Consider the following 144,179-nt stretch of genomic DNA (forward strand, 5'->3'; position numbering starts at 1 on the left):
AGTAGGACTTTTTTTTTTCAAGGTTGGCAAAACCCATTTAAAAACCTTGTAAGGAGCTATGTAAAAGGTCGCACAGAACCCTAACACACAAACCAAACTGATTCATTGCCTGCTGAAACAGAGGGCAGCGTAGATGGTAATACGGTTGCTGCTCTCATATTTTGATACAATTTACATTCTTCTAAAACGTCAAGTGGGTAACGTCTTTGATTGCTAATGAAAACATCTTCGGTTCGGTTTTGAACCCAGATAACGCTTAAATTTTGAATAAAAATCGTCGGCATTGGTGACCGATGACTACCTGCATAAGAAGTCACACTCATTTAGCCAACGGCCTGGTCAAAGAGGGCGGAAAAGTTGAAGATGCCCAGGGCACTCTTGCCAATGGGGTGGGAACTGCCCCTGCAGGCGGAAGAATCAGCAATGACCAATGGCGTGATGATGCAGAATGAAAGGGAAACCACTGCATTAAAGACACAAATGGGTATCCACCGGACATGTAACATGTAATAATGATCTTTCCATTGGTAAAAGATCCAGGTCTAGTCCCCCATTTATATCTTTGGTTGCGGACTGTCTAGAGCGAGGTGAACATGAGAAACAGACCGAATAACCTACGAAAAGATAAAGTTTTACGAGACGGGGCCATGGAATGTCAGAAGTTTTCAGTATGGTAATCAAGTTAGAAATTCTGAATGGGGAAATGCTAAGATTGAGTCTAGATGTACAGGGTGCCAATGAAGTAAACTGGAAAGACGACAAAAATTTTTGGTCAGATGAGTACGGGGTAAAATCAGCAGCAGGAGAAAATGGTATAATGGGAGTAGGATTCGTTACGAGTAGGAAGGCAGAGGAGAGAGTAAGTTAATGTGAACCGTTAAGTGATAGCGTTGTTCCCATCAGAGTCCACAGCAAACCAACACCGACAACGGTTGATCAGCTATACATGCCGACGTCGCAAGCCGAAGATGAAGAGGCAGAGACAGTATATGAGGATACTGAACGGGTGATTCATTAAGGAAGATGAAAATCTAATAATTATGGGCGACTGAAATGTGGTTTTGGGGGAAGGAGTAGAAGAAAGAGTTACAGGACAATATGGCCTTAATACTAGGAGTGACAGACGAGACAGATTAATTGCGTTCTGCAATTAATTCCAGCTAGTAATAGCGAATTCTCTGTTTAAGAATAAGAGTTATACTAGGAAATAAGAGTTATACTTGGAAAAGAGTTATACATGGAAAAGGTAGGGAGAAATGGGAAGATTTCAATTAGCTTACATCATAGTCAGGCAGAGATTCAGAAATCAGATACTGGATTGTAAGACGTAGCCAGGAGCAGATATAGACTCACATTACAATTTACTTGTGCTGAAGAGCAAGCTGAAATTTACGTGACTAGTCAGGAAGAATCAATGCGAAAAGAAATGGGATACAGAATTACTCTTCAACTGAACTGACACTGAGCTATTTCTTATCGTAGTATCTATAGAACGTCAAACGGGCAATCAAAGAAGTTGGAAAGAAAACCGTCGCTACAAAGAAGGTAACCATTGGTAACGGAAGAAATACTTCTGCTGATCGATCAAAGGAGAAATTAGAAAATGTTTAATTACATTCAGTAATAGACAAGTAAAAGTCACTCAGGAGTGAAACAAATAGGAAGTGCAGGAAGCTAAGGCAAAATAGCTGTATGAAAAATGTGAAGAAATCGAAAACGAAATGATAGTCGGAAGGATTGTCTCAGAGTATGAGAAAGTGATAACAACCTTCGCCGAAACTGAAAGCAATTGAGATAACATCAATAGTGCAATGGAAATTCCACTATTAAATCCACAGGAAAAAGCAAACAGGTGGAAAGAATACTCTGAAGGCCTCTATGACGGGGAAGATTTTGCTAATAACGCGATAGAAGAAGAAACGGGAGCCGATATAGAAGAGATCGGGGACCCAGTATTACAATCAGAATTTGGAAGACTTACAATCAAATAAGGCTGATAAGATTCCATCATTATTTCTAAACCCATCGAGGGAAGTGTCAGCAAAACGACTACTCACTATCCTACGTAGATTGTATAAGCCTGACTTTCGGAAGAACATCATCCACACAGTTCCGAAGATTTAAAGAGCCGACAAGTGCGAGAATCATAGCACAATCAGCTTAAGAGCTCATGCATCTAAGTTGATGATAAGAATAATATACAGAAGAATGGAAAAGAGAACAGAAGTCGTATTAGATGACGACCAGTTTGAATTTTGGAAAGGTAAAGGCAACAGAGAGGTAATTCTCATATTGCAGTCGATAATGGAAGCAAGTCTGAAGAAAATTCAGTACACTTTCATAGGATTTGTCGACCTGGACAGTGAGTTCGACAATGTCAAATGGTGCAAGCTGTTCGAAATTTTGAGAAAAAATAGTTATAAGCTATAGGGAAAGACGGGTAATATGCCATATGTGCAGGAACCAAGGAGGGATAATAATAAGTACGAGTGCGAGTCCATCGCCCTTACTGTTCAATCTATACATCGAAGCAGCAATGACAGAAATAAAAGAATGGTTCAAGGGAGGAATTAAAATTCTAGGTGAAAGGATATCAATGATAAGATTCGCTGATGCCATTGCTATCCCTCACCAAAGGAGACTAAGTAAATATTCCGGAATTCGAATCAAGAACAGCTGCCAACGTGAGTAACTTCGAAGTTTATATATTCGGTGTAGTGTAGCAACTTAAATCACTTAACAGAAGCACGTCTTCCGGTCCAGACTGTTCACCAAGTAGGTTCCTTTCACAATATGCTGATGCAACAGCTATAAACTTATCTGTCAGACAGAACCGCTCATTCGACAAGAGATTCGTATCTAAGGGCTGGATAGTTCCACAGGTCACACCAATGTTCAAGAAAGGCAGTAGGAGTAATCCACTAAATTACAAGCCCGTATGATTAACGTCGCTATGCAGCAGGATTCTGCAACATACATTGTGTTCCAACATTATGATTACCTCGAAGAGAAGGGTCTATTGACACATAGCCAACCTTGATTTCAAAAGTATCGTTCTTGTGAAACACAACTAGCTCTTTACACACACGAAGTGTTGAGTGCCATTAACAGGTGATTTCTACATTTTCAGAAACTTCTGCCACTATACCCCACAAAAGGCTTCTAGTTATATTGCGTGCTTATGGAATATCGTCTCAGTTATGAGATTGGATTTGTGATTTCCTCTCACAATGGCCACAGTTCGTAGTAACTGACGGAAAGTGACAGAGTAAACAGAAGTAATTGCTGGGGTTCCAGACAATTTGAGAAGCCGTCTTAGGTTGTTTCCAGATAATGCTGTTGTTTATTATCTAGTGAAGTCATCAGAAGATCAAAGTATATTGCAAAACTATTTAGAAAAGATTTCTAAATGGTGCAAAAATTGGCAATCGACCATAGAGTGAAAAGTGTGAGGTCATCCACATTAGTGCTGAAAGGAGTCCGTTAATCTTTGGTTACACGTTAAACCGGTCAAATCTAAAGTCCGTAAGTTGCAGTAATTACGAACAATTTAAATTACAAAGAACACATGGAAAATGTTGTGTGGAAGGCAAACCGAACACTGTGTTTTATTGGCAGAACACGTAGACTATGTAACGGATTTTAACTAAAGAGACTGCCGACACTACGTTTGTCCGTTCTCTTTTGGAGTAGTGCTGCGCGGTACGGGGTCCTTCACAGATAAGATTAACGGAGTAGATCGAAAAAGTTGAAAGAAAAATATGACGTTTCGTATTACCGCGAAATAGGGGAGAGAGTATCACTGACATGATGCAGGATCTGAGATGGATATCATTGAAACAAAGGCTTTTTGGTTGCGGCGGAATCTTCACACGAAATTTAAATCACCAATTTTCTCCTCCGAATGCGAAATATTTTGTTTACGCCGACTTACATAGGGAGAAACGATCATCATAATAAAATAAGGGTAATCTGAGATACCACCGACAGATATAGGTGTTTGTTTGTTTCCGTGCTCTGTTCGAGATTGGAATAATAGAGAACTATTGTGAAGACGGTTCAATGAACACTCTGGCAGGCACTGAAGCGTGATTTGGAGAGCATCCATGTACATGTAGACATAGATCCTCAGTGGAAGTGAAGAAGAATTATAGGGTCTGCTGAATTGAAAGAACAGTCAAATGAGGGCAGATGTGGACAGAAAACCGAAGAATGACGAAAGCAGTAAGTAGTAGCAGAAATGAGAACAGTGAGAATCTAAGCATCAGGATTGATGTTCAAGAAGTAGTGGAAGGTATGGAAATCTGATACTTGTGTAGCAAATTAACCCATGATGGTCAGAGCAAGAAGGCCGTAAAAAGCAGGCTACCAATGGGAAAAAAGACGTTCCTGGTCAAGAGAAGTCACTAGTATCAAACACAAGACTTAATTTGAGGAAGAAATTGATGAGAATGCCTGTTTGGAGCGCAGCATTGTATGATAGTGAAACATGGACTGTGGGAAAACAGGAAAAGAAGGCACTAGAAGAATTTAAGTTGTCTCGGTACAAAAGAATGTGGAAAATTAGCTGGACTGATAAGTTAAGGAATGAGGAGCTACTCCGCAGAATGGGAGAGGAAAGGAGTATATGGAAAACACTGTCAAGAAGATGGGGCTAGATTGCAGGTCATCAGTTAAGACATCAGAGAATAACTTCCATGTAATTGAGAGAGCTGTACACGATAAAAATTTTAGAGGAAGACAGATATTGGAATACATCCAGAAAATAACTTAGGATGTAGGTTTCAAGCGCTACTCTGAGATGGAGAGGTTGGTACAGGAGAGTAATTCGTGGCGGGTCGCATCAAACCAGTCAGAAAACTGATTAACTCGTTGACCTAGGATCACGAAGTTTAAGAGGCAAGGTTTAACAGTACATGTGCAGGAAAAACTCCGAAATGTGTTTATTGGTAGCTAAACAATACGAAAAGTCATTTTTGTCTTCATTTTATTCGCCACTCTATCGGCCTATTTTTTTCTCGGGAACATGCTGGATTATGAAATTGTAATTTTCTGCCACATGCTAGGGTCGATGGTCCCTCGGCGCAATAAATTTTTAAGCTTCAGAATCGATTCATCCAGAAGACACGGTCATTTGACTCACATACTTTTTTTTGTCTCTTGGTGTTTCCCTGGAACAATTTGGAGTATCAACTTCAAATTTATGGCACCACTGAGGTCTATGCTAAGGTGTACGATCCCTTGGTGGTGTCAAGTTTTAAGCTTCCAAGACAATTCAGTCAAAACATACGGCCATTTATGTCACATAACTCGATACTCGAAAACTCCATCATCAAAAAGTGTAGGGTGGTTCCCGTTGACTAAGAATCATTAAATTTGGCCATAAGCAAGGCTCCACAGTACACAAGTAAAGGGAAAAATCCGCAACTGTTAGTTAATTTTTAATCATATCACACAAAAAATATTTCTTTTTCAGTTGTTATTCGAAGTCAACGGCCTTTCCGCAGTGGTAACACTGGTTTCCATCAGATCACTGAAGTAAAGCGCTGACGGGCTGTTGGCCATCGGGATGAACTCAGCCCTTGTGAGGCAAATTGAGGAACTACTTCATTGAGAAGGAGCGGCTCCGTTCTCGTAAGTTGACATACGGCCGGGAGAGCGGTGTGCTGACCATATGCAGCTCAATAACCTCATCCGATGAAGCCTGTGTTCTGAGGATGACACGGCGGCCGGTCGGTGCCGCTGGGCCTGATGGCCTGTTCGGATGGAGTTTAGTTTACTTGTTATTCAATTTAAAACTTCAAATTAGAACATCCTCGAAAGTCTTGTAATAGCATGGACAGATATCTTGCCAGATAAATGACGATAACAGGCAAGTATTGTCAATATCATCGATTCCCAGAATGGATGAACTGTCTGTATACATAATTAAGTTGGTACGAAACCCTCAGTGTGCGTGACATACTCATACATGGCCAGTTTTTTAATTTTTAAATCTATGGACGTCTGTCAGTAAGAAACCCTTCCACGGAACAGAAGGACCTGTCAACGAGAAAGTGTTCCAGTTTGTTTTCATATTTTACTTCGCTGACTGTCACACATTTTATATCACTAGGAAAGTGATGAAAAATATTTGTTGCATAATTGTGCAACCCTTTTTGTGCTAAGACAACCTTGACGCAGGGTAATGGATTTTAATTTTCCGTCTGGTGCTGTAATTATGTGCATCATTGTTCCTTTTGAACTGCAGTGGATTATTTTCAAAGAATTTTGTGAGGGCATAAATATATGAAATGAATCAGTAGTCAGGACGCCCAAATTCTTAAACAGTTGTAGCAAGACGATCGTGGGTGAGCGCCTCATATTGTTCTTACGGCACGTTTTAGAGGAGTGAAAACTTTCTTTCTTGAAGATGAATTAGCCCAGGACATTAATCCGTATTGCATTATTGAATGAAAATATACAAAATTTGTCAACTTACTGATTTCTCTCTCAGCAAGATTTACAATGATTCTAAGCGCAAATGTGGCTGACCTAAGTTGCTTTTGGAGTTCCAAAATGTGCTTTCTACAGTTTAAATTCTCATCGATTTTGACATCTAAGAATTTTAAATTTTTCGCCACATTTTTTATTTCCTAGCCGTGATGCGTTACTGGTCCCCAATCGGGCGCCTCCCAACGTGGCGGATAGTGGAATGCTCACTAGATATGGTGGGTACCGGGGAAATAAAATACTGGGGGCGGGCGGACCGAAACCTGTAACTTGTGCCTTGCAGAGAGAGAGAGAGAGAGAGAGAGAGAGAGAGAGAGAGAGAGAGAGAGAGATAGATAGAGGCCCCTCAGAGGCTAAGGGAGAGAACCCCAACGGAAAACTAATGTGAGCTCGATTGTAGTCTCAAGGGAGCGGCCCTCCCTTCTAGGTAGGCCGTGTGAGCCGATAACCTGTGAACCTGAAACAAGCGTATCACAGAAATTGCAACAGAGAAAATCAACAATCGGGTTGATTTAAAGATAACAACCTAGGCAACGAAAAAGGTGACACGAATAGGGTTTTGGAACGTGAGGACAATGTGGCAAACGGGTAAACAAACGGAAGTGGTACAATAAATCTACATCTACATCTATATGGTTGCTCTGCAATTCACACTTAGGGTTAATCTATCCATTTTCATACTACTTCTCTACCATTCCACTCACGAACTGCGCGTGGAGCACTTAAATCTTTCCGTTCGAGTTCTGATTTCTCTTATTTTATTATGATGATCATGTCTCCCTACGCGGGTGGGTGTCAACAAAATATTTACGCATTCGGAAGAGAAAGTTCGTGATTGAAATTTCGTAAATAGATCTCGCCTCAAAGAAAACCGCCTTTGATTCAGTGACTGCCACCCCATCTCGCGTATCATATCAGTGACACTCTCACCCCTATTGCGCAATAACACGAAACGAGCAGCCCTTTATTTTCACTTTTTCGATATCCCCTGTCAATCCTACTGGTAAGGATCCCGAACCGCGCAGCAGTATTCCAGCAGAGGCCGGACAAGCGTAATGTAGGCTGTCTCTTTGGTCGATTTGTCGCATCTTCTAAGTGTTCTGCCAACAAAGCGAAGTCTTTGTTTCGCCTTCCCCACTATATTATCAACGTGGCCTTTCCAATTTAAGTTGCCCGTGATTGTAATTCCTAGGTATTTAATCGAATTGATAGCCGTTAGATTTGTGCGATTTATCGTATACCCAAAATTTATCGGATTTCTTTTAGTACCCATGTGGATGACCTCGCAGTTCACTTTGTTTAGTGCTAATTGCCACTTTTCGCACCATACAAAAATGTAGATCATTTTATAATTGGATTTGATCGTCTGATGATTTTACTAGACGATAAATTACAGCGTCATCTGCTAACAATCAAAGAGGGCTGCTCATATTATCACCTAGATCATTTATATAAATCAGGAACAGCAGAGCTTTCGTGAAACTTAGCTAGTCTTGGGGATTTTGCATTCTTCTAAATTTGGCATGCTTTGTCGTTGCTTCTGCAACAGTGTTCTGACGTGTTTTTTGTACCATAGTGGGTCAGTCCCGTCTCTTATTAACTTACGAAGTATGAATCTACCTATTGTGGTCGATATTGTATCTTTGAATTTCAGCAATATATGGCCTATACTTACCTAACTAGCTTGTAAGGAATGCAGACTCTCCCTTTAGGAAGGCATCAAGCGAATTTTTATCTGCTGTTTTAAATAGATATGTTTTTCGTTTTGGTTGATATGGTTTTGAGCCTCGCTAAAATGACCTTATGTTCACTAATCCCTGTGTCCATCATGACGTTCTCTATTAGATCAGGATTATTTGTGGCTGAGAGGTCAAGTGTGTTTTCGCAAACATTTACAATTCGTGTGAGCTCATGAACTAGTTGTTCAAAGTAATTCTCAGAGAAAGCATTTAGTACAATTTTGTAAGATGTTTTCTGTCTACCACCGTTTTTGAACATGTATTTTCGTCAACAAATCGAGAGTAGATTGAAGTCTAGACCAATTACAAATATATGAGTGGAGCACTTATTTGTAATGAAATTCAAATTTTCTCTGAAGCGTTCAGCTATTGTATCATCTGAGTCGGGGGGTCGGTAGAAGGAGCCAATTATTATTTTGGTATGGCTGTTGAGTAAAACCTCTACCCTTTAGTAATTCGCAGGAACTATAGATTTCAACTTTACTACAAGATAAACTACTACCAACAGACACAAACACACCACCAACTACTTTATTTAATCTATCCTTTCTGAACACGGTTTTCACCTCCCTAAAAAATTAGGCTGAGTTTATCTCTGGCTTTAGCCTCCTTTCTGTTCCTATAATGATTTCAGCTTCAGTGCTTTCTATCAGCGCTTGAAGCTCTGGTACTTTTCCAACACAGCGCTTAGAAATTTTTGGATTAAGTGAAACAAGAATAACTTGTTTTGGATTCAAATTTTTCAAATGTCTCTGAGCACTATGGGGCTTAACTGCCGTGGTCATCAGTCCCCTAGAACTTAGAACTACTTAAACCTAACTAACCTAAGGACATCACACACATCCATGCCCGAGGCAGGATTCGAACCTGCGACCGTAGTGATCGCGCTGTTCCAGACTGTAGCGCCTAGAACCGCTGGGCCACTTCGGCTGGCACCGGCTTTGGAGAAAGAAGAATGAAGGAAGAACATATCCTCCTCTATTCTGGAAGAATGGATGAAACCCGTAGTGAAGGAGTGGCATTAGTATTAGAACGGAGAGCAAAGCAGTCTTTGATAGACTGGCACCCAACTACAGAGAGAATCACAGTCGTTCGCTTACATCGAGGGTAAGGCCAGTGTCCACTATACAATGTTACGCACCAAGAGAAGAGTCTGAAGATGAGGAGAAAGAAAAGTTTTATAGCAAATTCCAAGAAACACTGCAAAAATGTCGAAAAAGATATATCCTCCTGCTGATGTGTGACTTTAATGCAAAAATTGGGGATGACAACGATGGGATAGAGCTGATTATCGGACAACGTGGATTGGGCACCCGAAATGACAATGGAGAACGTCTCACAGACTTGTGCGGCATATTTATCGTGATCATTGGAGGTTCCATTTACCCCCATAAACGTTGTGACAAAGCGTCCCGAGTTTCAACAGACTGCAGAACAGAGAGCCGGATACAACATCTTGAATTAGCAGGAGATGGCGAAAATCACTCCTAGATTTGAGCAATAAAAGAGGCACATATGTCGGCAGCGACCACCACCTTATTCTAGCAACAGTCTGTCTAAATATAGCTGCACACAAGAGACATTGCGGGCAGAAGAGGATTAAGCGTAATTTTTGAAAGATGGGCAATACAAAAGACCGAGAGGAGTTCTCGATCCAACTGAGAAATCGTTTCGAGGTGCTTAGGAGAGTAAAGGAAGAGAATGACATTGAGAGTGAATGAGATGCAGTGAAAACGACCTACGAACAGGCTGGTCAAGAAATTCTTGGAACAAAGCACTGCATCAGACAAGACTTGATCTCTGACCATACTTTGGATACAATACAGCAGGGGACGATGGTAAAACTTTGGCTAAATTGCGCACAGACAGGGGAAGTAAATGAAGAAATCCTACAGGTACTCTGCATATTAAGTCGAATGGTGAAGAGGAGTTTCTGAACAGACAAGGGAACGTTCATAAATAATCTCGCAAATAAGGCGGAGGCAGCAATCGGCAGAGCCGATATCAGGACACTATGAATCATCACAAGGAAAATGTCAAATAAGAAATTTTGGTGGTAATACGCCAAATCACGGACAAGCAAGGAAAACTACTCACAAATTGAGAAGACCAACTACAACCTTTTGAGAACGTTCTGAACCGTAAAACTACAAATGACAGTGTAAATCAACTGGATGTGGTTGGGGAAGGACTTCCGCAAGGTATGCCAATTAATTTAGAACCACAATCCAAAGAAGAAATCGCTGAAGCGGACCAACAAACAAAGAATGGGAAAGCTCCGAGCCTGGACAACATCAGTCCAGAGTTACTTAACGTAGATCCCTCTATAACAGCAGAAATTTTACATAGCACTGAGTATTGTAATGGTACAAGCAATGGATAAAGACAAAGGAATAAAATGGAACAATGGAGCACATCTAGATTTTGCAGATGGCATTTGACTTCTGTCCCACAGCCTCAACGACATGAAACAGAAACTAGAAGATCTGATATCTGCGGCGAAGAAAGTCGTTTTGAAAATTATTGCCCAAAAGACAAAATACATGAGGGAAAATGATAACAACACCGCATAACTTAAGCTTGCGGAAGAGTGGATAAGTTTTGCTGCTTTGAAAGCATGATTACACCATATGGTGGTGCAATAGAGGACATTAACAGCCGCATCAACAAAACCAACGGCGCTTTTTCAACTCTCCGTTCTCCCTGGAGATCTAAGGAATTAACATTGAGGACCAAATTGCGGATATTAGGATGTAATGTGAAATCTGTGCTTCTATATGGATGTGAAACACTGAAAGTGACAAAGAAGCTAATCCGTAAGCTGCAGACAATTAGCCGGCCACTGTGGCCGAGCGGTTCTAGGCGCTACAGTCTGGAACCGCGAGACCGCTACGGTCGCAGGTTAGAATCCTGCCTCGGGCATGGATGTGTGTGACGTCCTTAGGTTAGTTAGGTTTAAGTAGTTCTACGTTCTTGGGGACTAATGATCTCAGATGTTAAGTCCCATAGTGCTCAGAGCCATTTGAACCATCTTAACTTTCCAGGAAGCCGATCAAAAGGTCTCTCCGCTTCACCTTACGAACAGGTTTCAGGCGCTGTCAGTGTGTGACAATTTCCCTGATCCACATGACCCAGATGCAGTCACTTGCACGCTTCAGGATACGTCTCTCGGCCTGCAAGATCTGGGCAGTCACAGAAGGCGGGATCCAATATTAGCCACATTATGGGTCTCCTTAGGCATATGGATACCAAGGAGGGTGAGGAATCCAGTGTGCAGTCCCTCGATATACCGGTAGGAGTCATTCCAGACGCGGAAGCGGCGCTTCCAGATGCCATGAAGAGGACAGGGTGCAGCTACCTACAGGTAGTGTGACTCATGTTGGTACTAACGATGTGTGTCGTTTCGGATCAGGAGAGGTTGTCTCTGATTTCGGGCGACTAGACGTTGTAAACGCTGGAGGTCTTGCTTGAAAAATGAAAACGGAGCTCAGTATCTGAAGCATCGTCAACAGGAGCTACCGCGGAGTTCCGGTACAAAGCGAAGTGAGGGTCTGAATCAGGGTTTGATACATGTTGGCGACAATTTTGGCTGCAGGTTCCTCGACTTACTCCGTAAGGTGGTGGATTTTCAGATTCCAATTAGTAGGTCAATGGTCCACTACACAGAGGAGGCGCCTATACAAGTAGTGGGGATGTGTTTGGTTTTGATTTTGTTGGGGGCAATATACTGGGGCCCTACGCACCAAGTCCATCCTTAGAACACGAAGACAGCGAGGAGTTAAATGACTATACGTCAGTCCCAATTGACATAATAGAAGACAGGTAAAAACCGGCACGGGGAAAATAGGGCTAAAAAAGTCGCCATACAGAAACGGAGGTTCAAAAACTAAAAGTTTAATGGCCTTTGCCATATCGCTTTGGCGGATAAAAAGTAAAATGCGGCCGACAGCCCGCGCGTCATTTGCTAAAACGACCGATAACTCAGACGGCAAACCCAAGCTGGAACGTAAACGGTTAAAAGCGGGGCTGTGTAGAGGGGACTGGGGGTTTTTTGAGGCTAGGTAATCTCGGGAACCTACATAAACGGCGTTGTCTAAAAGAATGCAGGTCAAACACGGGACGGGGGTACATCAAGAAACAATCGGCGTTTTAGTTGTAAATTGTCAAAGCTATGCTGGAAAAGATCCAGAGCTCCAAGTGCTAGTGGAAAGCAATGAAGGTCAAATTCTTATAGGTACTGAAGGTTGGCTAAAGACGGTGATAAGCTCAGCAGTAATTTTTACAAGGAAACTAACCGTGTTCAGAAAGGATAGATTAAACACAATTGGTGGTGGAGTGTTTATTGCTGACAGAAGTGATTTACTGAGTTGTGAAATTGAAGTACATAGTTCCTGTGAGTTAATGTGGATAGTGGTAACACTTGACTACCAGAGTAAATTAATAATTAATTGGTTCCCCTTAACAACCAATATCCCCCCCTCCCGATGTTATATTTGCTGAAAAATTTTCAAAAAAGAAAAAAAAAGTGGGTGACAGGCTTAAAATTTCATCCGAAATCTTTCTCCGAAAGTTATTTTGAACAATCATTCCAGGGTCCCACACGAAGTGTAAATGTTTGCGAAAACACACTTGACCACTTCTTAGGAGCAAGCAATCCTAAGCAAGTAGGTAGCATCATGACAGATACAAGGATTAGTGATCACGAAGTCATTCTAGCAGTAGTGAATTCCGTCAAGTCCAAATGCACCAAAAATAAATGCAAAATATATCCATTTAAAAAAAAAAGCAGACACTCCCTGAGAGACACTGCTCCCAAACTGCCTGTATAGGCGAAGATCAGGTGTGGATTAGATTCAGAGAACTATTATCGACGGCACTTGAGAGATATACACGAAACACACTAAAAAGACATGGTGCTGATCCCTCATGGTGCACAAAACTGTTCATAACTCTGTTGTTGCAGAAATGAAGGAAGCATGCCAAATTTAAAAGAACGCAAAAACCCCAAGATTGACGAAGTTTCCAAAGCTCGAAATCTAGTACGAACGTCATTGCGAGATGCTTTTAATGGTTTCCGCAAAGAAACTCTGCGTCAACATCTGGTAGAAAGTAGAAAGAGATTCTGCTTGTATGTTCAAATGTGTGTGAATTCCTAGGGGACCTAACTGCTAAGGTCATCGGCCCCTAGACTGACACAATATTTAGACTACCTTATGCTAAAAACAACACACGCACCCATGCCCGAGAGAGCACTGGAACCTCCGGCGGGAGGGGCAGCGCAGTCCGTGACAGGACGCCTCAAACCACGCGGCCACTCCGCCGCGGCTGGTTGTATGGAAAGTACACCAATGGGAAGTCGCTGTCAGGATCTTCACTGCACCGCAGCAATGGTAATGTTACTGATGACAGTATCACTAAAGCAGAGTTACTAAACACGGTTTTCCGATACACCTTCACTAAAGAAGACGAAGTAAATATTCCAGAATTCGAATAAATAACAACTGAGTACGTGGTAAGTTAGACATGGATAGCTTCGGTGTAGCGAAGCGGCTTAAACCTCCGTTATTCGCGCAGTAATCAGTTACACGGTACCTCTCGCAGATAACAGGCGTCATTCACAACATAAACTGTGTATGTGAGCTCTTTAAACGGAGCCTATAAATGAAACACAAACACGAGTACATTAAGGTATACACTTAGTGATAAAAATTTTTGACAATTGTTAGTAAACAGCTCCAGTACCTCCCTGATAGCACCAAACGTGCCATTCTCTCTGCGAACACCTCTGTCACGGATGGTGTGGAACATCAAACATCACAAGTGCAACATGAATTGGTTTCTACTCACACGTAAGTGCCATGAATTATGGCTGTTGCTTTCTGATTTATCCCACTGCTTCGATAAACTCTGTCTGAACATCTCATAGATCCACACAGATATTGCAAACCAAAGAAAGCTCTGCTCTTTGTAAAATCTGTTTCTTTGGCATACCTTTCGTTAGAAAAGTTACCGCTATCTTCATTGATATAATGTGATGTATAATGGGTATTATACTTTCATCCCTAAATAACTTGACAGTATCTACTTTCGTCTTTGTTATACGAGTTTTAATTTTGGGTCCAGGTAATGACGTAATAATATTATAAGATTTTTGTGTAAGATTGGTAGGATTTTTTTCCCTCTGTTTAGCTATTCCACCTTTTCCTTAAAGAAATACATCCTCTTTCCTTACTTCTTGTTTAAGTCATATTCATTATTTTTAACAAGTCACGTTCTGTTCCTGAATCATGACCAATTTCAAGTATACAATCCTCGTTATCTGAGCCAGAAATATCGGTGTCATGATCCTAGAATACTTCTCAAGTGTTTGTGACCCGTACCAGACAGAACTAACAGGGGGTGTTGAACGTATACAGGGAGGAGCAGCACGAATAGTTAAGGGTCTGTTTAATCCGTGGGGTATGTCACACAGATACTGAAAGAATCGAAATGACAGACTATTGAAGACAGACGTAAACAGTCCCGAGGAAGTTCAACCCCCTAGGTAACGCTCACACATGGACCGTGAGGCTCAGACTAGAATAATTGCTGCACGCAGAGAGGCATTGAAACAATCATTTCTCCCGCACTCCACACGTGAATGGGTCTTAGTAACTGGTACAATGGGACGTATCATCTGTCATATACTTCACCGCGGTTTGCAGTGTATGGATGTAGATGTAGATGAAGGCCTTCATCGCTCAGGTCAAGGAGCAATTCCAGCTACACATCAGTATCTCTGCTAAACTCTGTTCTAGGTTATTTTATCTTTGACATTTATTCCACAAACTGAAACCATAGATAATATTTACTTTTTGTAGGTATGTGTTCTAGATAAAAAGCTAATTAAATGTAATTAGTTTCGATATGGATAAAATTACGCACATTAAAGTTGAGTTGAGTCTAGGAGAGCAGTTAAGTAATACACTCTTAATTCGTTTTACGCTATAGCAATAGCGCTCTTGCGGATGAGCAGTGTCCGCCAAGACATAGCAACGTGTTTTAAAACCAGTGATGGCTGAAGCTAATGGATGGAGAGTTAACGGAAAGGTTCTGAAAATAACGCAAACTCTGTCCAGCCCAACCAGACAAAGCAGAGCGGGAAAATGAATTGCATGACGTGTGTCATCCACGCAGGTACCGGAGGGTTGATCACTTAATAAAGGCAAGGCCTTGGGTCCAGATTGGATACCAGTTAAGGTCTTTTCACAGTATAACTGATACAATAGCTCCATACTTAACAATCACATACAACCGCTCGCTCGTCGAAATAAAAGTACCTAAAGGCTGGAAAGTTGCGCAGGTAACACAAATACTCAAGAAAGGAAAAAGGAATTATCCGGTGACTGACAGATCCATAAAACTAACGCTTACTTACAATAGGCTTTTGGAACTAACGCTGTGTTCTAACATTTTGAATTACCCAGAGGAAAAGATTTATTGACAAACAGCCAACATAGGTTCGTAAAATATCGTTTTTATGAAACACAACTAGTTTGGTTGGTTTGTTTAAAAGAGAGGGCAAGGGACCAAATAGCTACGTCATCGGTCCCTTGTACCGAATAAAACAATGCCACAAGGGGTGAGAAGAAAATAACCAAGACTGACAACGCAAAATGGAGAGAAAGAAATAATCACAAAAACGACGGAAGGGCAACAAACACTTAAATGGAAAAAAGGGGAGAAGGAAATGACATGAACGCAAGGAACAGGTAGAAGAGATTGAAACGACAATACAAATTACCATGGCTGGCTGATCATGAGAATAAAAGGGAGAAGCCAGACACTCGGCAACACATTAAAACCTCCACCCTCAAAGCACGAGGGTGGAGGACATAGAGACACAAAGGACAGGGCTAAAATTTAGATCAAATGATAAAACCCACCCTCACGAATAAAACGTAAATCTAAATCAGCCGATAAGGCGTGGTCAGATAAAATTAGCGGCAACAAGTTCGGTACCCGAACATTCCGTCGCAGGGCAGTGAACGTGGGACAGTGCGTCAGAATATTTGGGCCAATGTCAGCCGGGCACCGCATCGACACTGAGGCGGGTCTTCACGGCGCAGGAGGCAGCCGTGGGTCGCCCAAGCGTGGCCAATTCGCAGTGGGCGGAGAACCACAGAGTCCCTGGGAGAGGCCCACATGGAGGACTGCCACACATTCGCAGTGTTCTTCGTTGCACGCAGTTTGTTGCGCGTACTGAGTCTATGCCATTCCGTCTTCCAAGCCGATAAACCTGGCGACGTAGAAACGAACGCAGGTCAGTTATTGGAATGCCAAGATCGATAAGCGGTTTCCGCGTACCCTGTTTGGCCAGCCTGTAAGCAAGTACGTTGCCTGTGTATTCCGCCGTGTCCTGGGGTCCACACAAACACCACTGAACGTCCGGACTGTTCCAGGGCATACACAGTTTCCTGGATGGTCTCTACCAAAGGATGACGAGGGTAGGACAGGTCGATAGCTTGTAGGCTGCTCAAGGAGTCAGTACACAGAAGAAACGGCTCCCCAGGGCATGAACGGATGTGCTCAAGAGCACGAGATATAACCACCAGCTCTGCAGTGAACACAATGCAACCATCGGGCAAGGAATGCTATTCAATAAGTCCTCCATGGACATACGCGAAGCCGACGTGACCGTCAGCCACCGAGCCGTCAGTGTAAATCACTTCACGGCCTCGATACATGTCAAGTGTCGAGATGAAGTGGCAGCGGAGAGCCGGGGGTGAACTGAGTCGTATGGGCCATGTGAAAGGTCCAGGCGAAGCTGCGGCCTAGGTGTACACCATGGAGGTGTACGCGATTGGACATCGAGTATAGGTGGTAAAGGCAAGGACTCCAGTTCAGGTAAAAGGGATCGGACGCAAACTGCAATTGTAAGCCCAGACCTGGGCCACCGTTGTGGGAGATGAGCCGCCGTGTGTGGGGAAAAAGAGACGGTGATTCGGATGCGGAGGAGAACTACGAACGTGTGCAACGTAAATGGCGATCAGTTGTGTATGCCTGACCTGGAATGGAGGAACTTCAGCCTCCGTAAGGACACTGGTCACCAAACTCGTGCTGAAAGGTCCCGTCGCTAGTCGATCGCTACAGTGGTGCACTGGGTCGAGTAAACACAACGCTGAGGGTGCCGCCGAACCATAAACCAGACTACCATGGTCAGGGTTCGATTGAACAAGGTCTCTGTATAGCGGCAGCAGCGTAGAGCGATCAGCACCACAGTTCGTGTCGCTCAGGCAGCGGAGGGCACTGAGATGCTGCCAGCACTTCCACTTAAGCTGACGAAGTTAAGGTAGCCAAGTCAATAGGGCGTCAAAATCCATTCCTAAACATCGATACGTCTCCACTGTAATTAGGGGATCGTCATTAAGGTAAAGTTCTGGTTCCGGATTAACGATACAATGCAGACAGAAGTGCATAACACACGACTATGCGACCGAAAACAGAAAGCCGTGGTCTACAGCCCATGACTGCGCCTTGTGGATGGTTCCCTGTAGGCTCCGCTCAGTAACAGCAGTACTGGTGGAGCAGTACGAAATGCAGAAGTCGTCTGCATACAAAGAGGGTGAGCGGACGGTCCTACAGCTAGATCGTGAATGGCCGCTAAAAATAGAGATACACTCAATATAGAACCCTGCGGGACCCCATCCTTCTGGATATGGGGGGAACTATGGTAGGCACCAACTTGGGCACGGAAAGTATGAAGCGACATGAAATTCTGTGTAAAATACCCCACTCGTATAATGTGCCAAGGATATGATACGCTTTTCGTAAATCAAAATAGACAGCGACCAGGTGTTGGCGTCTGGAAAAATCAGACTTGAGGGACACAAGATTGTCAGTGGTAGAGCGGTCAACGTGGAAGCCGCCCTAGCACGGAGCCAGTAGGCCACGTGACTCCAGGACCCAACCGAACCGCCGACATACCATACGTTCGAGCAGCTTACAAAGAACGTTGGTGAGGCTGACGGGCCGATAGCTATCCACATCAAACGAGTTTTTGCCGCGTGCTCTCCAACCAGTGCGATGGAAAGAAGCCATAGCACCAGATCCGGTTGTAGATCACGAGGAGATGTCTCTTGTAGTCAGACGAGAGATTTTTAATCTTCTGACTGTGGATCCGATCGGGCCCAGGACCTGGGTCGGGGAAATGTGCAAGGGCACTGAGGAGCTACCACTCTGTAAATGGGGCGTTATAGGGTTCATTGTGGCGTGTAGTGAACGAGAGGACTTACTCTTCCATCCGCTGTTTGAGAGTGCGAAAGGCTGGGGGATAACTCTCCGGCGCAGAGGCGCGAGCGTAGCGTTCAGCCAAGTGCTCAGCAATCACGTTTGCGTCGGTAGATAACAAGCCATTTATATTAAAACCAGGAACATCTGTTCGGGTTTGGTACCCACAAACTCTTTTGATCTTTGTCTAGACCCAGAAAGGTGACGTATGGCACCCAATTGTCGACGCATACCACTCCCAACACTCCTGTTTCCGCCTTTCAATAAAATGGCGAACGCGGGCACGGAGCCGTTTAAAGGCTATGAGGTGCTCCAGGGAAGGGTGCTGCTTATGCCGCTGTACAGCCCACCAACGCTCCTTAATTGCCGCAGCGACTTCCGGCGACCGACAAGGGACTGTCATTCGCCGGGGTCACCCTAAAAAAACGTGGGATCGCGTTTTCCGCCGCAGAAACGATCGTTGGGGTTTTTGTGGTTGGCAGGGGAGCCAACACCGTGTTACTAGAGGAGGCCGAAAGGCACGCGATATAGCTCACGCAGGCTGGCGTGAGGTCTGGAACAGGACAAGGAAAACAGAATTTAGAAACAACGGACGTAGCTGGTGGAATACTTAACTTTAATCCATTAATGATGAACGTCGCTCTCGACGGTACATGGTTCATAATATCAATAGTAACTGATAATGGCGCCTTGCTAGGTCGCAGCAAATGACTCAGCTGAAGGCTATGCTAAACTATCGCCTCGGCAAATGAGAACGTATGTAGGCAGTGAACCATCGCTAGCAAAGTCGGCTGTACAATTGGAGCGAGTGCTAGGAAGTCTCTCTAGACCTGCCGTGTGGCGGCGCTTGGTCTGCAATCACTGATAGTGGCGACACGTTGGTCCGACGTATACTACCGGACCGCGGCCGATTTAAAGGCTACCACCTAGCAAGTGTGGTGTCTGGCGGTGACACCACAGGGGTTACCTGCTCAACCACCACATCGATGTTACCGTGTTGGGGAGATTCAACGTTGTCTGAAGATGTGAAAGTTTCTCAGTCCGCCTTGTTTAAAGTCCATCTGGGCAGGTGTCCATAGGCCTGACGCCTGGGAAGTGACAGGACGATGGGGAAGTGGTCACTACCACACAGGTCGTTATGTGCTCTCCAGAGCATAGATAGAAGAGAGGCATGACTGCAGAAAGAGAGTAATAGTCTAAAATATATGTTCCATGTGCTGCACAGAAATGCGTGGTGGCCCCAGTATTTAAGAGGCAGAGGTCGAGTTGTGACAATGAATTTTCAACATCTCTGCCTCTGCCAGTAGGAAGTGTGCACCTCAAAAGGGATTATGAGCGCTAAAATCTGCAAAAAGTAGGAAAGGTTTAGAGAGTTGATCAATCAGTGCAGCCAACGCATTTAGGGGTACTGCACCATCTGGTAAAAGATATACGTTGCAGACAGTGATTTCCTGCGTCGTCCATATCCTGACACCTACAGCTTCTAGAGGGGTTTGAAGTGTCACAGGTTCACTGCATACTGAGTTCAGGACATAGACGCAAACTCCAACTGACACTCTATTACATTTTCTACTGTTCCTGTACTATCCCTTACAGCCACGAAGGGCAGGGTTAGGCAGTGCCAGGAACCAGGGTTCCTGGAGGACAATACAGAAAGCAGGTTTGAAGCTTAAAAGTTGCCATAGCTCAGGCAGGTGGTGGAAAAAACCGCCGCAATTCCACTGGAGGATGACGTTAACGTGAGGCTGCGAAGGCATGAAGCATGCAAGGATGCAGGTTATGCCTCAGGGTCACCTTCTGCCACCGATTAAGTATTTTTAGCCATTTCTATGGTGGATAAGGCATTAGTAAGATCCACGTCTGCAGGGGATCTCCACTGCATCCTCAGGTGCAGAACTGATAGGTAGTGATAGTGTTGGAGACACCAGGTGGTCCTGCTTTTTACCATACTTCGTCTTACTTTGCTTACTATCTCGCTTCTCTTTAGGGGATTGCTGGGAGGATTTCTCTGAAGCAGCTTCAGGCATGGAGGACGACCATGAAGCTCTTTCTCCACCAGGTTTTGGCTCCTTGAGCCACTGGCGAGTGTCTGCATGGCATTAGTGGAGACCTTGCAAGCGAGGCCCACGAGGAACTCCTTCTGCACGAGAGGAGCCAGAGAAGCCTGTTGCTACTACGGCAGGGGGGAGGGGACCGATGTCCCCTGCGTTTGGACGGGCCTTGCTCCCAAAGTAGGTGCTTTGGGAGCAACAGAGGAAGATTTGCTGGATGTATTCTGGCGGCCCGCAGGGCCCACTGTTCCTGGTAAAGAGTGAGGAGCCACAGGCACTTGGAACGGTGATGGTGATGTTGCTGCAGTGTATGTGTAAGTCAACCGAATGGGGTGGAATCTTCCGAATTTACGTTTAGCCTCTGTGTAAGTCAACTGGTGCAGGGTCTTGTACTCCGTAATTTTCCGCTCCTTTTGGAGTACTGGTCGGTCTGGTGAGCAGGGGGAGTGGTTCTCTCCACAATTTATTCAAGTGGGAGGTGGCGCATGTGGAGTATCTGGGTGCAGTGAACGTCCGCAGTCTCGATGTGTGGTGCTGTAATTGCAGTGGGAAGACATGCGCCCAAACTTCCAGCACTTAAAGCACCGCATAGAGGGAGAGACGTATGATTTAACGTCAGAGCAGTAAACCATCACCTTGAGCTTTTCCGGCAATGAATCACCCTCAAAGGCCAAGATGAAGGCACCGGTAGCAACCCTGTGGTCTTTGGTTCAAATGGTTCCGAGCACTATGGGACTTAACATCTTAGGTCATCAGTCCCCTAGAACTTAGAACTACCTAAACCTAACTAATCTAAGGACATCACACGCATCCATGCCCGACGCAGGATTCGAACCTGCGACCGTAACAGTCGCGCGGCTCCGGACTGCAGTGCCTAGAACCGCATGACCACCGCGGCCGGCTATGGTCTTTGGGTCCCCTGTAAATGCACCAGATGAAATGAACATTCTGCCGTTCTAAATCGGCACAGAGTTCGTCGTCAGACAGCAAGAGGTGGTCATGATGGAAAATTATCCCCTGGACCATGTTGAGGATTTTACAGGGAGTGACAGACACAGGGAAGCCTGGACATGCCCGAAAGAACAAATACCATCTTCATATATTTAGTTAAGGCTCACTGGCCATTTGACGATCTTCTTCTGTGCGAATGCACAAATAATACCCGGACTGTTACGGGAATCGGCGGTAAAGCTGCGAGTAATTAGTACAATGGGCAGGGACACTATGAATATAGTGCGGGACAATAAGTTGCGAATGTGGGTCGCACGGGAGGCGTGCCAGAGATACGTCCCTGCAGTCGCACTATCCTCTGTGTCCTCGGTGGCTCAGATGGATAGAAAGTCTGCGGTGTAAGCAGGAGATCCCGGTTTAGAGTCCCGGTCGGGGCACCCGTTTTCAACTGTCCCTGTTGACTTACATCAACGCCTGTATGCAGCTAGGAGTATTCATTTCATTGTAATTTCATGTCCGAAAGAACAGATACCATCTTCATATATATACTTCATATAAATCCAATATTGTCACGGGGGCGAAAGATTACAGGAGGCAACGGAAGAAGACGACATAGCCTAGAAAGTGTCCTCGCCCAAATAGTTGAAACGCAGGTGAAGATGCAAAGCCATAGCAAGAGATTCAGTAGATCAAATCTAAGGGCACTCGTGCACCACGTAAGGTGTCCTTCCCCATATGGCCCGCACTTCTGTAGAATTTTGAAAGTGGCAGGTCAAACCATAGAATAGGATGTGAACTCTTAGGGCCGAAACGTATGAGACTCCTTTTAGTCACCTCTTACGACAGGCAGGAATACGACGGGCCTATTCTAACCCCCGGACCCGCAGGAGGAGAAACACAACTGGTTCTTTATTCTCACGAAGTAATGAGTGCTATGCACTGGGGATTTAACGCTGATTCCGAATTTTTGATTTCCAGAGGGCTTTTGACACCGTTTCACACAAAAAGTTCTGCCAAATTACGTACCTATGGAGTATCGCCCAAGTTATGTGACTGAATTTTTGATTTCCTGTCAGAAAGATCACAGTTCGTGTTAACAGACAGTAAGTCATCGTTAAAAAGAAAAGAAATATCTGACTGTCCCTAAGGAAGTGTTATAGGCGCTCTACTGTTTTTTATCTACGAGGGTCACTGCAAAAGAAATGCACATTCAGGATTGATCTCGCAGCAGCAGGCCTCGTATTACACACACTCGAGACAATTTGCAACGAGTTAACGAATTGGTGACTGCTGACAGACGAATCTCAGTGAAGGAATTGTCACGCTACTTTGGGATAGGGGAAGGAAGTCTTTGCAGAATACTGAAAGTGTTGGCGTTATAAAGGTGTGTGTCAGGTGGGTTCCCAGGATGTTGACAGTGGCTCACAAAGAAACAAGAAAAGCGGTATACAGCGAACTTTTGGAACAGTACGAGAATGATGGAGATGAATTTCTTGAAAGAATTGTGACAGGTGATGAAACATGGCTCCATCATTTTACACCAGAGACGAAGAGGCAATCAATAGAGTGGCATCATGCAAATTCACCCAAGAAAAAGAAAATTCATAACCACACTTTCTGATGGAAAAGTTATGGTTCAAATGGCTCTGAGCACTATGCTACTTAACCTCTGAGGTCATCAGTGCCTTAGAACTTACTACTTCTTAAACCTAACTAACATAAGGACATCACACACATCCATGCCCGAGGCAGGATTCGAACCTGCGACAGTAGCGATCGCGCGGTTCCAGACTGTAGCGCCTAGAACCGCTCGGTCACGCCGGCCGGCGAAAAGTTATGGCTACGGTGTTTTTCGATTAAGAAGTACTCTTGTTTGTGGAGTTTATGCCAAGTGGAGCCACCATAAATTCTGATGCATATGTGACGCCACTGAAGAAACTTCAAGCTCGACTGAGTCGTGTTCGACCACATCGGAAAAAGCAGGATGTTTTTCTGTTGCACGACAATGCACGGCCACATGTCAGTCAAAAAACCATGGAAGCGATCACATAACTCGGATGGACAACACTGAAACACCCGCCTTAACAGTCCTGACCTGGCACCATGTGACTATCATCTCTTTGGGAAACTGAAAGACTCTCTTCGTGGAACAAGGTTTGAAGATGATAACTCCCTGCCAAACGGTGGCTCCAACAGGTTGGTCCAGAATTTTACCGTGCCGTGCGGGTATACATCTATACACTGTAAAACTTTCAAACATGTGGAATAAAAGATGGATTTAAAAAAAATAGTGTGCATTTCATTTGGAGTTGCCCTCGTATATAGACGATATAGGAGAAATCTGAGCAGGTTTCACACTGTTTCCAGAGGGGACAGTTATTTACCATCTAGAAAATTCATCATAAATACGAATCCAACTGCAAAATGATGTAGACAAGATATGCGCAGGATGGGAAAAGTGCCAACTGTCTCTGAATAAGAAAAATGTGAGGTCTTTCACAAGAAGACAAAAAGAATTCTGTGAAATTTTGGTTGCATGATAAATCACACAAATCTAAAGCCAGTTGTGTCGCTTTTTGCATCACTTCTGATTTGCTGTTGATAATGCAACATTAAATCGATTCTTTACATTCCATTTTGTATTACCATTTATCATTGCTGCTATAGCAGCAATTCATTTATTTTTTTCTTCCCCTCATGCAAACAAGCTCCGGGGAATGAAAGCTCTCTCAGTGTCATGGCCGACCTCTTCTCGGCCCTCTCGGTGCGAGGTTGCGCACTGGGCACTGTCTTTTCAGCCATCACCACTGGTGGTTCGCAATTTCCTGACGGAATCTTTTTTCTTTAACCATTTACGCTCTCATTTATGTTTGCCGTCCGAGTTATTGGCCGCTTTGCGAATGACCCGCTGGCTATCGACCGCGTTTTACTCTTTATCCGCCGTAGCAATGTGGTGAAGGGCGTTTAGTCTTTAGTTCAAGACCTCCTTTGTCACTATGGCGTATTTTATGGACGTTTCTCGAAGTCCCTGTTTTTAGCTGTCTTTCCCTCCGCCGATTGGGCTTAACGTGTAGTAGCTTTTAACTCCTTCTTCGTCTTCGTGTTCTACGGTTCTGACATGGCCGCGTATGACTTTTGCGCCATAAAACAAAACGAAACAAACTACCAATAATCACACTTGGCACAACGATATAGATAATGTTGTGGGGTGGTGAAGCAAAGACTTCGATTTATTGGCAGGACTCTTAGAAAATGCAACTGGTCTACTACGCTTGTCCTTCCTCTTCTGCAGTATTCCTACGTAGTGTGTGGTATCTGCATCGGGTAGGACGGACGCGGAGGACATCGAAAAAGTTTAAACAAGGGAGATCGTTTTCTACTATCGATAAATATGGGGGAGAGTGCCACGAATATGATACACGAAGTAGGATGGCAATAATTAAATCAAAGGCGTTCTTCGTCCGGGTATAATCTTCTCATGAAATCTGAAACAAAAACTTTGTCCTTCGAATGCGAATTTATTTTGTTGGTGCCCTTCTACATAGGGAGAAATTAACATCATAATGAAATAAAAGAAGTCAGAAATAGCACGGAGAGATTTAAGTGTTCTGTTTCCCGGCGCGCTGTTGGGGAGTGGAACGGTAGAGTAGTAACGGAAAGTGTTTCGATGAAACATCTGCGAGGTAATTGTGGTAATGTAGATGTAGTTTCGTGTTCAATAAGAATCCAACGTTCGCAAAATGAATGAAACGCCTGATTTCAAGTGTCTGTTTGCTAAGATTCGGTTCTGTGTGCATGAACTCGTGAATTTTTACTCCGTTTCCATAAAAAAAGAAGAACACACTGTTTGGTTACAATGATGTCCCCATTGAAAAGAGATTTTGTAGTGAATTTCACCATAGTTTACTTTGTCGCAAGAGGATTTGAACTATCCGCCATTACAGACAGGTGTGCAAAAGAACATCTGTGACATAATTACAACATTTCATAGGTTTTTATAGCTATGATGAATTATAAGCACGATGGCGCATGTTTAAATGTTATGTGATATCCCAGTTACAGCCATCTTTGTTCTATGTCAACCCTGTAGCAAAATCATTTTTTGAACCGAAGCGCCTTCTTCTTTGTCATATTTATCGTGTGATGGCGGTGAAAAAAAAACATGAAAGCAGCCAGGAAAGATGATAACATTTCGTAATGAACACGTCTGGTGGTTAACAGTAGAACCTCACTAAATGTATGTGCCGAGTGAGAAATATTCTGTGATAATATTCGGTGATCATATAATATTGTCACTGAAAGTTTCCATACTAGTTTCTTCTACATAAAATTTATGTATATTGATTGATAAGTAATAATAATTGGAGGGCGACAGTTCTCACAGTTGGTAAATAAACCTGACATTTGTATGTCATGTTGTAACAACCAATATTATAAAACTAAATGTCAGAAGTTGCAGAGCTACAAATGATCCATCTTTTGAGCAAGAGAAAGTCTCTCACACCGCATATATCCGGTGACTGCCCCACTGCATTTCCTTTCTTACATTCCATTTGTACTGTAGTTACATGCTGAAAAGAAACATTATTCAGATTCTTGTATATTTATAGATATACACTTACATTATTTACATATGGCAATGTCATATAGTTTGTAGGTGCTATACAGCCTGCACCCAATAGTGTTCATTAAACACTAAAGGTTAACACCAAATTTGCCATACACATGAGGTGAAAGTCAAGTTTCACTAGTAAACCACTCAATTTGAAAGTACTGCACGGCTTATGGTCTTGGTGATACACAGTGAGTAAAAGTCTCTGTGGTACACTTCATCGCCAGCACAGGGACAGTCATAAATTTACACCCAGTGAAATAAAGGTAAAAGTACGAAAAGTTGCAGCTAAGATTAATCTCAATATATTAAAATGTTCCGATGATTCATAAGGTACCAACATCAGAGACACAGATATCGGAGAGTGAGCAATACTGGCAGCAATAGTTTCGAGTAATGGTCCTTGCATACGCGGAGACGATGAGGGCAAAACCGCTAGCGTCCAGGTCCGCACCGAGCGAGGTGGCGCAGTGGTTAGCACACTGGACTCGCATTCGGGAGGACGACGGTTCAATCCCGCGTCTGGCCATCCTGATTAAGGTTTTCCGTGATTTCCCTCAATCGCTCGAGGCAAATTCCGGGATGGTTACTTTGAAAGGGCACGGCCAACTTCCTTCCCCATCCTTCCCAAACAACCCAACAACCCACGTCCGCACAGCATGGATAAACAAAGCCCACCCTGCTAGCCGCGCTGTCTAACGCGCCGCTTCCCGAGCGGGAAGGCTTACCGGTCCCCGGCATTAATCCGCCCGGCAGATCCGTGTCGAGGTCCGGTGTGCCGGCCACCCTGTGGATGATATGCAGGCCGGTTTTCCATCTACCTCAAGCGAATACGGGCTCGTTCCCCTTATTCCGCCTCAGTTACACAGTGTCGGCGATTGCTGCGCAAACACAGTTTCCACATACGCATACACGATAATTATTCTACCACGCAAACATTTGAGGTTACACTCGTATGGTGTGAAACGTCCCCGGGGAGTTCCACTAGGGGGGTCGAACCGCACAATAAACTGGGTTCGGTGTGGAGCGGCGGTGAGGTGGGTGCCCGCTGTGGCCTGTTTTGGGGTTGTGAACTACTGAAGGCTATGGCGGGACGAATCCTCTCCGTCGTTTCTAGGTCCCGGTTCCATACACAATACTTGCCTTACCTACTTCTTCGCGTAGAACATGAATACCCAGCATGTTGATATTATCTCTTAAATAAATCATAAAATTTCTTTATGCATAGTCGGCCCTTCTTCGAGTCGCATTAAAAAATAGCACATGCAGGAGGATGATTTTGCCTTTCCTTTTAATGACTTTCTAGCAGCAGTGATGCAGAATGGGAGACTAATAACGTAGCGATTATATCTCCGCATTTGCGCCCTGAGTTTTTTAAGAGCTGCAGGTACTGCAGCCACTTCCGTTTCCATTGTTCCGTTGTTCTCTACTCCTAAAGCAGTTCACATGGCCCAAGCATCAATGTTTAGTATTTTCAGCAGTTCTTGCAGACCTATTTAATTTATTTCCGGTTTCGTTTTCGTATAGGATGTTATCTCAGCAGAACTGTGTCGTATTGCAGTAGTCGAATGTCAAAGAAACTGTTGACAAATTCAGGCTGTTAGCAATCCAGCAGCTATAAGGACCCATCAACATAGCGCTTCGTTTCTGCGTATTATCGAACTAGTGCCGATAGGCTCTGACTGACAACTTCGCAGTGAGACTCACCAGTTGCGAGTAGAATGGAAATTCCAGTTATTTTACAAGAAACGGAGTCTCTGGAGTCAGTTTAGTGCTCCCATACGAATGTGTCCGTATTTGCACTACACTTTGTCGTTTTCCGAGAATACTTCAGACATGGGTGACCTGTAACAAACTCAGCCTCAGTCTAAATAACGCATCATTGGTATTCGGTAAAGTATCACTGTTGCTCTACTTTTGGCTCCGAGTAATTGAATGTCCTTGCATTGAATACGTTAGTAGTAGCCACACATTAATCGGATGTTGCACTGAGTCGACAAAAGTCATGGGATAGCCGTAGGCATATTAACAGATAATGGTAGCATGGCGTACACAAGGTACAAAAGGGCAGTTCCTTGGCGAAGCTGTCATCCGCACTTAGGCGAAGAAGTTTCCGAGGTCTTTTTCGCCGCAGGGCGGGAATTAACACGCTTTGAACGCGGAATGGTAGCTAGAGCTAGCCGTATGGAACATTACATTCCGGAAATCGACCGGGAATTGAATATTCCGAGATCTGCAGTCTTGTGAGTGGTCAGAGAAGACACTACTGGCCATTAAAATTGCTACACCAAGAAGAAATCCAGATGATAAGCGGTTATCCATTGGACAAATATATTATACTAGAACTGACATGTCATTACATTTGCACGCAAATGGGGTGCATAGATCCTGAGAAATCAGTACCCAGAATAACCACCTCTGGCCGTAATAACGGCCTTGATACGCCTGGGCATTGACACAATCAGAGCTTGGATGACGTGTACAGGTACAGCTGCCCATGCAGCTTCAACACGATGCCACAGTTCATCAAGAGTAGTGACTGGCGTATTGTGACGAGCTAGTTGCTCGGCCACCATTGACCAGACGTTTTCAGTTGGTGAGAGATCTGGAGAATGGGCTTGACAGGGCAAATGCACGCTTCCAATGTGCGTTCACCGCCATGTCGCTAAATACGGATGCGAGCATCATGATGCTGTAAACGGAACCTGGGTTCATCCGAAAAAATGACGTTTTGCCATTCCGGCACCCGGATTCGTCGTTGAGTACACCATCGCTGGCGCTCCTCTCTGTGATGCAGCGACAAGGATAACCGCAGCCATGGTAACAGAGCTGATAGTCCATGTTACTGCAAACGTCGTCAAACTGTTCGTGCAGATGGTTGTTGTCTTGCAAACGTCCGCATCTGTTGACTGAGGGATCGAGACGTGGCTGCACGGTCCGTTACAGCCATGCGGATAAGATGCTTGTCATCTCGATTGCTAGTGATACGAGGCCGTTGGGATCCAGCACGGCGTTCCGCATTACCTCCTGAACCCACCGATTCCATATTCTGCTAACAGTCATTGGATCTTGACCAAAGCGAGAAGCAATGTAGCGATACGATAAACCTCAATCCCGATATATTAGAATTCGACCTTTATCAAAGTCGGAAACGTGATGGTATGCATTTTTCCTTCTTACACGAGGCATCACAAGAATGTTTCACCAGGCAACGCCGGTCAACTTCTGTTTGTCTATGAGAAATCGGTTGGAAACTTTCCTCATGTCAGCACGTCGTAGGTGTCGCCTCCGGCGCCAACCTTGTGTGAATGCTCTGTAAAACTAATCATTTGCATCTCACGCCATCTTCTTCCTGTCGGTTAAATTTCCCGCCTGTAGCACGTCATCTTCGTGGTGCTGCATTTTCAATGGCCAGTAGTGTAAACTCACAGGCTGCATAGGAGCGATTAGGTCCACGTCAAGCAAATAGTTACATAAACTGAGGAGGCAAAAGTCATATTATACCCCCTGATATGTGTCCGACCTCCTTTTTCCTGGCTAAGTGCAGGCGTCGCCTCGACAAGTCATCGTAATTCCTCTGCAGAAATACTGCGCCGTGCTGCCTCCACAGCGCCGGCCGTGGTGGTCTCGCGGTTCTAGGCGCGCAGTCCTGAAGCGTGCGACTGCTACGGTCGCAGGTTGGAATCCTGCCTCGGGCATGGATGTGTGTGATGTCCTTAGGTAAGTTAGGTTTAAATAGTTCTAAGTTCTAGGGGACTGATGACCACAACAGTTGAGTCCCATAGTGCTCAGAGCCATTTGAACAAATTTTTTGCCTCCATAGCCGCCCATAGTTGCGATACTGTTGCCGGTGTAGTCTGTCGTGCATGAACTGACCTCTTTGTTATGTCACTTCGATGTTCCATGTCACCCAAGTCGGTCAATATGGATGGCTAAATCAATCGCATGAACTGTCCTGAATATTCTTCAAACCAACAGCGACAATTGTACTCCGATGACATGGCGCACTGTCACCCATAAATATTCCATCGTCTTTTGGGAATATAAAGTCCATGAATGGTGACAAATGCTCTCCAAGTAGCCAATCATAACAATTTCCAGTTAATGATCCCTTCAGTTGCACCAGAGGACGCAGTCCATTTTACGTAGCCGCGCGGTATTAGCCGAGCGGTCTGCGGAGCTGCAGTCATGGACTGTGCAGCTGGTCCCGGCGCAGGTTCGAGTCCTCCCTCGGGCATCGGTGTGACCTAGACGTGTAACCAATGGCAGCCTATTCCAAACTTGTGTGAACGCTGTGAAGAGCTGATCATTTGCATATCAGAGCATCTGTTTCCTGTCGGTTAAGTCTGTAGCACGTCATCTTCGTGGTGTAGCAGTTTTAATGGCCAGTAGTGTAAGTTACCAAATTTCAGGCATAACTGTCACCATGGACAAGACAGTGCCCGACGGACTTCACGTTCGATGCTTAAAACTGAGGGTGTCACTGCCTGAAATAACAGCAGAAATCGGTGTGGGACGTATGATGAACGTATCTGTTCGGACAGTGCACCAATATCTGGCGTGTATGGGCTACGGCAGGAGAGCACCAACGCACCGACGTGGATTCCTTTGCTGACAGCACGACATCGCCTGCAGCGCTTCCCCTCGGCTGGTGGCCATTTCAGTTGTACCCTAGAAGACTAGAAAACCGTGGTCTGATCAAATGAGTTTGTATTTCAGTTTGTAACATCTGATGATAGGATTCGAGGCGCAGATCCCACGAAGACATAGACTATTGTTGTCAGCTACCAGGTGTGCAAACTGGTGTTGGCGCCATAATACTGTGCGCTGTGTATAGGTGGAATGGACTGTGTCCTATGGTGCAAGTGAACGCACCATTAACTGGAAATGGTTATGATCAGCTACTTGGAGAGCATTTGTCGCGGATCATGGACTTTATGTTCGCAAACGAAAATGGAATATTTATGAGTGACAGTGCGCCATGTCACCTGAGCACAATTGTTGCTCTTGGTATGAAGAATATTCTGGACAGTTCATGCGTATGATTTGGCCATCCAGGTCGACCGACATGGGCGGCATGGGACATTGAGGTGACATAACAGGGGTAAGATAGATACTGCGTACAGGAAAATTAAAGAGATCTTTGGAGAAAAGCGAACCGCTTGCATGAATATCAAGAGCTCAGATGCAAACCCAGTTCTAAGCAAAGAAGGGAAAGCAAAAAGGTGGAAGGAGTATATAGAGGGTCTATACAAGGGCGATGTACTTGACGACAATATTATGGAAATGGAAGAGGATGTAGATGAAGGTGAAATGCGAGATACGGTACTGCGTGAAGAGTTTGACAGAGCACTGAAAGACTTAATTCGAAACAAGGCCCCGGGAGTAGACAGCATTCCATTACAGCCTTGGGAGAGCCAGCCCTCACAAAACTCCACCATCTGGTAGGCAAGATGTATGAGACGGGCGAAATGTCCTCAGACTTCAAGAAGAATATAATAATTCCAATCCCAAAGAAAGCAGGTGTTGACAGATGTGAAAATTACAGAATTATCAGTTTAATCAGTCCCGGCTACAAAATACTAAAACGAATTCTTTACAGACGAATGGAAAATCTGCTAGAAGCCGACCCTGAGGAAGATCAGTTTGGATTCCGTAGAAATGTTGAAACACGTGAGGCAATACTGACTCTAAGACTTATCTTAGAAAATAGTTTAAGGAAAGGCAAACCTACATTTCTAGCATTTGTAGACTTAGAGAAAGCTTTCGATAATGTTGCTGGAATACTCTCTTTCAAATTCTGAAGGTGGCAGGGGTAAAATACAGGTAGCGAAAGGCTATTTACAATATGTACAGAAACCAGATCACAGTTATAAGAGTCGAGGAGGATGAAAGGGAAGCAGTGGTTGGGAAGGGAGTGAGACACGGTTGTATCCTATCCCCGATGTTATTCAATCTGTATATTGAGCAAGCAGTAAAGGAAACAAAAGAAAAATTTGGAGTAGGAATTAAAATACATGGGGAGAAATTGAAACTTTGAGGTTCGCCGATGACATTGTAATTGTGTCAGAGACAGGAAAGGTCCTGAAAGAACAGCTGAGCGGAATGGAGAGTGTCTTGAAAGGAGGACGTAAGATGAACATCAACGAAAGCAAAACGAGGATAATGGAATGTAGTCGAATTAACTCTGGTGATGCTGAGGGAATTAGATTAGGAAATGACACACTTAAAACAGTAAAGGAGTTTTGCTATTTGGGGAGCAAAATAACTGATGATGGTCGAAGTAGAGAGGATATAAGATGTAGACTGGCAGTGACAAAGAAAGAGTTTCCGAAGAAGAGAATGTTGTTGACATGGAGTATTGCTATTTGGGGAGCAAAATAACTGATGATGGTCGAAGTAGAGAGGATATAAGATGTAGACTGGCAGTGACAAAGAAAGAGTTTCCGAAGAAGAGAATGTTGTTGACATGGAGTACAGATTTAAGTGTCAGGAAGTCGTTTCTGAAAGTATTTGTATAGAGTGTAGCCACGTATGGAAGTGAAACGTGGACGATAAATAGTTTATACAAAAAGAGATTAGAAGCTCACGAAACGTAGTGCTACAGAAAAATGCTGAAGGTTGGATGGGTAGATCACACAACTAATGAGGAGGTATTGAATAGAATTGAGGAGAAGAGAAAGTTGTGGCACAACTTGACTAGAAGAAGGGATCGCTTGGTAGGACATATTCTGAGGCATCAAGGTATCACGAATTTAGTATTGGACGGCAGCGCGGAGGGTAAAAATCGTAGAGGGAGGCTAAGAGATGAATACACTAAACAGATTCAGAAGGATGTAGGTTGCAGTAGGTACTGGGAGATGAAGAACCTTGCACAGGATAGAGTAGCATGGAAAGCTGCATCAAACCAGTCTCTGGACTGAAGACCACAACAATAGAGATTTCAGTTCGTGCACAACAGACTACATCAGCAACAGTTTCGCAACTGTGGGCGGCTGTGGAGGCAGCATGGTTCAGTATTTCTGCAGAGGAATTACGATGACTGGTTGAGGCGACGCCTGCACTTTTCCAGGCAAAAGGATGTCCGACACATATTCGTGGGTATCCCATGACTTTTGTCACATCAGTTTATATAACAGTTTGCTTGACGTGATCCTAATCGCGCCTATGTAGCCTGTGCGTTTATTTGATGCTGTGTACCGTTTTCTGCAACAAGTTGAAATCGAGAAGCAGCATGTTCCACAACTGATGCAGTTGTTTCCGGCGTCACGTTCAAAATGTGTTGCGCAATGCGTACCTGAAATGCAGCTTAGTTTCTAATCGGAACACTGAACACATCTTTCCGAAAGCCCTGCAGCCAGAAGTCACGCGGTTAAGATCAGGTGATCGGGACGGCCATGCTGTGGAATAATGGCGGCTGATAATTCTAGCCTTTCAAAAATGGCGTTTGAGCAGCTGGATTTGCAATTTCCGGAGGTGCGCAATCTTGTATAAAAATGATGTCATGCACACATTCACGCTGGATTGACGTGTTTGTGTAAAAGAAACTCAAGGCGCTTACCAGTGACGGTACAGGTAACAGGAACGCAAGCACCTGGCTCTTTTAAAAATATACCCGATTAATAAACGATGACGTAAGCCCGCACAACACACTGACCTTTTCAGTATGAAGTGGTACTTGTTGATTTGCGAGTGGGTTTTCCGTTGCCCGTATCCGATAAATCTGTGTACTGACATACCCTGTCAGATGGAAGTGGGCTTTGTCTCTCCACAAAATATTCCACGTCCAATCATTGTCCACCGCCATGAGAGCAAGAGATTCTAAAGCAAAGGTATCTCTTGCTGGCCGGTTAACAGAAAGCGACTCATGGACATGTGTAATTTTGAATGGCTAGGAAAGTAGGATGTTTTGTAGGATTTTACTCACGGTTCTCACGGGTACGTCCAATGTTCGGGCAATTCTCTGTGACTACACGTTCGCACCCCACCACTCGTCTCGTCCTGCATTGCTGTGGCCACTGCTTCCACTGATGTCGAATAAATTCGTTTCCTCCCTCTACCAGTTTGCACAGAAAGAAAACCGTCTTTTCGAATTTCCGAATCATTTTCTTCAGACCCCCGGCTGTCATCGGACCAACGCCTTTTTTTTAGAACCCTTCAGTGTCCAAAACATCTGCAGAGCGAAGTGTGCACAATCATCATTCTTATAATACAGCTTCACAAGAAGAGCGCGATCATGTTTTGAGACAGTCATGGCGAACGTCGCAGAGGCGAAAGGAGGAAAATCCGTGTACCAGGCGTGTTTACACCAACATCAGTGGGTCGGGCGGATGACTCACGTTTTCATTTACGTATTCACACTCATACAGCACCATCTATTGATCAATTTCCACACTATTTTTTTCTTCTACCATACACATTCCCCCTTTTCCGATAATATTCCGTTGCCACTTGACGTCATTCTGACCAGTGGTGTTATTTCTACAGAGTTTTGAAACTTTACCTTTAATTATAATCACCATGTACTTCAGTGATTTATTTGATGAAAATGAGATTCCATTTTGTATTACCAACTGCTGTATCTAAATTCATTACATAGTTCATCACTGAGTTGCAGTACTTCAAACGATGCGTTTACACCTGTACGCCTTGCGGCTGGTCACCGTTTGGCTGTTGCTTGTCGCACAGGAATGTAGAGGCGCCCACTGTTGACACGGGTGTAAATGGAATCACGTTAAGGGAGAGGCACGCACCTACTCGCATACCTCTGTCTGCGTGTGCGGCAAGCTACAGCCGTACGGCAACTACCTGCAAGACGCACACGTGTAAACGCACGTTGTGACAATCTGCAGTCATACATTACGCGTCGAGATACTGCAACAGATGATTGTTCTCTGAGATCTCAGAGTAACAGCTACGGAATATACATCTCAGAGGGCCACTTTTGCCGATAATTTTCCGTCCAAAGGCTTTTCAGTGTCCCCTCAACGGACGTCGCGATGAAAGCAGATGGCGTGGCATGGGTAGAACGGCGGTGCTGCTCAGAAAGCTGCCATGAAGGGCGAAGCCATCGCCCCATAAGGGCAGACCCGCTGAAGCGACTGATTTATTCTGAGCAGCAGTAAGCAGAGCGGGCCAGTACTGCTGCGGAGTTGGGCAGCCGCTTCGTGCCGAGAGCTGCCGTGTGCTCCTGGTTAGCTCACCCGCACAAGCCGCGTGCTTGGTACAGTGTCGAGCCCATATACAGGGTGGTCCTTTGATCGTGACCCAGCCAAATATCTGACGAAATAAGCGTCAAACGAAAATACTACAAAGAACGAAACTTGTATACCTTGAAGGGGAAAACCAAATGGCGCTATGGTTCGCCCGCTACATGGGGCTGCCACAGGTCAAAAGGATAACAAGTGCGTTTTACAAATAGGAACCAGCATTTTTATTACATATTCGTGCAACACTTAAAGAAACATTAATGTTTTAGTTGGACCACTTTTTTCGCTTTGTGAGAGATGGCGCTGCAATAGCCACAAACATATGGCTCACAATTTTAGAAGAACAGTTGATAACAGGTAGGTTTTTTATGTTACAATACAGAACGTAGGTACATTTTATTTCGGTTGTTCCAATGTTATACATGTACCTTTGTGGACTTATCATTTCTGAGAACTGTGATATACCTTTTGCATTTCTTACTTTTATGTTTTCATCCTCTTTAAAAGCAAAGAGAAAAGATGAGGTGGTAGTAGCCCAGCGTAGAGCCTGTGCCTACCGTCAGGTATTTTTGACTTTCAGATGTTAAAAGACAGAGCAGTTTTTGTTCTTGTACGAGTTGTTGGAATGAAGGTTTCGTTCAGTGAGTGAACGAGTGAGAACCGCCATTTTTTAGCTAGTAATTGCAGACCGCCATTGTGTGTATTTTCTATGTGCATCGAACAGAAATATAGTAGTGTTTTATTAACAGAATATTTGTGAGAGTTATTATTATTTCTTGTAGTAATGCAATAAGAAGAACGGAAGCCCACCTGTGTACTTCGGAAAATTTACGAAGATCCGAATATAACAACACGGCCACAGTCAAGGAGACGGCGATCGGACATAATATTAATTATTGGTACGCATAAAATACTATGAACACGATTTATTTATATAAATATAAACTAAAATGATTCCTTTCCCGTTACAGGCAATGCCTAGCTTATTGTGCTTGTCCTTCATGCCAAAGAATTAATCTCTTTAATTCATCCATTTTAAAAAAGCCACACATTCCAACATTTTATCATCATTCATTCCCTATCCTATTATATTATCATTTTATTATATTATAGAACGCAAGCTGTTACAGCGTGATTGCCTGCAAATACCACATTAATGCAATAAATGCTCAAATTGATATCCGTCAACCTCAATGCATTTGTCAATGCGTGTAACGACATTCCTCTCAACAGCGAGTAGTTCGCCTTCCTTAATGTTCGCACAAGCACTGACAATGCGCTGACGCATGTTGTCAGGCGTTGTCGGTGGATCACGATAGGAACTATCCTTCAAGTTTCCCCACTGAAAGAAATCCGGGGACGGCAGATCTGGTGAACGTGCGGTCCATGGGATGGTGATTCGACGACCAAACCACCTGTCATGAAATATGCTGTTCAATACCGCTTCAACCGCAAGCGAGCCATGTGCCGGACATCCATCATGTTGGAAGTACATCTCCATTCTGTCATGCAGTGAAACACCTTGTAGTAACATCGGTAGAAAATTACGTTGGAAATCAGCATACATTGCACCATTTAGATTGCCATGTATAAAATGGGGGCCAATTATCCTTCCTCCCATAATGCCGCACCATACATTAACCCGCCAAGGTCACTGATGCTCCACTTTTCGCAGCAATCGTGGACTTTCCGTTGCCCAGTAGTGCATATTATGCCGGTTTACGTTACCACTGTTGGTGATGACGCTTCGTCGCTAAATAGAACGCGTGCAAATAATCTGTCATCGTCCCGTAATTTCTCTTGGGCCCAGTGGCAGAACTGTACACAACGTTAAAAGTCGTGGCCTTGCAATTCCTGGTGCATAGAAATATAGTACGGATGCAATCGATGTTGATGTAGCATTCTCAACTCCGTCGTTTTTGAGGTTCCCGATTCTCGAGCAATTTGTCTGCTACTGATGTGCGGATTATCCGCGACAGCAGCTAAAACACCTACTTCGGCATCTTCACTTGTTGCATGTCGTGATTGACGTTCCACATGTCGCTGAACACTTCCTGTTTCCTTAAGTAAAGTAACTATACCGCGAACGGTCCGGACACTTGGATGTCGTCGTCCAGGATACCGAGTAGCATACATAGCACGCTCCCGTTGAGCTATTTGATTACAATAACACGAACATGAACACGATATCGACCTTTTCCGCAATTGGTAAATGTCCCATTTGAACACGAAGCAAATACCGTCCGCACTGGCGGAATGTTACGTGATACCACGTACTTATGCGTTTGTGACTATTACAGCGCCATCTATTACAAAGCGAAAAAAGTGGTCCAACTAAAACATTCATATTTCTTTACGTACTGAACGAATGTGTAATAAAAATGTGGGTTCCTATTTTCAAAAACGCTGTTGATATCTGTTTGACCCATGTGCAGCGCCCTCTAGCGGGCTAACCATAGCGCCATCGTGTTTTCCCCCTTCAAGCTAGGCGAGTTTCGTTGTTTGTAGTTCTTTTTCGTTTGACGCTTATTTCGTGAGATACTTGACCCCGTCACTATCAATGGACCACCCTGTATACGTGGGTTCGGACTCTCCGCTTCCCATAGTTCAGTTCACACGCCGAGTTCCTTACACTCATGGGGTTATTTTCCCCGCTCGTTACTGACAAGGGAAACTGCCTATCGCATCCCCTTCAGATTTAGTGCTAAAATGGTCCAATGTGTATCCCGTCAAACACAGATCAAACATGAAAACGTGAAGACGGCGTACTGAACGATGAAAGAAAAGCAAAATAGGAAGTATGAACGGACCGAGTTCAACAAGTGTAATATCGAACTGAGTTCAACAGCCGCGGCATCGTGATTAAATGGTCATGATGTTACACTGCAAACCGAAAGGCCAATTTTTTTTCACGACGCTACGAACTGTCCGTCTGATCATTTAAACAAACGTTCTCTTTCTGTAGTCTTGGCAGTTGTTGGTTGGTTTAAAAGGGGGGGGGGGTCAACCAAGTACTTGGTCACGCGTCTCTTGTTCCTATTAAGGAGGTAGGACGCCAAACGGACCCACTTGCAGCAGGAGAGGCACCAAAGGACATATTAATTTCCACTGTCTATACTTTTACAAATAAATTCATAAATATTTGTCAGAATGGCCAGAAAGGATTCACGGTTCACAATCATAACAGTGGAAGTTCAAAAACATAACAAAGTAATTTTTTTCTTACATGTGAAATTACATCATTTTTCCACTTGGTATTGGCTACATTTGTTGCTATAGGTACACTTTTCTTCATAAGCAAGAGAGATTCTTCGATGAATTTTGCACAACATACAAACTGAACGTACAGGTGTATGAAACTCTATAATGCTCCAAATCTATCAAAATTATGTCACAAATTTAGGTAATTAACTATGAAAAATGAGTTTCTTCTCAACATGAAGTTTAAAATGTAACAACTGGTTCATTTTTTCATAAATTAAATAAATTCTCGAGCGTCGTATACCTGTATGTTTGCTTTATACGCTAAGCAAAATTCATCGAAGAATTTGCCTTACTTATGAAGAAAAGTGTACCTATAGTGACAAATCTAGCCAACAGCAAGTGAAAAAAAAGATTAAATTTCACATGTAAAAAAAATTATTTTACGATATTTTTGAACTTGCACTGCTATGAGTGTGAATCTCGAATCCTTCCTGGTCATGCTGACAAAGTTTTATGAATTTCAAGTTTGTTTGTGTGGCCATCCTCCGCAGTAAGCATATAAATACTTGTTTTGTAAATGAAAGTGCCTTTTCCTGCTGCTAGTTACTTTATTTATCCATACGCGTTTCGTCTTCTCCTGTTCTGAGACATCCCGCTAATGATACCTTAGAACAGGAGAAGGCGAAACACGTATGGATAAATAATGTAACTAGCAGCAGGTAAAGGCAGTTTTATTTACAAAACAACTATTTTATGAATTTATTTGTAAAAGTGAAAATTAAAACGTTCAGTGGAGCCTCTCCCGCACCAATTCGTCCCGTTGGACGTCCTGCAACACTTAAAATAATTCCACAAGAGAAAGAATATAACAAACGAGACTTACAACACAAAACCGGAAGAAAGGAAAAGCCACAGCAACAACAAAAGGGCAACAAACACTACAACGGAAAAAAATGACAAGATAACCATAGAGAGACTCAAGAAACAGGTGGAAGGGATTAAAGCGAGATAGCAGATGACCGTGACTGGCTGGTCACGAGGATAAACGCACATTAAAACCTGGAGCCTAAAAAGCGCTTGGGGAGAAAACACAGAGGGACCAAGTACGTGCATTAAAACTTACATAGAATGATGAAATGAACCCTCCTCACGTATAAAACGAAAAACTAAATCAGCTGACGAGGCGTTGTCAGCTAAAAGTAACGGTAACGAGTCCGGCAACCGAAGATTATGTCGCAGGGCAGACAAAGTAGGACAGCGCAACGGAATGTGGGCCACTGTCAACCAGGCGCCTCACCGACACTGAGGTGGGTCTTTGCGGAGCAGAAGATGGCCGGGGTAACCCAAGCGTGCCCACTGCGGAGCCGGCAAAGTACTATGGTACCAAAAAGAAACTGAAGAGTAAAAACCTTGAAAGAGGAGCGCAACCACAGAGAAACTGTATGATTGTGAAACTGTTCCGTTCATTTGCTGGAGCTTATGTGACAAACGTTATGTTTTCATCATTTCCTTCGGAGTCATCAGAAACACATTCATACGAACACCTGAATCTGGTAACGTGGCATATCTGACTCACTTTACCAGGCGTACAAATTAGGTGCGTCGATACGAGATTCCTATTATATGACACACGTAGTGTCACAACTGCTGTGTAGGACACACCAGACGCGTTTTCCGGTGGAGGATTCGGGTGAGTTGTCGCCTCGTCGTCAAACGTTTGCAGTTCCCATTCAAAAGCCTCTTCCTTTAGGCTGCTAACAGAATAGTTAAATAGCCCACCTCAAGATAGAGGTCACCAACGTGTTTTAACTTGTAATTTATGCAACCAACATCAACTGGGTGTTCACGACCAGCAGGACGGACACAGATATATATACGAGAAGTGAATATGTAAGTTTCTTGTGTTATCATCAAAAACAGCACGCCGCACATATAACATCTCTGTCTTCCTTCGTCTGTCAGCCAAGCCCAACCCCCCAAAGGAACGAGGCTTCGTGACCACCTCATACCGCAGGCGAAAGATATGTCTATTCCATAAGAAACGACCCGACAGTTGCTGCTGTTTCTTTGCCATAATCGACGGTAGCGGATAAACTTGAGCCACGTAATAAGGTTTGCATAAAACATAAATATCCACTATTCGAAGCAGAGTAAGAGAAAGCCTTACATATTCTATTCTAGTATCGCTCCAAGATTATTTTTTTAGTTTTTTTTCTTTTTTTGTAACAGACTTCCAGTTGAGCGTCGCCATTTTGAGTGGACAACGATCAATGATGATACTGAGAGACGTATGCCGATCCACCACAGTATCCCATGGAACAACGGCGTCATCAAAGCCTCGCAAAGTAAGAAGCCTGCATTTACCTTCATTAAGTAGTGCACCTGAAATATGACAATAATTATCGATTGCAGCCTTCAGTCGACGTATATCCGAAGAATTGCGGAGTAGTACCATCACGTCATCCGCGAATGCACGAAAAGCTACAGTCCCGCCGGAGAGCTTCCAACCTTTCTATCTACATCCATACTCCGCAAGCCACCTGACGGTGTGCGGCGCAGGGTACTTTGAGTACCTCTATCGGTTCTCCCTTCTATTCCAGTCTCGTATTTTTCGCGGACTCATCTGGGATTCTAGCATCCGAATGAGGGGCTCCAGAGACAACAAAAACAAAGTCATTGACAGCGGGCTTCCTTCAGGCATTCCCCAAAGGGTACTTACCTGAACCGTCAGTTGGTCATTAACAACCACTGAAGCTGTAATACCCGTAAACAGATTTGGGATCATTCGCCGTGAGTCAACATTGATCCAACTGCCTGCAGAATCCGATGCAGAAAGTCGTGATTAACACGATCAAGAGCCTTATCAAAGCCTAGGAAAGCAAGAGGACAAGGGATGGACGTTACAGCAGCAACCAAAACCACGTCATGACACTCGACTATAGGAGTAAGAATGGTACGACCAGGCACCTAGCTTTGATGTTTGGCATCTCCATCAGAGCCGACATCCTACTGTTAAATACCCTCGCCACAGTCTTATAATTAAAGTTCAACCAAGTAATTGGGCGAAACCTATAAGGGGAAGCCAGTTCAAGGCGTTTTGGAATTAAAACAATTTTTCTCACTTTGAACGAGGTCTACCTTTAACACTTCATTCAAAAGAGACGTATAGGTAGCACGCAACAAATGGTTCAAATTGCTCTGAGGACAATGGGACTTAACTTCTGAGGTCATCAGCCCCCTAGAACTTAGAATCATTGAAACCTAACTAACCTAAGAACATCACACACATCCATGTCCTAGGCAGGATTCGAATCTGCGACCGTAGCGGTCGCGCGGCTCCAGACTGTAGCGCCTAGAACCGCTCGGCCACTCCGGCCAGCGGTAGCACGCAACACCGGCAAAAAACGCATATAAAATTCCTTGCGAAGTCCATCCAGACACGGAGACTTTTGAGAAGCCGATCCCACAGTAAGTTTGTTAACTTCCCCAGGATGAAATGCAACTAAGAGCGATTCGTTATGAGGTGTAATTGTCGTATCCATGATGCTGAGTAGAGGTCGTAGGATTTTCACTAGATTCATCGATATCAAATATGCCTACTTAGTATTGGTGTAAGACTTGCACTATATCAGCTTGCTCCAATACGATATGTCCATTATTTATCGTGAGAGAATGAATACAAGCCCGTCGGCGAAGGGTCTTGTGCCGAAGCAAATGATATAAGGAAGTCAGTTGTTCCGTCACCAATCATCGTGGCTTGGATCGCAATTTCAGCCCTTCCATTTGTATTCTTTTCAAGGTCAACAATTTCGCCTTTACACGCTTAACATGTGGAGCGTGATCCGCAACATCATAAAGTTCACGCAGGATGGAATAGTAATATTCGTAAGTTTTCCGAAAGTCTCGCGCTCTGGCAGCACAGAAAAGTATTAAAGTATGCCTGAGCTTCGGGTCTGCCATCTGTCTCCGCCAGTCAATATTGGAAGACTACTTTCTAGTAGACCGTAGAGCACGCTCCCACACGACTCGCATCACGTCATCGACAGAGGTCAGCAAGGTGAGCAATGTTTAACATCCATAAAGTGCGAAACAATTTGACTAGTTGCCGTTCTAGATGGAGGGTTGTAGTCACAGCACAGTGATCCGCAAAGGAATCTGGGATGATTTTAACATTGATAATGCAATCGCGCAGGCAGTCTGGTAAGTAAAACCTATCTAACCGGCTTCTAGAAGTTGCAGTACAGTGAGTAAATTTAACTAACACAGGATCTTTACATACGCAGAAGTCATGCAGAATCATGCGGACCAGTTCTTGTAATTCGCAGACAGAAATTAAAATTTGTAAATTGATCAGCAGGACGCAACAGACAGCTAAAATCACCACCGAACAGAATACCCAGAGGACTCTTAAGCAACAGATAAACAATGCCCTCTTTATAAAAACCCGATCGATCCACTGCGTTACCAGTGCCAGAAGGAGCATATATAAGACCACATGTAAGATTAAAAAGTTGGCAACCTATGCCCCTGCCAGAAACCAACATTTCCACCTCAGCCATAGGAATGCCTTCGCTACATTAAGATTACACAAAAACCAAGTAAAGAGAAACAACTCCTAAATAACACCTATGCCCTCACATGAGTCATAAATGAACTGACGCAGCGAAGCCAATCGCAATTCTGCTTCTACACGATTAACGTTTAAGGAAAGGAACGTGTAAACTTGGGTCATTGATCACAGCTATCCAAGGATGTACTGGACGTCCGAACAGAATTAGGCAGAGGTGACAGTCAAGGTCCGTTGCGGAATACCTTTTTCCTTAGGTTTCTTACGCATCACTGCACGGTCAGGTTGTATACGCTGTTTCTGTCGGCTACGTGGAAAGGCGGCCTCTCCACACGGAAGTGTGGGAGGCGTCATAGGCACAGCTTCCTGCCCCTCAGAACAATGGCCGTGTAATACAGTTCCAGTCACTAAGGCGGAAGCATTCTGTGGAACTGCCAAAGCAATAGGTGATACTTTGTCCTAATTTTATTCTCCTCGGGAGGTGCTGTAGTCGGCAAATTCAGGAAACCGTCGGTGGCTGAAGACGAAGGTGCCTGAGGACATTGCATCGTCTCAGATTGTAACAGCGGACACAAAGGCGAAGGAGGTGAGGGACACTCCGCTCTCTCTCCACTAACACAAGCAGCTCAGAAGGAACCACTTCGCGAGGAGAAGGGATACTGGATGTAACTTCTTCGCCACTCACCGTACCACGGACGGGAAGTATCGTAGCATCGAGAGAAGAGGTTTCGTAGCATCGAGAGAAGTAGAAGACACAACTGAGGCGGAGGAGATTGGCGCAGAAGGTACAGCGAAGTCCTCGTTATGACCATCCAGAGTACGACGTCGCTTGTTTGCCACCTCTACAGGTTTTGTCATGCAGCCAGTAGGATTCGGAACCTGTCGTGGAGGTATAAGCAGAAATTCATTGACACGATTATCAGGACTGACAGTTTGTTCACTATGATCCTAAGCAGAACTAGGCCCGACGGCGGGAGTGGAAGGAGCAAGATCAGCAACCGTCATTTAGCGACGCTGCATTAATGACGGCTTTAATATAAAAAAACCGCGGGGAATTGCACTGAACGAGTCCACTTTCATTACATAGGAAGCAGGTTTCCACTTGACGTGTATACATGACATGGACACGGTAACTACACACTCGTAGATGTGACGGAGTATTGCGTTTGAGGTGCATTTCCACAGAACTAATTCCACTATAGCACTGTGATTTGTGTTAAGTAGACCAGCGTTCTAGACGGACTTTTTTCACATTACGATAAGGAGTCAATATGTCCTTTAGAAAGTTGTCATCAGGTTTTGGTGGGAAACTGAACACTCGAACATTGGTGTGGTGTCACCGCCAGACACCACACTTGCTAGGTGGTAGCCTTTAAATCGGCACCACACTTGCTAGGTGGTAGCCTTTAAATCGGCCGCGGTCCGTTAGTATACGTCGGACACGCGTGTCGCCAGTATCGGTGATTGCTGACCGAGCGCCGCCACTCAGCAGGTCTGGAGAAAATCCCTAGCACTCGCCCCAGTTGTAAAGCCAACTTTGCTAGCGATGGTTCACTGACTACGTACGCTCTCATTTGCAGAGACGACAGTTTAGCATAGCCTTCAGCTACGTCATTTGCTACGACCTAGCGATGCGCCACATTCAGTGACTAAGAATGTATTCTGAACAGATAATATTGTGACTCATGAATCATCAAGAGCGACGTTCATCATTAATGAATTAAAGTTAAGTATCAAACTAATTACGTCCGCTTTCTGAATTCTCATTCCTTGTCATGTTCAAGACCTCACGTCAGTATAGTTCTTCCCTCCTAACGTCAGCCTGCGTGAGCTAAGACGTGTGCAATTCGGCATCAATGCTCAACACGGTGTTGGCTCTTCTGCCAACACAACAATTGGTATATTCGATTTCAGCATCTGCGAGTGACACCATACTAACAGAATTATTGCGATGCTTGAACGGGACTTGAGAACCATGTCGTAACAGTAATCTTTCAACGTGAAGGGTATCCATAAATTTCACGTGAAACGCAAACTCGCCTGATTTATTGAGGCCCAGGCTGCACGTGTCGCGTTGTTTTATCGAAAGCAAGGTTCACAGTACCTTTTCGTGGAATACACGTGGAAACCATGGTAGGCATAGCGGAGCGGCCGACGCCGCCACAAGCAGACGAACACAAACAGAGAGTAAGGTGTAGCGGAGGCGCTGCTACTCACTCGTTAGACAGAACAACACTAACGAGGAAATCTTCACACAAGCGACGTTGCGGCAAGTGAAATAAAAAAGAACATTCCCGCTCAGCGCTCGAATCGAAACTGAACCACGCCACTGCTCCCCGAAGTTCGTGTGTATTGAATTTCATGCCGTAGGACCGTTCAATGCTTATAATATGCTTCTTTTCGCAGTCCAGTTGACCTTCTTGCTGTTTTCATGCTTGATCCCTGTTCAGTTTTTGATGAGGTCTACACTGGGTCATCTTACCACTCAATCAGAGGGGCATGCGATGGAAAGTTTCCCTTGTGAGTCACCGTCTACTTTATTGCACCGACCGTATGAGTAGCGACGTTGCTACGCCTTCTGAAGATACTAAAAACTTTATCATTGTATTTGAGAGGCTATGTTCTCCACTGACGTCTGGGCTAAACTGCTGCGGAATACCAGAGCAATAGAGTAAACAGCAGTTCGAAATGAGTATACAGGGTGTATCATAATTAATGGCGTAAACGCATACAGTGGAAGGTAGGCGATAATAGAAGCAAAAAAGTCTGAGTAAACATAGGGTCGAAAGTGCATACCTTTGGAGCTATTAGCAATTTTTTATCTTCAATACTGTGAAGCAAATCTCTGCTACTGCAAGCTCTTTGCTTTCCATATTTTGGGAAGTGATAATATAGGCCAAAACAAGAAAAAAAGTCCAGTAAACATGTGCTCTAAAATGCATACCATGAACTTGTGCACACTTGTTCATTAGAAGAGTGGTGTTTCAAAGTACCGAAGATAAACAGGTGCTCGTAGCTCATAAGGTATGCATTCTAGAGCATATGTTCACTGGAAATTTTTTTCTTGTTTTGGTCCGTATTATCACTTCGCAAAATATGGAAAGCAAAGAGCGTGCAGTAGAAGAGATTTGCTTCACAGCATCAAAGATGAAAAATTGCTCTCAGCACTTAAGGTAAGCATTTTCGACCCTATCTTTACTGAGACCTTTTTGCTTCTAGTATCGTTACTTTCAACTGCATGTGCTTACGCCATTAATTATGATGCACCCCCTACACATCCAATCACAACAGATGGGCTCAATAAATCCAATCAGTACGGATAAGGAACACTTTCGACCTGGAATACTCGGAACCGCACGTAACCATGCTCAGAATAACACTAAAAGAAGTGACATATTTGTAGGGGTAATCAAAGTAACAAGGTATCAACATCACAGGAGGAAAATTACATGTAGTTCAATGACGTTAGAGAACCTTAGCATTTTCAATCAACAGTACCAAAGCCCCTGATAAAAGTTATTATAATAGCGCAAACCAAACCTGTCGAAACGTAACTAGTGTGACATTTTAAATTGGACTGGTTGAATCAGAAAATTATATTATATTGAATGTAAAAAAAAAAAAAAAAAAAAAATGGGCCTGCTGGCATGGCGCAGCGGTTCTAGGCGCTACAGTCTGGAACGGCACATCTACGGTCGCAGGTTCGAATCCTGCCTCGGGCATTGATGTATGTGATGTCCTTAGGTTAGTTAAGTTTAAGTAGTTCTAAGTTCTAGGGGACTGATGACCTCAGCAGTTAAGTCCCATAGTGCTCAGAGCAGTTTGAACCATTTGAACCATAAAAAGATGGCTTTTGAGGTCTTTACGCAGTTCGTGCTTGTATTAGTCCTCACAGAGCAGCTGTGTGATTTGGATTAACTGGTTAAAAAACACTGAAGTACACACAGTGCACACTTCTCACTTTAGGTGTGCTTGTTCATGCTTGTATTAGTCTTCAGAGTACGGATGTGGGATTTGCATGAAGTGTTCTTACATTCAAAATCACTTTCACATTCAACTAGTCTAATTCCAAAAACCACACTAATTACATCTGCGTATGATGATATGAGATTGACAGTGTCATAACATGCCTCTCACCAAGCGTATTCCAACATACGCGCACACTTTGGTGCAGAAAATTGACCGTAAATCACAGAATGAAGTTTGATGATGACATAACGATCATGTATCTTCACTTTGGGTTTGACATGTTGTAGTCTTAAAAGTACCAGCAGTTCTACTGATAGAGAGTTTATGTTGCCAAAAGAAGTAAACATCATTTGCTTGGAAAACATGCATCTAGAAGGCGACGATCTATATGACCTGACCAGGAATCACACAGCAACAGACTCTTTTTTACTTCTCACATATTCGCCGAGTACTAAAGCTGGAAAACATTTCATGTGTTCTTTAGTCTTTCATCCACTTTTGCTTCCCTCAACTTGAATGAGGAACTGATGAATCCTGTCACAACTCTGGTCCGATACTCAGTAAGCTCCTGTTTTCTTCACTAAATGGCGGTGCGGTACAGTGTCAAGTGCCTTCCTGAAGTCAAGGAACACGACACCAACCTGAGCGCCCCAGTCTACAGCCCTATGGATTTCATGGACAAAAAGAGCGCGCTGAATTTCGCATCATAAATTCGATCCTAAGTCCATATTAAATGCTCACCACCTTATGGACAAAACACCCATGCGACATAATAATTTTACCGGAGGTAATGTTGAACAGCCGAAGGATTGACCGGGTAACCTTGCTCAGCATGGCTCAACGCACCTGGCGTCATTGTTTAACTCGACTACCACTTCACAGATGGCAGAAAATGAAAATACGCGATGAAAGAGTAATATCGCGTCGTATCCATATATCACTGACAAGGAAAAAAGTTTGGTGCTAATCTGGCAACATGAAACGGACAGAGAAGAATTTCCGATGCTACTAAATAGGCAGCATTAACCAGTGACATAATGGTAATTACTTGCTGTGACAGCAGCTCAAAAAATGGTACAAATGCCTCTGAGCACTATGGGACTTAACATCTGAGGTAATCAGTCCCCTAGAACGTAGAACTACTTAAACCTGACTAACCTAAGGACATCACACACATCCATTCCCGAGGCAGGAATAGAACCTGTGACTGCAGCAGTCGCGCGTTCTGGACTGAAGCACCTAGAACCGCTCTGCCACTGCGGCCGGTTGACAGTAGCTCTTGTAATACATTTCGAATTTAATTGTCCTCCCGGGTTCCCGGGTTCGATTCCCGGCGGGGTCAGGGATTTTCTCTGCCTCGTGATGACTGGGTCTTGTGTGACGTCCTTAGGTTAGTTAGGTTTAAGTAGTTCTAAGTTCTAGGGGACTGATGACATAGAAGTTAAGTTCCATAGTGCTCAGAGCCATTTGAACCATTTAATTGTCCTATACCTTTGTTCGATTTCATATTTTCGCAGGGTTCACCTTTCAGTCCATGTATCGAATCACAGAAACTACTACTATGCACTAGAAGTAATAATATTTACTGCTGTACAAATTACTCTGTGATACGTTTCGGTTCAAAGTGGCTCTGAGCACTACGGGAGTTAACGTCTGGGGTCATCAGTCTCCAGGAACCTAACTAACTTAAGGACATCACACACATCCATGCCGGAGACAGGATTCGAACTTGCGACCGTAGCGGTTGCGCGGATCCAGACTGTAGCGCCTAGAACCACTCCGCCACTCCGTTCGGCGATATGTTTCGGGCTATCTCTGTTAATTGTACTGTATTGTCAATCTATGACTGAATACCGTATTTGAAACTGGTGCTGCTTTTTAGCCTCATACACAGTTTACATGATGATAATTTTCTCTTCCATCAACAGTAAAATAATTCCAAGGATGTGACGTCATGTTCATTACGCATCCTGACGCACATGCGCTTTGATTACTACATCGTTGATAAAACAGACATCGGAATACCTACTTCACCGCATAAAACTTCCGACACTCTCCAAGAATACGCGAATCCACTACATATACACAGTCACATTGTGCAATAAGCAGATTACACAAATACATTCAACAAAATTTTTGAACTACGTGGCAAGATCACAGTAATTGCTGCTATATAAAATTGTCACCGAGAGATTTACCTCCGACAGGGTGATCAGTCAGCAATGAGGTGTCGGAAACTCGGATCAGCAATTGGATATAAATCTTCAGTGTGCCACACTATTTCTCTACTTACATGCTCAAACAGAAGGTCTACGTTATGGTGACTGTAATTACATTACATTACGTGCTGCAAGGCGAATACTGAGTGACAGCAAGACTGTGGGTCACATACCTGTTAGCACTTGTGTCTTCTCTTGCCCTCAAAACTGGAGCGAAGACTTCTTGCGAAGCTCACAAGCTCACAATGAGGTTCTGACAGCTGCTCTTGTGCTGTAAAAAAAGATCTATCACTTCACAAAAGAATATCGATAGTTTCTCCTCGGTTTAAGTAAGCGCACGATTTCGTGACGACACTGTTATAGCCTCGGCAGAAATCGCAGTATTGCTAGGCAACGACACAGGTCGCTTCCACCGACTGTGCATTGTTGAGAACGTGCCCAAGGACCGTCACTAGACAACATCGCTGTGAATTACAGACCGCGAAACAATTGTTTACAGGTAGTGTTATGCAGACATTTTGGAATGGCGGCTATTTGGAACTGTAAAACCATGCAGAACCCAAACATCTCCATACAGGTGATTCTGAAGATGGTTGCCCTTAAATTAAGTACTATTCACCGACAAGTCATCATGTCTTACGTCTTGTGTTTGGAGTCTTGCCAAATTTCATGATTCGAGTCAACGGGAAGTAGGGCCTGCTGTATAGGTTTTGATGAGTGTTTGCGAGGGTCGAAATATGTGATATAAGTGGCGGAATCGTTTGATTACATTGACTTAAAATCTTAAAATTTTTACGCCACCAAGAACCTGTTGATCTTGTATGCGACATAAGTTTCAACTTGATAGTCTACCCCTCCTGATAAAATGGAGTTTTCATAGACAGAATACAGACGGATAACGAATACCATTTTGTGTGATACAATTACAAATTAACTACTTTTGAACTTTTACTTTATGCTTTCTGTTAAATTTTGCTGTCTGCCAAATTTCATGGTTCTGATGAGTCAGTTTGCAAAAATCAAAATATGTGACATAAAAGACGATATATTTTGATTGCATTTACTTAGAAACTCAAAGTTCTTACTTTGTCAAGGGACTGTAGACTTTAGTTTTTGATAAACGTCCAGCCGTTACAGAGAAAAAGGTTTCTTACCACTTTGTCAGAAAGACGGACGGACGGACGGACAACGAAGTGATCTTATTAGCGTTCCTTTTTTGTCCACTGAGATACAGAACCCTAACAACGTACAAATATTTAGAAACATGAGTTCAAAGAAGAAGTAACCAATAGTTGGCCTAACCTTGCTCAAGGAATGAGTCTGCATTTTCCAAAAGTGAAAAACATAAAGCACTGTTACCTTCCAACATCCCGAATCCGACACCAGTTTCTTGACAAAAAGTTCACTACCTCAGTCGCTCACATCTAACGTGCAGTGCCCTTGCGTTTGTAAACACTTGAAACAACTTAATTAATAACATAAAAAAGAATCACACACCGTTCCGTTTTGTCTTTCCGTACTTCACGCTGCCTACAACCACACACACACACACACACACACACAGACACACACACACACACACACACACACACACACACACACACACTTGGCAGAGGACATCAGGACCGCGATCACAGTGATGTACCAGTGTTACATCTTCAAGTCTTCGCTTCTGCCTCTCTGACGCCTGAATGAGCATTCCGCCAGCATCAGTGACACGTTCAACTGAGGAAGATGGTGGTAAATTAGGAACATAACACCTTTGGACTTGGGTATAAGATGTAGACAAAAACTAAATTACGCAGGAGTGTGATGAGGAAGGTTTGGTGTGTTTTTCATTTCGTAACAGTCAGGCTCTCTCAAACTTTTTCTGTTTCACACCTAATCATTTCAGTGCTTTACCTCATTCTTTATTGAGATGTGTGGTAACCCAGTTATATCAGGACAAATTGTAAGAGAACAGAGTTGAATTTCATAAAATGACTTATTGATGACCATGTATCTGAAGGTTCAATCATTTGTAATAAATTTATGTTCGCAGGTGAATTCTTCTATTAATGATAGTACGCCACTCCAGTAATAATGAAACTTACATTCTGTCTTCGTATGGTCGGTCGGATCTTGTGTTTCCATTGCCTTGTTGCTTTCCTGGATCACATTCAGATGCTGGGGTTTCATTTTTCTCTCAATCTTCACCATCCTTCGATGTATGATAGAAACACAGAGATTAATTATGTATCATTCCTTCATTTGAAGAAAATGACGTGTTTCATTACTTGACACTAAACGGAAATCTGCCTGATATGGTTCAAATGGCTCTGAGCACTATGGGACTCAACATCTGAGGTCAGCAGTCCCCTAGAAGTTAGAACTACTTAAACCTGACTAACCTAAGGACATCACACACATCCATGCACGAGGCAGGATTCAAACCTGCGACCGTAGCGGTCGCACGGTTCGAGACTGAAGCGCCTAAAACCGCTCGGCCACTTCGGCCGGCCATGCCTGATATGGTGAAAGAGGCATATTTGTTAGGAAGTTTATAGTGAAGTATATATTACCTAAGATATTTTACGCATTTTCCATGTTTTCATGTAAACAGCATTTCTTTTGATCGAACTACACTACCAAGTAAACGCAGCCTCTCCTCCACGTCTTATAATCCTACTTCTCACAACTACGCTCCACTTTAACATCTTCTTTTGGGTAGTTAACACTATTTTCGTTCTCCCGACATGTTACTGCAGTTGTATAGATTTTGAATGTGTTTGTCTACCAGGTTATGGATTATACTTTGAGGTGTCTGTGTGCCCGTGCATGCTTGAGACCGCGAGCGCGCACGTTGTGTGTGTGTGTGTGTGTGTGTGTGTGTGTGTGTGTGTGTGTGTGTGTGTGTGTGTGTGTATTGTTATGTAATTTTAATTGAAGCAATCTAACACCGTTAAATTATTGTGTGGCGAATGCATTTGTTGCTGTGCTGTTACCTGGCAATTTGTAAGCATCCGGTAATCGAGGAGCCATCGGCAGTGGGAGAGTGTGAATATTCATAGAACCAGGTAGGTCGAACTTTATAAACCATATGACTTGTGAATGTGTGTTCAGTAAGCGAACTGCTGTATGATTTATCTAGTATGAAAGAAGTAAGGCACCCTGCCCTCATTTTTAACTTTGTAATAAAGTAATAAAATTACTGAAAAGACTGTCCTCTGTTGTAGATGAACTAACCAAAGGGTCAGGTGGTATAATAGTGGAATGAGTGACTCGTTAAAAACTTTAGAAGACCATTTACAGTATCTTTTCCTTGGTCATTTATTTCAGTGGGTTAATGGCTAAATGAAAAATCGATTAAGTGATGCTACACTCTGCCTTTTGGGTACGGTATTTCTTGCATACACTGTTGTACAGTCTGTGGTCAAAGGCAAAAGCCTTTAGGCTGGGATGCCTCCTCTCATATTAATTCATCTCTTAACTTGCAATGTTAATTTGGAAACTTTTTAAACTCATGCTATGTTTCATAGATTTACGGTGACTGTCGAGTGCTTTCGTGATCCACCCATCAATTCGCTTGATCGTTTCATTATGATTAATTTAGGTGAAGCGTGTATAGAACACATTTCCAGAAACGTCACCTGCATGCTAGGTTTGCGGTCTGCCTGCTAGCTGTGGGAAAGAGTGCAAGGAGTGAAGGCGGCCTCTGTTTACCTGGAAGCTTCACTGGAGACCAGAGGGCAGTCACTGTAAGGGTCGGCGGCTCCAGGATGACAAATACCTGCAGGCCAGCACGCTATCTGGCACGAGAGGGATGTCACATTCCAGCCGTACACACGCGAAGGCAGTTATTTACTAATAGGGCGCATTCTTGAAGGACCTGCTGAGAAACGATTTATTGGGACTATATCTTTCAGCGTTAGGTGAGAAACCGCTTTGACAGATGTCTCGGTATCTGCACCTCGTTGTATGGGAAACTGCTCCTAAAAGGAGGGAGACTCAGCACTGATCAACAACATAAGGAAGCATAAGGCAACGAAAACCACTGCACTAAAGACACATAATGTGTTTCCATACGATATGAGGCTTGTAATTGAAAAAGAGTCATGATGATCTCTCCATTGCCAAAATATTTCGTTTTAATACCTCATTCAGATTTCCAGGAGGGTACTGACAATGGCCAGGTGACAGTGAGGTAAAGATGGAGTAACCAACAATGAGATAACATTCTATGAGTCGGAGAACGGAATGTCAAAAGTCTGAACGTAGTAGGAAAGTTATAAAGTCTAAAAAGGGAAATGCAAAGGGTCAGTTTGGATTTAGTGGGGGGGGGGGGGTTACATGTAATGGAAAGAAGACAAGGTTTTCTGACAATGCGAATGTAGGAGCAGAAGACGGTGCAAGGGGAGTGGGATTCGTTATGAGTAGGAAATTAGGGAAGAGAGTGTGTTACTGTGAATGATTCAGTGACAGGATTGTCTTCATCAAATTCAGCAGAAAAATAACACAGACAACGATGGTTCAGGTATACATGCTGACGTCGCAAGCTGAAGATGAAGAGAAAGAAAAATTGTATGAGGATACTGAAAGCATAACACAGTATGTAAAGGAGGAAGAAAGTCTAATAATGGTGGGAGATGGAACGCAGTTGCATGAGAAGGAATAGAAGGAAGGATTCGGGAAAACATGGGCTTGACAAAAGGTACGGGAGAGGAGAAAGACTAATTGAGTTCCATAATAAATTTCAGATGGTAATAGCGAATGCCCTGTTCAGTAATCACTAGAGGGGAAGAAGGAATACTTGGAAAAACCTGAAACACGACAAGGTTCCAGCTGGATTACATCACAATCAGATAAAGATGCTAAAATGAGATACTGATTGTAAGCTGTACACAAGTGCAAATATTGACTCATCTCTCAATTTTGTAATGCAAAGAGTAGACTGAAGGTGAAGAGAATCAACCGGAAGTACCAGATCTGGTAGTTTCACACAAGGCGGGCCTCATGAAAGTGGCCCACTGGGGAGAGCCTGCGCCAGCAAGATTAGGTGACCGCTGCTACATGATGAGGGGATTGGAAGGGGGAAGGCAGCTGCTGGGAGCTCGCCCCACCAGTATTTGCACTTGAGCCTGGCAGCGCACTGTGAAGCGTCTTAACGACTTTGCGATCCCTCTATAAGAAGCGATCAGTTATTGGAAGCTTAACAATAGTATCATTGTCCTACGAAATGCAAATTATGTCCTTCTCAGAACACAATTCCCGTCCTCTGAATTGTTTTCTTGCGATTTCTACCATCCATTCCTGTTTTATAACCACTTTCCATCAAACTGTTACCGTTAGCATTATTTCCTCAGAATTAACAATTGAATTGTACAGGGAAAATTCGGAATTGCAGCCAAAATTCGAAATTAATGCCATAATTGGAAATTCCCCCAAGCAGGGAGGGGGGGGGGGGTAGAGAAGGGAGGAAAGGGGGGCCGGAGACCCATGTGCGGGCTGAGGAAAACACATGATGTCATCTGGGGTGGGGCTGGGAGTGGTCAGATTTGGGGTTGGGAGTGGTTGGGGTGGGGGGAATTAATTGATCAATTTAATTAATTTGCATATCAATTTGATATCAAACTTGGGTGGTTCCACCACTACCCTACTACTGATGGCATTTTAGAAACTCCGAAGAAATGTTACCTATTCTTTCTGCCTTATTTGCTCCTAAGCTCTCCAGACCTCTTTTAAATTCTGACTCAAATACTGGGTCGTCTAAGTCTTTCATATTGGCTCCAATTCCTTCTTCTATCACATCATCACACAGGTCTCCTCCTTATAGAGGCTTTCGATGTACACTGCCCACCTATCTGCCCTCACATCTGCGTTTAACAGTGGAATTCCCGTTGCACTCTTTAATTACCAGCACTGCTTTGAATTTCTGCGGAGGCAGGTTTGACTTTTCTACATGCTGAGTATGTACTGCGGATTATCATTTCTTTTTCGATTTCTTCACATTTTTCATCCAGCGATTTCGTATTAATTACATTCCTAAGTGATTTGAATCGCTGTATTCCTGTCTTCCGAGAGTTTTTGTGCTTCCTCCTTCCGTCGAAAAGTTGAATTATTTCTTCTGTTATCGGGCATTTCTTCATAATTACCTTCCTTGTACTTATATTTGTCCGTCCAACATACGTGGTTGCCCTTTTTACAGATGTCCACTTCCCTTCAACTCCACTGCTTGCTGTGATATTCCTTATTGCAATACCCACATCCTTAGCGAACTTCAAACGCGTCTCATGATTCCTCAATACTTCCGTATCCCTCTTCCGTATCCACCCAGACACGGCTCCTGGATTGTGCGACACATGTGCGCTTGGCAAAGTGTCCACTGGTCTAGTGATGAACACTTGTCTGCCTCCGTAATGGGCCCCCAGCCACAGGGGGATGCTAGCCAGCAGTTGGAAATCAGCACAAGATCATAATTTACAATGCCACTCTCAAGGCGCGCTTTGTTGGTAATCTACCACGAACAATAGATTTATTTTTGAAGGTTAGCATCCTCCCCCACACAGCTCTATCCTAAGGAAAACAGCAACATATATTTCGAGGGATGGAGCTGCCATTAGACATGCCAGAAAATCAATCTGCCTCAGACTGAACAAAGGGTGTTTTTCTAAAGATATCAGATGTGTACAGTTTTTCATCCTCTTGCTGGCAACCAATGATGTTTTCAGAAAGGGGCCTCTACTTGTTTCACAGAAATTTTTGGTGTCCACAGCAACTGCCTGCACCAAGCCTGCTTGAAGAAGGAAAAGAAACTGAGGTTATCATTCACAACCCACAAGTATACCCTGAGTAACAACAATATGTATGTCGAAGGTGCAACTGAAGTCAGAAACATCAAGCAATCTGTTTCCTTCAGAATGAACAAAGGGTGTTTCTCTAAAGCTAGGAGCGGCTTCCAATATTCCAGACGCTTGCTGGCAAACAAAGGATGTTTGTCTTAGATCTGTTTTTCCTCCCCCCACATATGTGACATTTTCCTTAAACAGCTGCACCAAGCCTGTTTTAATAAAAAAGAAGTAAAGTTATAACGTGCTGGTATGGCACTCTGAGTTCCTATTGGTCTCTGCAACACAGAGGAGTCTGAAGCTACATAAATCGCAACGCCCACCGCGATCATCATCAGTCTCTTACAGTGCCCAATTGTGTCAGTGTGATTCCACAACAAGAAACGTTCAGCCAGCAGTGATGCCACAAACAGTGATGATGGTGAAAAACGGCCAGACTTGGGTCAATTGCCATGTAAGTGTTATATATATATATATATATATATATATATATATATATATATATATATATATATATATATATATATATATATATATAAACTTGCGACAGTTATAAAATTTCTTAGAAAAGTACACTCCTGGAAATTGAAATAAGAACACCGTGAATTCATTGTCCCAGGAAAGGGAAACTTTATTGACACATTCCTGGGGTCAGATACATCACATGATCACACTGACAGAACCACAGGCACATAGACACAGGCAACAGAGCATGCACAATGTAGGCACTAGTACAGTGTATATCCACCTTTCGCCGCAATGCAGGCTGCTATTCTCCCATGGAGACGATCGTAGAGACGCTGGATGTAGTCCTGTGGAACGGCTTGCCATGCCATTTCCACCTGGCGCCTCAGTTGGACCAGCGTTCGTGCTGGACGTGCAGACCGCGTGAAACGACGCTTCATCCAGTCCCAAACATGCTCAATGGGGGACAGATCCGGAGATCTTGCTGGCCAGGGTAGTTGACATACACCTTCTAGTTCACGTGGGGTGGCACGGGATACATGCTGACGTGCATTGTCCTGTTGGAACAGCAAGTTCCCTTGCCGGCGTAGGAATGGTAGAATGATGGGTTCGATGACGGTTTGGATGTACCGTGCGCTATTCAGTGTCCCCTCGACGATCACCAGAGGTGTACGGCCAGTGTAGGAGATCGCTCACCACACCATGATGCCGGGTGTTGGCCCTGTGTGCCTCGGTCGTATGCAGTCCTGATTGTGGCGCTCACCTGCACGGCGCCAAACGCCCATACGACCATCATTGGCACCAAGGCAGAAGCGAGTCTCATCGCTGAAGACGACACGTCTCCATTCGTCCCTCCATTCACGCCTGTCGCGACACCACTGGAGGCGGGCTGCACGATGTTGGGGCGTGAGCGGAAGACGGCCTAACGGTGTGCGGGACCGTAGCCCAGCTTCATGGAGACGGTTGCGAATGGTCCTCGCCGATACCCCAGGAGCAACAGTGTCCCTAATTTGCTGGGAAGTGGCGGTGCGGTCCCCTACGGCACTGCGTAGGATCCTACGGTCTTGGCGTGCATCCGTGCGTCGCTGCGGTCCGGTCCCAGGTCGACGGGCACGTGCACCTTCCGCCGACCACTGGCGACAACATCGATGTACTGTGGAGACCTCACGCCCCACGTGTTGAGCAATTCGGCGGTACGTCCACCCGGCCTCCCGCATGCCCACTATACGCCCTCGCTCAAAGTCCGTCAACTGCACATACGGTTCACGTCTACGCTGTCGCGGCATGCTACCAGTGTTAAAGACTGCGATGGAGCTCCGTATGCCACGGCAAACGGCGGCGGTGCACAAATGCTGCGCAGCTAGCGCCATTCGACGGCCAACACCGTGGTTCCTGGTGTGTCCGCTGTGCCTTGCGTGTGATCATTGCTTGTACAGCCCTCTCGCAGTGTCCGGAGCAAGTATGGTGGGTCTGACACACCGGTGTCAATGTGTTATTTTTTCCATTTCCAGAAGTGTATTCTAATTTTTTGAGTCTGAGATAAATTTTCGTAATAAGTGGTTACAAAAGTTCTTTTTTCTCACTATAACAGCATTCATTCCCAGAACTGGAACGCCACTTGGAAGCTGAAAGTCTCCAGAAAAAGGATGAGGTTGTGCTAGCAGCATGTAAGTACATCTGAAAATTGTCTGTGTGGTAGTTCATATGTTCAGAAAACAGCTCTTGATGTTTTCAGATCGTAACAAGAGTTTATAAAACCTTTGACCTCGCTGTTGCAGCGTTAGAACAGCAGCTGATGGACACTAAGCAGCAGCTGGAGCCTGAAATGCAGCAAGAAAGAAAGTATAGTTATAATATTCTGCCGTTACATTTTTTTTAAATCGTATACAGTTGTGTGAGGAATATATTACTCACTGTTAGATGTTGCTACAGATCAAGAGGAAAATTATATTCTTGCAGCGGTACGCCTCGAGAATGATGACCAGGAGTCATCACTTCCATCTGATACGAACTTTTTTTTTTAATTTTCTCGTAGTTATGTATAATCAGTACCTCGCTGTAGTCTAATTCAGTACAAATTTTTTGTTGTTGTTTCTAATCAACAATATCTTGTTGTGGATGACTTCCATGAGATGGATAAATGGCTCCACAACAACAATAATTCCGGCTAGGGTGAAATTCTTGAGTGGGTGCTTGAGATGGTGGTTCAAAATGACTCTGAGCACTATGGGACTTAACATCTGAGGTCGTCAGCCCCCTAGAACTTAGGACTACTTAAACCTAACTAACCTAAGGACATCACACACATCTATGCCCGAGGCAGGATTCGAACCTGCGGCCGAAGCAGTCGCGCGGTTCCGGACTAAAGTGCCTTGAACCGCTCGATCACCGCGACCGGCTGAGATGGTGTCTGTTGAAAGGCAGAGCGATCTCTCCCTTCTGGAACAGGAGTTGGAGATATTTGACTGAGTGGGAGAAGTACCAGGAAGATCGAATGAATTACTCAATCCTGGGATCCAGTATGTAAAAGATGATTATAATGTGGCCATCATCGTTACGGCATATGATTATTATTTAGGAATAGTGGTGTACTTAATTGTCGTTGTGTGTTCACAGCATTTATTTAAAAAATCTTGAGCATTGTACTTATTTCTTCCCCATTATTCGTATGTTAAAAAGGTGACACCAACAACACTGAGACAAGAGCTTGCTGTGGCACATGCACCTTCAACGACGGTTGTGGGAGCTGGTGTTAGACATATACCCGAGCGGCATGCATCGACGTGCAAAACGCCGCTCGTTGCCGCGCTAGAGGAGGCCACGGCTGTTGCAGTGCCTGCCGCCAAACCACCGCATACCCTCTAGTGTCTGTGGGTGGATCAGTCAGAGCAACGGTCTCCCACCTCCCAGCCTGGGGAAGCTGTAGGCTCCTACATGCAGCAGCATCAACAAGAATCCTTTCCACAACCTGGATGCTCCCACAGGTGCTCACCGCCGCCGCCGCCGACGCCGCCTCCTCCTACTCTTGCTCCCGCTGCTCTTCCTCACCGGCAAAGAAAGGTGGGAGTGCTCAACGCATAGCCCTCCACCCTGAATGCGCCCCCACCCCAGCGCCATCATCCACTGGGTGGACCCAGTCACAGAGTAACATATACAGAGAGGAAGACCTCCCTAAACCACTGTCCCGGGGGTGTGCTCGTAGTTCAGTTAGATGACAGTAGATGTCAGGCGTGTCGCCTGCTTAGTTTCGGGAGATCACGCTAGAGGCGCTTCGACAACGGCCTCCCTGACGTCAAGGGTAGCGAGGTGGGGTGACAGAGGGGAGAGACCGAGAGAGCGTAGCCGCATCTGTGGAGGCAGCAACAAGCAACATAGAAAATTTGGGCCAAAAACGTTCGGCAGCTAGCGCTACCACATGACGTCACTGTCGAGAAGAGACTGCTTCTTTACACATAGAGCTGCGTTTGAAGAGACGATGAAGCTAGGAGGAGATAGTTCCTCATTTGCCCCAGAGCTTATAGGACCTTTTGATGCTTCTATTATCTTGTCACTGTGATGTCCAAGTGATTGCTCTATGGAGTCGGATCTGGAAGAAATACATCCAGTGACGTATTTTTGCGTCTCTTTCGTGACCAGCAGTATACAGACTGCTTCCAGACTCCATATAAACCACATGCCATAACAACCTGTACCTTTCAAATAACTGCCGGGAATTCAGCCAGGTAACACTTTCAGCGACCGCCGATATTTCGGCGGGAGAACACCCCGCCACTTTCAAGGCAGTCGCTAAAAGTGTTACCTGGCTGAATTCCGGGAAGTTATTTGAAAGCTGTATAATGCAGGAGAAACTCAGGTCTCTCAACCTGTACCAGGCTATGTGGTCCATATATGGCGTCACTTTCTTGGTCGTAGCATATGCCAATCCTTTCATCAATTGCTCAACACACACAAATTTTATGCTTCACTTAAGTTTGTTTTTTGCTAACTCGTGAACTGCTTTTAGCAAAACTTTTGTGTACTTTACTCGTCAGCACTGTGTAGATACTTAATGCTTTGCATTACTTCCTCTGTTTGCTTAAAGCGTGAAACAGTAATAGCGGATAACAATATACTGAGAACGAAAAGCAAATTAAACGCTCAATTGTTTTCTCTCAATGGTGATAATTCTTGATTAAGTTTTTTTTTATTTCATCGTCGATAATACCATTCTCTGATTCTATGCTTTGATCTACTTTTTCTAGCATGTTAAGTGCACTTTTACGAGTTTCACGAGCTTATAGAATTTGCAGTCGGCTTTAAAACCTATTTTGGTTGAAGTTTCTTTAATTCAGCTTGTAGATACTTTAAACAAACGTCCTCTCTAAAGTTTTTGCTACAGGCAGTAGCATTTTTAATGTTATTGCTGTCACTACTGCTACAGAGCTGAACACACCGAGCAAATGTTTCAGGAATTCGGAGGAACTTATGACAAGTAATACTACTGCCCTTTAGTCTTCTGATTACAGTTTCAACACACAGCCGTAGGTCAATTCGGCATTATTAATGTCAAACATAACGAACAAACTCGAAAGAAGACAAAAATAAACAGCAATAACATGAAACAATGCGCGCGAACTGCGCCGAGCTTCTCGACGGTGACGTATTGCGCATATCGGAGCAGTTCTGTGCAGACACTATGGGCCCTACCTGAGGCATCAAAGCCTGAGACAAGTTGTTCACTGTACGTTGAGAAGACAGACCTTTTGAAATAAGCAATGTTGGAAAATACATCTAATAAATAATGGAAAGGAGCGCCGCAACAAAATTTTGCGCTTCTCCGCTGTGCGCAATTTTGGCTGTAGCAGCTGGCTGATTCTCTAATAGGGAGCCGTGATGAGCCAATATTCATAACTAGGTTTTATGCTGAAAACTGGCCTTCTATAACAGACGTTACAACATAGTGTCACAAGACAATTCTGTTGCATAATTCTGCATACAGCTGCAAATGGCGGCGGTAACATGCGTTGCAATTAAAGATATCTACTTTATCCTCATTTCATAGGACATAGGAAATGAATAAAAACGCCGACCAGTCACATAAGCATCAATAATCTGCTTGAATACGATTACACATATAATCGCTCCTTTAGTCAGCTCATGCAGATTCATAGAATGACTTTGGTTCGGTCTGTTTGTTACGAAGAGTGTGTTTATCGTTGCTAATGACTGAGTTAGGTGACAGGGCATTTAATAATTCGTTTTCCGAGTCTTGTACATTGGATAATGCTTGCTTTTATGTTGTTCTAGCGTCTAACAGAGACAGTGTGCAGTTTTGATCGATCGTTTGTGAAATAATTTCAACCTACTACAATGAAGAGAACATTAATATTGTTGAATGGAATACCAATTTTGTTGTACAATGCCAACAGTAATACGCTGATAACAGCTTGATTTGCTTTTTCCTTATAGTGCTGTCAGGTCACAAAATGCGTTTATCCCCTATATTACGGAAGACATAACGAGGTTCTTGTCTGTAATATAAGTCCTAACGGTAATATTACAGAAGTTTTTCCTTTAAATTAACTACTCGTTTCTACACAGTAAAGATACAGATGACAGACCAGTTTTTACCGTAAAGATAGAGATGACAGACCAGTTTTTGCCGTAAAGATGGAGATGGCAGACCAGTTTTTGTCGACTATGACTAAAATGCCAGGATGGTTTAGTACAACTGTCTCTAGGAAGGAACTATGTCCCCTAAAAGAAAAGCCATACAAGAGGTAGCAGGGGCAAGTGTTATAAAGAAACATCGTTTCCTTTCCTTTGAGGGCGGATTGTTCGAAGAATAAGAAAATTTGAATAGAGTAAGTTACTTGTGGAGGGATGGGTACATGGACGTGCAAATCAGAAAAACGTTACATTGTGATTAAGAGGAAGATCTATTTCATCACATCACATAGAAACTGACATCGGTTTATAACATGTTATCCATAGATATTAAATTCTTTTGCGCCCAAAACATCAAGTTAGGAAAAATCGGAGCTTCCACGAAAAACACATCAGATCCAAACAAAATAATATGATAGATATGGTATTAAATATAACTGTTCTCATTAAATAAAGGAAATTAAGAAAGATAACGTAACCTTCCGCAGCGACTAAATGTCTCAGAACTGGATGGTGCCCTGTACCGGCATTTGAGGGGAAGTGGTGGTGGGGATTTCCACTGCTACGGCCTCGTGTGCAGTTACCTGCTGCCCGCTGTCCGAGCAGTTTCGCTCCCCAGCGCCATCCCGTGTCATCTGACAGAACTGCTGTAACCTCCCCCCCGTCCCGCACCGCTGACCGCGTCAACAGCCCTTACGGAGGTTGCCTGTCTGGATATCTTTGTCTGTGACGCAGTCGTCTCCTAACTGTAGTATTAATGATAATGAACCTGAGGCTAGCGGTAGTGTTCTATCCATTCCTGGTAGTGAAGAACATCAGATTAGCGTCCTCATGATCACCCTAGAATACTCGGCGGTTGCTAGGGCCTTTGAGAGGTGTATGACAGTTGCTAGAATTGAGCATCCGGCTGGGGCATATCGTGACACAGTCAGGTTTGTAGAAGCATGCCTTCCAGTGCTGGACGCAGAGCTCCTCAAAGTCTTAGATGATCGAAGATATAAAGCCATGAAATATAATGCAGTACTCTGCTGCGAGTTCTCACCCACTCAAACAGCTGGATGCTGCTGAGGAGAAAACCTTGAACTACATCTGAGGAGATAATAGCGTTATACCTTGGAGTGCATTAATCGCTGAGTGGTATCATGAATCTACCTTAGGTGCTATACTGGTCCAGTTTTCCTAGATGGAAGTAAGAGGGTCAGCTAAAGCACTTAGCCAATGCTACACCTCGACATCTATATTCATGTCTATAATCCGTTAAATGGAGGGTCCAGCTATCTAAAACACGCTGAGGCTATTAATAACAAATAGGTCTGTTTTACCGTTCAAAATGAGAAGGATAATGTTTGTTTTGCATGGTCAATTCTAGCTTGTTAGAGAAATTAACATTATAGATACCATCCCGAGTGCACAACAACTTACAGTGTACGAAAGAATAAAATCCCCAGAGGTTATATTTTTGATGGTATCAAGTTCCCTGTAAAGATTCAGCACATACCAAAATTTGAGGCACAAAATCCCAGTCTATCGGTTCACGTTTATGGCCTAAAGAAGGAGCAGAAGAGCAAGCCAGATGACCAAGACACGCATACTATATTTCGACCATTCCATGTTTCGAAATATGCAGGTGAGCGCGATCTTCATGTAGACATGCTGCTCTTCTCTAAAGGTGCTAATCAGCATTACGTAGGGATCAAAGACAAGTTCCGGCTCCTTTACAGCCGATTGTCGAAACATGAACATAAAAAACACATTTGCTTCGGGTGTCTGAATACGTTTCCAGAAGAAACGTATTAAAAAAGACATCTGACGGACTCGGAATCCAAGGAACCGGTAAGTTTTGTTTTAGCTACAGAAGAAAACAAGTTCACTAAATTCAAGAAAGCTCATCACCAGGAACATTGTCCGCTTGCTGTATATGCAGGCTTTGAATGTCTCCTTGTCCCTATCACATGCTACCTTCACAAAAAAACACGTGCCGTTTGTGGCAGTTTACCTACTTGAATGTTTATATGATTCAAGTCTTAACCGCTATGAATCTTATGTCAGGGACACTCATGCGCTTCGGTTGCTCACTGAGGTGGAAAAACTCTCATATGATGTTGATAGGCTTTACAGCACCAACATCCCCATGACAGAATCACAGGAGGATAATAAATTATACAATGATGCGGTTAACTGTCATATTTGATGGCTTCCGTTAGACAGAAAAGTTGAAACTCACCTTAGAGATCATTGTCATCTTTTGGGTAAGTTCCGCAGTGCAGCTCAAAACGCATACAATTCGAAGTAAGAGTTACCACGACACATACCCGTTTTCTTCCATAATTTAAGTTTCTAGTTGAGCAACTGGTTAGTTTCGGTTGGGAGTAAAATCAGATCAGTGGCCTGCTTGAGAGTGTTGAGAAATATGCTTCATTCTCTAAATGAGTGACGCCAAAAATTAGTCTCAGCTTCCTTGACACACTATGATTTATGCAGATATCACTCCAGAAACTCGTTGAACCTCTATCTTAGGAGGGTATGTATATCACATCATCTGCATACCGCAATAAGGGAAACTTTCAGCTTGTGACTAGGAAAGGAGTTTTCCCTTGTCAGTATGTGAATAGTAAGGCTAAACTAAACGAAACTAGGCTACCCAACATTTCGGCGTTTACCAGTACTCTTACAGGCGATGCCATAACTAGTGCAAATTATGAGCACGCCGTGAATATGTGGCAGGAATTCAACATTCTAAATTTTGGTCAATATGCCAGACAATACATGGACACTGACGTGTAGATGTTTTTGAAAAATTCCGGAGTGTATGCATGGCCATGTACCCTCTGGACCCTGTCTTTTATTACAAGGCATCTGGATTGTCCTGGGATGCAATGCTTAAGACTATGAAGCGCAGCATCCAACTTTTAACTGATGCTGATATGCTTCTTTTCTTGGTGTGCCGGGTCCATGGAGGACTGTGCCAGTGTGTCCGTATACACGCCAAGACAAATAATCCACGTATGGATGCGGGGTCAATGCATCGCTAGATTCAAGTTATATTCTATATTTGGATGTGAATAATTTATATGGACACGCCATCTCGGAGCCACTGCCTGATGGTGGGTTTCAATGGTTGCCTGAAAACGAATTAAAGAGGTTAGGTGGGGAAATATTGGGCCTGGCGGCTGATTCTGATGTAGGGTATGTGGTAGAGGCAGAGGCATGAAATTACAAGCGACTTGCCGTTATGTCCAGAGCAACAAGTTCCATGAGGAAGCACCATCCCTACACGGAAGAACACTATTGTACACAAGCAGAGGTGTGCTCATTAATGTAATACCCAGCAGTGTCTCAGCTAAGGGATGGAGCTAGATAGAATCACTCGGGCTGTCTCTTTCAATCAGTCCCGCTGGTTAAAGGAGTGCATTGAATTAAATATCGAAAACCGGATAAGCTTCACTACAGATTTCGAAAAGGTTTTTATAAATTGATGAATAATTCCATTTTCGGTAAAACCACACGGAACGCAAGAAATGAAAGCGATTTTTGATTAGTACAAAATGGGGTGGGCCTTGGGGCGTAAGAAACTGCATCGTCAGACCAAATTTTAAGTGGGTCACTATTTTCAGTGAAAACTTTGTTGCTGTGGAGATGTCGAAGGTTACGGTAGAGTTTACGAACCTGTCTATTTTGGTATCCGTATTATGGACATCTCCAAACACCACATGTACCTCTTCCACTCATTTAGTGGAGCCAAAGTTATTTTATATAGATACAAATAGCTGTATCTATTGGGTGAAGAACTGCGACCCATATGAAATAATTAGGCGTCATGCTAATGAATTCGACATATCGGGATACGCAGCCGATAATCATTATAGTATTGTTCCTCAGAACAATAAGGTTATCAGCTTAATGAAAGAGGAGGCGGATGGTATGGATTGTGGAGTTTGTGGGTCTAAGATACAAGGGTGAGCAACGTGTGAAATCACGCGACCGAACAGTCCATGACTACTTGCAGTGTTTGTATGCTCGCGTTCACGGTGCGCTGTCATAACCTCCATACTTGGTACAGCAAACTAGAGTTCGAAAGCGAGGTCACGAGGTGTACATTATGCTGCAATCTGAAGTCGGATTGTCACCTCATGAGGCTAAAAGAGCCATTTGTGATGATGGGATCGAAACCCTCCTGTGTTCACACTGTTTACTTGAAGTAAGAGAGGGGGTGGAGGACACCGACGGTTTAAATGAGAGAGTGAGTGAGAGCTTGTACCTAATAGTATGGCTCCTTTTCCATAGATTAAAAATTGTGTGTATGATGTATGGCGTGCCTGCATGTGTTAGTACTTACGTGTGCCTATGTGTATGTTTATGAGTGCGTTTGAGTGTGAATTTCTGTGTAAATGTGTATACTTGTATATAAATATATTCTGTTTTCTTTTCTAAATAAGTAGCATAATATTGGGCCCGAATGTATATATGGAGTATGTGCTGGGAAAAATTATAAAAGATATTGAAATAAAAAATATACAGAAAAAAATAAAAAATTGAACCAAAACCATCAAAAAAGTTAAAAATGTGTAAATGAAGGAAACAAATACTCCACCATACTTCTCACTTTTGCATTTCATGTGCATGTGTGATCGTATGAGTGGATGTTTAAATAGATTCGTATTTAAGTATCAGTTACCGCTTGCTATCCAATCATACTTGTTTTGTGTGTAAGTTTCACCCAGTTCATTTTGGTGCAGCTGCTTGGGCTGAACATTTTAGTGCCATCCCATTCATTGAATTATTAAATTATTCCAGCTGCTTCGGATGGAAAATGTTCAGAGCCACCCAGTTCAAAGTGTAACTTAAGTCTTCTGTTCGGGTGGAATTTCACTAGTAATAGTATTAGCGTTAGAGAAAGTATACCTCTGAAACACCTGTAAACAGTACTGCAATTGAAAGGAAAAAAATTTTCAATCAGTTCTATTACTTTTAAAAACCAAAAACTGTAAATAAAAAAATCGAAAGAGTAACAAAAATTTAAAAGCAGTATTACTTCATGTATTGTAAAAACAACAAAATTTGTGGATATACAGCCGTAGTACTACTGTGAGTATTTATGTCTGATTAAAAAATTGTTATTTATTACCATACATTTTTGTTGTTATTTCACAAATCCCTACACTTACAAATGTATATAAAGGCTGTGCTAGATGCACCAGATATTAGTGTAAAACATGACGGTGGTGACAATTAAGATGCAGGAAAACGAAATACATGTAATGATTGCACGGGATTTCACCTATCATGCTGCACATGTAGGCTTTTGGGAGGAGGTGGAGTGTGATCGTGTCCGCTTCCAAAGACATACAGCGAACACGGCTGAAATTATATCTCCTGTGCTTGAACAAAGTCACAGACGTAGGATCTGGGTCACGCTACATACTACCTAGGGAGGAGCTGGGTAGAAAGGATCAAAAACACAGAATATGAGATAAAAAAATTCATTTATTTTCATTAATCCAACTTAAAAGTAATTGTACGTGTTCATAAAGAGACTCAACAGTACATTCGCATATCTTCTTGTTCTTGAGCTTATGGGTAGCAGGATACCTGTAGAGTTGGGTTGTTTTGGGGGGAGGAGACCTGACGGCGAAGTCATCGGTCTCATTGGATTAGGGAAGGAACGAGTAGGAAGTCGGCCATGCCCTTTCAAAGGAACCATCCCGGCATTTGCCTGGAGCGATTTAGGGAAATCACGGAAAACTTAAATCAGGACGGCCGGACGCGGGATTGAACCGTCGTCCTCCCGAATGCGAGTCTAGTGTGTTAACCACTGCGCCACCTCGCTCGGGCCCCACTAGAATTCCAGGTCTTGAATAGCTGCAAACCTGAAGATTCACTCCATCCATGTGATCTTCTCGTCGCCTTTGACGCAGATGATGGTCTCAGGATGATCGAATATTCTAAGTGACATAATCATTTCTTTATACGGTATACCAGGATCGACCCATTGGAGTCCATGAAAGAAACGTGTTAGCCACATTGCACTCCTCCTTGCTCTAACACAGTTCATATCATTGAAAGGCCTTGGTGATGAAATTCTTGCTGAGAAAATCTCTATTCGAGTCCTCCCTCGGGCTTGGATGTGTGTGTTTGTCCTTAGGATAATTTAAGTTAAGTAGCGTGTAAGCTTAGAGAATGATGACCTTAGCAGTTAAGTCCCATAAGATTTCACACATATTTGAACTTTTTTTTCTGGCATTAGCTAAACTGCAGTTGTCAACTATGGTGGAATCATTTGCAAAATTCGCCGCGTCCAAAATTGTGGAACACATTTCTTCTGCCTGTGAAGTATCATTGTAATTCTTCTGGAGGTTGAAGGTAACCGAATGAGTCGAAATAGTAGACGTTATTTGTATTTATTTTTTAACATATGGTACCCAGTGAGTTCCGGGTCCACCTGCCACATCCAGATTCACAATTCCGCATTCTCCTGATTTTCACACAGTCTACGGTAACGTATTCCCCATAAACACACCGCGGGATCTCGGGATGTAGAATTTCTTCCTAACAACTTTAAGCAGATCTGTATTTGTTAGCGTTCTGTACAGCAGGGTTGCTAAGGGGCTTCTTTTGTGAAGAGACCTAGTCCTTTCTTGTATGGTGTCAAGTACATCCCTTTTCCAATGCTGATGCCTCCATCATGCGGTCGTCTTCGTGCCTCCTGCAGTTGCTGCTGGGAGCTTTGTTCATTCTTTACTGCCCTGTCAATAGACGCAGCACCCCCAGCCAGTGAACCCACCGGCGAGAGACCGGCTAAGGCAAGAACGAGGAAGGAAATAATTCCACTAGACGTCTTGGGTATTGGTAGAATCCTGGTTGGTTTAATCGATCTTTTTTCTCTCGCTCGTTTCTGATTCAGGGCGCATTTGGCTGCGTACAACGCTGTCAGGATACCGTTTTTTATGCAGCGTTTGGTTTTCATCTTCTTCCTTAGCGCCCTATGTGCATCTCTCATAACTTGGCTGAACTTCACACATAAGCCCAACTTAACTTTACCACACATCTTATCACCACGTGCCAATTGTTTCACGAAGTTTTGTTCCAGGTCCACAGTAGTTACATACAGGAATGCGTAATTTGACTGGTAGTTAGTCAAGAACAGCGCCTCCTCCTCTAATGCGTCCCCTATCACGCATGATATGCTCCTGATGTGCTCACTGTTATATAACAAGTCGTCGCGTCGATCCAGCTGTTTTGTGGTGAGGGAAAACCAAGCCATTTAACTGACTCTCTATTCCCTCGATACCGTGTGACCCTCTCTACGAGATACACATCTGGATCCGTGCTCTTCTTTAATTTCTGCGTAAAATCATCCTGCAATTTTAGTTCCACCCCTGTCCTTTAAGAGGTAGGTTCTAGGATTCGTTCGCTGCACTTTGGAAACTGTGAATAACTCGGATGGCCAGTATGGCAGGTACGACTTCTCAAATGCTGTCTTGTGTTTTGAAATACGTACTAAATCACCTACATTAAATAACTGTTTTCGCAGATCCAACATTTTAATACGATTTAGTACTGTATCTAGAAGTCTGTTATTGCGAACATCGACTGATCTCATTTTTATCGTCTGATGTTTGGTTAGATTATACTGTTGCATTTATATCGATCTCGTTTGTGTGAGCCACGAAGATTGAATTGCATCCACATTTCGGTATTCACTGTGCTGTTCAGACGTTCCACGATACTCGCCGTCGGGTGGGTGAACGTCGAGTAGTGATGTATTCCATACCGTTCCATCACAATCTTGGAATATTTATTTGAAAACTCACCGCTGTGATCTGTTTAAAGTATGTCTGAGCATGGAGTCGTCCCCGTTTGCAGCAATTCATCAAACACATTCGCTATTTCCTTCTCTCTTTCCACTTTCACGCTTAATGCCCCGGCATATTTCCAATAAGTATCAATGATCATTAAAATATATTGGCATCGGTTATTCACATTTGATTATTGCCTCAAATCGACAAGATCAGCCTGACACAGATCATTCAGGCCTTTAATCAAACATATCTTCGAAGGCATGTTTTATGTGCTGGTTTGTACAGTTCTCGAAGTACAGTCTCCATACTTATTCGATGATCCCTCTCTTGCTAAGCTCAGAAATGAGCTGTATTACCAGCGGTAGCTTATGCCATGAGCTGTCGTAGCAGGTCTATTAGCTCATTGGGGTCGTCGTAATTGTGGGAATGGATTGCCAACTCTTTTATGCTGAATTTTATGCTGAACCATCACCGCTGCTATCACCATCCAAAATAGGTTTTGTAACGGATTTGTATTTCACATTGTTTCGGCTTTTTACATTCTTATGTAGATCAGTTAAAAGCAATATTTGACTATACATGTAGAGATCTTTAGGAGAATAATTTACAGTTTTTGTAGGTCTAAGGAAAATAAGGTTCAGTAGACGGGGTATTCTCTGAAACGGTTTATCGCAGATCTGAATTACTTTTTTCATTTAAAATTCTACTCTGTGTGCCCAACAAGTTTGGTTTCTCACCACTGGCACCGAATGTTTTGTCTATCCTAGCGTCGCTGGGATTCAGTAACTGATATAAAGGTTTCTCGCAGTGTCTGCTCCCGCTTCAAATGCCCTAACCTCAGCCACTGTAGCTTCTAGCGAACGGCCTACCGGGCCTCGATGACTTTATGCTTAGTCGACATTTCGGTATATACTAATCGGACTTTTATGCACAGTGAGATTTTATATATCATACTCTGCTCCTCCGTCCGGGTAACAGCTATTTTCCCTTCAGTTAAGTTGTCTATTTTCTTTTCAGTTACGTTAACCCTTTCGTACAATGTCCCTTTGTCAATGACAGCCATTCCCCCTTCAGTTAAGCCGTTTACTTTCTTCTCGGTTGTATTAATCTGATGATTCAGGGTACTGTTCAGACTCAGAAGGGTTTGACATTACGTCTTCACTTCCTTGCGTACGCCTCCAAATTTTTTTTAGAGAGTTTGAATTTTCGCGTCCATGTACAAGCTAATGTATTGCCTATGTACACCCCTCTTATCAAACTGAGCTCCCAGGATGCATGCGAATTTATCCACTGTGATACATATAATGATGTAGTCATCTTAATAGAGGTACTACCTTAGTTTCAGTTCATTCCGTTAGTGTGGGGTGCCTACATCAGGGGCATGTATGCGCTCAGTGGCAAACCTATTGTTCTCCTTTGATTGACAGCTACTTAACCTGTTGTTCTGTGAAGTGGTTTCCCATGTCACCCCCATTTCCTTTTGATTGACAGGTACTTATCCTGTTGCCCCACCCAGCCCCTCCCCACCCCAAACCCCCTCCCCCTTGCCTGTAGTTACACTTTCAGGTCTGAGTTATTGGAAGAGTGCATCGCATTCTTATCAGTTTGATTGACTACTTAATTTAATTGATCAATTAATTAACCTCTCACCCACTGGTAAATCCCCTCCCCTAACCTGTCCTCTGCAAAAAATGGCAGGCCGTCCAAGTTCTATCAGGACCTCCACCAACCTAAGAAACTGGCTGGAGAAATTGGCACTTCCACTAACCTAAGTCATCTGACCGCCACCTCGTTCTAGGAATTGACCGGAAAAGGACTCAGCCTGTGCTGGATAGGATAGACATAAGTCTTACATAACCTATTGCTCTATTAAGTCGTTTCCCATGTCACCCCCACTTTTTTAATCTATTGTAAAGCCTTTGATGCCATGTTAAGTAATTAGTTACGTCCTCCCTCCATTTTCTGGTACACTTTTCAAATTTCACATTCTTTTGAACGCCATTTCTGGCGCATTCTTCTTTGTCCCCCACCCTCATAAACTATTGTACTGTATTTTACATAAAACCTCCTGTTCTGTTCCATGTTACCCAATGACCCAATCTACAGCTAACACCACGTTTATATAAAAAAAAAAAAAACTTATGCAAATTAATTAAATCGATATTTTACCTATGTATGGGGTAGTTTTTTTTCAATTTGCAGCATCCTACTGGTCAGTGAAATCGATGGAATACAGTTTAAACAAAAAATTGCTAATAAAAAACACATCCCCCCACTCAATGCCCGACCCCATCGCCATAGCCAACTGTCAAGCAACGCATAGGTGTCAGCTCAGGTCCCGCAAGGAAGAGGCGGCGACATCTCTTTCATACATGACACCCAAGAAATTCCTGTGAAAGCACAAGTTCACCTAGTTACCATCGTTGGCGGGATGATGCATAGCTGTGGTGTGGGTCTAGATCTGAGACAGATACCAAAATGCTTCCCAGATTAGCACAGGGAGCATTCTTTCTACCGATCCTCACTGAATTTACCCGCTAAACTGCAGCTGCCGGTGTGGAATAACGATCTCAAATGACATTAGTTTTTGGTAAAGCTGAGTGCTGTTAATGAGGTGAAGTTTAAGACGGATGCAGCACGAATTGGGTTATGGGAGCAGGACGCAAATGACCATGTCCGCTTCCAAAGATATATAGCAGACATGTCTAAAATTATTTAACATGTACTTGAAGAAAACCACAGACAAAGCATGTGGCTAAAAAACTGTGCACTGTCATAGTGGCAGCTGGGTTGAGAAAAAAGAATGCAGAGGTTGTGAGGTGAATATTCATTTGCTTATGATCCTTACATGAAACAACAAGTTTACTGTTACCAGTCACTGTTTATTTATCTCCATGACACGATTCAAAGGTTTAAACCTCCATAATCAGGAGCATTTACATTTGTTATTATGACATTTGTGTGTGTGTGTGTGTGTGTTATGTATTTCAGGAGAAAATTTTGGCACTGCCTAGTGGAGAAACAAACACTATTTCAGAACATGGTTTTTTGTTTCTTTTGATAATATTAAACGTATATCTAACGATAAACATAAAATAAGTAAAATAAAGTACCTCCAGTGGTCACAGGATCCATTCAATGTCGTAACACATCAAATGTACACTGTCATATTTTCTAAACAAATATGGCGTCTGGAAACTATTGCGTGCAAGAATCGTATAGCAAAAGAGAAAACATTATGACAAAGTACAAAGAATATATAAAATAACAACATTAGTACGGAATAAATTTTAAAGGATTTGGAGGTGTCTGTTTTGAGGTGTCGAATACATGCGTTGGAATAAATACTTTAGGTAGTACATAAATCCGATTTTGACCAGTTAAAATTGCTCAAACTTCATCCTTGTTTATACCATCAGGTGAAATATTACAAACTTCAAGTACAATAATCGTATTGACTACAGTGTTAAAATTATACACAAATAACAATGTTGGTTGGAATTCATAGCCAGATATGAAAGGCTGAAGGCAGAGGGAAGAAAGCGAAAGAGAGAGGGAGATAGAGGGTGCAAAGACTGATAATATGAGAGCAAACTTTACAAAATATTGATGGTAAATATTAAGATGTGTGTGTGTGTGTGTGTGTGTGTGTGTGTGTGTGTGTGTGTGTGTGTGTGTGTGTGTGTGTGTGTGCGCGCGCGCGTGCGTGTGTATGTGCATTGCAATTTTAATGACATAGGCATCTGCTGAAAGCAGAAATGATACTATTGTAAATATTATCATTTTTGTCATTTACCATGGATTCAGGTTGTTTGGTTTGGTGTTTGTATATTTTGAGTGTTTCAAGGATGTCTAGTTTTTTGCCTTTTGGTTGGATGTGTAGGATGCTGATACCTGTGTTGTTAACATGGTGTTTTGCTTCATGCAGGTGGGTGCCTATTGCTCATGTGTGGTATTTTTTGTTATTTAGTACTGCCATGTGTTATTTGTATCTAATCTCAAATGGTCTGCCTGTGTGCCCTATGTAGAAGCAGTCACAGTCCAAACATTCAATTTTGTACACATATGTGTGGTGAAGTGGGTTTCATGTGCTGATGTTGAGGGGTAACTTATTCTAACCTTGTTGTCTGTGGTGGAGTATATGTTTATGCATTTTCGTTTGAAGACATTGACAATCTGATATGAAATGTTACCTAGAAAGGGGATTGTATGGAAGATAGTATTTTCTTTCTGTTTTTTTATGTTGTGATTGGTTTGCCATTATTGAGTGTTTTAGGGTGTCTACTATGGAGCTGCTATAACACTTTGCAATAGCTGTTTGTTTTATTATTTCAATTTCCTGATCACATTTGTCTTCAGAGAGTGAAAGTTGGATAGTTCTATTGATCGTCTACTGGAATGCTGCCATTTTGTGGGTTGGGGTGACAAGAACAGTTGTGGATTGTGGTATGTGTTGTGGCAGGCTTCTGATAAATTTCAAACTGATGTCTGTTATTCTTTATTCTAATGGCAAGGTCCAAGAAATTTACACTGTCATCTGTTTGGTATTCAATTGTGAATTTTGTGTATTCATGGGAGTTGTTGAATAACTTGTTCAACTTACTGACGTCATCTTTAGTGCCTTCGAGTAAAATGATGATTTCATCTGCATATCTGTAGTAATAGATGATATTTTTGAGGTGGTGGTGATTGGAATATAGGGTTTAGGATTTAGTCATGGTAAAGCCTAATCTAAAATGTTATCATTTAAAGTTAATCTGCCTAGTCAGACAATCAAGGCTATTTTCGAATACGAAAACAGTGCAGAAAATGGCGACACAGCATATTCACTTCAATAGGAATTGTCTCAAAAAATTAACGTCACTCTAAACTATGTCAAAACTGATGTTACAAAAAAGTACTGTAAGTCCACAGACAACATTGGAAAACGCACGAAAGCTCTGGGTGGAAATCGAACTTAAAGAACTTCATATTTAAAAAATAAACGTTCAACACACAGCTTTATAAAGCAGAATTGCAGTGGGAAATTTGCTTGACAGACTAGAATATGATTCCACAACCGAAAAGTCAGAACGTGGACTATAACGTAACACACACACACACACACACACAAATGTCATAGTAACAAACGTAAATCCACGTGATAATGGAGGTTTAAACCTTTGAAACGCGCCGTGGAGATAAATAAACAGTGACTAGGAACAGTAAAATTTTATTGTTTCATTTAATGTCAATAATAGTCACGGCAAAGACTAACGTAAAATCTTCGCATTTAAAGTATTTCCAATCCAACTTAAACGTGATTTTACATTTTCATAAGCAGACACAGCAACACTTTTTTCATACTGATTCTTCAATAGATGGAGAGGACACCTGTAGAATTCCAGGTCTTGAATAGCAGCAGACTTGAAGATTCGATGCATCCATGAGATCTTCTCCTTCCCCTTCACATAGAACATGGTATCTGTGTGATCGAATAATTTAAGAGCAGGCACCATATCTCCATAGTTTATGCCAGGATCATCCCAGTGAATTCCATGGTAGAAATGTGTTAACCACTTTGCACTCTTCCATGTCTTAGCTCACTGTACATACTTCAAAGACCTTGGTGATGCAATGTTTGTTGAGCGTGTCTCTATTATTTCAGCATCTGGTATGTATGTTTCAAACAAAACATCTTTAAATACAAACTGTCTATGCTCACCATCATAGAGACCCTGATGGTTGCAATGATGTTCATACCTTGAAATGCTATTGTGAAATGCTCTTGTATGGTGAAGCACTTATTCATGTATACAGCTCATAGCACATCATCAGTGAGAGGGCAGTAGTTGATCACACGGCCATGTAGAGCTAGAGCATATGCGGCAGTGTGTTCTGGGAAATTTGTCGAAGATTCATATTCAGCTCACACATCTTTAGGTCCAGTCTTAATTATGTTGTTCTGTTCCGAGCAGTCTGTTACGATGATAGGTGAAAGCTCCTTGAACTTATGTGGACTGAGTGGACGCCCTCCTCTCCCTCCTTTGTCAATTTCATGGTAAGAAGCACGAAACCTTCCATACACACTATAAACTAGACTGCATACATTTTGATTCCACTGCTGATGTAAATCGTCATATGGGTAGAATTCTGAATTGAGGCAGACTTTGGCATTTCTCAACTTTCAGTTGTTGAACACAGCAGAATCATTTGCTATATTACCTCTTCTATCGGTCTGACATACAATTATGATGAATCTAAGCGTCTCTAGCTGCAAAGAGCTTTTAATAGCCCATGTTTGTCTGCTCGCAATCGGTAGCACTGGGTACTCGAGAAACTCCCACGAGCGAAATATCAGTGACAGAAATGTACCAGAATTCAGGACTTTTAAAAGCTTCAAACGCTCCTCGTCAGAAACACTGATGTGAGGCATTTTCCTTATTCTCTTGATTTTTGTGATCATATTCTCCTCTTGAGCTCCTTGAATGTATCAGTAGTTGTCCATCGCACTCCGCACGAGAATGAGCTTCAGTTTACCATTCATAGTAATCTGTCTCATGTCCTCAAAGTGCCCCTTAAGCATTTTTACAGGTATGCATGCAATAAATCGCTTGTACTCTGCACCTGTTCTATCCTCTCGGTCGTCTATGAAACATCCCACATTTTCTAAACTATGCGAATTTGCGAGTGATGCAGAGACGTATGTATTAAGGGTCGATGTCATGCCGACTATGCTTCTACAGTCGATCTCAGCCCCATTGAGTTCATAACATATCTCTTGGAACAGGAGTGCTAAACCATTACGTGTAAGCTTGGCTGCCTCTGTATCGCTGCCGTCGGTTTCCTTGAATGACCCCACTAGATATATGGAGCTCTTGCATGGAAGCGTGAGTGCTGATTGACAATACTAATTTCATTGTTCTTGTTAAATGTGGTTGATGCGTAGCGAAGTGGCACGCTGTGGATTGCGTGCACTCGTTTTATACCGTAGTCCCATTCCGCCTTAGATGTAATCGTATAATGATCTCCTCACCACGAAAGTCAACAATTTGGTTATTCTGGTCCACAATACGCAGGTCCGAGTAATCCAACGTCTGAGCTGTCACAAGATGGTATATTGCATTGGCAGGGGTCTCAGCAATCTTATACCCCGTTGCAAATGAGGGGAATAGTCCATAAATAGTATGAATCAGACTATCGTTGAGATAGGAGTTCGTTGCCATGTTACACATGACTCGCATGTAGCTGACGGGAAAGATGTCCACAGCCTGATCTGACTTATAAAGTTTACTTGGATCCTTCTTCAGAACCTGCCCTTTTCTGAAACCCACCAGGCACGCTATTGAACCTTTCTTATTAAAGCCAATCGTTGCATTTAAAGTTCTTATTTCAGATTTAAGTGTTTTAATGTTTGCACGAAGTTCAATACCGTTTTCCACACTGTTTTAAGACTTCGTTCACATCGTCGATTTCGTATGCACCGGGTTCTATTTCCACAATATCATTTTCACCATTAATATCCAGATATAGTTTGTTGTTAGTCTCAGTGATATTTGGGATGCTGTTGTACGTTTCCAGTCCAATCAATGCAATATTCCATTCACCAACACTCTAATTTGCGGGAAGTAATTTACATCCAATATAGATGATCGTTATTTTAACGTCAAAGTGTACGACATTGCGTCTGAACCTCAACTGATGAAGGAATGTTTAAATTTCCTCCTTATATAGCATACTTCTTCTTCGCAAACGTCAAGAGAAACTGATCGGTAGATGTACACAGAGGTATGTATTAAAGTCCTGATGGCGCCGATAACTGTGGAATACAGGTCTTCTGTGAGTGAAGTATTATTTTAATTCTGCTGGCGGTTGCAGGTCAACAAAAGAGTCGAAACAGTAGACGATATCCGCATTTTTCATAGCATATGATACCCAGTGGGTGCCGGGACCTCTTGCAGAATCTAAATTCACAATGCGACATTCACCGGTTTTCCACCTAGTCTTCGGTAATGTATCCCGCATAAACGCATCACCGAACCTTGGTTTGTTGAATTTGTTTCTAACAAATTTAAGAAGATCTGCATTTGTGAGTGGGCTATCTGGGCGTACCGCTATTGGCTTTTTTTAATTTATTTATGAGTAGATCAAACCCTTTCCTGTATGGTTTCCGGTATAGTCCTTTTCCGATGGCTGCGGTTTCCATTATGCGGTTATGTCTCCTTGCCTCTTCTAATTGCGATTGAGAGTTTTGCGCGTTTTTGATCGTTCGAGCAATAGCTGCAGCACCACAAGCGAGTGAACCTACCGCCGACAGCGCGGAGAAGGAATCAGCCAGATGTCTTGGGTACTGGTAGAACTCCAGGTGCTTTAACCGATCCACTTTTTCTTCTTCTTCTTCTTCTTCTTCTTCTTCCCACATCCTTCTGCTTCAGCATACATCGCTGTCAGGATACAGTTGTTAAAACAGCTCTGCTTCCGGCCCTTGTTCTTCTTCCTGTTTAGTGCACAACATGCAGCGTTCACAGCTCGCTTGAGATTCATCACTCCTAAACCCAACTTAATTTTTCCTCGCATGGTTTTTTCAACTGCAAATGCTGCTATGCGTTGACCTATACCAGTATCCTTTCTTCACCGTATAGCCTTAGCCTTATCAGCTGAAATCCTATCTGCAATGTGACGACTTGATACATCTTTATTTGCAGCGCATACAATATTATATTCCATACACACTTCGTCGAGCAGATTAATTCCCGTATAAATTCGTGCCAAGCGTTTCTGAAGCTTTGTCCCAGATCCACAGTAGTTATACCCAGGGATGTGTAATTCCACTGGTAGTTTGTCTAGAATACCACCACCTCCTCTAATGCGTCTCGTAACACGCATGTTATGCTACAGCGGAGGTTGTGAACTATGCACCCCGAAATCATCGTCATCAGTCCAACTGTTTTGTGTAGCAGAAAAACAGTGTGCTTCAATTTCACGACGTCTTATGACTCTCTCCACAAGAAAAACATCTGATTCCGAGCTTTTCTGCATCACTTCTGTGTAGAAGCAGCCTGCAGTTTCTTCATCTTTACTATCCTTCAATATATATAAGTTCTAGGATTCGTTCTTTGAACCTTTGAAACTGTAAATATCTCTGTTGACTAGTTAACTGAGTATGATTTCTCAAATGCCGTCTTGTCGTTTGAGATACGTACCAAATCATCTACATTAAATTTCTGTCTATGTGGATCCATCATTTCCATGCAATAGTACACCGTACCCATGAGTTCATTATCACGAACATCGATAGGTCTCATTTTTATTGTGGTATGTTTGGTTCGATTATACTGAGCAACTATTTCTGGGAGGATATCTGTCCATATGTATGAGCCGCGAAGGTTAAAACGCATCTACATTCGACCTTTTATCGTTCTGTTCAGACGCTGCACGATACTTTCTTCCATGTGAGTGAATGTTGAGTAGTGATGTATTCCATACCACTGCATCACACCCTCCCAATACCTATTTTAAAAGTCTCCGCCGCGATCGATTTGGACGTTGTCTGGGCATCGAGACATTACTACCCGTTTTCGTTCTAACAGGAAATGCCTAAGCAAATTTGCAGTATATATCAATGACCATTAAAATATATTTTAATCCATTATTCTCATGTAAATATTCCTTCATATCTACAAGATCCGCTTGCCATAAATTAAAAAAAAAGTTTCAAATAGCTCTGAGCACTATGGGACTTAACATCTGAGGTCATCAATCCCCTAGAACGTAGTACTTCTTAAACCTAAGTAACCTAAGGACATCACTTACATCCCAGCCCGAGGCAGGATTCGAACCTGCGAACGTAGCGGTCTCGCGGTTCCAGACTGAAGCTCCTAGAACCGCTCTGCCACCATCGGCCGGCTGCCATAAATCATCCAAACCTTTAATCATGACATGCCTACGAGGGTATGATCTGTGTACTGGTTTGTGCAGTTCTCGAACTACTGGCTCCATACTTAATTCCATGAAACCTGTCTCTTTAAGCTCAGAGATTATTGAGACAACCTCATTCAAATGCCATGATCAGCAGTAGTCGATCTATTAGATCGCTATGGTCGTCATAATACACTAGTAACCATTAAAATTGCTGCACCAAGAAGATGACGTGCTAAAGACGCGAAATTTAACTGACAGGAAGAAGAAGATGTTGTGATATGCAAATGGTTAGCTTTTAAGAGCTTTCTCACAACGTTGGCGCCGGTGACGACACCTACAACGTACCGACATGAGGTAAGTTTCCCACTGATATCCCATACACAAACAACAGTTCACCGGCGTTGCCTGGTGAAACGTTGTTGTGATGCCTCGTGTACCATCACGTTTCCGACTTTGATAAAGGTAGGATTGTTGCCTATCGCAATTGCGGTTTATCGTATCGCGACATTGCTGTTCGCGTTGGTCGAGATCCAATGACTTTTAGCAGAAGACGGAACAGGTCCGATCGTACAGCCACGTCTCGATCCCTGAGTCAACAGATGGGGACGTTTGCAAGACAACAACTATCTGCACGAACAGTTCGACGACGTTTGAAGCAGCATGGCCTATCAACTCGGCGACCATTGCTGCGGTTACCCTTGACGCTGAATCACACACAGGAGCGTCTGCGATGGTGTACTCAACGACGAACCAGGGCGAACGAATGGCAAAACGTAATTATTATATTTTTTCGGATGAATCCAGGTTCTGTTTACAGCATCATGATGGTCGCAAACGTGTTTGGCGACATTGCGGTGAACACACTTTGGAAGCGTGTATTCTCCATCGCAATACTGCCGTATCACCCTACGTGATGGTATGGGGTGCCATTGGTTACACGTCTCGGTCACCTATTGTTCGCATTGACGGCACTTTGAACGGTGGACGTTACATTTCAGATGTGTTACGACCCGTGGCTCTACCCTTCATTCGATCCCTGCGAAACCCTACATTTCAGCAGGATAATGCACGACCGCATGTTGCAGGTCCTGTACGGGCCTTTCTGGATACAGAAAATGTTCAACTGCTGCTCTGGCCAGCACATTCTCCATATCTCTCACCAATTGAAGACGTCTGGTCAATGGTGGCCGAGCAATTGGTTTGCCACAATACGCCAGTCACTACTCTTGATTAACTGTGGTATCGTGTTGAAACTGCATGGCCAGCTGCACCTATACACGCCATCCAAGCTCTGTTTGACTCAATGTCCAGGCGCATCAAGGCCGTTATTACGGCCAGAGGTGGTTCTTCTGGGAACTGATTTCTCAGGATCTATGCACCCAAATTCGGTGAAAATGCAATAACATGTCAGTTCTAGTATAATATATTGGTCCAATGAATACCCGTTTATCATCTGCATTTTTTCTTGGTGTACCAATTTCAATGGCCAGTAGTGTATATATACTGCGGGATTTGATTGTTTACTGCTTTATGCTCAACGTCAATACCATCATCGCTGCTGCTTTTGTTGTTGTTGTCGTTTTCGCCTTCAAGTATTGGTTTTATAATGGTTTTATATTTCTTGTTGTTCATGCTTTTTGCGATCTTATGTACATCATTTCACGGTTCGTTTCCCTGTCGTTAACTCAATAATTTATAGGTTTCTTGGTAGGTCTTAGGAAAATGAGATTCATTAAGACAGATGTCATAAGTTACAGTTATTGGATGCGTACCCAACATGTACCGTCTTCCCCTGTTAACGCCAATTGTTTTATCTATCTGACCAGGATCGTGACAGATAATGCATACGTCAGTGGCAATACCTTCGTTATCGTGTGTTTTTGTTTTCTGCTGTCGGAGAGATTCAGTAACCGGCTTAAAGGTGTCTCTTAGTGCTTGCAGTCGATCCCTATGCCCTTCCCTCAGCAGCAGTAATATATCGTGAACTTAGGTGGAATACGGAAGCAAACTTCGTAACGAGCGTACCGTCCGGTACTTCAAAAGTAATTGTGAGCGAAATTCAACCTAATGAACATGTGGAAAACTGAAAGTACACTTAGACCGGTTTCACAACTCCAGAACTAATCTCCAGGCAAAAGGAAAGCAATGAATGGACTGATCCTATCCCCAAGATACAAGGTCCAGAAGTCAACCTAGATAATAAGTTTACACATGCGCTGATCTCTCTCACAACTCACGCCAATTTAAGAAAAAAGGCATCTGGCAAGAATGTCAATAAAGTTCTGTCGTATCGCCTGAACGAGTGTGTTCTTCTGAGGACATACTTCAAAACATCTCTCTTCCTACGTAAAAATCGTAAGTGCCAACACCTATACGAAGGGCCGTTTGTTATCGCCAGGAAGCCACATATTGGTTGTTACGTGTTGGCAGATCCAGTTAGTGGACGAATAAAAGGACTTTACCACCATGCAGACCTAAAGAAGTACAATGAAAAACATTTAAAAAAATCACTTATTACGTTAAGCTGCAACTTGAAACAAGAGTGTGATCCGTTTAGAAAGTATGTGAGGTAACAGCGTGTACATGTATTCTGCAGATGACGTAATCATTTGAGTGAGGTGGACACAAAGTAATGATGGAGCTTGAAAGATATGAAGTGGTAGAAGAAGGTACTCTACGAATTTGGAAAATAAGATTTGCTTTAGTTTTAAGGTAGTTTTAAGTTTCTTGAGCAATAAAGGATTGCAGTCGTTGAATTGAGTAAGGGATGAGCCAAAGTGCCAACTGCTGCTTTAATTTTAAGTTATGACAAATCTCCTTTTTACCAAGTACTAAAGGTTTTCTTTAAATCTCTCATTCAGACCACAATGTCCGTATATGTGAAGTAATGACCTAAGTTAAATTCTCAAAGGATTGATATTTTAAGTCGCTAGAACCATGTACGATGCAGAACTGATACATTGTAATCTGTAGATTACAACGAGTATTAGCAGCAACATATAGTTAATGTACAAAGAAATGAATAATGGTACTCGCAACTGGAGAGAAACTTTAATTTATTACTATAAGTCAACCAGTTAAGAAGTATGCATTTGCAATGATAATTAGGTCCTGTTTTGGAGAAACTTAGAGAGACTATTCCTATGTCATGAGTATCATGCACAAACCGTCGATACTAAGATACTTAGTTGAGGACTGAGATAATCTGCCTATATTCTTCTGCTATGTCCGCATGCCGTGACTTTGAGATGTATTTTAAGATGCTTTGGAAGCGGATTTGATCGACATTTTAATACTGAAGTCAAGTCATGCCGCGCGGATGACACTAAAAACGGTAGAGCCGAAGAACGAATTTGCGAAACTGATTATTTCACCTATTATCTATCTTCGTATTTTTCATTTCTTTGCACTATCGTACTGTAGTTTTCTTCTTTAGCATTCTAAGAAATTTGGAAATTGGTTCAAAAGACTTGACGTGTGTATATTGTGTGTATTGACGATCGTGGCTCGTTGGTTAATGCGTATCTGCAGTTACCTATCGAAACTTGATGTAAATCTGATTTGCTGTGGAAATACTTTTCCCAATTTCTGTTAGATGAATTTTTGAACGGGAACTGTCCGGCACGCCAAAGTGTGTATATTTTACTGATTATTGATGTAACCGAGTAAATGAACAAAGAAACTAAAAAAAGGCTGTTATAGAGCAATATGAAAAGGAAAAAAATCAGATTTAAAATACATATAAAACCTAACGTGCTTCAGAAGCACCATTCAGAATAGCAAATACGTTTGCGTTAGGTCTTGGACAGTAATAATAATAAAAAATTGTGTATATTTTGTAAATGTTCTTTTATGTTTAATAATTTTAGCATTACCTATGCTACTCTATAGTATAAAGACCTCTATATGGACACGTATGGATTGCTGCGTGTGACTCACTTAGTGACAAAATGATGGACACGTATATATGTACATACACTCCTGGAAATTGAAATAAGAACACCGAGAATTCATTGTCCCAGGAAGGGGAAACTTTATTGACACATTCCTGGGGTCAGATACATCACATGATCACACTGACAGAACCACAGGCACATAGACACAGGCAACAGAGCATGCACAATGTCGGCACTAGTACAGTGTATATCCACCTTTCGCAGCAATGCAGGATGCTATTCTCCCATGGAGACGATCGTAGAGATGCTGGATGTAGTCCTGTCGAACGGCTTGCCATGCCATTTCCACCTGGCGCCTCAGTTGGACCAGCGTTCGTGCTGGACGTGCAGACCGCGTGAGACGACGCTTCATCCAGTCCTAAACGTGCTCAATGGGGGACAGATCCGGAGATCTTGCTGGCCGGGGTAGTTGACTTACACCTTCTAGAGCACGTTGGGTGGCACGGGATACATACGGACGTACATTGTCCTGTTGGAACAGCAAGTTCCCTTGCCGGTCTAGGAATGGTAGAACGATGGGTTCGATGACGGTTAGGATGTACCGTGCACTATTCAGTGTCCCCTCGACGATCACCAGAGGTGTACGGCCAGTGTAGGAGATCGCTCACCACACCATGATGCCGGGTGTTGGCCCTGTGTGCCTCGGTCGTATGCAGTCCTGATTGTGGCGCTCACCTGCACGGCGCCAAACACGCATACGACCATCATTGGCACCAAGGCAGAAGCGACTCTCATCGCTGAAGACGACACGTCTCCATTCGTCCCTCCATTCACGCCTGTCGCGACACCACTGGAGGCGGGCTGCACGATGTTGGGGCGTGAGCGGAAGACGGCCTAACGGTGTGCAGGACGGTAGCCCAGCTTCATGGTGACGGTTGCGAATGGTCCTCGCCGATACCCCAGGAGCAACAGTGTCCCTAATTTGCTGGGAAGTGGCGGTGCGGTCCCCTACGGCACTGCATAGGATCCTACGGTCTTGGCGTGCATCCGTGCATCGCTGCGATCCGGTCCCAGGTCGACGGGCACGTGCACCTTCCACCGACCACTGGCGACAACATCGATGTACTGTGGAGACCTCACGCCCCACGTGTTGAGCAATTCGGCGGTACGTCCACCCGGCCTCCCGCATGCCCACTATACGCCCTCGCTCAAAGTCCGTCAACTGCACATACGGTTCACGTCCACGCTGTCGCGGCATGCTACCAGTGTTAAAGACTGCGATGGAGCTCCGTATGCCACAGCAAACTGCCTGGAAAAAAGAACACATTGACACCGGTGTGTCAGACCCACCATACTTGCTGCGGACACTGCGAGAGGGCTGTACAAGCAATGATCACACGCACGGCACAGCGGACACATCAGGAACCGCGGTGTTGGCCGTCGAATGGCGCCAGCTGCGCAGCATTTGTGCACCGCCGCCGTCAGTGTCAGCCAGTTTGCCGTGGCATACGGAGCTCCATCGCAGTCTTTAACACTGGTAGCATGCCGCGACAGCGTGGACGTGAACCGTATGTGCAGTTGACGGACTTTGAGCGAGGGCGTATAGTGGGCATGCGGGAGGCCGGGTGGACGTACCGCCGAATTGCTCAACACGTGGGGCGTGAGGTCTCCACAGTACATCGATGTTGTCGCCAGTGGTCGGCGGAAGGTGCACGTGCCCGTCGACCTGGGACCGGACCGCAGCGATGCACGGATGCACGCCAAGACCGTAGGATCCCACACAGTGCCGTAGGGTACCGCACCGCCACTTCCCAGCAAATTAGGGACACTGGTGCTCCTGGGGTATCGGCGAGGACCATTCGCAACCGTCTCCATGAAGCTGGGCTACGGTCCCGCACACCGTTAGGCCGTCTTCCGCTCACGCCCCAACATCGTGCAGCCCGCCTCCAGTGGTGTCGCGACAGGCGTGAATGGAGGGACGAATGGAGACGTGTCGTCTTCGGCGATGAGAGTCGCTTCTGCCTTGTTGCCAATGATGGTCGTATGCGTGTTTGGTGCCGTGCAGGTGAGCGCCACAATCAGGACTGCATACGACCGAGGCACACAGGGCCAACACCCGGCATCATGGTGTGGGGAGCGATCTCCTACACTGGCTGTACACCTCTGGTGATCGTCGAGGGGACACTGAATAGTGCACGGTACATCCTAACCGTCATCGAAACCATCGTTCTATCATTCCTAGACCGGCAAGGGAACTTGCTGTTCCAACAGGACAATGCATGTCCGCATGTATCCCGTGCCACCAAACGTGCTCTAGAAGGTGTAAGTCAAATACCATGGCCAGCAAGATCTCCGGATCTGTCCCCCATTGAGCATGTTTGGGACTGGATGAAGCGTCGTCTCACGCGGTGTGCACGTCCAGCACGAACGCTGGTCCAACTGAGGCGCCAGGTGGAAATGGCATGGCAAGCCGTTCCACAGGACTACATCCAGCATCTCTACGATCGTCTCCATGGGAGAGTAGCAGCGTGCATTGCTGCGAAAGGTGGATATACACTGTACTAGTGCCGACATTGTGCATGCTCTGTTGCCTGTGTCTATGTGCCTGTGGTTCTGTCAGTGTGATCATGTGATGTATCTGACCCCAGGAATGTGTCAATAAAGTTTCCCCTTCCTGGGACAATGAATTCACGGTGTTCTTATTTCAATTTCCAGGAGTGTATAATGTATATGTACTTTTATTGTCTCAAATTCTTACTCTATATTCCCTTAGATTAAGATGCTAGTTAATGAGAAAGTCCTAATACAGATGTTTTTCTGTATTTTCATGTGCTGAAACATATATTTGAATGAGATTAAGACAGACACCATACTGACTCATTCGTCATTTAACCAGTCATCAAGTTTACTGACTCCCGACATGACCCGACGGATCGTCGAGTCAAGAAATATCACTTCCCCTTCACATAGTGAAATTCCCAGTGTTTTCCACCAAAATGTGAAAAGTGATCCTCAGTTTTCGTGCAGTGTAAAGTAAAAGGCGATGAAAGAATTCCCCTGTGAAAATCACCCCTAGTTCAAGAGAAATACTCCCAACTACAAAGTGAAGAGTAACGTCGCTACGAGACAGACTGCTTTGTTTTATGATCTGTTCAAAATTGGTGGAAATGCACCAATACTTCAAACGAATTCCTGCAATCGAATTTCTTTTCTTCTTGTCAATATTTATATATATATGTATGTGTATTTGATTTGTATTTGTATCTATGTTAGTATTCCAATGTGTCTATTGATTGAATTAGAGTAATTCATGAGAACACGCAAAAGAAAAGGGAAGGAACCTATGTTAAATCCTTGAACACGTATGATGGAATCAAGCCACTACCAAGTTTGTTAATGATCAAGCAACTGTGATTAGTGTTGACTACTTAATGTGAAACGTATGTACGTACCCCTATATGCCTTATGTTATGTTTGTTTTGCTGCCTACAAGGAGAGATCCTCAAATACTTCATTCACTAAGTACGTGAATCCAATAATATTACGACTGCGCGTGTGTCGTAACGATCTTTCAGAATCGTTACCCCTCATGCGGGAAGCAATGTAATATTATTTGGATTTCCGTAGTATGAAATCTGTGAGTACCATTGGAAAGGCACTCACCTGTCTGTATATTAAATGATCAACTTATGAGATGAGAGATATTCTTTGAAAGACAGTATGAATTATAAAATTCATACTGATTACGTAAAGAAATACGGGTTGTTCTTTTCCAAATAATAGAAGTCTTTGCGTAATCAAAAACTAGCCTCTTTCTGACAACGATCAGGAGCCGAATAGAAGACGGACGTCTTCGACCGCTTTCGTGTGTCCTGTGGAAAAGCTGTGCCAAACTGGGAACACGACATTCTAGTATGAAACATCAGATTAAAATTGAAAAGGAAGTTCAAATATATTTAACCTAATTTTTCTTATCGTTCTAGAACAACCAACCAAGTGGCAGAAAACTAGAGACCCTTGAAACACTCCAAATATACAAACACCAAACAAGACAACTTGAATCCATCTTAAATGACAAAAATGATAATATTTACAATAGTATCATCTCTGTTTTCTGCAACTGTCTATGTCATTAAAATTTATAGAAACACACACACATCTTAATATTTACCACAAATATTTAGTTATGTTACCATTACAGCCGCCAAGTGTACAAGAGCTTGATCTCATTTACAGATATGTCATCCAACGAACAACTTGTACAGCTTGTCAGCTTGAAACTATATATATACTTCAACTAGTGGCACAAATTGTAAATCCGTCTATATATTTTCAAACATTAACCATTACATTAACCCAACCATTAAGCAGTTATTACAAGTGACAGATATAATCTTCAGACCCCTTTCCTTGTAAAGTTTGCTATCATACAATCATTCTTTCCACTCTCTCTCTCCCTCGCACTTTCTCTTTCTCCCCCCTGCCTCCAGCCTTTCATATCTATTTATGAATTCCAACTATTATTGTTATTTATGTATTTTTTTAACTGTGGACAATATGATTATTGTACTTAAAGCTTGTAATATTCCACCTGATTGTATAAACGAGAATGAAGTTTAAGCTATTTTAACTGGTCAGAATCAGATTTGTATACTCTGAGGTATTTATTCCAACGCATATATTCGACACCTCAAAACGAACACCTCCAAATCATTTCAAATTAATTCTGCACTAATGATTTTACGTTATATATTCTTAGGATTTTGTGATAATGTTTTGTCTTCTGCTATACGATCCTTGCACCCATTATTTTCCAGATGCCAGATTTGTTTAAAAAATATGACAGTGTACATGTGATGTGCTAAGACATTGAAAGGAACCTGCGACCACTCGAGGTTCTTTATTTTATTTATTTTATGTTTACCGTTATATACACGTTTAATTTTATAAACAGAAGTCCATGTTCTGAAATAGTGTCGGTTTCTCCACTAGGCAGTGCCAGAAGTTCCTCCAAAAAAAACGTAATACAAAACACACACAAATGTCATACTAACAAATGTAAATTCACCTGATAATGGTGGTTTAAACCTTTTAAACGCGTCGTGGAGATAAATAAACAGTGAATGGTAAAAGTAAACTCGTTGTTACATTTAATATCAAGATGGTAAAAACTAACCGAAAATTTTGGTATTTCTGATCCAACTTTAAAGTAATTTTACATTTTCATAAGCAGACAGAGCAACACTTCTTTATCCAAGTTCTTGAGTCGATGGAGAGGAGGACATCCGTAGAATTCCAGGTTTTGACTTGCAGCAAATTTGAAGATTCGATGAATCAATGAGATTTTCTCCTACCCCTTCACATAGACGGTGGTATCCGTGTGATCGAATGACTTACGCACAGTCGCCATATCTTTATAGGGTACGCCAGGAGCATCAAAGCGAATTCCATGGTAGAAATGTGTTAACCACTTTACAGTCTTCTGTGTCTTAGCACACTTCTCATACTTGAAAGACCTTGGTGACGCAATGTTTACTGTGAATGTATCTATTACTCCAGCGCCTTGTCAGTGCTCTAAAAACGCTAACGGTCTCTGCCCGCCATCATAGAAACCCTAAGCGTTTGCAATGAAGTTCACACCTTGAAACGTTATTGTGAAATGCTCTAGTTATGGTGCAGCACCAATTGATTTATACAGTTCGTCGCACAACACTGGTGAGCAGGCAGTAGTTGATCACACTGCCATGTACAACTAGTCAATTTGCTGCAGTGTATTCTGGGAAAGTTTTCGAAGATTCAAATTCAATTCGCACATCTATAGGTCCAGGCTTATTTATTTCTTTCTGTTTCTAGCAGTCTATTATGATGATCAGTGAAAGCTCCATGAACGTACGTGGACTGAGCAGACACTCTTCTCCCTCTCGTTCGGCAATTTCATGGTAAGACGCATGAAGCCTTGCGTACATTCCATAAGCTAGACTGTATACATTTTGATTCCACTGTAGATGTAAATTGTCATATGGGTAGAATTATGAATTGAGGTAGACTCTTGTATTAGTCAACTTACAAATGTCAAACACGACGGAATTATTTGCTATATTACCTCTTCTATCAGTCTGACATATAATTATGATGAATCTAAGTGTGTCTACTTGCAAATAGGTTTTAATAGCCAATGTTTGTATGCTCGCAGTCGATAACAGTGGGTACTCGAAAACCTCCCACAATCGAATTGTCAGTGACAGAAATAAATGGAATTTAGTACTTTTAAAAGCTTCAAACGCTCGTCATCGAAAACACTGATGCGAGGCATTTTCCCAATTGTCTGTCGCAATTCGCACCAGTATGCGCTCCGATTTACCATTCATAGTAATCTGTCTCATGTCCTCAAAGTACTCCGTAAGCATTTTTATAGGCAATCATGCACTAAATCGCCTGTACTCTGCAACTGCATTTCCTCTCGATCGTCTATGAACCATCCCGCATTTTCTGAACTATGCAAATCTGTGGGTAATGCAGAGACATATGTGTTAACAGTCAATGTCAAGCCGACTTTAGATGTACGATCGACCTAAGATCCAATTAGTTCATTGCATATCTCCTGGAACGGGAATGCTAAAGCGTTACGTGTAAGCTTGGATCCCGCTGTACTGCTGCGCAGTTTTCTTGAATTGCTCCTCTAGATATATGAAACGTTTGCATGGAAGCGCGAATGCATCTTGGTGCTGGATGACAATACTAATTTCATCGTTCTTGTTAAATGTGATTGAAGTGTAAGGTATTTGAGAGAAGTATTCCTGACGAATAATTCTCCCATCATACCTTACCAAACTGGTTATATTGAGCAAGGAGACCATTGCGCAGTTTGAAGCCAATTGATTTTAAAAACTCGTAGTCGGACGTGTTATCACTTCGCTGTTTGGTAGCGAAGTGACATGCTGTGGATTGCATGCACTTGTTTTATACCGTACGTCCATCACGCCTTAGATGCAACCGTACAATGATCTCCTCACCACGAAAGTCAATAAATTAATCATTCTGGACAAAAATACGCAGCTCCAAATAATCCAAAGTCTGAACTGTCACTGGATTGTATATTGCAGTGGAAGGTGTCTCAGCAATCTTATACCCCGTTGCAACTAAGGGGAATAATTCGTAAACAGTATGAATCAAACTATCATTGAGATAGGAGTTCGTTGCAGTCCTACACTCGACTCGTATTGTGCTGACGTTAAGTATGTCCACAGTCTGATCTGACTTGTAAAATTTACTTGGATCCTTTTTCTAAACCTGATCTATTGTGAAACCCAGCAGGCGCCCTACTGAACCTTTCTGGTTAAAGTCAATAGTTGCATTTACAGTCATTATTTTAGATTTAAGTGTACTGATGTTTGCGCGTAGAGCAATACTTTTTCCACACTGTTTTATAACTTCGTTTAAATAGTCCATATCGTATGCACCTTTTTCTATTTCCACAACATCTTTTTCACCATTAATGTCCAGATGCAGTTTTTTGTTAGTCTCAGTGATACGTGGGATGCTGTTGTACATTTCCAGTCCAATCGATGCAATACTCTATTCACCAACGCTAAAATCAATTGGTGAGAAGTAATTTGCACACAATACGGATGATCGTTCTTTTAACGTCAAAGTGTACAACATTGTATCTGAACCTCAACTGATGATGAAATGTTTAAGGGTCCTCCTTATATCTCATTCATTTTCTTCTTTGCAAACGTCAAACGAAAAATAATGCATATATGTCCACATGGGTATGTATTAAATTCTCATAGCGCCGATAATTGTAGAATACATGTCTTCATCGAGTGAAATATCGTTGTAATTTTTTTGGTGGTTGCAGGTCACCAAAAGAGTAGATACGGTAGACGGTATCCACATTTTTCATAACGCATGATTCCCAGTGTTTGCCGGGGCCTCCGGCAACACCTACATTCGCACTACCACATTCACCAGTTCTCCACATAGTCTTCGGTAATGTATTGCACATAAACACACCACCACGCCTTCAAACAGGACAAACTGAATTTAAAACACATTTACCAGAGACATGTCGGAATAGACATGTAGTTCAGTGATTTTTTGTAAAGATATGTGCTGATTGCGGGATTCATTCACAGCATAGGATTCTCGTTATTGATAAAACAAGAAAACTGAGTGATGGTAGGTACAGGCGACACTTTCAAGTGTTTCTGCATATATATGATGGTAAGACAGGATATTACATAAATATACGTTCCACCATAGACAAATTCGCGCCTATATCTAGCTCTCAACCAGGAGAATGGGTGTACACATACAGAACATTCGCCTGTACATGGGTGCGAGAAATTCCTGGTATTACGCATAAAGTTGGAGGTATGCGCAGGGACCTAGAGACGTATTACCAGACTCTTCTGAGAATGGTGAATGCGTTAAATGAGTTAGTTAATGAGGTCGGTTGGAAAGCAACTGACTTAACTGAAAAGGACGAGAATATTGAGGGAAAAATAGATGGAGAGTTCCTTAATGTTGAGAAGTGGGAGCAAGTACATAGTAAGAGGAAGAAGAAAATGAGCGTATATATAAAGCCTAAAGCTGCGGAGATGACTGATTAATATACACCGAGGTGTCAACGAAGCAACAATGACACAAGCGCGGGAAGCAGTTCCTGAGAAATTACGGTTGCTGACGTTATTCAATCTCTCCGACAGCTATCAGCAAATACAAAAATACACGATAACGATGATATTGCCATTGAATATTCATTACCCGTCGCTCTCCTGGTAGATAAACAGAACATTCGGCCATAGCAGAGGAATATGTACATGTTGGGTACAAACACTGTAGCTGTAACTTATGACACAATACAGCTTGGTGACAGGCGATTTGAGAGAATACTTGGCTTAATGAATCTCATTTTACTAAGACCTCCCAAAAAACCTATAAATTACTCAGGTAATGATCGGGAAACGAACCGAATGTGGATGCGTTGTAACCTTCGCGCCTCATATCCTCCCAGATATAGTTGCTCAGTATAATGGATCCAAACATACCACAATAAAAATGAAACCTATCGATGTACGTGATAATGAAATCATGGATACCGTGCACTATCGCATTAAAATGTTGGATCCACGCAGACAGAAATTTAATGGAGGTGATTTGGTATGTTCCTCAAAACAAACGACGGCACTTGAGAAATCATACCTAAAGAACTGGCCAACAGTAACATTTACAGTTTCAAAGCTGGAAAGAACGAATACTAGAACTTATATAATGAAGGACAGTAAAGGCAAAGAAATTGCAGGCTGCTTGTACACAGAGGGGGTGCAGAAAAGCTCAGAACCGGATGTATAATGGGGGAGCACAGCTCTCAACCTCCGGAGCAGAATAGCACGCGTGCTGCGAGACGCATTTGAGGATGTTGTGGTTTTCTAGACAAACTACCAGTGGAATTACACATCCCTCGGTATAGCTACTGTGGACCTGGGACAAAGCTTCAGAAACGCTTGGCACGAGCTGACACGGGGGTTAATCTGCTCGACGAAGCGTGTATGGAACATGACATTGCATGTGCTACAAATAAAGATGTATAAAGTCGTCACATTGTAGATAGGATTTTAGCTGATAAGGCTAAGACAATACGGTGAAGAAAGGACACTGGTATATGTCAACGCTTCGCAGCATTTGCAGTTGATAAAACCAAGCGAGGAAAAATTATGTTGGGTTCAGGAGCGATGAATTTCAAGCGAGTTATGACTGCTGCAGCGTGTACACTAAACAAGAAGAAGAACAAGGGCGGGAAGCAGAGGTGTTTGAAGAAATGTATCCTGACAGCGATGTATGCAGCTAAAAAGCACTGAAGCAGAAAATTAGATAAGAAGAAGAAGAGGACCGGTTAAAGCAACTCGAGTTCTATCAATACCCAGTACATTTGGCGGTTTTCTTCCATTTCTCATCCCGGCCCTATCCGCGCCCTCGGCGGTTATGTTCTCTCTCTCGTGGTGCTGCAGCTGTCGCTCGAAAGGTCAAGAGTGCTCAAAAATCCCTAGCGCAATCAGAAGAGTCAAAAAGACACGACTCAATGATGGAAGCCGCAGCCATCGAAAAGAACTACAATAGAAACTGTACGGGAAAGGGCTTGGTCTCTTTATAAATATAAAAAAAAGCCCATTAGCGGTCCTACCAGACCGACCAATCACAAATAATGATGTTCTTACTGTGTTGGAAACAAATTCAACATACCAAGGTTCCGCGGTGTTTTTACGCCGATACATTACCGAAGACTATGTGGAAAACTGGTGAATGTGGTAATGTGAATTTGTGGTAGGTGTTTCTGGAGGCCCCGGCACCCACTGGGTGTCATGTGAAAAATACGTATACCGTCTACTGTTTCTAAATATAAGGTGACCTGCAAGCGGCAAAATAATTACAACGATACTTCACTCACAGAAGACCTGTGTTCTAAAGTTATCGGCGCTCTCAGGACTTTAATACATACCTCTGTGGACATCTACGCATCATGTTTCTCTTGACGTTTGCAACAGAAGAACAAGCTTTCTATTTCAGAAGGAGCTGTAAACATTCCTTCATCATTTCAGGTTCAGATGCAATGTCGTACACTTTGACGTTAAAAGAACGATCCCTGTATTAAGTGCAAATTACTTCCCGCCAATTGATATGAGCATTGGAGAATGGAGTATTGCGTTGACTGGACTGGAAACGTACAATATCATCCCAAATACCACCGAGATTAACAACAAATTGCATCTTGATATTAATTGTGAAAAAGATATTGTGGAAGTAGAACCGGGTGCATACGATATCGACGATCTAAACCAAGTCTTAAAACAGTCTGGAAAAAGCACTGAACTACGTGCAAACGTCAATGCACTTAAATCTGAAATAAAGACGGCAAATGCAACGATTGACTATAAACAGAGAGATTCAATAGGACGCCTGCTGGGTTTCACTAAAGGGCAGGTTTTGAAGAAGGATCGAAGTAAATTTTACAAGTCAGATCAGACTGTAGACATACTTCCCGCCAGCAGAATCTGAGTCGATTGCAAAATTGCAACGAACGTCTATCTCAACGATAGTCTGATTCATACTATTTACGGATTCTTTTCCTCAGTTGAACGCGGTATATGGTTGCTGAGACCCCTGCCAATGCAATGTACCTTCCAGTGACAGCTCAGGCATTGGATTATTTGGAGCTGCGTATTGTGGACCAGAATAACCAACTTGTTGACTTTCATGGTGAAGAGATTATTGTACGATTGCAGCTAAGGTGGAAAGGGCGTACGGTATAAAACAAGTGCACGCTACCCACGGCATGTCACTTTGCTACCGAATAGCAAAGTGATAACACGTGCGAACTACGAGTTTCTTAATCAAAAGATGGAATCTGTTGCTCCGCGCGACCGTGGCCCGGGGCGCTGATGGCGGAGGGAGTGTGCCGCGGGCGGAGGGTATTTACATCGGCCGCCACCGCGACCGAACCCAGTTCCCCCTGAGCAGCCATAGCGTACGGATCTCAGTACCGGCACGTTCACAGGAGCTCAGTCCGTCAGTTCACCTAATGATGGCGACATGTATGATCGCCGAAACATTGTGCCCGTTGCACACTGTAGACCAGCAGTACACCCGTGGATATTTTGATTATCAAATACGCCGGGAGAAACTCAAGAATTACGAGTTTCATAAATCAGGTGGCTTGTAACTGAGCAATGACGTCCTGACTCAATATAACAAGTCCCGTAGAGTATGTTGAGAGAATTATACGTCAGGAATGTTGTTGTTGTTGTGGTCTTCAGTCCTGAGACTGGTTTGATGCAGCTCTCCATGCTACTCTATCCTTTGCAAGCTTCTACACCTCCCAGTACTTACTGCAACCTACATCCTTCTGAATCTGCTTAGTGTATTCATCTCTTCGTCTCCCTCTACGATTTTTACCCTCCACGCTGCCCTCCAATGCTAAATTTGTGATCCCTTGATGCCTCAAAACATGTCCTACCAACCGGTTCCTTCTTTTCGTAAAGTTGTGCCACAAACTCCTCTTGTCCCCAATTCTACTCAATACCTCTTCATTAGTTATGTTATCTACTCATCTAATCTTCAGCATTCTTCTGTAGCACCACATTTCGAAAGTTTCTATTCTCTTGTTTTCCAAACTAGTTATCGTCCATGTTTCACTTCTATACAAGGCTACCCTCCATACAAATACTTTCAGAAACGACTTCCTGACACTTAAATCTGTACTCGATGGTAACAAATTCCTCTTCTTCAGAAACTCTATCCTTGCAATTGCCAGTCTACATTTTATACCCTCTCTACTTCGACCATCATCAGTTATTTTACTCCCTAAATAGCAAAACTCGTCAGGAAAACCTCTCTCATAAACCTTACATTTCAACAACATTTAACAAGAACGATGAAATTAATATTGTCATCCAGCACCGAGATGCACTCACGGTTCCATGCTTGAGTTTCATATGTCTAGAGGGGTCATTCAAGAAAACGGACGGCAGCGATACATTGGGATAAAAGTTTACACGTAACGCTATAGCATTCCTGTTCATAGAGATACGATATGAACTCAGTGGGTTTGAGATCAAACGTACACTCAAAGTCGGTATTATATCAACCCTTAAAACATATATCTCTGCATCACCCACAGATCTGCGTAGTTCAGAAAATGCGAGATGGTTCATAGATGATCCAGAGGATAGAACAGGTGCAGAGTGCAAGCGATTTAGTGCATGCATAGCTCTAAAAATGCTTATGCAGTGCTTTGACGACACGAGACAGATTATTATGAAAGTTAAACCTGAGCTCATTCTGGTGTGGAGTGTGACGGACGACAACTCATACGTTCTAGGAGCTCAAGAGGAGAATATGATCACAATCAGCAAGATAGTAAGGAAAATGTCTTAAATCAGTGTTTCTGACGAGGAGCTTTTGACTCTTTTAAAAGTCCTGTATTCCAGTATATTTCTGTCACTGACATTTCGCTCGTGGGAGTTTCTCGAGTACCCAGTGCTACCGATTGCGAGCAGACAGACATTTGCTATTAAAATCTCTTCGCAGCTTGAGACATCTGGATTCATCATAATTGCATGTCAGACTGATAGAAGAGGTAATATAGCAAATGACTCCACCGTGTTGGACAACTGCAGGTTAACTAATGGCAAAGTCTGCCTCAGTTCAGAATTCTACCCATATGACAATTTATATCTGCAATGGAATCAAAACGTAATAATAAATCTGAACCTATAGATGTGAGAATTGAATTTGGAACTTCGACAAATTTCCCTGAACACACTGCCACATATGCTCTGGTTCTACATGGCCATGTGATGAACTGCTGCCCACTCACTAGTGTTGTACAATGAGCTGTATAAGTAAATAGGTGCTGCACCATACCTAGAGCATTTCACAATGGCATCACACGGTGGAACATCAATGCAGACACTCAGGGTTTCTATGATGGTGAGCGTAGACAGTTCATATGAAAAGATGTTGCATTTGAAATGTACAGACAAGATGCAGAGATAATAAAGACATTCACAGAAAATATTGCATCACCAAGATCTTGCAAGTTTGCGAAGTGTGCTAAGACACAGAAGAGTGCAAAGTGGTTAACATTTTTCTCTTATGGGATTCACTGGGATGATACTGGCATACCCTATAAAGATAAGGTGACGACGCTTAAATTATTCAATCACACGGATACCTTCATTCGTCTACTTGAAGTGGAAGGAGAAGATCTGATGGATGCATCGAATATTCAAGTTTGCTCGTCTGCAAGACCTGGAATTCTGCGGGTGTCCTTCTTTCCATTGACTCAAGAACATGTATGAAAAACGTGTTGCGGTGTCTGTTTACGAAAATGTAAAATTACTTTCAAGTTGCATTGAAAATAAATGAATTTTAACCTCACAACCTCTGTGTTCTTTTTTCTCAACCCTGCTCCCACTGTGACAGTGTAGTTTTTAACTACATGCTGTGTCTGTGGTTTTCTTCAAGTACAGGGGATATAATCTTAGACATGTGTGTTATATATCTTTGTAAGCGGACAAGGTCACATGCTTCCTGCTTCCATAGCCCAATTCATGCTGAATGATAGGCGTAATTCCATGGAACCATTATATGTTGTTGTTGTTGTTGTTGTTGTGGTCTTCAGTCCTGAGACTGGTTTGATGCAGCTCTCCATGCTACTCTATCCTGAGCAAGCTTCTTCATCTCCCGGTACTTACTGCAACCTACATCCTTCTGAATCTGCTTAGTGTATTCATCTATTGGTCTCCCTCTACCATTTTTACCCTCCACACTGCCCTCCAATGCTAAATTTGTGATCCCTTGATGCCTCAGAACATGCACTACCAACCAGTCTATTCTTCTTGTCAAGTTGTGCCACAAAGTCCTCTTCTCCCCTATTCTATTCAATACCTCCTCATTAGTTATGTGATCTACCCATCTAATCTTCAGCATTCTTCTGTAGCACCACATTTCGAAAGCTTCTATTCTATTCTTGTCCAAAATATTTTTCGTCCATGCTTCACTTCCATACATGGCTTTACTCCATACAATTACTTTCAGAAACGACTTCCAGACACTTAAATCTGTACTCGATGTTAACAAATTCCTCTTCTTCAGAAACGCTATCCTTGCAATTGTCAATCTACATTTTATACCCTCTCTACATCGACAATCATCAGTTATTTTGCTCCCCAAATAGCAAAACTCCTTTACTACTTTCGTGTCTCATTTCCTAATTTAATTTCCTCAGCATCACCTGACTTAATCCGACTACATTCCATTATCCTCGATTTGCTTTTGTTGATGTTCATCTTATATCCTCCTTTCAAGGCACTGTCCATTCCGTTCCACTGCTCTTACAAGTTTTTTGCTGTCTCTGACAGAATTACAATGTCATCGGCGAACCACAAAGTTTTTATTTCTTCTCCATGGATTTTAATATCTACTCCGAAATTTTCTTTTGTTTCCTTTACTGCTTGATCAATATACAAATTGAATAACATTGGGGAGAGGCTACAACACTGTCTCACTCCCTTCCCAACCACTGCTTCCCTTTCATGCCCCTCGCCTCTTATGACTGCCATCTGGTTTCTGTACAAATTGTAAATAGCCTTTCACACCCTGTATTTTATCCATACCACCTTTAGAATTTGAAAGAGTCAACATTGTCATAAGCTTTGTATAAGTCTACAAATGCTAGAAACGTGGGTTTGCCTTTCCTTAATCTTTCTTCTAAGATGAGGCGTAAGGTCAGTACTGCCTCACGTGTTCCAACATTTCTACAGAATCAAAACTGATCTTCCTCGAGGTCGGCTTCTACCAGTTATTCCATTCGTCTGTAAACAATCCGCGTAAGTATTTTGCAGTCGTGACTTATTAAACTGATAGTTCGGTAATTTTCACATCTGTCAACGCTTGGGATAGGAATTATTTTATTCTTCTTGAAGTCTGAGGGAATTTCGCCTGTCTCATACATCTTGCTCATCAGATGGTAGAGTTTTGTTAGGACTGGCTCTCCCAAGGCTGTCAGTAGTTCTAATGGAATGTTGTCGATTCCTGGGGTCTTGTTCCGATTTAGGTCTTTCAGTGCTCTGTCAAGCTCTTCACTCAGTATTGTATCTCACATTTCATCTTCATCCACTTCCTCTTCTGTTTCCATAATATTGTCCTCAAGTACATTGCACTTGTATAGATCCTCTATATACTCCTTCCACCTTTCTGCTTAGAACTGGGTTTCCATCTGAACTCTTGATATTCATACAAGTGGTTCTTTTTCTCCAAAGATCTGTTTAATTTTCCTGTAAGCAGTATCTATCTTACCCCTAGTGAGATAAGCCTCTATATCCTTACACTTGTCATCTACCCATTATATACATTTTGTTATCTTCCATCTTAAACTGCACCTCCTTAATAGGATTCACCTTCTGCAAAAAATTAATGTCATTTGAGGCAGTATTCCCACACTGGCAGCAGCAGCAGTATGATGGGTAAATGCAGTGACAATCACTAGGAAGAATGCTCCCTGTTCTATTCTGGATAGCATTTGGGAATCTGTTTTGGCGGTAGATCTGCACGAGAGCTATTCGTCATCGCGCCAGAAACGTTACCTACGTGAACACGTGTTTCGACAGTAATTTCTCAGCTGTCATGTATGAAAGAAATGTCATCACCTCATCCTTGTGGGACCCAAACTGACCCCTAACGCCGCTTTGCATCTCATGGTGGCGATAGCGGCGGCGGTGTTGGGCATTGAGTGGGGCGATGTGTCTTTTATTAGCGTTCTTTTGTTTAAACTGTATTCCATCTATTTCACCAACCAATAGAATGCTGCGAATTTAAAAAAAAAACCTATCCTATACATGTGAAAAATATCGATTTCATTAATTTGCATTAATTCTTATATGAACATGGTGTTAACTGTACAGTAGTTTGAGGGGGGGAGGGGTAGGGGTGCATCTTAGGGTGACATGGAGCAGAACAGAAGGTTAAGTGCATAACACTAGGTTAGTTGGCATAATTTTTATGTAAAATGTAGTACCGTAGTTTAAGGGTGTGAGTGACAAAGAAGAATGAACCAGAAATGTTGTTTAAAAGCATGTGAAATTCCAAAAGTGTAACAGAAAAAGATGGGAGGGCATAACTAATTATTTAATTTGGCATCAAAGGCGGTACATTAGTTTAAGTAAATGGGGGTGACATGTAAAACCACCTACAGAAAAATAGGTTAAGTACCTGTCAGTCAAAAGAGAACAGCAGATGAAGTACCTATCAATCAAACGAGAACAATAGGTTCGTCCCTGAGTGCATACATGCCCCTGATGTAGGCAACACACACAAACAAAATTGACTGAAATTAAGGTAGTCCCTCTACTCATGTCTTTGAATATGTAGGAACTCGTGGAAGTTCAGTCTATACCTACCTACACTCAGTTTCTTTTTTTTATCAATAACGAGAAACCTGTACTGTGATTTGTTCCAGCAGTCGGCATATATCTTTACAAAATCACTGAATAACATGTCGGTTCCTACATGAGCCTGGTAAATGAGTTTTAAATTCGGATTGTCCTGTTGGGATGCTTTAATTAGATTTTCATTATTCTTCATCAGCTGTTTTGGATTCTGTAATATGTCTGACTCAGATAGATATATCAACAGCCATATGGCGACATAAACAGAAATATTGCCTAATTTCGTATTGGTTTTCCACAGCCACGTTGTCAAATATGAATAATGTGTTTGGCTTTGATTTTTCTGGTGAAAGGACATCACAGCTATCACTGAAAGTCGTGTATGTCACACCATCTACAACCTGCAGGATCTCCTGTAATAGTTGGTATTTGGGCTGAAACAGTGTTTTTGGAAATACACATACGTGCCCAAAGTGTACTCCATCAGGATGTGTTAGCAGCGACATGAGTACATTTGCCTGGCCGCAGTTGGATGGACCTACAATTATTGCACGAATGCTGTCGAGAAGGAGTACACTATTCGTCTTCTTCCGGTCTTCTTGCACACTGTCAGATCTTCAGTCGCTTACAATAGAGTCTTGATGCTTCACCCACCCTTTTACAATACCTTCTACGTCAGGGTTTTTATAGAAAAAATGAACGCTATGCCCTTCCATTATACCGACAATTTCAGTTACTAGAGTGCAATGGGCTTTTACGGAGAATTTAGTTAAATGGCATAATTTTCTGCTGTTGCATATTTGCAGTGAAGATACTGGGGAGATAACTTTATACTTGCAATATAATAATAATGAAGAAGTAACAAACACATACATGGATATATACATTTTTTATTCAGTAATCACACACAGGATGCACTATATCAACTGGTTTTTTCTTTACCTTAACGCCAATACAGAATATAGAAAATGAAGCTTTCTTATAAGTATAGAGTTCAGCATGTATTTCACTCAAACGTATTGGCAGTACATAAATTTTTGCTGCCACCATACTAATCTACTGTTCGAAGTCGTCTACGTGCACGCTGTTCATACTTATTCTCTGCAACGTCTCTATACACAGCGACGGGACGTTAAACACTAATCTGCTTCCTTCTATAGACAGATTTAACACATGGCAGCAATCTGTTCAGTCCTTCCAACACAATGGATAGCACCAATCGTAAATCGAAAAAGTTTTGAACGGTGGAGTGCTGTAGATAAATGGATGTGTTACCTGATTTCACATGGAGTGCAGAGTCGTTGAACACTGTTGTGATGGATAGAGTTAGAGCAGCACAGTACATGTTCGGAGCAGCACAGCTCGGATGATGTATGGCGGCTAACTGCTGCTTGATATACGCTTTTGCACGACGGACTTCACCCCATTTCACCTCCGTAAACCGCACTTTAACACTCTTAGCTGCATTCTCGATCTCTATCACAATATGTCTGTGGTTGCTTCTATACCAGTATGTAAAAGTTTAGAACCACCAACGGTTGTATTATGCACTGACGATAAGAGTGGTGGTGCACAGGGCTTAACTGGTATCTTCTCATCCACTTTATCCTCACTTTGTCCATGCTGTACCACTCGAATATTCTGCAATGCCGCATATGATGGAGGCCAGTATGGACCTGTGTCATGCTGTTTAGGACCCCTGGTGCTCTTTAACGAGTTCAATTATTAGTAGCGGTCTCCGGTCTCGTGGGATCTGAAATAAAGTTAGTTGTCATAACCGACGGCTAAAAGAAAAATGTTAAAGATTTTTCTAAGACGGCGCCTAACAATGAAAATTCTTTGTTAAGGCCCATATCTACTTAAGGCAGTCTAGTTATCAGACTAACAATAGATTGACCGCATATACACAATTCCTATGACAAAATAACCATTATATTTTTCGGGTTTTAAGTACAACTTACATTTTCAGCTGGTACAGCTAGATGATCTTTACACAAGAACGTCCTCTTAGGTCCGAATCCAAGCAGACAGGATAAGCGAATGTCAAAGGAACGATGGGTCATGCGTAGAAGCGCAAGAGTCCATTGTAGTTCTATCTCTTCTTCTTCGGCGTACTTGTCGATTATTTATAAAATCTATCGTAATATTTAGTTTATATTTTTTTAACCGAAGAGTCCATTGTAGTTCTATCTCTTCTTCTTCGGCGTACTTGTCGATTATTTATAAAATCTATCGTAATATTTAGTTTATATTTTTTTAACCGAAGTCCACCCAGGAGAAACAGTATAATTCACACACACTATTACCTGAAGAAAAAAAATCGTAACTAACTTTCCATACTAAACAAGGATGTGTTTTTCCATACTGGTCTCATAGATAGTCATTTAAGTTCGTATTTAACTTATTTCGACTTTCTCGTTTCATCAAGCTTCAGAATTTCGAGAATTCACAAAATGGTTGACTTCTAATAATACATTTCAGTATCGTCAAACAAATTTCAGTACACGCCCTTCCAATCAAATACTGATTACCATAGTGTATTATTTCGTTTCCTTGATAGCATATTTGCAGACTCGTGAGAGAACCCTACGCGCCACAGAGCACATAGGCTGTCTCTCGCAATCACACATCAAAGATTGTACGTCATCTAACATTTTTATGTTGTCGTGAGCTGCTCAGAAGTGCACGCACGCCTTTGTTTAACGTGTAGCTGCCGGAATATTAGTTATTGTCTATTAGCTATTGTGCAGTGCTGTACTGAACAGAAAGTTGTGTCGCACATTTTACGAATTTCGAGATGGCAGAGTTTAGGGAACAACGCATCTGCATTAAAGTTTGTGAGAAACAAATATACACCTTAACAGAGACACACCAAATGATGCAGGAAGCCTACTGTGATTAGTGCTTAAGGTATACTTGGTGTTACGAATGTTTCACACGGTATAAAAATGACCAGCCGGAAGTTGATGACCCTCGTTTAGGATGCGCTTCGACGTCTGCCAACGACGCTCATCTCAGGAATGAAAACGAAACCTTGCGTGACAATCGAAGACTGTCCAAAAGAGAGATTGGGGAAGAATGTACCCTTTCAATTGGATCATGTCATGAAATACTGATACAGCATCTTCGATTGCACAGTGTTGCCACAGAGTTCGTCGCACAGGTCATGAGTCAAGAAGAGAAAGACCTTGGCCTATGAAATCAGAGTGCTGCCGCATCCTCCTTACTCTCCATGTCTGGCTCCGGCGGACGTTTCTTTTTTATTTCCAAATTTGAAAACCCCGTTGAAAAGGCGAAGATTTGCATTGATAGAATAGACAATCGAAAATTCGCAGACAGCGCTTCACGCGACCCAGCAAGAGGCGTATGAAGACTGTTTCCGTAAGTGGAAACGGCTTTGGGAACTGTTTATCAGTTGAGTGTTTCGAAGGAGACCATACACAATAAGCAAATGCTAAGCGTGAAAAAGTTTTATGGATAAATTTGCTCATTTTTTTAACAGATCTCGTACATCGTGTCCATTTATTGCAACGAAAATATTTGCTCTCCAAAGATGGGAGAAAGGCTAAAATGAGATATTACACAGATATTACTGAAGTGATCTCGTAGGAAACGTCGGAAGGTCCATAAGGCTGTTCGCTGTTGAAGCTGTTATCTTTAAGAAAGTAGCAATGACGGAACACTGTGGCAGTTTATAAAAGGACCTTCAGAGGATTGGTAAATGGTGCGAGCTGTGGCAGTAGACCCTGAACAAAAATAAATGCAACGTACTGTTCATACACAGGAGAGGATATCCACTGCTGTAAAACTACAACTCTGCACCTCTGATAACAATAAGAGTTTCTATCGTAAAATATCAAGTAGAAAGCATCCCGAGCGGACTTAAGCAAAGTGACAACATAAACTTATATTGCGGATAGTAGATGGAAAACTGAAATTTATAGATAGATTCCTAAGGAAATATAACTCATACACGAATGAAGTGACGAACAAAAGACTTGTTTGATCCATTCTTGACTATTGCCCCCACTTTGGGACTTTTAGCAGGTGGCACTAGTAGGAAATATAAGAAAACTCTAAGGAAAGGCTGCGTGCTTCATCATGGGACCGTGAAGTCGTTGCGAGAGCGTTACAGTGCTGTTCGTCAGACTCCATAGGCAGATTCTACAAGAGAGGCGTTACGCATCACAGAGAGGTTTGTTATTGGCGTTACAAGAGAGTGTATTCCGGGAAGAGCCTCGCAACTTATCATTTCCTTCCACATACGTCTCACAAAATAATGACAAAGAGAAAACTCGAGAAATATGAGATAATACGAATGTTTACATTCAATCATTCTTATCAAGCGTCATTCGCAAATGAAACAGGGTCTGGACCAGAAGATTAATTAGTGGCATCAAAAATACCCTCCGCTACACACCTTCGTGTGGCTTACGGGTTATTGATGTAGATGTAGGTGCCAAGAAGTGTAAGTAAGGTTGGTTTGTTGGAGATCGTTTACTGCGGTCATTATGAGACAATTGATGAGTATATTCTACGCAAGTTTTAAGCAAAACATAGTTTCTCACGCATCTGTGTTATAACAGTTATTTCTTTGCGACAATGTGTTGTGTGATGACTTAGTTCCCAAGGTACACTTAGTGCTATGCGCGGACTCCATCTGCAAAATGTGTTGCGTACGCAGTTAGTAGCAAAGAAGAAATAAATATCATCATCAGACCTGATGCGGCAGATATACTGCATGAACACCATTTTGTGCAGCATGAGAGAGGATAAGTTTTCTTAAAGGTTTGAAATGATGTTTAAAGCTTGTTGCAAGTCACTAAGTGCTCTCATTGTCTAATACTGGGTGAATATAGTGTGGTATTTGCACGGAGTGCTTTACAGTGCCTCAAGAGATATGTACAGTTTGTAACTGTAATACTTGTCTCACTTCGTTAAACCTTCACATAATATTATATCCCTTAATGAGCACTATTTTAAAATTTTCAATTTGGATGGTATTTACACGAGGTACTTAAAATCAATTTCGTTTGTCCCTACGAGCCATTAGACAGACAACTTGTAAGCAATCTGTCTCCTGTACCTTAGAATAAAACTGTAATACAATATCGCTAATTCTTTCCCAGTGTATCTATTTAACAGCGTAATAGCTTTCCAGTGTAACGTTTCTCGACTGTAGGTATTCTCCACAGTAACTACTTACCACTGTAACCATTTTCCCCTGAGACCATTTTCCTCTGTAACCATTTCCATTGCAATCATTTTCCTGTGTAAGTATTTTCCAGTGCAAGCGTTTACCAGTGTAACAGTTTCCAGAGTAACGATTTTCCAGTGTTACCATTTTCGAGCTTAACCATTTTCCAGTGTAAGTATTTTTCAGTATAAGCAGATATGCAGTGTAGATGTTTTCCACTGAGCTAATTTGCGAGTGTAACGATTTTCCAGTGTAACCATTACCTAGCGTAACCATATTCATTGTACCCTTCCTCCAGTGCAACCACTTGCCAGCATAACTATTTTCCAGTGTAACCATTTCTCAGTTTAACTGTTATTCAGTGTAACAGTTTTCAAGTTCATTCATTTTCCAGCTGAATCAGTTTCCGCTAGAAGCAGTTTCCAGTTGATTTATTTTCCAGAGCAACCATATTCCAGAATAAACGTTTCCAGTGTAAGTATTTTTCAGGAAATTCATTTTCCAGTGTAACAGTTTTCCAGTATAACAATTATCCAATTATCCATACCCAATGTAACCATTTTCCATTGTAACCATTTTCCAGTGTAACCATTTTCCAGTCTAATCATTTTCCAGTTTAACCATTTCCACTGTAACTGTTTCCCAGTGTAACCATTTCCATATGTAACTTTTTCTAGTGTAGATTTTTCCCACTGTAACTATTTGCGATGTAAACAGTTTCCAGTGAAACCATTACCTAGTGTAACCATACCCAGTACAACCATTGCCGGTGTAACCAATTTCTGTAGTAACCATTTCCCAGTTTCACCATTTTCCAGTGCAGCCATTTTCAAGGTGACCATTTTCCACTGTAATAATTTTCCAGTAGAAACTTTTTCCACTGGAACCATTTTCCAGATCAAGTATATTCCAGTGTAACCATTTACAGTCTAAGCATTTTCCAGTGTAACTTTTTTCCAGTATAAGCATTTTCATGTAATACGGTTTTCTAGTGTAACAGTTTTCCATTGTAACTATTTCCAGTGTAGGTTTTATCCACTAATAATTTGCCAGTGTAACCATTTTAAGATGTAATAACCATTGTCTCATTTAACCATTCCCAGTGTAATCATTTTCAGCGGTAACCATCTTTCATGTAACTATTCCCAGTTTAACCATTTCCCAGTTTAACCATTTCCCAGTTTATCCATTTACCAGTTAAACCATTTTCCAGTGTAAGTATTTTCCAGTGTAAGCATTTTCCTGTGCAACAGTTTTCCTATGTAATAGTTTTGTATTGTAACCTTTTGCAATCTAGCTGTTTTCCATTTTAATAATTTGCCAATGTAATCATTTTTCAATATAACTGTTATCTAGTGTTACCATGCCTAGTTTAAGCATTTTCTCATGTAACAATTTTCCAGTGTAACCATTTCACCATTTAACCATTTTCCAGTGCAAATATTTTCCAGTGTAAGTATTTTCCAGTATAAACATTTTCCTATAAAATGTTTTCCAGTGTAACAGTTTTCCATTCCAACCTTTTTTCAGTGTAGATGTTTTCTACTATAATAATTCACTAGTGTAAACATTTTCAGATCCAACCATTACCTCATGCAACCATTCCCAGTGTAACCATTTCCTGGTACAATCATTTTCGAATGTAACCATTTTTCAATGCAACCATTGTCAGCTTAACCATTTCAAAACTATTTTTCATTGTAAACATTTCCTTTGTAACTGTTTTCCAGTGTAACTATTTCTAGTGTAACTGTTTTCCAGTGTAACCTTTTAAATTATAAGAATTTTCTATAATTCTTCTAATATAATCGATTTCCAGTGTAATTCCAGTATAACTTGTTCCAACGAATAAAACACTTAGGTTCTTGATGTTACACACTCATTTAAGCACTCTATCCTTGTTGTCACTAGCCATGCAGCACTTAAGCTACGTGTCATAATGTCAATTGTTGATCCTTGAAGGTGGTAGCATTGGGTCACAATTACAGCGAAATGGTTGTACTACAAAAGTTACTGAACATGAGTTGAGTTGAAAAGTGATGTTTTGGAAACAGTCATACTTGAAAGTAGTTATCCTGGAAAGGTCTGCAATGGAAACAGCTTGGAAATGCCTTCACGGGAAACAATTACACAAGAAAATAGCTACACTGGAAAATGATTACACTGGAAAAGTTTACACTGTAAAATGTTTGCACTGACAAGCAGTTAGAAGGGAAATAATTTAAAGAGTGGAAAATATTTACACAAGAAAATGGTTTCAACGTAAAACAGTTACACTTGGAAATGCTTATACCGGAAATGGGTACACTGGAAGACAGTTATACTGGTTCTCACCAATTGTAGTAAGATTTGTTTGTGTGGGATGTGTATGTACGGTTAAAATCTTGCACTATCGTGGAATAATTTGTTTCAACTTTCCTATAACTTGGGTAGTTACATCATTAACTGTTCTTTAATTCTCCTAGGTTCAGGTCTAGACATGTCTAGTGAAACGAAACAGACAAGAGATAATTTTCTTGGAAGGCGTTTTAAGGAAGATGCACTTTTGTTGATTTCTGTTCATCTTCGAAGCACCAGACAGTCATTTTAGAATAACAGTAACGTGACATCTCCATAGCAGCATGTAGTGGTTGTTAGTACAAACTTGAAAAATAAAAGAACAAATAAGTAGATAGAAAATAAAGGAAAAGCGGTAGTAAGTTTGTATTACACTTTATTAAAGAGTAAGTCAAAGTTGGCTCCCTACCACACCAAATTCCCCTCCCCCCCTCACCGTTCATACTTCTCTCTCTATCTCTTCCTTCTTCTTCCCCACCCCTCCTCCCCAATTTTTTTTTACAACAACTGAAGCCGCGAAAACAGGCGGTAATGGCTGCAGCTTCTGAGACGAAGCGCCTGGTGTCCGGTTCGCTTCAGCATGACGCGCCCCTGACGACGACGTCGACGCCCCCGCAATCTTATCGGGAGTGTCGGCGGCTCAGAAGTGCTGCCCGCTCAGGTGGGGACAGCTCCCGAGGTAGACGGAAGGGGGTCTTCGGCGTCCTGCTAAGGGAAATAGACAACTTTCAAAATGTTGCCACCAACCAGTAAATTATATGATGAATTGCTGAAAGATATAAAAAAAATTCTGAAAAATGCTGTAACTTCTACGGCTGTCAGTTAGTGTGAATGTCGTAACGATGCTGTTCAGATTTTCAAACTGCCGAAAGTGCGCAGCTTGATCGGCTTCACGTTTGAGAGCCATACGTATGGTGACTCGGGGCTGTTAGACACTGAACCATTCGATCTGCAGAGTTATACAACACTACGAAGTGAAATGTTGAAGACTGCACTTCGTGACAGGTACTAGGCGGTACCACAAACAGCTCCGAGCACTGACTCCTCACGTCATCTGGAGCCTTGGTCTGAGGGTGGTCTTGCTGACCGCAAGCAGTAATCAGAATTTAAAATAAAAAATTTTTTTGACCTTAACTGCGTACTATCAAGACATTAAAGAGGATTCCTGTGTTCTGCAATAATTACATAGCGCGAACGGGCATTTAAGCAGTCATTGTTCTTGAATTCATGATGTGAATGGTACATAAAGGAATCGTAAGATAACGGTGCAATGGCAAGCACCTTATGCCACGCACTTCAGAGTAATTTCCAGAGTATGGAGGTCAAGTTAATAGTATATACTATAGGGATAGTAACAGAATACGTTGGTCTGGTTCAAAAATGTAACTGCCGTCAAATCAGGTGTTAGTAGATCATACCCAGTAGAAGCGACTAGTTTTCCCAGTAATGCATACGTGCAAATTGGTATTGAGTTATGTATTCAGCTCCAAGTTTAATAGTACTGGAACACTGTCGTAAGTATGGTTATTCTGGTTATTGCAAAAAAAAAAAAAACACTGCCGGGAGCTATGGACGAGCGAATCATACAATTATATCCGTGCCGCTGTCACAAGTAGGCTGTAGTATGCGGTACTCACCCCATCAGTACCTCGAACTTCCTCCCCTTGTTGTCCTTGTCCCACGAGTAACAACAGGAACTTGACCAGAGTGAGGAGGCGCCATTGCTGAAAAAGAGCACACCAGTTTAGATACAGAACATGCAGTCGAAGAGGCAGGACGATCTAATATTTAGCATATGTGGACTATATGCCATCGTGGCAACATTCGTGTGTTTTACAAACTTAGCGAAATTATTATTAACTTTTTTTATACATGAAAGACGTTTCTGCTTCAGATCATATAAAAATTAAGTTATTAAGTTTATGTGTCAGAAGAGAGAAATATGAAAATTTTTCCGTAAATAGAGATTTCAATTAGAAATTCTGAGTGATTGAAATTCGCATCTTTGGGAGAGGGTAAGGTGTTCGGTAACACAAGTAAAAATTATTTCTCCTTTCACAACACTGTTAATCAGTTAGTGATTGGCAGCCAATAATTTTTTTTTGAGGTAGCCGTTTGCAGTTAAAACAATAATTATTCTCCATGATGAAACATAGCACGCTAATACACGTCCTACATTTCCGTCAGCTATAACTTTTAATATAGGTTCCATCTTGATTTGTGTTACCATGCAAGCCGATGACCGTCACGACCAAATAAAACATTATTTATAGGACAGATGCCTTTAAATTTCTGTTCTTCTCATCACTCTGACGTGATGGTCGCCGTTATTCCTGTGCATGGTTCCTCTTACCTTTTGAAAAGACCTGCAGCAGCATCAGATAGCTAACAGTCTGATCTCTTTCCGAACAGAGTGTCATCTACACAAGGGCTACGCATAGGCATTTACCATACTAATCAAATGAAATATCTTTCTCAGCTAAAAGGAACGAGTTTTGACGTTAGACCGGTGTATCTTTACCATCGTATGAGGCAATTCTACACCTCCCTTATGTATATTCTATTCTTTCACTACTGTTGATTGAGGAGCGGTGTACATTAAACTTCGCAGCAACAGCCTACGGGAAGTGTACTCTTCCACAAACCGCAAGATGGCTCGCGGAGCACACATGTAGATACTGATGAAGCAACAAGACTTAAGTATCTCGGGAGGGAAACACTTATTGGTGAAAGTAATTCATAGATTGATACTGCACATGCGAATACAAAATGGTGCGATGAAAGCACAAAGGAGAAATAATGCTCGAGCCACGTAGCAAAGCCTTGGTGGAGTTACAACAAATAGTGATGGCGTTTAGTAACTAGTAGCCATATTAAACGCAATCAGGTTGCCCTCAGTCCCCACTGTTCTGTTCGCCCCTGTGGTGAGTGACGTAACACGAGAGGCCTCACCTGCAGAATGTCGGACAGCAGATCGACGATCTGCCCCTCCTCCTGCACGGCCTCCTCCGTCTCCCGGTCTCTGGTGCCCAGGCAGCTCATCTCCCGCAGGCGCTGGAAGATCTGCGTACAGAGAACAACGTGTAAGGCAGTGTTCAGATGTCGTATGTAAGTAAGCGCTACAGCGCCGTTTCGCACGTGATGTACAGGTAACTCTGTACAGAACAGGTCCTGCAAGAATTACGTGTTTTCTCCTCTTTACTGAAAAACACCTCACTGCGTGTCACAGTGTGTGAAACCTTAATTCCGCAGCGTACATAACCGTCACTGTAGCAAATAAACGTTGAAGATGGAGATCAAGCAACTACGTTACTAGCAAGAAACATTTAAAGTCTATAAAGATATTCCAATATGTTCTGTATTATCGATCCAACATACTCAACGATTCTTAAAGGTCTCGGACCCAACAATACCATGCGACTGTTTCTCTTTCACTTCACCGTTCCAAATGAACAGTAGGACCATGTGATTCTCTGTCTGTACTATAACAGTAACATAAGAGTAACTAAGTGATGTCGACAACGGCAGCTCTTTGAGGGACGTACCTTGTGACATCTTCCCAACCGGTGGGCTGAGGGCGCCAACGCCACTGGCGAGCCACCCGGTGTGTTGTCTCTGAAGAGCGGCGCGGCTCGGTGTCAAGACTAGACGAGCTGGCAGGCGAGGCGCCAGCACTGTCCTGGAGAAGAAATTAAAAATTTTGAACTAATGCCAACAGGCACCTGTGCGACGGCTTGATGGGACTGTTAACGATTTAACAGTAACAGTAAACTCAAATCGCAGGGGTAGTACTGAAAATAATTTGTTACCGACTAAACGGATACAAACTTGGCAACAAGTTCTGTCCGTCGTGGCTTCTCAGGTTAAAGTTATTGTGGTGTAATTGTGTTTAAAGCAATAGCACTATCATTGTTTTAGTGTCGTCCTAGTAGTGAGTGGTGTTGTTGTTGCTGTTCTTATTTTTGTTATCTTCAGCCCGTAGACTTGTTTGATATAGCACTCAAGCTAATGAGTAGAGTGTAAGGCTCTTGATCTGAGCAGAACTACTGTGTGTTCCATCCACTTTACCTTCTTACTGTTACATTCTACGGTTTCCTTATACAATTTTTATCCCTCACCACACCCACATAGACACAAAAAGGTGGCTATCAACAGCTGCAGAATAAATACATCAGGAAAAAAATTCCTTGAAGGAGTGAAAGTTGGCAACTCTATTGCTGACATAAATGAGGCAAAGGAATATCCGGTGTCAGGAGACCACTCCTTAAAGTACTCACCCCACCACCTCCAAGCTCTTCCTTCCCATGTATGCGGTTTTCCATCAACAGAAGAAAGAACTCGTCCAGACTGAACGCTCGCACCTGTTGGAAAAGACAATGCCATTGTAGACAACAAGCATTTAATTGAAGTGTTAGGACATTTGCAAAAACTAAGAAATATACACTCCTGGAAATTGAAATAAGAACACCGAGAATTCATTGTCCCAGGAAGGGGAAACTTTATTGACACATTCCTGGGGTCAGATACATCACATGCTCACACTGACAGAACCACAGGCACATAGACACAGGCAACAGAGCATGCACAATGTCGGCACTAGTACAGTGTATATCCCCCTTTCGCAGCAATGCAGGCTGCTATTCTCCCATGGAGACGATCGTAGAGATGCTGGGTGTAGTCCTGTGGAACGGCTTGCCATGTCATTTCCACCTGGCGCATCAGTTGGACCAACGTTCGTGCTGGACGTGCAGACCGCGTGAGACGACGCTTCATCCAGTCCCAAACATGCTCAATGGGGGACAGATCCGGAGATCTTGCTGGCCAGGGTAGTTGACTTACACCTTCTAGAGCACGTTGGGTGGCACGGGATACATGCGGACGTGCATTGTCCTGTTGGAACAGCAAGTTCCCTTGCCGGTCTAGGAATGGTAGAACGATGGGTTCGATGACGGTTTGGATGTACCGTGCACTATTCAGTGTCCCCTCGACGATCACCAGAGGTGTACGGCCAGTGTAGGGGATCGCTCCCCACACCATGATGCCGGGTGTTGGCCCTGTGTGCCTCGGTCGTATGCAGTCCTGATTGTGGCGCTCACCTGCATGGCGCCAAACACGCATACGACCATCATTGGCACCAAGGCAGAAGCGACTCTTATCGCTGAAGACGACACGTCTCCATTCGTCCCTCCATTCACGCCTGTCGCGACACCACTGGAGGCGGGCTGCACGATTTTGGGGCGTGAGCGGGAGACGGCCTAACGGTGTGCGGGACCGTAGCCCAGCTTCATGAAGACGGTTGCGAATGGTCCTCGCCGATACCCCAGGAGCAACAGTGTCCCTAATTTGCTGGGAAGTGGTGGTGCGGTCCCCTACGGCAGTGCGTAGGATCCTACGGTCTTGGCGTGCATCCGTGCGTCGCTGCGGTCCGGTCCCAGGTCGACGGGCACGTGCACCTTCCGCCGACCACTGGCGACAACATCGATGTACTGTGGACACCTCACGCCCCACATGTTGAGCAATTCGGCGGTACGTCCACCCGGCCTCCCGCATGCCCACTATACGCCCTCGCTCAAAGTCCGTCAACTGCACATACGGTTCACGTCCACGCTGTCGCGGCATGCTACCAGTGTTAAAGACTGCGATGGAGCTCCGTATGCCACGGCAAACTGGCTGATACTGACGGTAGCGGTGCACAAATGCTGCGCAGCTAGCGCCATTCGACGGCCAACACCGCGGATCCTGTTGTGTCCGCTGTGCCGTGCGTGTGATCATTGCTTGTACAGCCCTCTCGCAGTGTCCGGAGCAATTATAGTGGGTCTGACACACCGGTGTCAATGTGTTCTTTTTTCCATTTCCAGGAGTGTAGATTGTGCGGGACTATAACAGAAACCGTGCTTTTTAGAGCCTCGACAGTATCGATGTCTATATTGTCTGGTTACAGTATGAAAGACATACTCGTGGATACGAGCCATCATTGGTCGTTTCGTAACCAGGAGTTCACAACCTTGAACGCGAGGACAGTCATACATATCAACTACGTGGCTACTCCGGCAGAAGACTGGTAATATACCATATTTACCAAAAGCTAGAGGGAGTAGTTGTAAAGGAATGTATCAGAAGCAGTGTTCTTCAGTTAAAAAAGAAAAGCATAAAGTATGGATGAAGTTTTTCTTCACAGATGTTCATCCTTTACTTCGAATAAGCAACACTGGAAGTAATGGAAACTTTAATCCTTAGAATTATTATTCCGGGCTAAGGGACATCAATGATAAGATTCGCAGATGACAGTAACATCGTCGGTGAAAGTGAGGAAGAATTACAGAACGTGCACAACGCACTAAACTGTGTAATGAGCAAAAGATCATGGGCTGAGAGGAAACTCATGAGAGAAGAAAGTAGTGTGCAGCATCAGAAGTAGTATTAGAGATACACTTGACATCAAATTTTAGACCTTGAATCAAACGAGGTGAAGGAATTGTGATACATTGGTAGCAAAATAAAGTATGACGTAAAAAGCAAGGAGCATTTAAGTAGAAGACTAGGAAAGGTGAAAATGCATTAATCACTAAAAGGAAGTGAACTAATATAAAATCCAGGTCTTAATTTCAGCAAGAAGATTCTGAGAGTATTGTGTGAAAGTGAATAATTATTGGGCTCTGTGAAATCTGAAAAGGACAGAATCGAAGCGATTGGTTTGTCGTGTTACAGAGGTACGCAGAAAAGTGAGGAGGCTGATACGGTAAGAAATGAGGACATTGTATGCAGACGAGACAAGAATATATGAATGAAATGATCATATGAAGGGAAAGGACTACAAGACATGTGTTGACGTCAGGTAACACTTTCCATTTTATGAGAATGAGGCATAGAGGACGAAATTCGTAACAGAAAATAGAAGTTGTAATACAGCTAACAAACAATATATGGCGGTGGGGGTAATGGTACTCTGAGCTGAAGAAGCAGGCACAGATGTAGAAGTCTTGGCGGCCTCTTAAAACGAGTCAGAAGACTGATTACATGCCTCCTCCCTACACCCCCCCCCCCCCCCCCCCGGCCCACGCCCGGGCAAAAGAGTCGCTTCCCAGCAGGAAGACATGGGGGGCATCTTCATCGCTTGGCACAGGTTTCTCACTCAACCATGGAACAGCCGATCACCTCCTGGCATCATCCAACGGCAGATCCCGCACCAGGGCTCGTGAGAGGAGCTCCCCTGGAACAAAGCTCTGCGACTCCTCCACCAGATGCTTTACTCTCACACCTTCTGTCCCCACCTTTCTGAAAGTCGTCATTATGTTGCAGTTATTCGCAGCTCAACCCTTACGTAACTTCCTTTTGAGCTCTTTTGGTCTCTTCCGTTACTGTGTTTACATTACACTGTATGTCTCTCGGCTTGTACTGAACAGACTCGAAACAAACACTAAGTATCGATCATTTCGCAGTGTTTTGGCTTCATTCTCAGGAGCACTGTATTAAGACGTAACTCACCTGCGAGCTGGCAGCCACGTGGACGATGGGGTTCTCCACGCGAGTCTCCTCCCCCATGCCCTGTTCTGCTGAAGGACAGCAGAACCACCTCTTCACACGTGCAAACATCTGTGTAAACAGGACACCACGTGAGATGACATCCAGAGGTTCCGCAGAGTTAAACATTATAGCTAGAGCACGAACGAGTCATTCCGGTGTTACGACCACTGTCGGTGTTACTTTATCATGATTGTTTTCCACATGTGTTGCTTTCTTTCTTATATCGTTGCTCTTCAGTCTCCCGTTCAAAATTAAAATATTCTTATGAACTGTATAACCAATTGAAACACCAAATTTATTTCCTTGATTGGATAAAAAGAAAAAAATATGTTAATTTTGTTAAATCTAATCAGTAACAAAAACAGAATTCTGAAGAAATACATTTTTGGAAGTTTTCCACTAGCAGACAATGGCATGGCAAACAGGATGGTTGCGTACGTTTTATCTGAAAACGCCGGTTCTTAACCCCTTAGCTTACAATGTCGTGTGAGAGCCGTAGCGTGCCGACCTGGCCAAACATCAACTAGACGTATCAGAGACGTGCTATGTTTACCGCGTCGAACAAGCGCGTGTCGTGTGAGAGGCGTCGTCGGTCAGCCGCGCCAAATGTAAACAGAACGTCTCTGGCACGTTGCGGAGCTGATCGAGTACAGGTGGCATACACGAAGCGTTCGTCGCCGCATTCGGACCTGCCGACATTACAAAAATACTTTCACAATGTTCCCGAAGTGTAGAAAACGTGTTCATGAGGAAAAGGAGACATGTGGTGGCATAGCCAACAATGATTTTGCAGGATATTTTGACAGCGGTAGTGACAGTGGTAGCTACTTTTTACCTCCTGTACGAAAACGGTGTAAACGGCTGGTGATTAAGATGATACTGACGAAGAAGAGCAAATCTGCCAGAAACAATCAGAGTCTCTGATGTGCCCAAAGGGAGACAATGAACCAACAATCTGGACGTATACGGAAATTCCAGGAATAAAGGAAACAGCTTTACAGAATTTTGGGAAAACATCGTAACTGAGACGAATAGATATGCACAAGACGTACTTAACATACAACAGAAGAGGCGAAAAATAGAGCAAACGTGGTCTCCTATCGGATGTAGTGAAATAAAAATATACATTGCGCTATGTATAATCATACGGAGCATGGCGGTGGGTGTCTTTTACCACTACTATTCATTTCATTTCCGGCCTTACTCGGTAATGGAGCTAGGGAAAGCGACTGTTTATATGACACAGTACGGGTCGTAATTTCTCTTATCTTGTCCTCGTAGCCCTTAGGAGAAGTGTACGTTGGCGGAAGTAGAGTCGTTCTCTAAATTTTCTTAGTTGCGTTAAGTGAAAAGAACATTGTCTTCCCTTCTGGGATACCCATTTGAGTTGACGAAGTATGTCTGTAGTACTCGCGTTTTCATCTAACCTACTGGTAACCAAAGTGGCAGCACGCTTCTGAACTGATTCTAGGTTTCGTTTAACTCGACTTGGGGGCTATCCTATACAGTGAAGCATTACTCAAAAACGGGTCGCAATAGATCTCCTTCATATATGAGCTACTCTCCCATACGACCGACGGCAACCATTATCCATCTCCGATTCCGACCTTATCTTGCACGTTCCATTTCATATCCCTTTGCAACGTTACACATAGATATTTAATCGACGTGTATATGTGAAACAGCACATTACACATCCTATATGCAGAAATTACAAGATTGCTTTACCTAGTCACCTTCATTAACTTACAAATATCTATATACAGGATAGGAAACGGCCTTGCCACAGTGAACACACGAAGTTAAGCGCTTTTGGGCGTAGCCAGCACTTGGATGGGTGACCATTCAGGCCGCCATGGGCTGTTGCCAGTTTTCGGGGTTCACTCAGCCTCGTGCTGCCAATTACGAGCTACTCGATCGAATAGTAGCGGCTCCGGTCAAAGAAAACCATCATAACGACTGGGAGAGCGGTGTGCTGACCACACGCCCCTCCTAACCTCATCCTCAGCTGAGAATGACCCGGCGGTCGGATGGTCCTGATGGGCCACTTGTAGCCTGAAGACGGAGTGCTATGTATAATCATGGCTTAAGTAAGGAAACCGTCGATTCAGATGTATTGGTTGTAAGGTGCCAGGCAAATCCAACACCTTCCATGAAAACCCTGACATGATAAGCAAATCAAGTAGTATGTCACATAGCTCCGAATAAATCGTGACATTAAATTAACCAAAGTAATACGAGTAACGAGTGAGCAAATGGAATACCACAGACTAAGACAAGAATGTCTAAATGCATATCATACCTTCCCACCGTGAGACAGACGCAGTTCCAAGGGGAGAAACGAGAATAGAAGCCGAGAGCAGAAGGCCCTACGATAAGGGACTGACACCCACGTCTCCAGCTAACCGTTAGGACCACCCCCAGCCCATGTTAAAAGCTAGAGCCCTCCAGAAGAACAGTATAGATCTTACGATACCACAAAAAGGGCCACACCACCCGCAAGTTTTAGCGTGAGACTTTTTCGCGTTTCTGTTACGTTAGGGCCACCCCCAACCCATGTTAAAAGATAGAGCCCTCCAGAAGAACAGTATAGGTCTTATGATAACGCTAAAAGGACCACACCAGCTGCAAGTTTTAGCGTGAGACTTTTTCGCGTCTCTGTTACGTTGCAAACTTTAAAAACATTGCCCCATCACGAAAAGTATAATGTTTCTCATTGGATAGACAGAATTTTTGTAGGCAGCGCTTAAGGTTAACATTGAGACCCTGATTGGTCAGATGAAAACACTGCCAGATAGTTTTTTGAGCCAACTTCGGTAAATTGTAGTAAGGTGAAGTTACTGGAGAGTTGCTTCTGAGACGGCCAGGTGAGTGGAGCTGTGCTGTCCGCCGCCCCCTGACGAACACCAACGCACGCGATGCCGCATAACAGCGCATAAAGCTTCACTCAGAACTGCAGAAGTCTCGTCTGTTACACCCGCTTTTCGCGTAATACTAGTGTGGATCGTCAATTAAAGCTCATGGTGTTCACATTTGCCACTTGAAGTAAAAACCTGAAACGCGATGATTTTCTGTTATATAGTTATTGGAAGCCACATCAGCCACTGTAATTTACGACAAGTAAGTAATTAAAGATAATTGAGGGTCACTGTAGACCATTTTGATAGTTTTCTCTCTTGTGAAACTTAATTTAAACCTACATTATAGATGTGATATGGCATAGGTCATCATTCGATCCATTGTAGAACTTGGAAACCCATTCAGGCAATATTCGTTCACATTTTTGTTGAACGCAGTTGGTTTTTACCATCCTATATTAAAACATTTCCTTTTATCAATAGTGCAATTTATAAACAATGTTTTGTGAGTAGAATAAAATTTACAATGGTAAACTTAACTGCTTTTTCGACGTTATTTTAGCAGGTAACTAAAAATAGGAAAGCCTTGAACCCCTTCCACTAAATTTAGTTAATATTAAGATTCATTTACAGGGAGTGCAGTGAAGCTGACGTTGAAATCATTAAGTATTTGGTTATATAATCGCTAGTCTCATGAACTCTTCTGAATTCTACATGTCATGTGTAGCCTGGCGTCTCCTTACCAGCAACAGGTCCCAGGTTCAAACTAGTCAATTCCCTAAAAAACACGCTAAGAGCGTCATTGCGCGTAAGTGGTAGGAAGACACGATATAGAACAAACAGACACCACGCAGAATGTTAAATGGTCTGGGAGCTCCGTTATAGAAACGCCAATATTTAGGAAGACGATAATATGTTCAATCACAAATTTTAGAAAGTGTACACAATGCAAGAGAATATTGCCATTGTTGAGCCATTAAAGAAATTTACGGGGCGCTTATCCTACAAACAATTTAACCCATCAAAAAGACCGATGTTTGTTATTAAAATTTACAAACTGTGTGAGTCATGTTCAGGATACTGCTATGATTTTCGGACATACACGGGTAGTGACAAGCTTGATGCTAGTGGTAGCGCCTCTGAAAGTGTAGTTCTAGAACTATCACAGTCGGTATTACACAAAGGGCATACTCCATATTTAGATAACTGGTTTTCTTCACCGAAACGTTTCAAAACTCTCCTCGCCAACACAACTAACGTGATTGGAACAGTGCGCTCAAACTGAAGAAATATGCCCACAGACTTCCTAAGAGCAAAATTAAAGAAGAGAGAATATACAGTGAGGAGTTGTAATGGAATATTGGCACTAAAATGGAAAGACAAACGAGACGTTTACATGCTTTCCACAAAACATTCAACTGCAGAAATGATTGCCACAGACCCACCTCTCCGCAATGCGTCGTGGAAACCGAAATGTGTCGTAGAATACAACAGAGGCATGATTGGAATTGATCGCCAAGAGCAGATGCTCGCATACGTCCCTGAGATGAGAAAATGTATGAAAATATACCGCAAGATATTCTTTTGCCTATTTCATGTTGCTTTATTTAACACGTACATTTTGTACTACAAAATACATTGGGGCAAACGACAAAACTACGCAGAATATAGGATACACATTGCAGAATCACTGTTGAAAACTACACCTTTACCGGCATATAATCGGAAGGGACGATTAACATCCGGCGATAAACCACAAAGCCTGCACGCGCAACACTGGGCACATTTTCCCAAACATATTGATCCAACACCATCAAACGTAAATCCTACGAGGGCTTGTGTAGTGTGCAGAAAGTATAAACGACGCAGCGAAACAACATGAGAATGGAAAAAGTGCGGGGTTGCATTACATGTGCCAATTTGTTTTGAACGATACCATACAATGGAAGACTATTAAATTCGTGTACATGCCATTGTCAAGACGTGCGTTTGAAAATATATTAGCCAACGTACTAACGTAACAGATAGCACAATGTTTTGAACAAAATATTATACAATCTTAGATCATTGCATTGTTGTGAATATTATTATTAAGATATATTTCATCAATGTATGTTTGCTTATAAGGGAAATAAAACGTTTGTGAATATATCGTTGATTTTAAGACAATGAATGTTTCGTTTCCAATGGGCAACTAATCGTCATTATTTGTGATACCTGTAGAAATGTCACGTTACTGGTACCTCACACACGCACTTACAAATACCGAGGGCGTCTGCACGACTTCGGACGCCGCCAGGTGTAGTGTACCGCAGTCTTAGCGTGTGTAAGCGCCGGGAATCGTAAGGCGCATCCGTACCTTGCAGCCACTTACGGAAATCAGTTTGAATTCGTGCAACATTTTCTTCAGGAACACGAGGGCAGCCACTATTCTTTGCTTTACATACTCATCCTGTATCTAGAAACTGTCGATACCATCTGAGAATGATCCACCCATTCGGAAGATCAATTTGGTACCTCAACCTGAACCGTCTTTGCACCGTAATCACGGGATTGCATTTCGCAAACACGCTGGACAGTGTGTGTAAAGCGTTCATCCTGTCCGTTTGCCTCCATACACGTCTCCAACGATTGACTGATTGAAGGCATATGCGACACTCATCGATGAAGAGAACGTGGTGCCAATCCTGAGCGGTCCATTCGGCATGTTGTTGGGCCCAACTGTAGCGCGCTGTATGGTGTCGTGGTTGCAAAGATGGACCCGTCATGGACGTCGAGACTGAAGTTGCGCATCACGCAGCTTATTGCGCACAGTTTGAGTCGTAACGTGACCTCCTACGGCTGCACGAAAAGCATTATTCAACATGGTGGCGTTCCTGTCAGGGTTTCTCCGAGTCATAATTCGTAGGTAGCTGTCATCCACGCAGTAGTAGCCCTTGGGCGGCCTGAGCGAGGCATGTCATCGCCAGTTCCAGTCTGTCTGTACCTCCTCCACGTTCAAAGAACATCGCTTTGGTTCACTCCGAGATACCTGGACACTTCCCTTGATGAAAGCCCTTACTAGCACGGATTAACAATACGAAAGCGATCGAACCGCCGTATTGACCGTCTAGGTATGGTTAAACTACAAACAACACGAGCTGTGTACCTCCTTCCAGGTGTAATGACTGGATCGGCTGTCTGACCCCCTCCGTCTAATAGGCGCTGCGAATGCATGGTTGTTTACACCTTTTTTAAGCGGATTTAGTGACATCTCTGAACACTCAAAGGGACTATGTCTCTGATACAATATCCACACTCATCGCCTATCTTCAAAAGTTTGGGAACTGGGGTGAAGCAAAACTTTTTTTTGATATGTGTAAATGAGGACGCTGAACAAGTAATTCAGTACGTAAAGGGAGATGAAAATCTAATGGTGATGTGGGATCAAATGCGGTTATAGGGAAAGGAGTAGAAGAAAGTGTTACAGGAGAATATAGGCTTGGTACTAGGATTGAGAGAGGAAAAAGTTTAATTGCGATCTGAAATAAATTTCAGCTAGTAACAGCGAACGCTCTGTTCAAGAACAACAAGAGGAGAAGGTATACTTGCAAAAGTTCGGGGGCTATGGAAAGATTTCAGTTAGATTACATTATGGTCAGACAGAGACTCAGAAATCACATACTTCCTGGCGTAGACTATTATCGTCTTCCATGTCCTTACGAGTGTCAATATACTGGAATGAAATGCCTTATGCAGCCTGACGATTGTCGATATAATAAGCAGAAGCTTTCAAATTGACCAAGCCCACATTTAAAACGCTTCTAGTGCCAGCAGTTTTAGATGCCAATAGTGAACTGTAGACTCATATGATCATGCGCTATCGAATTACGATATTACACGCTCCACTATAGTTTGTAATGACGACAGTTTGTGTCCTTTAAAACCAGACCCTGCTCGTCTATAGAAGACTCATAATTTAGGAATACCCTGCAATTTGATTTAATTTCAATGCACTTGTAGAGCTTCATTAGTTTGCTATGGGAATTGAAGCCACGATTTTAGTACTGTTCGTCAATTTTCTTCAGTACGCTGACATCAACATCTTATAAGATACTGGGCCTCGACTGTTTGGGTGGAGACAGTTCGTGCTCACTTTGAGAGGACTGTTCCTGTAGCTCTGGAGAGGAACCTCGTGTACTGCTTGAACAGCATCTTCAGATTCAGGTTCTTCCTTCTGCTGAAAATCAGTAGATCTATCCACTGTGATGTCATGTGTTTTTGTGTCGTCCCCATTATGTTTCTGAATTATTACGTTATATAATACATCTGCGAGCTCTCTGTCCTCGATCCCGATTTCATTTCCATATTCAAAATGTTGCAACATTTTCCCTAATATTTGCACTACATTCGCATGATTAATTCTCTTCATGATATCCCTGTTTACAGTATACACAGGAACCCGCATGGGTTCACTCCAAGAGACTCATTAGTTCTATTGTTGTACCATTTACACAAGTCGAACACTTGTTAGTGCAGCTACAACATCTCACCATCTGGTGGCGCTAGCATCCCGAGTTTTGCATGGAAATGACACAAACCACTGTTGTTCTTATGGTCGAGTGTTAATTCTAGGGATGTTTTCGTGCGATTCTGAGCTTTCGAGCACAAAATTTTCGTTGTAAGATAGATCAAGACCCATTATGTGATGGTAGAAATTATGTATTGTTTAAGCGTGCATAAAAAGCTGAAAGATAGCATTTAAAGATATGAAACTGTCGTTGGAATAGGTGCAGTAGGAATGCAGTGTGTCATTTGTGTATTCCGTATCTGAAAACGCAGGCATAATGGAAAACCAGGAGTTACACCTTTCTTTTGCATAACTTATGAAATATATTCGCAGGTAGTACCGACTGAGGTAGCGTAGTTGTTAGAACACTGGACTAGCATTAGTGCGGACGACGGTTCAGATCCGCGACCGTCTATTCTGCTTTCCGTGAATGCTCGGTATTGCTGCAGGCAGATGCCGGGATATTTCCTGTGAAAGGTCACGGCCGATATCCTTCCCCCTGCTTGAAACATTCCGAGCGTGTCTGTGTCTAATGAAGTCAGCGGCACATTAAACCCTAACCTTCCCTCTCACGAAGTACAGAGAACAGTTAGTGAAAGAGGACAAGCAGTCGTGAATGATGCACAAAACGGACCCTGTAAAGGGAGACCGTACACACATCGTTTTCATAGTAACGTGGCTAATTATAAATTATTTTACCAGTTTAAGCTAAACAAATTACTCAAATACGTAAAGAATAAGGATCTTCCGCACTAGTCAGCAAGAGTAATGAAAAGTACATATAGCACAACATAAACCAAAATTATAACGGAATGTCGAAAGCTGAAATAATCCAGAGATTTAGGTTAGAGTACCATCTACCACCTACTCTCTTTAGCTTTAGTTTCATAAATAAATGGCAAAATGTAGACTCAAACATTTAAAAACATATAACACTATTATAGACATCATGTTCTTTCGAGGGTACCATATGATTTTAGTTGAAACGCAATGTGATGGTTTACATCGTCGGTTGTATCTGCTTTTGAAAATAATGATGAACAATACTCAAGAATCCGGCGGAGAAGCGCCTTGGTAGCCACTTGCTTCGTAGATGAGTTACATTTCCTTAAAATTCCTCCTGTAAATCTCACCCTGGAGTCTACTATTCCCACTATTTGTTCTATGTAGTCGTTTCCATTTAAGGTCGCTATGGACAGTTACTCCTACACATTTTAAGGTTTATGTTGTTTTCAGTAATTTTGTAAGTAGGCTGTTTAGGTTTTCTTATTGGTAACGCCACATAGCGCTCGGTATGAAAAAATCACTGGCTGTGCCGTGTGCAGTCTGTGTTTAGTCTGCATTGTTGTCTGCCATTGTAGTGTTGGGCAGCGGCAGCTGGATGCTAACAGCGCGTAGCGTTGCGCAGTTGGAGGTGAGCCGCCAGCAGTGGTGGACGTGGGGAGAGAGATGGCGGAGTTTTGAGATTTGTAAGAATTGGTGTCATGAACTGCTATATATATTATGACTAGTGAGGTAAATACATTGTTTGTTCTCCATTAAAATCTTTCATTTGCTAACTATGCCTATTAGTAGTTAGTGCCTTCAGTAGTTTGAATCTTTTATTTAGCTGGCAGTAGTGGCGCTCGCTGTATTGCAGTAGCTTGAGTAACGAAGATTTTTGTGAGGTAAGTGATTTGTGAAACGTATAGGTTATTGTTAGTCAGGGCCATTCTTTCGTAGGGATTTTTGAAAGTCAGATTGCGTTGCGCTAAAAAATATTGTGTGTCAGTTTAAGCACAGTCCTGTACAATTTTTAAAAGGGGACGTTACAATTTGTCATCAGTTGCGTAGTTGCAGAGTTGTACATTTATTTTCCTATGTATGCGCAATGTGTTACATTTATTTACGTTCTTGGTCAGTTGTCAGAGACTATACGGTATATTCTGTGGGTCATTTTGCAAATCAATACTGTCTTCTGGTGTTGCTACTTTATTATAGATAATTGCATCATCTGTGAACAGTCCCCATGAGCTTCGGACGCTTTCTATTAGATCATTTATATACAGTGGAAGCCGTATCACTGTATCCTGTCACATTTCTTTCTACGCCAGAAATTACCTTCAGGTCTGTACATTTTGTTCCGATAAGATGGATATGTTGAATTCTGTCAGCGAGGAAATACTGTATCCTGTCACCACTCTGGTCCGATGCTAAGTAAGCTCATTTTTTTTCTTTTTCTTTTTTTTCGCTAAACAACAGTGCGCCACAGCGTCAAATGCCACCCTAAAGACACCAACCTGAGCGCCGATGTCTACAAGGCTATTGATCTCATGGAGAAACAGAAATGAAATTTCGGAGCATAAATTCGGCCCTAGGTCCATATTAAATTATAACCACCACGTAGGCAAAGATAGTTACACCTACGAAACAATTACTTTTCGCAATGAGAAAATGCCCATAAATGTAAAAATTAAGCAAATTTAGCTGAAATTATGTTGAACACCCCAGGGATTGACGGGTAAGTGAACTCCGCATGGCTGTACGCACCGGACCACAGTGTTCAACTCGACTATCACTTCAGAGACGGTACACTATGCAAGAGTAATCGCAGACGATATCGATATGTCATCCACAAGGGAAAATATTGGTGCTAATTTGCCAACATAAAACGGATCGGGAGGAATTTGAGATGCTGCTGTATAGGCAGCTTTCACCAGTGACTTAATAGTAATGACTTGCTGTGCCATCACTTCTTATAGTAAATTTCGAATTTAATTGCTGTATACCGATGTTCGATTTCACATTTTCACTAGTTTCATTTTTCAATCCGTGCAGAGTGTCAAACGTAACACTGCTCCGCACTATAAATAAAGATCTGTAACGTTGAACAGCTTTCTCTGCGATACGTTTCGGTCTCTCTCTGGTAAATGTACTACATTACAAATCTATGACAGAGTGTCGTACATGTAACGGGTGCAACTTTTTACCCACTTGTGTAGCTCACGTGATAAGACTTTCTCTTTCATTAGATGTTATAATATTTTCAAGGATGTGACGCCATGCTGATTATGCATCCTGACGCATAGGTGATTAATCGTTACATCACTGGTCAAAATAGACATATAGTATAGTAATCACGACTTTATCCCATTAAGCTTCTGACACACTCTGAGAATACGCGAATCCACTACATATACACCATCACATTGTGCAATAAGCTTGTTACACAAATACATGCAACGAAGTTTTTGAACTACGTGGCAAGCTAACAGTAATTGCTGCTGTATAAAATTATCACCAAGAGATTTACCTCCGACAGGGAAACCAGTCAGAAAACAGGCGTCGGCAACTCGTATCAGCAATACGAAACAAAGCTTCAGTTTGCCACGCTAATTCACTATTTACACGCTCAAACAGAAGGTCTACATTATAGTGGCTGTAATTACATTGCATTACGTGCCGCAAGACGAATACTGAGTGACAGCAGGACTGTGGATCGTACCTGTTAGCACTTGTGTCGTCTCTTACCCTCAAAGCTGGAGCGAAGACTTCTTGCGAAGCTCACAAGCTCACAATGAGGTTCTGACAGCTGCTCTTGTGCTGTAAGAAAAGGTCTATCACTTCACAAAAGAATATTGATAGTTTCTCCTTGGTTTAAGTAAGCGCACGATTTCGTAACGACACTGTTATAGCCTCGGCAGAAATCGCAGTATTGCTAGGCAACGACACAGGCCCCTTGCACCGACTGTGCATTGTTGAGAACGTTCCCATGTAGCGTCACTAAACAACATCGCTGCGAATTACAGATCGCAGCACAACTGTTTACTGGTAGTGTTATGCAGGCATTTTGAAATCACGACTGTTGTTGTTGATGTTGTTGTTGTTGTTGTTGTTGTTATTGTTGTCTTCAGTCCTGAGACTGGTTTGATGCAGCTCTCCATGCTACTCTATCCTGTGCAAGCTTCTTCATCTCCCAGTACCTACTGCAACCTACATCCTTCTGAATCTGCTTAGTGTATTCATCTCTTGGTCTCCCTCAACGATTTTTACCCTCCACGCTGCCCTCCAATACTAAAATGGTGATCCCTTGATGCCTCAGAACATGTCCTACCAACCGATCCCCTCTTCTGGTCAAGTTGGGCCACAAAGTTCTCTTCTCTCAATCCTATTCAAAACTTCCTCATTAGTTATGTGATCTACCCATCTAATCTTCAGCATTCTTCTGTAGCACGACATTTCGAAAGCTTCTATTCTCTTCTTCTCCAAACTATTTATTGTCCATGTTTCACTTCCATACATGGCTACACTCCATACAAATAGTTTCAGAAACGACTTCCTGACACTCAGATCTATACTTGATGTTAACAAATTTCTCTTCTTCAGAAATGCTTTCCTTGCCATTGCCAGTCTACATTTTATATCCACTCTACTTCGACTATCATCAGTTATTTTGCTCCCCAAATAGCAAAATTCTTTTGCTACTTTAAGCGTCTCTTTTCCTAATCTAATTCCCTCAATATCACCAGAGTTAATTCGACTACATTCCATTATCGTCGTTTTGCTTTAGTTGATGTTCTCCTTATGTCCTCCTTTCAAGACACTGCTCAATATACATATTGAATAACGTCGGGGAGAGGCTACAACCCTGTCTCACTCCCTTCCCAACCACTGCTTCCCTTTCATGCCCCTCGGCTCTTATAACTGCCATCTGGTTTCTGTACAAATTGTAAATAGCCATTCGCTCCCGGTATTTTACCCCTGCCATCTTTAGAATTTGAAAGAGAGTGTTCCAGTCAACATTGTCAAAAGCTTTGTCTAAGTCTACAAATGCTAGAAACGTGGGTTTGCCTTTCCTGAATCTTTCTTCTAAGATATGGCGTAAGGTCAGTACTGCCTCACGTGTTCCAACATTTCTTCGGAATCAAAACTCATGTTCCTCGAGATCGGCTCCTACCAGTTATTCCATTCGTCTGTAAAGAATTCGCGTTAGTATTTTGCAGCCGTGACTTATTAAACTGATAGTTCAGTAATTTTCACATCTGTCAACACTTGTGATTGGAATTATTATATTCTTCTTGAAGTCTGAGGGAATTTGGCCTGTCTCATACATCTTGCTTACCAGATGGTAGAGTTTTGTCAGGACTGGCTCTCCCAAGGCTGTCGGTAGTTCTAATGAAATGTTGTCTACTCCCGGGGCCTTGTTTCCATTTAGGTCTTTCAGTGCTCTGTCAAGCTCTTCACTCAGTATTGTGTCTCCCATTTCATCTTCATCCACATCCTCTTCCATTTCTATAATATTGTCATCAAGTACATTGCGCTTGTATAGACCCTCTATATATTCCTTCCACCTTTCTGCTTTCTCTTCGTTGCTTAGAACTGGGTTTCCATTTGAGCTCTTGATGTTTATACAAGTGGTTCTCTTATCTCCAAAGGTCTCTTTAATTTTCTGTAGACAGTATCTATTTTACCCATAGTGAGATAAGCCTGTACATCCTTACATTTGTCCTCTATCCATCCCTGCTTAGCCATTTTACACTTCCTGTCGATCTCATTTGTGAGACGTTTGTATAACTTTTTGCCTGCTTCATTTATTGCATTTTTATATTTTCTTCATTCATCAATGAAATTCAATATTTCTTCTGTTAGCCAAGGATTTCTACTAGCCCTCGCCTTTTTGCCTACTTGAACCTCTGCTGCCTTCACTACTTCATCCCTCAAAGCTACCCATTCTTCTTCTACTGTATTTTTTCCCCCATTCTTGTCAACTGTTCCCTTATGCTCTCCCTGAAACTCTGTACGACCTCTGGTTTAGTCAGTTTATCCAGGTCCCATCTCTTTAAGTTCGCACCTTTTTGCAGTTTCTTCAGTTTTAATCTACAGGTCATAACCAATAGATTGTGGTCAGAGTCCACATCTGCCCCTGGAAATGTCTTACAATTTAAAACCTGGTTCCTAAATCTCTGTCGTACCATTATATAATCTATCTGATACCTTTTAGTGTCTCCAGGGTTCTTCCAAGTATACAACCTTCTTTGGAACTATAAAACGATTCAATACCTAATCATTACTATGCAGGGGATTCTGAAGATGTTTGTCCTTAAATTAGGCACTATTCACAGACAAGTCATTATGTAAATGACAAAACTATTTCTGTATGAATTAACAAAAACTTCTAAATAAACTTCTAGCGGAAATGTTAAAATAAGGCAACGCTGATACTTGTACACAACAGAACATACGTTGAATCTCATCGTCTAACACCCTCAGTGGTGAACGAATTTCTGTAGCCACTCACACCGCTTGAGCATGATGCACAATCTTATGAAACAAAATTAAATACGATGTCAGTTAAAAGTAAGGAGGTGAAACACGTGGAATTAATATAACGACTAATAATTTATTGGTCCAAAGGCCATCTTGCAATAATGCAGCATTTGCAAACTTAACACGAGGCAAATGGAAACCATATACAATAAAACTGTCCAGTTGCGAATAGAAGTCGCCATCTGAGGTTTCCGTACAAATATAATTATGAATATAGATAGTTCATCCATCCCAGTAATCGAGAAACTCAAATATTTCGCCTGTTATCGATATCAATACTGACAAGATATCGGTCCCGGAAATACCGAGACTTTCGAGAATGTTTTTAATTAAAATTTTTTGAGAACTGTGAAATTTTCATCGTAATTTCTGAGGTAAAATGGTCTTAAGAGACGGGCAGAGAGACAAACGGATAATGAAATAAAAAAAAAGAAATTTTTTACGTGTTATAAAACTACTGATTAACAATTTTTGGATCTTTCCCTTACTTGTTCTGTGAAATTCTGCGTCTTGGCAAATTTCATGATCCGAGATCAAAGGGAAGCAGGGTGTGCTTTGTAGTTTTAAATGAGAGTATGCGAGTGTCAAAACATGTGACATAAATGGCTGTCTCCTTTCATTACATTGACTTGAAAATTTAAAATTTGTACGCCACTGAGGGCCTGCAGATCTTGGATGTGACACAAATTTCGACTTGATAGTCTACTCCTAACGCATAAAAAGGGGTTTTAAAGTGATCCCATAAGGGTTCTCTTTTTGTCGACTGAGGTACGAAATCCTAACAACATATAAATATTTATGAGCATGCATTCAAGGAGGCAGGAACTGATGGTTGGCCGGACCCTTGCTCAAGAAATGAGTCTGCATTTGCCAAAAATGAAAACCAAGGAATACCTAGATAAGCGTGACGTTCCAGCCTCCCGAAACCGACGCCAGTGTCTTGATGAAAAGTGCATTGCCTCAGTCGGTTATATCTGACGTGCAGAACACTTTTGTTTGTAAATACTAGAAACAAATTAATTAATAACAAAAAATAATTACATACCGTTTTGTCTTTCCATATTTTTCGCTGCCTACATCACGACTAAACTGCCGCACCACCGTCACATCCTCAGGTCTTCGCTTCTGCCTCTCTGAACACTTGTGTGGACATTCTGCCAGCATCAGTGAGACGGTGAGCTGACGAAGATGGTGATAAATGACGATACTGACACTTCTAGACTTGGGTGTAAGACGTTTCTGCAAAAAAGAGTTATGTTGATGACGTACGTTAAAAAGTGATACGGCTGTATTAGTGATCACTTTTCTTATCAGCCGATAATGTCATCTGCTTAACTAAGATGTAACTACGTAGCATGCTTTATGTAAGACGTATGCTTTGTTACCTTTTTAAATCAATGTCTCTGAATTACCTCTTTCACCTTCCTTTGCTGATGTTTTAGCACTACCGCCCTTACCAAATTAGTAATCTCCGATAATTTTAAACTTCTGTGAAGAGTTTTAGCCTGCCCGTGACTATACCCACCACAAGAAATCAGACTATAATTTCGTAATCGTGAAGTAAGTGGAACAGTAACAACAACATAGAAAATGGGTTTCGATTTGAGGTTCTACGAATACGAAGGTACAAAGACTGCAGGCAACAGCCTAATTAGGCAATGCAGTATAAAGTTTTATAGCAAAGCGGAAATAAACTTCACCGAAGAAAACTAACCGCACTTGATAACCTAACTAATCTCTTCTAACACAGTTACTCTCAATATTATAGAGCAACTTGCCCTAGCAAACAACACAACAGCTAACTCTTACGCAGAACATAGAATGACAAACAACTGCAACAGTACACACTGTCTCACAATAACACTTACTGCTGGTGAAAGCAACTATGCAGTATAATGAACAAATGCAGAATGACATACACTACTGCCCATTAAAATTGCTACACCACAATGATGATGTGCTACAGACGCGAAATTTAACCGACAGGAAGGAGATGCTGTGATACGCAAATGATTAGCTTCTCAGAGTATACACACAAGGTTGGTGCAGGTGGCGACACCTACAACGTGCTGACATGAGGAAAGTTTCCAACCGGTTTTTCATACACAAACAACAGTTGACCGGCGTTGCCTGATGAAACGTTGTTGTGATGCCTCGTGTAAGGAGGAGAAATGCGTACTATCACGTTTCCGACTTTCATAAAGGTCGAATTGTAGTCTATCGCCATTGCCGTTTATCGTATCGCGACATTGCTGCTCCATTGGTCGAGATCCAATGGCTGTTAGCAGAATATGGAATCAGTGGGTTCAGGAGGGTAATACGGAACGCCGTGCTGGATCCCAACGGCCTCGTATCACTAGCAGTCGAGATGACAGGCATCTTATCCGCATGGCTGTAACAGATAGTGCAGCCACGTCTCGATCCCTGAGTCAACAGATGGGGACGTTTGCAAGACAACAACCATTTGCACGAACAGTTCGACGACGTTTGCAGCACCATGGACTATCATCGCGGAGACCGTGGCTGCTGTTACCCTTGACGCCGTATCACAGACAGGAGCGCGTGCGATGGTGTAAACGACAAACCTGGGTCCGAGAATGGCGAAACGTCATTTTTCCGGATGAATCCAGGTTCTGTTTACAACATCATGACGCTCGAATCCGAGCTTGGAGACATCGTGTTCAACGCACATTCGTCATCGCCATACTAGCTTATCATCCGGCTTGATGGTATGGGGTGTCATTGGTTACTCGTCTTGGTCATATCTTGTTCGCATTGACGGCACTTTGAAGAGTAGACGTTACATTTTAGATGTGTTACGAACGGTGGGTCTACCCTTCATTTGATCCTTGCTAACCCCTACGTTTCAACAGGATAATTCACGGCCGCATGTTGCATGTCCTGTGGAGACCTTTCTGGATACAGAAAATGTTCGGCTGCTGCTTTGGCCAGCACATTCTCCAGATCTCTCACCAACTGAAAACGTGTGGTCAATGGCGGTCGAGCAACTGGCTCGTCCCAATACGCCAGTCACTACTCCTGATGAACTGTGTTATCGAGTTGAAGCTGCATGGGCAGCTGTACCTGTACACGCCATCCAAGCTCTGTTTGACTCAATGCCCAGTCGTATCAACGCCGTTATTATGGCCAGAGGTGGTTTTTCACGATCCTGATTTCTCAGGATCTATGCACCCAAATTGCGTGAAAATGTAATCACACGTCAGTTCTAGTATAACATAATTTGTCCAATGAATACCCGTTTATCATCTGCATTTGTTCTTGGTGTAGCAATTTTAATGGCCAGTAGTGTATGAACCTACTAACAAAGTGCCACTGGCAGTAGCATAAATCTATATTATTTTAATTAATTAGCACACAAAATATCATGATTTGAAACGATACTGACTACTATGGGCTACAGAAATTTTCACATGAAATTACTCTATACAAATGGCCAGTAGAGGTATTACTGATAAGGAAATACACTCCTGGAAATTGAAATAAGAACACCGTGAATTCATTGTCCCAGGAAGGGAAAACTTTATTGACACATCCCTGCGGTCAGATACATCACATGATCACACTGACAGAACCACAGGCACATAGACACAGGCAACAGATCATGCACAATGTCGGCACTAGCACAGTGTATATCCACCTTTCGCAGCAATGCAGGCTGCTATTCTTCCATGGAGACGATCGTAGAGATGCTGGATGTAGTCCTGTGGAACGGCTTGCCATGCCATTTCCACCTGGCGCCTCAGTTGGACCAGCGTTCCTGCTGGACGTGCAGACAGCGTGAGACGACGCTTCATCCAGTCCCAAACATGCTCAATGGGGGACAGATCCGGAGATATTGCTGGCCAGGGTAGTTGACTTACACCTTCTAGAGCACGTTGGGTGGCACGGGATACATGCGGATGTGCATTGTCCTGTTGGAACAGCAAGTTCCCTTGCCGGTCTAGGAATGGTAGAACGATGGGTTCGATGACGGTTTGGATGTACCGTGCACTATTCAGTGTCCCCTCGACGATCACCAGAGGTGTACGGCCAGTGTAGGAGATCGCTCCCCACACCATTATGCCGGGTGTTGGCTCTGTGTGCCTCGGTCGTATGCAGTCCTGATTGTGGCGCTCACCTGCGCGGCGCCAAACACGCATACGACCATCATTGGCACCAAGGCAGAAGCGACTCTCATCGCTGAAGACGACATGTCTCCATTCGTCCTTCCATTCACGCCTGTCGCGACACCAGTGGAGGCGGGCTGCACGATGTTGGGGCGTGAGCGGAAGACGGCCTAACGGTGTGCGGGACCGTAGCCCAGCTTCATGGAGACGGTTGCGAATGGTCCTCGCCGATACGCCAGGAGCAACAGTGTCCCTAATTTGCTGGGAAGTGGCGGTGCGGTCCCCTACGGCACTGCGTAGGATCCTACGGTCTTGGCGTGCATCCGTGCGTCGCTGCGGTCCGGTCCCAGGTCGACGGGCACGTGCACCTTCCGCCGACCACTGGCGACAACATCGATGTACTGTGAAGACCTCACGCCCCACGTGTTGAGCAATTCGGCGGTACGTCCACCCGGCCTCCCGCATGCCCACTGTACGCCCTCACTCAAAGTCCGTCAACTGCACATACGGTTCACGTCCACGCTGTCGCGGCATGCTACCTGTGTTAAAGACTGCGATGGAGCTCCGTATGCCACGGCAAACTGGCTGACACTGACGGCGGCGGTGCACAAATGCTGCGCAGCTAGCGCCATTCGACGGCCAACACCGTGGTTCCTGGTGTGTCCGCTGTGCCGTGCGTGTGATCATTGCTTGTACAGCCCTCTCGCAGTGTCCGGAGCAAGTATGGTGGGTCTGACACACCGGTGTCAATGTGTTCTTTTTTCCATTTCCAGGAGTTTATTTTGTGGAGACAAAATTATTGTAATGGTTGCTGCACTTGCTCAGAAAGAGCCTTTACTTTCGTTTATCACAAAAATTAAATAGCTTATGGGGTCCCTTAAACTGTTCATTTTGATGAATTTAGATCAAGCTTGTGCAGATCATGTTTCCAGTAATGGCATCTGCATGCTAGGTTTGCGGTCTGCTTGTGAGCTGTGGGAAATACCTGCGGGCAAGCATGTTACCTGATGCCAGAGAGAATGCCTTCGGCTCGTAGCCCTGGCTGCACACCAGAACTGCGTCTGTGGTGACGGAGGACTCACCAGAAACGCAGCGGAGGTCAATGATAACACTTCGGACGGCCTTTTAATCTTTTTCAGAGGTCTCATCCCAGCTGTAAATACGCTAAGGCTGTTATTCACTTGGAGGTGGCATTCTTGGAAGACTGGCTGAAAAACGATTTATTGAGACTTCATCGTTCATTGTTAGGTGAGCAAAAGAGGCACCTGCCAGTAACAACCAGCTCCATCAGCAACACGTCATGGCCAAACCCCAATTTTCCTGTGCATTACAGTTGCATTGCAGCAATGTTGACGTACGCACCATTCGGGCCACACAATGCTGTTAACTTTGGCCTGTGAAAACGTACCTTTTTAGTAGACGTAATGTAACCTGTTAACGCAGATGAAAATATCTGGTATTGCTCAACTGTGTGATCGTTAATCGGTCAGTGAAATCAGCTTACGATCTGAATCTTAGTGTACATGATAACAAATAATTAAACCCTAACAATTGTGGGCGAAATTACGTAGTGGGCCCATCTTAACTTTGGCAGCTGGCAGAACTGCATCAAGAGACGAGCTGCCACAGCAGTACTTGCTGTGGAGTTGAGTGTATTACGTGAGGTAAAGCAAAGTTCTTGGCGGTGCAATGAGTGTGCATCACATGGGGCCAAAGCACAGTTAAATGGGACAAAGAGTCATTAGGAAGCCAGAACTGGTCACGATTAAGCAAAGCCACGTGGTTTCATGATCACAGGTAGGGGTATTTCTAACATCGTGAAAAGACGAATGTCCTTCCTTCCGTAAAGGCGATCTAACATTCATATACTTTGATTACATTTTAAGCAGCCGTAAACGAACGATTGCAAAAGCTCTCAAATGTTACAGAAACTGTACCAAAGTTTTGATTTTAGGAAGAAAGCGAAGCACTAACTCAACCAACTTAATCCGCTTACAAATAGTTGAGAGAAAAAGAGATGGCTCTGAGCACTATGGGACTTAACATCTGTGGTCATCAGTCCCCTATAACTTAGAACTACTTAAACCTAGCTAACCTAAAGACATCACACACATCCATGCTCGAGGCAGGATTCGAAGCTGCGACCGTAGCGGTCACGCGGTTCCAAACTGAAACGCTTAGAACCGCACGAGAGAAAAAGAGAGAGGGAGTGATTTACACCTGGGCTCACGAAAATGATAACCAAAATTGGATGTTTTTTTCAAAAGTGTAAAAATTCTTCTTTCAGCCTGCCTGCCCTATCTCCGCCGCAACCATTAATATAGCTCAACCTGCTGCAGCGGAGACACAGGAGTACGTGTGTACCCAAGCACAGTGCCTAAAGCAGGCAAGATAGGGTTTCCGCCAGCCTGGCGAGCCTCAAGGGACCCGTTCAGCCTGTTGTACCTGAGAACAGGTTGCGCTATCAATCCAACGTTACCAACCAGGTATTGGTTTCCGTAAGTAGTTTCATTGCAGCTCAGCTTTCTTAACAGAGGGAGCAGCGAAGTGAACAAACCAAACTTAAAGGGACTTCAGGAGATATTAAGAATTGGGGAATACCTACAAGTCACGAGACAGAGCCCGGTCCAGCAAGGCAAAAGTTGCGGTGCGTTTATGAGGCAGTTTCAAATAAATCGATAGGTCTCTCGCAAAAGCAGATCGTGTGAAAAGTTACTATAACCTCATTTGGTAACCTCGAGTGTGTTAAAAACTCACTCAATAAATATTTTGAAAGAGGCTGAGAAGTGTGTGGAAATACGTGCTATGGACCTGAAGTCATTTAGCAGTACATAGACTTCTTACATTTAGAGCAAACATTGACTGAAGTAGGAAAAACTATGGCTCAGAAGATATTAAAAACCATATTCTAGTGGTATCCAAAGTACTGCGAAGAAGGCTTAGTATGAAAGAAAAGCTCTTCTTTTTATTTTACACAAATCAACAAAAGTTTTGCATCACCCCAGTTCCCAGAACTCCTGAAGACAGGCGTTGGCAGTGGATACTGTATCATAGACACAGTCCCTTTGCCTGTTCATAATGTCACTAAACCCGCCCAAAGACGTAAACAACCATGCATGAGTAGCGCCTATATTAGACGGAGGGGGTCCGAAACCGATCAGTTCCAGTCATTCCACCAGGAAGGAGGTACACGGCTCGTGTTGTCTGTAGTTCAACCGTGCCTACACTGTCAATACCACGCTTCGATCGCGTTCACGTTGTTACTTTGCGCCAGGAAGAGCTCTTTGTGGTGTCACCGGCAGACACCACACTTGCTAGGTGGTAGCCTTTAAACCGGCCGCGGTCCGGTAGTATACGTCGGACCCGCGTGTCGCCACTATCAGTGATTGCAGACCGAGCGCCGCCACACGGCAGGTCTAGAGAGACTTCCCAGCACTCGCCCCAGTTGTACAGCCGACTTTGCTAGCGATGGTTCACTGACTAAACACGCTCTCATTTGCCGAGGCGATAGTTAGCATAGCCTTCAGCTACGTTATTTGCTACGACCTAGCAAGACGCCATTATCAGTTACTATTGATATTGTGAATCGTGTACCGTCAAGAGCGACGTTCATCATTAATGGATTAAAGTTACGTATTCACCAGCTACGTCCGTTGTTTCTAAATTCTAATTTCCTTGTCCTGTTCTAGACCTCACGCCAGCCTGCGTGAGCAAAATCACGTGCCTTTCGGCCTCCTCTAGTAACACGGTCCTGCCAACCACAACACTCTCAACAACGGGAGTGTCCAGGTGTCTCGGAGTGAACCAAAGAGACGTTTTCCGGACTTCGTGCAGATACAGAGAGACAGGAACTGCCAATGACATGCCTCACTGAGGCCGCCCAAGAGCTACTACTGCAGTGGATAACCTCTACCTACGGATTATGGCCCGTCGGAACCCTGACAGCAACTGCACCATGTTGAATAATGCTTTTCGTGCAGCCACAGGACGTCGTGTTATGACTCAAACTGTGCGGAATAGGCTGCATGATGTGCAACGTCACTCCCGACGTTCATGGAGAGGTCCATCTTTGCAACCACGACAGCATGCAGCGCGGTACAGATGGGCCCAACAACATGCCGAATGAATCGCTCAAGATTGGCATCATGTTCTCTTCACCGGTGAATGTCACATATGCCTTCAGTCAGACGATCGTCGGAGACGTGTTAGGAGGCAATCCGGCAGGCTGAACGGCTTTGACATATGTCCAGCGAGTGCAGCAAGGTGGAGGTTACCTTTTTTTTGGGGGGGGGGGGTGGCATTATGTGGGGCCGATGTACGCCTCCAGTGGTCATGGAAGGCGCCGTAACGGTTGTACGAATCGTGAATGCCATCGTCTGACCGACAGTGCAACCATATGGGCGAGGCATTCGTTTCCATGAACGACAATTCGCTCCCCCATTGTGCACATGTTGTGAATGACTTCCTTCAGGATAACGACATCACTCCACTGGAGTGGCCAGCACGTTCCCGAAACACGAACACTATCGAACATGCCTGGGATAGATTGAAAAGGGAAGGTTATTTATAATCAACTATTCAAAATGACAGTCACAGTCGCATTATTTATTTTGCCGCCAAACAGTTTCAACCCGCGATGGGGTCATCTTCAGGGAAATCTACACCTTTGGTCGCTCGCTGGAGTCGTCACCCTGCCAGTGCACGGTCGGTAACTGTTTACCAACCGTACACAGGTAGGGTGACGACTCGGAAGATTGCCGGTTTATGTGGAGCCAGAATAGTGGCGAGATTCATCTTTGCGATGCGGTAGTGTTGTGGGCGTGCTTCCACTATTAGCAGAGATAGTCAGACAGAGATGTCCAGTTGGTCTGTAACGTTCGGTTCAGCGATTTTGGCTGCAATCACTGGATGCAAGGTGGACCAGTCACCACTGTGGGGCACTGCCTGCCTGCTGCGTTGTCGACAGCGTCAGCCCAGGAGATTGGAACAGGTAGTAGGCAACTGTCGCATTCAGCGAGGGCGAAGTGTGGTGACGCTGCTGTAACTGGATCTAGGGAACCTCCCCGCATGGGATCCATCGTTTTCAGGTGGTATCACAGGCGGCGGAAAGGATCCTCCTCAGATGGGACATCAGGAGCGACGAGTCCTATTGTCAGGACGCTCGAAGGGTGATTACTGTCAGGAATCCTATCCACTTCCTGTGTTGTCCCAAGAAGAAGTGTGTCGTCGGAGGGCGTTCGATTTCTTTTCTTCCGTTTTCGGGACGACCTCTGCTTTCAGATGTGCTGTTCTTTATGAGAATGCAGGCGACCGGAGCCGGTCAGAACGTGACCACGGCCGAAAGCCGACTGACCACTTGACCAGGTGACGGATGTCTGAAAAAAAGCAGTGACAGGCATCGCGCTCGCATCGACGTCCGTCGCAGTGGGCGGGTTGGTCACGGACTTCTTGAGAGTTGATGATCTCGTAATCGTCTGGGGAGATACTAACGATGAGACCGCGGTCAGGCGCTTCCTGAAGGGAAGCATGAGGTCTGCGCACAGCTTTAGCGTAGCTGTCTGCGGGATCTGTAGCAAACAGCGACGGAGACAGACTGACCGAACGTGGCCCTCTTGTCCACATCTGGCACACGTCCGCGGCTGGCCATTATACATAACTATGGCTCGCGCGCCACCTATCAGCAGATAGGACGGTACGTGTTTGGACAGTTCGGTCTTGATTTGGTGGACACCATTCAACACGTGGTATTTTGTGAACGTCTGCCATTTTTGTATGATGTGGCCCACAACACTGCCGTAGGGTCGGAGAGCTTAGACGACCACGTCTTGATGTACTTCGACAGGCAGCTCAAAGACCCGAATTACTCGAAGATCAAAACTAGCGTGGTCCAGCAGCACCTCCCCATAGGCTTGTCATAATGCTTGCGCTTGAGTCGTCCGTCGTCATTTTATTATGGAAGAAACTGCCAATGATACCTGTGGGTCCAGCCGTAGCTCTTCGCGAATGAATTGTTCTATTTCATAAACACGTGGCCGTGCATGTTGGGCTTGAAATTGTGTCGTTCATCGTCAACAGTGCGCCATGAGGTACATAACACGAAATTTCGTGACGCTGAAGCAACTACGGTGCGCTGTCTGGCATGCGGAGCCGGTCCGAGCGTGACCATGGCCGAAAGCCGACTGACCACTTGACCATCCTGAACTCACAGAAACACCATATACTTAATAGCAGCGTAAAATTTCTCTTGTGATTTTCTCGGGACTGCCAGAGTAGTGCATCTTACTACTTGTACATTATGTTGTTTTAATGATCTGCTAAAGGTATATACAGGGTGTTTCAAAAATGACCGGTATATTTGAAACGTAATAAAAACTAAACGAGTAGCGATAGAAATATACCGTTTGTTGCAATATGCTTGGGACAACAGCACATTTTCAGGCGGACAAACTTTCGAAATTACAGTAGTTACAATTTTCAACAAGAGATGGCGCTGCAAGTGATGTGAAAGATATAGAAGACAACGCAGTCTGTGGGTGCGCCATTCTGTACGTCGTCTTTCTGCTGTAAGCGTGTGCTGTTCACAACGTGCAAGTGTGCTGTGGACAACATGGTTTATTCCTCAGAACAGAGGATTTTTCTGGTGTTGGAATTTCACCGCCTAGAACACAGTGTTGTTGCAATAAGACGAAGTTTTCAACGGAGGTTTAATGTAACCAAAGGACCGAAAAGCGATACAATAAAGGATCTGTTTGAAAAATTTCAACGGACTGGGAACGTGACGGATCAACGTGCTGGAACGTACGGTAACCACAGAGGGCAACGCGCAGCTAGTGCAGCAGGTGATCCAACAGCGGCCTCGGGTTTCCGTTCGCCGTGCTGCAGCTGCGGTCCAAATGACGCCAACGTCCACGTATCGTCTCATGCTCCAGAGTTTACACCTCTATCCATACAAAATTCAAACGCGGAAACCCCTCAGCGCAGCTACCATTGCTGCACGAGATACATTCGCTAACGATATAGTCCACAGGATTGATGACGGCGATATGCATGTGGGCAGCATTTGGTTTACTGACGAAGCTTATTTTTACCTGGACGGCTTCGTCAATAAACAGAACTGGCGCATATGGGGAACCGAAATGCCCCATGTTGCAGTCCCATCGTTCCTGCACCCTCAAAAAGTACTGGTCTGGGCCGCCATTTGTTCCAAAGGAATCATTGGTCAATTTTTCAGATCCGAAACGATTACTGCATCACGCTATCTGGACATTCTTCGTGAATTTTTGGCGGTACAAACTGCCTTAGACGACACTGCGAACACCTCGTGGTTTATGCAAGATGGTGCCCGGCCACATCGCACGGCCGACGTCTTTAATTTCCTGAATGAATATTTCGATCATCGTGTGATTGCTTTGGGCTATCCGAAACATACAGGAGGCGGCGTGGATTGGCCTCCCTATTCGCCAGACATGAACCCCTGTGATTTCTTTCTGTGGGGACACTTGAAAGACCAGGTGTACCGCCAGAATCCAGAAACAATTGAACAGCAGAAGCAGTACATCTCATCTGCATGTGAAGCCATTCCGCCAGACACGTCGTCAAAGGTTTCGGGTAATTTCATTCAGAGACTACGACATATTATTGCTACGCATGGTGGATATGTGGAAAATATCGTACTATAGAGTTTCCCAGACCGCAGCGCCATCTGTTGTTGACAATTGTAACTACTGTAATTCCGAAAGTTTGTCTGCCTGAAAATGTACTGTCGTCCCAAGCATACTGCAACAAACGGTGTATTTCTATCGCGGTTCGTTTAGTTTATATTGCCGTTTCAAATATACCAGTCATTTTTGAAACACCCTGTAAGTTTGAAGTAATTCCGTGAACGTCGTGGCCTACTGTTGTCAGTTATGTCAACGTTGCTACAGCACCAACTCCTGCGATGATCATTGTTTTATGCCACAGATGAAGTCCATGGATATGAAGATCTAAGTTGCTCTCTCTTTACCAATCTATGTCTACTAGATATACACTCGTAAAGTCTAACTACCTTGTTTAGGAGAGGGTACATTCTGAGGCGTTGTCGCTACCCCCATTCCTGTCCCAGTTCGGAACGGAGTGCGGGAAGAGCGAGTGCTGCTAAGCCTCCGTATCTCTAACTTTACGTTCATTGTGCACTAGAGAGATTTTTTTTTTTTCGTGTTAAGTTCTATGGAACCAAACTACCGAGGTCATCAGTCCCTAAGCTCACACACTCCATAATATAACTTAAACTAACTTAAGCTAAGGACAACACACACACACACACACACACACACACACACACACACATGTCTGAGGGAGGACTCGAACCTCCGACGAACCTAGACCAAGCGGCTTCACCGCGCGGCTATTCGCGAGATATACTTAGCAAGAAGCAAGATGTTGGTTTACTCTTCCAGGAACGCATGCGCTCGAAATTTTCAGAGTAAGCTTGATGCAAGACGCCTCTCTTTTAACTTCTCTCAGTGGAGATGGTTCGGCTCGTTCGTCACGCTTTTGCATTTCTTAATCGAACTACAGACGATTAAACACAGTCCTCTTCTACATTGTCACCTACACATATCAAAAAGAGTTTTCCATTATCCCGGTTCCCAGAACTCCTGAAGATTGGCGTTGTATCACTAACAGAGCCCCTTTCACTGTTCAGAGATGTCCCTAAACCCACCCAAAAATGTAAACAACCATGAATGAGCAGCGCCTATTAGACGGAGGCGGTCTGACAGCCGATCAGCTCCAGTCATTCCACCAGGAATGACGTACGCGGCTCGTGTTGTCTGTACTTCAACCATGCCTAGACGCACAGTACCGCGGTTCGATCGCGTCCACACTGCTACTTTGTGCCAGGAAGGCCTCTCAAAAAGGGAAGTGAAGCGATGTTGTTCGGACATGGAGGAGATACAGGGAGACAGGAACTGTCTATGGCATGCCTCGCTCATTCCGTCACGGACTTCTAATGCAGCGGTTGAACGTTTCCTACAGATTATGTCTCGGAGGAAAACCTAACAGCAACTCCACCATGATGCATAATGCATTTCGTACAGCCGCAGGACGTCTTGTTACGACTCAAACAGTGTGCAATAGGCTGCATGATGCGCAACATCACTCCCGTCGTCTATGGCGAGATCCATCTTTGCAACCACGACACCATGAACCCCTCTACGGATGGGTGCAACAACATACCGAATGGACCGGTTGCGATTGGCATCACGTTCTCTTCTCCGATGACTGTCGCATATGCCTTTAACCAGACAATCGTTGGAGACGTATTTGGAGGCGAACTTGTCGGGCTGAAAACCTTAGATGCAATGTCTAGGGATCTACTCCGAATCGCCTTTGAGGAGTGGGACAATCTGGATCAACAGTGCCTTGATGAACTTGTGGATAGTATGCCACGGTGAATACAGGCATGCATCAATGCAAGAGGACGTGCTACTGGGTATTAGAGGCACCGGTGTGTGCAGCAATCTGGACACCAACTCTGAAGTTTTCTCTGTATGGTAGCATAGAAACGCGTTTGTTTCAATGATGTCCATATGCTCCATCACGTCCGCGACACTCGCTCAACTATTTCTCGATAATACAAAATATGCTGCTCATCTCTGAACTTTCTCGATGAACTCTGTTACTCCTGTCTGGTCAGGACCCTGCAACGCGCAGCTGAATTCCAAAAGAAAACAGGGAAGTGTAGTCTGACAGTGTCTCGTAGATCTGTAGCATCTTCCATGTGTTATGCCAATGAATCACAGTCTTTGGTTCCCCTTCTTCACAACATCTTATGTGTGTTCTTTCCAATTTAAGATGTTCGTTATTGTGATTACTCCGGATATAGATTTGGGGTCTTTAGATTAGAATGATTTATCGTGTAACCGAAGTGTCAGAAGTATCAGATTCCTTTTACCATTCATGTGCATGGCCTCACACTTTTCATTATTTAGGATCAACTCCAAATTTTTCCACAATTAATACATCTTTTATAAATCATTTTGCAATATTTTATGATCTTCTGATGACTTTACTGGACGGTAAATGGCAGTACCATCTGCAAATAAACTAAAAAGGCTGCTCACATTGTCTCCTAAATTCTTTATGTAGGTAAGGAACAGCAGGTTGCCTATAACACCATCTGGGGAATGCTAAACATCACTTCTATTGTACTCGATGATTTTTGCTAAGTTACTACGAAATGTGACCTCTCTGACTGGAAATCACGAACTGGGACTATATCCTATAAACTCGCAGTTTGATTACAAGCCATCTGTAAGGTACAATGTCAAAATCCTTTCGGAAATCTAGAAATACAGAATAAATTTGAAATCCCTTGTGAATACTAATCAACACTTCGTGTGAGTAAAGAATTAGTTGTCCAGAATGAGATTTTCACTCTGCAACGGAGTGTGCGCTGATATTAAACTTTCTGGCAGATTAAAACTGTGTGCCGGACTGAGACTCGAACTCGCTATCTATCTATTGACACAGAGCAA

The sequence above is a fragment of the Schistocerca gregaria genome, chromosome 4 (assembly GCF_023897955.1).
Source record: "Schistocerca gregaria isolate iqSchGreg1 chromosome 4, iqSchGreg1.2, whole genome shotgun sequence".
In the NCBI taxonomy this organism is placed as follows: domain Eukaryota; kingdom Metazoa; phylum Arthropoda; class Insecta; order Orthoptera; family Acrididae; genus Schistocerca; species Schistocerca gregaria.